At 40.6% G+C, this 144,179-nt stretch overlaps 3 protein-coding genes across 5 annotated transcripts; 1 reads left to right on the top strand and 2 right to left on the bottom strand.

The window, feature by feature from the left end:
* The first annotated feature begins 1,144 nt into the window (after window positions 1-1,144).
* On the top strand, window positions 1,145-14,361 carry gnmt (glycine N-methyltransferase). Its single transcript, XM_061743411.1, has 6 exons — window positions 1,145-1,477; window positions 5,382-5,509; window positions 5,646-5,759; window positions 6,334-6,476; window positions 10,629-10,750; window positions 12,615-14,361. The coding sequence occupies exons 1-6, from the start codon at window positions 1,269-1,271 to the stop codon at window positions 12,784-12,786; spliced, it is 888 nt and encodes a 295-aa protein (XP_061599395.1). The 5' UTR covers window positions 1,145-1,268; the 3' UTR covers window positions 12,787-14,361.
* Window positions 14,362-50,886: 36,525 nt separating this feature from the next.
* On the bottom strand, window positions 50,887-88,530 carry LOC133462369 (SERTA domain-containing protein 4-like). 2 transcript variants are annotated; one of them, XM_061743587.1, is made up of 4 exons: window positions 88,504-88,530; window positions 59,446-59,618; window positions 56,184-56,302; window positions 50,887-54,702 (listed from the first exon to the last, which is right to left on the bottom strand). In XM_061743587.1, exons 2-4 carry the CDS (start codon window positions 59,597-59,599, stop codon window positions 53,830-53,832), a joined length of 1,146 nt encoding a protein of 381 aa, XP_061599571.1. In that variant the 5' UTR covers window positions 59,600-59,618; window positions 88,504-88,530; the 3' UTR covers window positions 50,887-53,829. The 2 variants fall into 2 exon arrangements, with proteins under 2 accessions (XP_061599571.1, XP_061599570.1); XM_061743586.1 differs by lacking the exon at window positions 88,504-88,530 and adding an exon at window positions 78,877-79,356.
* LOC133462368 (synaptotagmin-14-like) lies at window positions 86,510-138,498 on the bottom strand. 2 transcript variants are annotated; one of them, XM_061743584.1, is made up of 9 exons: window positions 138,372-138,498; window positions 126,055-126,102; window positions 114,386-114,538; window positions 110,040-110,261; window positions 99,644-99,912; window positions 96,812-97,261; window positions 94,220-94,409; window positions 92,707-92,763; window positions 86,510-88,578 (listed from the first exon to the last, which is right to left on the bottom strand). In XM_061743584.1, exons 3-9 carry the CDS (start codon window positions 114,483-114,485, stop codon window positions 88,265-88,267), a joined length of 1,602 nt encoding a protein of 533 aa, XP_061599568.1. In that variant the 5' UTR covers window positions 114,486-114,538; window positions 126,055-126,102; window positions 138,372-138,498; the 3' UTR covers window positions 86,510-88,264. The 2 variants fall into 2 exon arrangements, with proteins under 2 accessions (XP_061599568.1, XP_061599569.1); XM_061743585.1 differs by lacking the exon at window positions 92,707-92,763.
* Between the last annotated feature and the right edge of the window lie 5,681 nt (window positions 138,499-144,179).

The following is a 144,179-nucleotide window of genomic DNA, read 5'->3' as shown; positions in this document are numbered from 1 at the left end:
ACCCAGCCTGGCTGGGACCGGCTGTAGCTGACACAGCCTCACCTTGGCCTGTAAATGTCTTATGAACGTGATGAGCCAATGGCAGCAGGAGGAGTTCACTTTTTTTCTTTTTTTTTTTTTACAGAAGAGACAAAAAAAAGTGGTTCCAGGGCTGACAACCTGAGTCTATCAAATGGAGAACTATTCATCCCATAATTATTTTCAAGAATAGAATAGAATACAATACTTTTATTGTCATTATACATGGGTAAGGTGAGATTTAAAGCACCAGGTTTGCTGCAAAAATGATCCTAATACGATATACGCATCCTGCTACATATCTTTTGACCTTTATCTTTTGACTTGTAACCGAAACACACAAGGAATTTCTTTTTTTCTTCCTCCTTTTGTACAAATCGAAAGAAACTGCAGTTTAATGAATATTCATGAAAAGGAAGGCAAAAGTCCAAATTACCTGGCAAAAACAGGTCAAAGTTAAAAGGATGGTTTAGGTGTTGTTTACATGGGTACAGTGAGATTAAAAGCAGCATCATCTCTCCAGTGCAAGACAGTGCGAACAGATAAGAAATATAAATAATATAAAAATATAAAAAGGCTAAGGTGCATTTTGAATAGTGAAATCAAGACCTGAGATCCTATCTACAGATAATACGCCCTCACTTTCTCATATATTGTGATATTCATAAATATAAAACTGAGAAAAATACAGTGATTTACAGTTTGTATTTTGTATATTACAAAAAGACGGTATATGATGAAATAGGCATGATGAAATATTTGAGGGGGTATCCTTTTCCTGATTACATCCTGTCAGGTAACATTGACTTCATATTTGTGCAAAACCTTCCCTATTCAGAAGCAGATCTTAACCTAAACGTATTCCTGTCAATAAAACAAAGCATACGTGAGCTGATATATTTCATTTGGATACAATGTTGGCTGCGATATCATAAAACGTGACGATGAACCTGCAAGACAAAATTTAGGATGGCAAAACTTCAAAAGCCAGACACTCGCTTCCGTCTGACGTCACCAGTAAAGTGGGCGTTCCCTTCTGATTTCAGCCAATCAGAGAGTAGGCGTCCCTCCGAGCCGGCGCGCCATTGGCTGAAAGTTTCTCCTCCTGCGTCTCTAGTATAAATAATAACATCCCCGATCCGGGAAGGTGTGAGGCGAGGCCACCTGTCAGGAAAGATAATAATTCATCCTCATCACACACTATTTTAAAGCCCCGCGGTTCTTCGGCACGTTATTTATTATCCAGCAGCATGTCGGTCGACAGCGTGTTCAGGACCCGCTCGCTCGGCGTGCCCTCCGAGGGGCTGCCCGACCAGTACGCCGACGGCAAGGCGGCCAAAGTGTGGGAGCTGTACATCGGAGACATCCAGAGCAGGACGAAGGAGTACAAGAGCTGGGTGGTGTCCCTGCTGAAGCAGCACGGGGTGCGGACGGTGCTGGACACAGCCTGCGGAACCGGGTAAAAAAAGCATGAATTATGGGTCTGCGTTAAATCGACGCACGTAGCTACGCCGTAGGCTCTGCGTCGGTGTAACGCGGAACCATAAATCAACCTTGTGCAACGTCAGGATGAGCACCGCAGCAATGTGTGTCCCAAGTTACATCAGCATCTAAAATGATGCAATTAAACGTGCTTTTTACTCAATGAAAGATTAATTAAATAGATGTCATGCTTATACGTGAGTGGATTTATTCAGCCAGATCATCTGGCCCAGATGTGTAATTCCTGTACTAGCAGGTTGTGCAGGCCTATTGGAGGAGATTTAGAATTTATTAAAGGATAGCCCTTTGAGATGTAACATCTCATTTTCAAGGGGGTCCCATAAAACATACAACATTACAATATATCACATTACAGTTCAGACATACAAGACATAAAACAAACACAGACTTCTTGCTCACCCCCTCCCACACACAACCCCTACCCACATAAGTCTAGTTACAAAGTAGACTAATTAAATAACCGAAATAATGAGATAAATATAACATAACAGAGAGAAAAGAAAAAATAAATAAAATAAATACAAATAGATAAATAGAAAAAAGGGCACAAAAAATACATAAATAAATTAAAAACTTAGGCAATTTGTTTTAAAATGAGAATATAATGCCAATTTAAAACAATGAAAAGAGGTAATGGAACGCAAAAAGAGAGGAAGATTATTCCAATCTGATGGAGCTCTAAAATAAAATGATCTTTTCCCAACCTCTTTTAAAATTCTAGGAACAAAGAAAAAAGGAAAATTCAAATGCCTGAGTGAGTATGGACAGTTATATAGAATCATGAGTTCTTTTAAATATGGAGGACAGTGAAAATAAACACATTTAAAAGAGATGTGAAACTTGCTGATCAAAAATCACTCCTTGCAATTTATAGTAAGTTTTTTGTTTTGTTTTCATCTTTGTTTTTTTTTGTCTTTGCTTCTTGTCTAGATACCTCTGTTACTTATCCAATATATCCATTCTTTTTCAATGTTTGAACCCAAATTATTAGTTTTGTTTTGAATAAAACCTCCTGAGTCGAGGTTCATAAAAGGGTAGGCATAATAAGCCTTGGCTTCAGCGTATACCTTTTCGGTGCCATTTAATATATTGGACCTTTTTTTTTATGTTGTATCCAAATGGACCGAAATAAAAAAACTCAAAATCAAAAAAAAAAATCAAAATAGCTCTCATCATCATCTTCCAGGTGTCTGAATGGATTTTACAGGTGTACAAGTGTATATCTCATGCAGACTCTCTTCTTTGTTCCTGATGGAGCTGATGGCAAAGAAAACCTTTCTTTTGGCCCTGCTCAAGTGACTTATAATGAAACCTGTTATGCCTTTGTGGTGTTTCAAAGTTAATCAGAAAGATTATCCTTTGGAACTCAAGAGTTAGTCAAACTTGAGTGGAATTTCAGCTTGCTGACCCTTTAAACTCTGGACAAAATCCGGATTAGGCTGGAGAATAATGAATGAAAGTGCAGAGTTGCAGCTGAGCCTCTTCGGCCTCGGTTCGGATTTGAAGCTGAAACCGTGTTGCACATGATTTCATGTAGCAGACGCAGAGCTGAGCCACCGCTCTTGTTGTCTTGTTCAACTTTAATCAACTATCCATATTTATCTGTCAGTCCATTAACCCAAAGGTGGACCTTTCAGTTAGCTCAATATTGGTCATCTTTCAATAATCAACATCAGCCTTAGACAAACTGTTCCACAGTTGACCTCTCTATCATGTGCACACAAAATAAAACCACACAGCGTTCAGAATAAAGTGATTCTATAGTAAGAAGCAGTATTCAGAGTGATCTCCCTCAAAACAAATACAGATTTACTCCTTTTTAAGTCTTTTAACCGGATTTTCGCAGTGAAAAAGTAGTCTTTCTATTAAGATTTTACGGGTGACGTAGTAAAGAAATGATTACACAAATAAAGCTTTTCTTGAACAAATATATTTCAAATATACATTTAAACCCGTCAGTAAAAAGGAAGCTGTTGTACATTTGTGACACGTCAGACATTTTATTTAGACCTTAGTAAATTGTATCAACTTTAAAAAAAAAAAAAAAGACATAAATAAAGGTGGATAGTTTTCTGTTTTGTTTGTTTGTACCTTAAAGACGCTGGGGAATAGATATGGAAATGTCGATAGAAAAAAAAGAGCAGAAGTGCCTAAGACTTTTGCACAGCAAGGTAGGGGTGTAAATATTCCCGTTTTTACAGCAAGGTCAGAACTCTGTGCTCCCTGTCTGCCTGATGCAGGTGTGCGGTCGTCGGTGGGAGTTTTGACTGGTTCCCTGCAGCCTGCTTATCTGAGCTGATAGTCTATCAGTGCAAGGGGACAGCGTCAAGGCCACAGGCTGAATGTCAGACTCAAACATTGCCTGATGTTCCCCTCAATGAACCCCAAGGGGCTTTAAGATCAATTACAGTGTAGATAAATGTCCTAGTTAGTTTAATGGGTCATGGGTGCCTGAAAGCACATCTCAGATGTAAACATAAAGCTCCTTGTCTCACAGCGAACGTCCACGTGGACTTCGGAGCATTCCAGCGCACCGTGTCTGACCCCATTCTGTAGTAGCGGTGTGTCTCAGCTGCACAACCATCTTGGGAGACGCAGGCACGCTCATCGTGGAATGAGGTTACTAATGTCGCTGCTATTTTTGGGACTCCAGCAGTTCTGTCATCACAGTTATGGCAGCTTATCCAGGAAGCCTCAGGGTGTGATGTGCAGATCAATCCCCAGGGATGATTTAAACAGTTCCTTTTCCCAAGATTTACTTCACAATACACACGTATACTAACTAGGCCTGTGTTGAAAAAATCGATTTCCCAATTCTAAATAGATTCTCATATTAATTCCTAAAAATCGATTCATATGTCCAAAGATCGATTTTTTTTTTTTTTTAATTTTTTTTTTGGGGGGGGGGGTTTCTTTTTTTTTCTTTTATTTATTTATGTTTTCTTTTTTTTCATCATTACATTACAACTTTTGGTTATTTTTTGTTTATCTCCAAAAAAGGAATGTTTTGTTGGACACGAGAATAACTGGTGCCATGTTTTTGCCTTTAAATATGTTTAAAGGTATGAAAACATTAAAGTGTTAGGTTATAATTGCATAAATTGTCTATATTTCATTACTTTATATACTGTCTTGGGGTTACATTTGCAAAAAATGCTAAAAACCAAATGCTCAAAAATTAAAAACCAAAATAGACCGAAAATGGAACAAATAAAAACGGAATGTGGGAAAAAATAAAACCGATTTCATCCGTCCGTTTGCTGCCCTGGATCTGTTTGGTAATTCTGACCCATGATGTTTCTGAAAGCAGTTCTATCATCATTCTGGGAGTTGATTGGTCCTTACAGCATCATTAGCTGCAATACTTGCTGTTGAATCTCAATATAATACTAGTAGTAATATTTTGCATTTGCTACAGTCATATAATTCATGCAACAGCTCAAAAAACAGTTTTAATAACACTAACCCAAATCAATATCGGAATCGAATCGAATCAAATCTTGATAGTCGATTCTGAGTCTTAAGAATCGGAATCGAATCGATTCTTGATATTTGAATCGATCCCCAGCCCTAATACTAACATTTCAGACTCCGGTCATGTGTGTTTGCGTGGTTGTTAATGATCGCAGGCACTGGCATACCTACCTTTTTCAGGTCCAGGGTTGTTTTCAGTCTTTTATAGTTTAAGCTTTTGCAAAATATGTATCACAAACTCCCCGACTGCCTTTATCCGCGTTCAGAAGTCCAAGCAAAACTTCAGCTCAGACTGCAGTCCGGCCTCAGGCCTGGTTTTTCCAGGTTTACTGAGTTTACTGAGCTGTTTTGTGTTTTCACGGAGCAAAATGATTTTTGTTTTGCAGAGTTGACTCCATCATGTTGGTGGAGGAGGGCTTCAACATGGTCAGTGCCGATGCCAGTGACAAAATGCTCAAGTATGCACTGAAGGCCCGATGGGACAGAAGAAGAGAGCCAGCTTTCGACCAGTGGGGTATGACATTCTCCCCAGGCATATTGAATAGTTAGATTTACATTTTTGAATGGTTTTTCAGTGGTGTACACTGATTCTTTTAGTTGTGGATGGTGAGCACACCCTCTGTAACCATATTTCTCTTTCTCTTCATCAGTGATTGAAGAAGCAAACTGGCTCTCGTTATCAGAAGACATTCAGAAACCAGGAGCCGGCTTCGATGCCGTCATCTGCCTCGGCAACTCCTTCGCTCACTTACCAGACTTTAAGGGTACGATTTAAAGTCTTTCCGCGTAGATTACGCCCTGAAATCAACATTAATGGTGAAGGTGCGTGGTTAATCTCTGAGCAGCCACGCAGCAGCGCGCTGATACACCACGGGAAGCCCTTACAAGAAAGCAGGCATTAAAGTTCAAATACGGCCTGCGGTGCATTGCAGACCCTGCAAAACCTTAATCTCGAGACATAATTCAGTTAAATCGAGTAATTTCTATCACAAACAAGGCTAATGTTCGTATCTGAAACAAAATTTGTGATTCATTACATTTCAAAGGTGGGTGTTTTTAAATGAGAATAACGTCAAATCTAACGTCATGTCATCAACTCAGGAATTGTAAAAGTGTGTGTGTTAAATGGTTGATTAGACAGATGTGATTGATCTCCAACTGTATTTTGTTGATCAAATATATATTCTGAATATCCCAAATTGGAATGGAGTGTTTCCTACAATGAAGATGATAATAATGACGATAACAGTGTTGCATCTTCAAGCCTGATACGGAGCCGTGTCATGGTTGATCAGAACTCCTCGTGCTGACTTTACACAAACCTGCTGCTCCTCGTAGGGGACCAGAGTGACCAAAAGTTGGCCCTGCGCAACATCGCCAGCATGGTCCGACCGGGCGGCATCATGATCATCGACCACCGCAACTACGACTACATCCTGGAGACGGGACGGGCACCGCAAGGCAAAAACATTTACTACAAGGTAGTGAAAGAAGCCAGGTTTGCTGCAAAAATTGATCTACACGCATACACGCATCCTGCTACATATCTTTTGACCTTTTATCTTTTGACTTGTAACCAAAACACACAAGGATTTTCTTTTTTTCTTCCTCCTTTTGTACAAATCGAAAGAAACTGCAGTTTAATGAATAATCATGAAAAGGAAGGGAAAAGTCCAAATTACCTCGCACAAACAGGCCAAAGTTAAAAGGATGGTTTGGGTGTTGTTTTAATAATAATAATACATTTTATTTATAGGCGCCTTTCAGGACATTCTAGTTCGCCGTACAAAAGGACAATAAAAACAATCAATAAACATATGGCAATCAATCAAAAAACATAACAAAGTACAAAGTAAGTTTTGTTGTGTGTTTGTTTTTGCAGATAACGGGGTCAGGAGACTGAAAGTCAGATAGTGTTTCCTAAAAAAAAAAAAAGAAATATTGCTTCAAATGAAATTGAAAGAAACAGTTCAACATTTAGAAAAACTGTTTGGTGCCACTTTAAATCAGATAAATAAGATAAGCCATTTATTGTTGAATGTGTTGCACCTTTCTTTTTTAACTTGCTTTTCTTATAGCAGTAACATCAAGATGAAAAAATGATCCAAAACTTTGGTGTCAGTTAACAATAGACAGTTCAAATATCACGTATGTTCATACTTCACACAATACGTGGTTATGTATTATATAAGCAGATATTTAGTTGCAAATGTCAGTGTCATGAGTAACGCTGCAGATACTGAACGTTTACGTTAGAAAGTGAAGGATGCAGAACTGAGAGAAAGGAGGTAACCCCCCCCCTTTCCCGTCAACCCTGTCAGCTCACACACATACTGTATAAACGTTCCGCTTTTATTCTTCTTCCAACAACCATAAAGTCATCAAGTAAAATTAACATGATTTAAAAGTTGATGACATCAATTGCTCAAGATAATTAGTTTCCTGTTCAGACTTGAGTGAGTAGAAATTTCCCTTCAGCATTTCCCCGTGTGACTGGATGAACTCGTATTTCCTAGCTTGAATGATTTTATATTTAGATTTTTTTTTTTTTTTTCATTTATCCGAATGTTTTAATGAACCGCCGGTCACATGATGTTTTAACCTACATCATGTTCAACCGTTTCAAGATTCTTTACATTGTATTTTCGCCACCAGGATTATGCCCCCATGACGGTGAATATTGAGAAGAATATACTCCATTCGTCATTGAAACAGTGGTTAAATATTATAAATCAGGTTAGGGGTCAGGGCCAACACTAACTCCTAAGATTTAGATACATACACATTCACTCACTATTCTCTCCAACACCAACTCTCTCTCCTTTAATGCAGCAGCCTTGTTGCACTTTTGTCTGAATATGTGCTCGTATTCATTATATGATTGCACTAATATGTTGTATAGTATAGAGTTGTATGAATCCACTTTGAACACCTTTCCTGAAACCGAAAAGTTTCTTAACTTATAGTTTGTAGACTCCGAGTTAGTTTTTTAACTTGGAGTTTGTTGAACCTCCTTTGTGAAACAGGTTGTTGTTGTAACTGTTACAGCGACAACACAGTTGTTTTGCAAAATATGTTATTGTTTCTCTTTAGATTTTACCTGATCCTGATCTAGAAATTACATTTGTGTGTGTGTGTGTGTGTGTGTGTGTGTGTGTGTGTGTGTGTGTGTGTGTGTGTGTGTGTGTGTGTGTGTGTGTGTGTGTGTGTGTGTGTGTGTGTGTGTGTGTGTGTGTGTGTGTGTGTGTGTGTGTGTGTGTGTGTGTGTGTGTGTGTGTGTGTGTGTGTGTGTGTGTGTGTGTGTGTGTGTGTGTGTGTGTGTGTGTGTGTGTGTGTGTGACACTCTTCGGCCTACACCAGTGGACTTTAGCATTTTCCCCCCACTTCACCCTGAAGTGTTTTTCTCGTCCAATAGCCCTAATGTTTGACAGAGGCGGTGTTATGCAAGGACAGGTTCCGTATTGACTCCCGTTAGTTTATTCAGACACTGAGGAGGAGGAACAGCATCAGCCAGCTGAACACAACCTGCTCCGTCACCGCTTCGTGGAAGTGCAGACCGTGTTGTTTATGAATGTTGTAATTCCCGTCCCCAGGAGGAGCAGCCGAGCAGCTTTGGTTGGTTGGTTGTAGTGTTTATTTCGAATATGAATCATATTTAAAAAAAAAAAAAAAGAAATAAGACAATCGTCTTAACATGAGACATAACAGAGTACATATTTGAAAGGGAGTGAGAAGAAGTAAAACTTATAAACTCTCACCTCCTCTCCTTAAATATGACTAGCTAATATATGCAATGTGTGCAAACATAACATTATGCAAACATAATATTGCCTATACACAATAATCACACACACACACACACACACACACACACACACACACACACACACACACACACACACACACACACACACAGACACTAGTACCTACATACATGTATACATAGGGACACATACTGCATATAGGACAAAAGGAAAAAAACAAACAAACAAAAAAAACATTGTAACAACACAAGCTACTGACCAGTGTAAGAAAATAAGGATACAAATAAATAAATAAAAAATAAACACTGTATTATTGCACCCAAACATTTTGCTCATCCCTGTACCTCTGAAAAATAATATCTTTGTATTTTATTTTAAACTGTTTAATATTTGGACATTGCTTTAATTCCATTGAAAACTTGTTCCATATCCTCACCCCGCTGACTGAAACACAAAAAGCTTTCCTGTTTGTGCGTATTAATGTGACATTAAAATTACTTCTTTCATCTTTTTTTCATCTTTACAACTTTCATCTGCGTGCGCAGCCTGGCAGGTTGTCGTCGGTAGTCGTGCAGCAGAACCACCAGGATTCTGACTTTGTTGCCTCAAACCATTCAAGGATGAAGAATATATATGACAATGACTTTTATCTGACAGGACTTATATGTGCAGTTTTGCTTTTGTTTTTCATTCTTCCGCTTTCGGTTCAGATAAGTCAGGATCAGATAAATACAAGATTAAATTTAGGTTATGGTGTTAATTCAGTGCCAAATGGATTGTGAATCAAAAACCCACAATCTGAGAACCAAAACCCAGAATTTGTAACCGAGAAATCCAAATCTCCAACTGAGAGTTTTTCTTGCTTGTGCTTTTCTTTTCTCTCCATCAGTTTAAAAACCATCTCAGTTTCCGAACCGCCTCTCGCAGATTCGCGTTTTCAGTTTTCGTTGCAATTCTCACATGCATGTCAAATTAGCCGCCTGTCAATCTGCAGTGGGAAGGCGGGACTTAGCCCAGATCTAATAGCTCATTGCCTCGTGAATGGCTCGCCCTTTACGACGACAGACGTCCTAAAGTTATTAATGTAAGTCGTTAATGTCGTCATCAACTTTATCAACGACATTAACAACTTTATGGCCTGATGAAGTGGGGACAGATTTTAACTACGTAGCTCCGCTTGCTGCTTCCCCGGGACAGCGGCGTGCGTGTTTTTGGATAGATAGATGCAGGGCTGCATTTGACAATAATATGGAGCCTGCTGAAAACACATAAATACCATCTGTGCTGAATTCTAACTGCTTTAGATTAGTTTCCAACAGTTCTTTAATCCGGCCAAAGTAGGAGCTCTGTAGCTGGAAGTATTCAGTAAACAGTCATGTGTCGCCGCAGCTGCAGATCAGCTTTGTTGATTCATCCAGTCACTTCTTATTAAAATCTGTTTTACATAACTGAGCAGTTTTCCCAAAAGAATGCTTGAAAATGTCCTGAAACGAGCTTCTACTTATCCCGGCCAGACTTACACATTTCACTTTGTGGAACTTCTTACTCCTGAATAACTCTTGGATCAAAAAGGCAAAGAATTAGGATGCCTGGCCAGATTAGGTCCTACATGCTTATTCCACCCTCCGTTAGCAGTAATTACTAAAGCTTGAGTTGATAAATCCTCAGCCAGTCAAGTCTGTACGGGTTTTAATATTCGTACACTTGTAATCGCAACGTTCTTGTCCTTTTTTTTTTCTTCTTTTCAAACCAGAAGTGTCCGACACTCTTATCACCGGTTAAAAATGCTGAAAGTTTTTTATAACTGCGAAAGTGACGGCACATCCGGAGATCTGACAGAGACCAATAAATGTGTTTTATTTGTTGCAGAGCGACCTGACTCAGGACATCTCCACCTCGGTGCTGTGGGTCAACAATAAACCACACATGATCACTCTGGACTACACCATCCACGTACCGATGGCCACCCAGCAGAACCTCCCTGAAGTCAGGTACGACGCTTCACGCATTCAGATGCTCAGATTCACCCACTAAACAAGAACCGATTAACCTCCTGAGACCCGGGCTTTTGTTTGATGTGCATTTTTTATGTCTCCTTACTATTTGGGATCAGTAGGACCTAATCTTTGTTGAAATTAAATTTTTGCTTTCTATGTGATGTTGAACTATGTCAAATCCAATGGCCTCACATGAGGACAATGGGTTTATTTTTGCATATACATTTTTTCCTTGCTATTTGGGATCAGGAGGACCCAAATAGCCTAAAAATGAAATTTTTGCTTTCTACAATAAGTAGTTATCTCAAAAACCACCACAACTCTATTTCCCTTTCTTGGTCCTGCCCTGCGTCCGTGCACATCCTGGTCAGGTTCTAATAATAAAAATATGATACATTTTATTTGCAATATACTCAGCATTTTGAATGAAATAAAGTGCTACAGAGTAAAAACATGGGTATTAGGTTATATCTCTATATCATTTATATTTATATATCATTTTCAATTATTTATTTCCTATTACAAGGTAATAAAAACTTGCTCCACTGGCAGATTATTCTACTTATTTCTAGTGAAAATGTGCTTTAAACAAATGGAAATCTAAAAACAAGTATTTTAAGTGTAATGAGACTTATTTTGACTAGAAATTGGACATTTGGGCAAGAAATAAAGACAAATGTTCTTGGAAGAATTTACGTGTTTGCAGTGAAGATAGACCTGATGTCCTCAAATGAGTACTTCATGTTTACAGACGTTGTAGCTTGCTAATATTACTCAAATATATCAAAAAAGCATGCCATGTGAAGCTGCAGACGTTATTCTGCATAAATATACTAGTTTCAATCATAAAATTAGGTTAGGATTTTTACCTTGTCCATATTTCTGTCGGGAGCTGCCATAGAAGACTTTCATTGAGATCCCAGCCATCTTGTTTTTTCCCAAATGAGTGTAATTTCATTATGAGACCACTAGATGGTGCAGGTGGGGGTCCCGGATGAGGACAATGGGTCAATGTTCGTACAAATGAAGTATCATGGCGCAGAACAGCAGAAATGTAATGTCCTCATATGAGAACGCAGGGTCTCATTTTTATGAAGCGGAAGCGCAGCAGGCAGCTGTCGTCCTCCTCAGTTGTAGAGTTTGACTGGACGCCATTAGACCTGCATGAAACATCCTCTCATGTTAGACGGTCCAGTCATCGGGATTGTTCCCCTCTTTAATGTAAAGAATCAGTCAGGTTCCTCTGGATTTGACTTTCCAGAGTCAGTATGAACACGTGCAGAAGAAACTGCCTTTGGAAGATAATAGATGGAGACACAACTGACGAAACCAACAACCAGACAAGTCTAAACATCTGGCGTGTGAAACGGTGCAGTGGAGAAGAAACACATATGAATGACTGTTTTGCAGTTTTTGCACAGCTATTAACAACTCTGCAGGCGTCTTGGTTCTGCTGATTAGTGGCTCTTGGATGCTGCTGCATGAGTCATGAAAAAAAGCGACTATTTTATCACGATTGGTTCGGTACATTTCGTACCGGTGGGGATGGCTGCGAATGGGAAGGATGCTGCGCTCATTTCATGACACGGAATTTCTTTAAGTGAATGTTTTTGGCCGGCCAGGCTGTTGACCAAAAGGCCACATAAACTACATTTTTACATTATTGTAAATATTCTATTTATTTTGCAAGCAATTAAGAATAATTATTGTCATTTCCAGTCGGGAGTTGCTCAGAAAAATGTCAAAAAACGGAAAGAAAAGGCACATTTCACTCAGACTTCTTCATCCCTGGTAGTTTTTCATCCTTCCGGGACGGAGGACTCGTGACATGTTTGTGTTTCTCTTTGGTTTTCTGCAGTAAATTCCGCCTGTCCTACTACCCTCACCGCTTGGAGAGCTTCAGCGCGCTGCTCAAGGAGGCCTTTGACGGCAAAATGCAGCACAACGTCTTCGGAGATTTCCAGACCTACGTGCCGGGTCAGAGCCAGGTGCCGTGCTACTTCATCCACGTCTGCAAGAGGACGGCGTAGAAGAAGATCCAACCAATCAGTGATCACACACGGGCTCCTTGGAATTAACATAGTACCCTAACAATCCCACAGATTTGGGCATGATTTTATTTGAATATCTTTTTAGTAAACACATTAGAAAAGAAAAAAGTGGCTTTAGAAGAAACAGTCATTTATATTTTATCTCATTTGAAAACAGACGTAAAGATCTGCAGATTGAATCGTTTTAGTCTATGTTCTTATGATTTGAGATACTTTTTTTTTTCTTTAAACAGGTTTGAAAAACATGTAGCCTACACATTTTATAAATATATTGGACCATTGTTTTCCCTGATGCGCTAAGCGCTGCTTTTCTCTCTTCATCATGTGTTTCCTTCTCTCAGATTTTGAACGAGTTTCAAAATTGGTGCTGTACATTAGTGCCATTTTTCATGATGGGATACTTCCTGTTTACCGCCAGTGACGTACAGAGATCATCTTAGATGATAGTATTTTGTACATTTACCACATAGGTCTTAAAAACACAGATGAAGCATCTGTGGCTTTGAGTATAGAAATCTTTCTTATTTATCTAATTTTCACGCTGGAAAAGATGATGGAGTTAATTTAGTTTGTGACTTTGTTTCCGTTCAGAGGCCCCGCTTGACAGTATATATGATGTTCAATATTCTTAAAAATTATAGCCTCTTTAATTTGTTTCAAGGTTGCGCTGGTTAAGTAAGTCCAGAAAGCAGAAAGTGAAGCCTGTAAATCACTGATCACTTAAAATGAATTTATTTAACAAAACGAGAAGCAGGTTGAGAATCCACTACCCTGAAGTGTCCTTCATCACTGTACGGCATTCAAACAGGAGCCACGGCTAAAGAAAGCAATGCTTCCAGTAAAACTGGTCAAAACATTTAACATTTGAACACACTATGGCTGTATTTTTATTTGTTAAGAATGACCAACAACTGGCCACTGGGCAGCAGCAGCCGACTCAAATTTAAAGCCCTTTCAGTTTTACTCACTACTTTTTTTTTTTTTTCCTTTTTTTTTTAAAGCCAGTGATTCAAATACTGTAATAAATTCAAAAATTCAAATTCAGTAATAAAATTACTGAAAATACAACACTCATCACAAACGTATCAACCAAAGATGCTTCAACTCAGTTGAGTCGTCACTTTCGAAGTAAGAAAAACATGAATGTTTTTCATAAATGCTGCACAGGAGACACAGGAGAAGAGACGCAGGGCACCGTCTCGGATGACTGACGAAAAAATATATTCCTTTGTTGTGCTGTCTAAAATTGTATTATTTAATTTTTTTTCCTTTGATGCCAAATTTGAAATGTTTTCACTTGAATGCGACAGGAGCTTCAGCGCAGACGACCCGAAACAAAGGTTCCGATTGTCCGTCTGAGCAGGCCACGGGTGCATTAATGTGCCTCTGAATGTGTGTCATGCAGAACTAAAACATACATTACATAATTGGGTTCATAAAGTGGTGAGAATGGTTGAATATTTGAGTGAACTTTATGTAAACATTAGAAAAAAAATGTCTTAATGTGTTGGCAGTTCTTACAAAAATAAAGTCTGAAACATTTTCTAAAGTTCAGTGTGTGTGATTTTGTTTTTTTAATTATTTTTGCATGTAATGAAAGTATTCGGATTATGTGACCTAATGTTATTAATTCATTTATGATGTACCTGGTTAGTTTTGGAAGGAGGTGACAACACCATTGCAACCGGCGACAACAAAAGATCCACATATTTTTTCTTTTTTTTTTTTTACTTTATTTAACATTTCAATTTACAAAATCCCTTTGAAACATTAGTTTGCATCTGAAGATCCACATACTTCACGGCACTGGAGTTAGAAGTGTTAATACGTGCGTTACGTATGGCGAGTATGAGAGCATATTTTGGGAAAAAAAAACAGCTGCAGCAGCAAAGGAGAGACAATTGGCGTGGGAGAAAGTTGCTGCAGTCAATGTGTAAGTTTGAATGCAGTATTCATTTTAACATTTAAAGGTATAGTCCTTGATTTTGGAGAGCTAGCAAGATTTGAAAGTAGCACCTCCTCTTAAGTCCCACCCCCTCCTCCCCCTCCCGTCAGCGCTCCGTCCAAAGCCACGCCCCCACAAACTTTGGGGAACGTGCATTTGCAGGAGTCCAGTTTTCCAGGACATTTTGGAAAGCACATTTTCAACAAAACTATCCATGTCTCATTCACCTGTAAGCGAGGCCGGTTTTGGGGGGGGGGGGGGTGGGGGGGGCAGGGCAGGGCAGGGCACCGCAGCCAACGGCGCACTGGTGCTCCGCTACTGGGGACCCCCATACGGACCCCCATACTGGGGGTCCATGGCAGACCCGCAGTAGCGGCGGGTGGTCGACGTGACCACCCGACCGCGAGCCGGCGGTGAAGCCTGGAGCGCGGGGGCCCTCCGATGTCAGGCCGCGGTTGCCAGTCGGTCTGGAGGAGCGGGGGAGGTTACACTGGGACACTCTGAGCCGAGGAGGACCCGTGGGAAGTGGACACGGGGGCTGGAAGCAGAGTGCGTGCCATCGATCTATTATATTACTGGATAGAATACAGAAAATGGCCGCCCATTCATTTCAATGTAAGTTGCTCACCTAGCGCATAAGCCGAAATGAGTTCCTGACTTCCGGGTTTACTTCCGCGTTATGGGGCCCATAGAGCATGCGCAGTTGAGTCACCTCCCATCATGCCCTGGGGCAACATCAATGGCACCGACACGGCCGTGATGTCACGCCCAGAAAGAGACTTTTCTTTGACTTTTCTGGCCGTTATAAAACATTTTTGACGGATATAAAGTCCATGACTTAAAAATATAGAATACAAAGATTAGTAATTGCCGGTGATTACAGCTGGAGGTGTCCTGTGAACAGTTTTAGAGGCTTCTCTTTTACTATTGCGGTCTATGGGAAAAAAGCTTTCTGGGCCCCATGGGATTTTTTGTTGCAGTACCGCGGCTGGACACTGGAAAAAATCGGCATACCTGCTGAGCGCGAGACTGGGGGGCTGGTGCGCGCATGGGACAGAGGGGGGCGTGGGCGGGACTTAAAATGAAGGCATCTGATTGGTTCTTTCCCCCCTGCCAATCCTCTGGTCCTCTGACCAATCCGTGCCACTCGGTGCGCAAAAAACAGATTGGTCAGAGTTTTTACAGGATTAAAGCTGTCAGAGAGGTCGATTTTTTTCTTTCCTTTTTCTGAACACATTATTCACTGGCTACTCTCAGGATGGAAGGACCATTTCACCCAGTATAATAATAATAATAAATGTTTTTGAATACAATCACAGACTATACCTTTAAGCACACTGTCTTATAATGTTACGGATGAAAACAGTGGTGGAATGGTATTGAATGAAATTGTATTGTCATTTAGATCAGGGGCAGCCGCACACCTCGGCTTCAGGGGAAAATGTAAATGTTTTTTTTTAATTTTTTTTATACATTTATGAAATTACCCTGTGTCTATTTGTATTGATTTATTCTATTACGTAATACATATAAAATAACTACAATTGCATATCAGAACAACATGATGATTTCACTAGGTATTATCTTTCCCAACACTTGTATCCCCCTCATATCTTGAAATGTGATGTCCCAGCGACCCTGACGACAGTGGTCGCTATCAATCTTGTTTTTAGCTCTGCAGTGTTACTAACTTACAAAAAATGAAAAGGAAGCAGACAACCGCACAATTAAAAAAAAAAAAAGAAAGAAGGCAAGTGATGGTCCAATGTTGCCCCAGCAGCAGAAGATATTAACGAGGCTGTAGCCACTGATGGATTAATTATGCAAGTTCATCTTAAGGTAAGATATCAAATCACCCTACCCTCTTATAAATCTGTTTAAGGGAAATATTTGACTTTTTTTTACTCTCTCTTTCTCTCTTCCCTCCCTCTCCTTTTTTGCATTTGAACTTTAACTGTTAACTGAAGTTAAACTCGGATGTCCCTGTGATATTGTTGCACTGACATAGTGAATAAAGTGAACAGAATGAGTTAAATTGCATTTGTCAGATACGCTTTTTCTCTGCCGCTTGCTGTCTGTGGTGCAGAAAACGGATGTGTATTGCGTAAAGGCCCATTGGCTGAATTGACGTCACTGAGGGAGGAGACAGAAACTCAGGCTTTATTGAAGCAAACCTGCTAGCGAGCAGGTTAGGTTCACAGGGTCAGTTGCCGTAGTAACTGACTCAGAGTTTGAGTTAAATCACTTTCTGGAACTGAAAACTCCGGGTTTCCCTCATCTCAGGCTTAACAAACTCAGAGTTTTCACAAAACCCGCTTCCTGGAATACCCCTCAGGCTGCAAGATGATGTTGACCTGTTACAAAGCACATCTTCAGTCACTATTAACTGAGTCGTGATGCTAAACGGCATCAACTGAATTTCGAATCAGTCCATGAAGCCGAGTACAGATGTGAGATACAACCTGTTCACTGATTTTCAGTAAAAAGTTAATAATAAAAGTTATAATAAAAAAAAACATTCTTGAAATTAAAAGAATGGAATAAAAAAGTGCAAAAGTGTTTCCAAAAATAATTCCTGGCAAAAATCAGATGTTTGGTGAGTCATGTTGCTGGTTATTAAGTCTTTGCTGCCCACACTTCCACCCACCTGTCAGGTTTCTACACCTGATTCATCTTGTTCATCATGGATGTGGGTGCAACCTGGAAAACAGAGACAAGAAGACAACAAATGATTTTTTTTAATGAAAAGGACTGGGGTCCGTTTCACAAAGCAGGTTTAGTGAAAACTCTGAGTCTGTTAACCCTGATATGAGGGAAACTGAGTTTTCCGTTTCACAAAGGGAGGTAACTCAAACCAGAGAAAGAGAGGTAACTCTAGCCTGTTTCACAAAGAGAAGTAACTTAAGCTCTGGGTCAGTTACCATAGTAACAGAATCTCTGAATCTAACCTGGTCGGGACCAGGTTTTTCTCAATGAACCTCGAGTTTCTGTGTCTCTTTCAGAGCCACACGCACACTTGATTTCCTCATTCAGTCAGCAGGTGAGTTTTGGCGAAGTTCTGCCGTCTGTCATTAAAAACAGTCAGTAGCCTATATATATATTAAAAGTCCATTGTCACGAACATGGCATGTCCTTTTGATGAAGACCCAATTGATGAAGGTGCAGCATTAATGCACAGAGAATTAAATATTCGTCGGGAGATGGTTATCAGACCGCGTATCAATGTTCTCTCATTTCCAGACTATTTTCTTCTTGAGCGGTAGCGTTTCACATCACAGTCCATCAACTACATCCACAACCTAATCCGTCCTCACATTTGTAACAATCAGTCGCAGTCATGCTCTCACATCCCAGCAGATATTGTGTTGCACTGCGTTTCTTTGCCAATGGAAGTTTTTTGTACAATGTCGGAGATGCAGAGCTCTTGAGCAAGGCAGCGGTATGCAGGGCGGTCAGAAAAGTGTGCCTCGCCCTGAAACGGCTGTTACTTATCTTTGTGGTTTTCCCTGGACATAAACCTGTCCAAGCCATTCCAGTTCCACAGGATTGCAGGTGAATGATGTAGAGATCTGTTAAATTCATTTTATATTCTGTTAATGACATTGTGCTGCAACCTCAGACTGGAATTAGTCATTTTAATTTCTTTTAGGATTTCCCAGTGTGATTGGCTGCATAGATGGCACACACATCCCAATCACAGCTCCCTCACATAATGAAGCCGATTATGTGAATAGGAAGTCTATTCACAGCATAAATGTGCAGGTACATGTAGATTGACTACCGTTTCAAAATGTTAAGACTGCATCATAGTTCAACTAACACCTGTCACTCTCTGCACAGTCAAGATCATATGTGATGCTGGATACATCATATCACATGTGGAGGCCAAGTGGCCTGGGTCTGTTCATGACTCACGGATATATCGTGAGTAACCTGAGCAACAGACTGCAGGATGGTAAGCAGCCTAAAGATTTGCACAATATAATTCACTTGTCTCCTTCCTTTCATTTAATTTATCCACTATACATTACAGGAGAGTTTGATGGCTTTCTGCTGGGGACAGGGGTTACCCATGCCAACCTAGGCTGCTGACCCCTGACCCTGACCCCCAACTAGGGGTGTGCAAACAAGGGTACCTCACGATTTGATTTAGATTATTGGTGCCACGATTCTTCGATTGTGATTTTTAAATGCTTTTTTCCATACAAGATTGATTTTGTCTTCATCTGTGGCTACATTTGTAAATAAATAGCCAATCAATTAACTCAGTTCCTCTAACAACACTCATTAAGTAAATAACAAGGTTTTTTGAACATTTGACATGTATTTTTCAAAGACACAAAATAATTTATTTTATGACTATGTAAACATTTGCTCTTTGACTTACTTAACTTTGACCAGGGAAAGCTGCACTTGCATGAGAGCGCCCTCTATTGGGGGAAATCACTGAAAACGGTCAAGCCCTGGATTTAATGAGTTCATTAATTCAACTAAACAAGATTTGTACTTCCATCAACTTTATTTACTGTAAACATATCTGCCATATTTCAAGTGAACAATAAGAAATGTGCATTCTTGAAAATGAAATGATTCAGCAGCTTATTCAGTCTGGAATCTGGATAGGATAACTTAAAAAAAAAAAATTTAATTAATCGATTCCAAATCGTCACGTGACGCATCGACACATCGATGAATTGCACCCACCTCTACCCCCAACAGAACTTCAACCGGGCTCACTGCAGGACGAGAGCCCGGGTGGAGTGTACTATAGGCCTGCAAAGCCCGTTTCCAGTGCCTACGTCACCTCAGGGTGACCCCTGAGAGGGCCTGTGACATTGTGGCATGTGTTGTTCTTCATAATATTGCCACTATTAGAGGAGAACACCCGGCCCTACAGATTGAAGACCCCAAAATCACTTCCGAGATCAAGTCACCATCATCATCACCACCACAGGAGTCAAATAATGCACATTTTACTTGGTCTTCTTTATTTCCTACAAATACAAAAGATAGTTTGTTTTAATCTTTCCAATAGTTAACATTCCAACAGTTAACATGTGACCATGCACCCACCTCCAACTTGTGCTCCAGTATTTGAATTTCCAGATCTGCCTTCTTAATCTGGCGGTCCAAGTATATCATTTCTTTATCTGTTTTTTTAATCAGGAGACTCTCGTAAACTTCTTTTACTGGTAACTGGGAATACATAAGGAGGAAATTAAATGATACAGTAGCACATGAATTCCACAGAATGAACCTCTGGTGTTTATTGAACATCTATCTCACTGTGTCAATCTGTGCAGTGGACGTTGAGGGACGCTCCTGCTGCTGCCCAGCCATGCTCTGTTAAAAAGGATGAAAATGTGTTCAGTGTAGACTAAATGTCACTCTATATTCCACCAGAATGTTAAGAAATGTGAATGGAAGAGAACTATCATTAAAATATAACGATGTTACCTCTATAGGCCTTTCTGGATTCACCTCTGTAAAGGCAGCAGACATCGTTTCCTCATTCTCTTCATCCTAGATGAGTGACATGTTTCAGTATACTTTAAACTACCATTCAGCAAAATCTTTGGAGTATTACCTACTTACAGTTACAAGGTCTGTTGTGGCTTGAGGGAGCTCCACCAGGCAGATAGCACCATCACAATCTGTTGGGACAAAAGAAAAAAAAAAAAGACATGAAAGGGAAATAAATATTTGTGTGAAGAGGCTCAAAATAAGATACAGTATATAGGCCTAGGCATGTTACATTTTATGAAGGCACTTGTGTCTCTGGGGGTGGCCTCAGAGGATGAGCTCCCTCCAGGGATTCCCTCAGCCACTGGCCTTAGGGCCAGCTCCTCTGCCTCCGGTAGAGGTGGCGGTGCAGGGCCGGGGCCTCCACCCGCTTTACGGGCCTCTGCCTTCTTTCTGTTGGCTGAGTAGAAGTCTGTGTTAGTTTAAATAGGCTTCATTATTTAACAGAACATGATATAGATAAGACATTTATGTGTGTGAAAACAGCATTATGTTGGGGATAAAACAACTGCACAGTCAGACAGCCACTTAATATTTACTTTACAATCAGAGGTGGGTAGTAACGAGTTACATTTACTTGAGTAAGTTTTGGGAAATGTTGTACTTTTAGGAGTAGTTTTGAATCACTATACTTTTTACTTTTACTTGAGTAGATTTGTGAAGAAGAAACTGTTACTCTTACTCTACTACATTAGGCTACATTGAGCTGTTACTTTTCTTTTATCCCTTTTATCGACGTACGCGTCAATCTCATGACATCACTGGGGGATTCTTTGGGAAAAATGTTTGTTTTTGCATGTTTTGTCACATTTACAGACTCAAACACACACACACACACACAGAGTTTCTATGAGTTCATGGGCTTGTTCTAGTTCTGCCTGCGGAGCCTGGTTAAAAAAGAAAAGTACAAAGGCTTGACATTTTATGCTACTTGTGCTTAATTTATTTTTTTATTCTGTTATTTTATTATTTATTAAAGTACTTGAATTTACTTTAAGATTATTTTAATTTAAGCTATTTTTTATTAATTTTATTGATTTAATTTGCCTGAAGATTATCATTTTGTACTTTTGTCTGTGAGTGGTTGTGTTAAAAAAATAAATCAGACGTTACTCAACAGTTACTCAGTACTTGAGTTTTTTCACCAAGTACTTTTACTCAAGTAATTATTTGGATGAATACTTTTTACTTCTACTTGAGTCATATTATTCTGAAGTAACAGTACTTTTACTTGAGTACAATTTTTGGCTACTCTACCCACCTCTGTTTACAATGTAAAACATGATCAACATGAGGTACCCCCCTATGAGATTATGTCGAAGTCTTACCTGTTTGAACAATGTTTTTATACTTCATCCTAACCTGCTGCCACGTGCGCTTTTCCCCCACGTGAGTGCACCTAAATGAAATAAATTAATAGGCTACAATTCAAGCAGTTTTCCCCTGTAATATTATTGTGACTGCAAAGGACTACATTTAAACTTACGCATTGACCTGAGCAGCAATGTTCTCCCACGCCACCTCTCTCTCCTTTGCAGCTGCTGCAGTGTTACTCTTTCTTCGGAAAACTTGTTCAAATTCGCCGTATGCGCGCATTAAAATCTCTATTTCAATTGGGGTGAAATAAACAGCCCTCCTCTTTCCCGTTGCCATGGTGACTCGTAGTATCAGGGCTCCATTGATGCTGGATTTTTATAGTTGTGGTGTACACACTTAACTCCAGGTGAAACTACTTAGAGTTATAATTAACTCTAAACCGCTGTTCTGGAACCGAAAACTCAACTAAGAGTTCAGGATTAGACTCAGAGTTTAACCTGCTTTGTGAAACGGACCCCGGGAAAAATCAAAATGAAAACAGGATTCTTGCTACTATCCTGTTTAGACGAAACTGCTGACACAAAATGAACTGCACTGTTGGGGAAACACCTTATGGGGTTATTATTAGTAAAAAAAGATCTTCAATTGTGAATATTTACACTTAAATATAGGTTCTTACCGAGGTGTAAGGGTACCAAAGCAAGACAAAAAACGCATTTCTGGCAGTATCACGGTATTTCATTAAAAAAGGGGGAAAAGCGAGAGAAAACATGCATTAAAATTGTGTGCAAAACCCAGTCTTGCCACCAGAGGGCAGCATTTCACTACATCTGCCTGTTCAAGCGGCCTAAAGCTCAGACCCAGTTCTGATCCATTTCATCTGTCACAGTGAATCTCTAGCTCAAAAATACACTGAAAACAGTGTCTGTAGGTCTGTCTGCTAACAAAAGTTTTTTTTTTTTTTTTAAGAAATCTAATTATAAGGGAATACAATCATAAGTTATATCATGAAGAACAGCTTGCATGTTCTAACTTCTAGCTCCCTTTAGAGATACTGCTACAATAGAGAAAGTAATTACAAAATATTAATGAATAAACAAATATCAAAAGTAATTGGAGCATGCAGCAGCTTCAGTCACCGAGGGACATTTCCTCTTTCAGATTATCTGACCTCTGAACACAAATTCGTTCAACATACTCAATCATCTCTTCCCTGGAGTGTCTGCATCTCATCTTGTGTCTCTGAGCCTCTGTGGTGGATGGCCGTGCAAAGGAGCTGATACACAAACCAGATGTGAGAACTGTTTGCCAGATGTGGCTGCTCTGCTTTACTTTGCTCTGGTTAGGGGAATCAAAATGGTCAACCATGAACGGATTTACTAGGGAGGATCGCTTTCACGGCGCAGCACTCGGGCCAAATCAAATAAAAGCAGAGGGGGCTGCAAGAGCCACGTTGGCTGGAAAAGAAGGAGATGAGTTATTATGATGAGTAATGAATCCACTCAAGCCCTTTTAACAGAGAAAAAGAAAATAAATAAAGTTGCTTAAGTGTTTAAAGCCACCCATTCCCATGTTCATGTTTTCATTCATCTTTATTATTTGCTAAGATCCATTAGAGATATGTGCTCGCTGTTTCCACTTCACTCATTAAGCTGTCACACCTCATGCTCACTTCATTTGGATGAGAAAATATCTTGTTTCTGTCCTGAAAAGTGAAGCTGCAGCATTTATGTTTGTATTTAGTATTTCTTTGTGGGCTGAGTTAATCATCTGGAAGCTGATTTCCATGCCGAGGAGCACAGGGAGACACAACAAACTGTTGTTACACTTAAGGTCCATGAAATTAAACCATGAGCGACATACGAACAGAGTAAGACATTGAGCAGTAATTTCACGTTATGATTATTAATCTTCTCGCTGGTTGGTGCTTCACAGTTTGAAATGATGCTCGGCGAACTAACAGCAGATCCAGAACCGTTAACGCCATAAACAGCTCTGAATCAGCCGTGGTTTTAACTTTACATAAAATGAACAACCAGATATTGTACAGTATATTAAACTGTGGGTTAGCAGCGGGACGGAACATTTTAGTAGACCCCGAAAATACTTTTGGTGTTGCTAATTTGAGCTTTGCTGACATGAGTTTCAGTCGGTCTAGTTAAGAGGCCACATTGTGCTTTTCTGTGTTTTCTGACTTCTCATAGCAGCGTTACTGTGATAACTCCTTGCTCCTTCTCCAGGCAGCGTTTGTCTACGGAAACAGAAATGTCAACCACACAGCGAGCATAATAACCACCCTGGCAGATCGTTAGCCTTTGTTTCCAATATGCATATTGGCTTGTGACGGAAAGGTTGGTCAATCGCGGCGTGGTATGATGCTGGATTTTGCAGAAACGCTGAAGCTGAAAGTTGCTGCTGCTCTATGGCGAGGAGTTGGAGTCTGAACGCAGGTGGTGAGTAAACTGCACCGTGGGTACAGGCAGCAGAGTTGCTGAGTATGCTTTTTCTGACAAAATGACGGACTTCTGAAGTCACAGTGAGGGCAAATCTACGACGGAGTATTAGGGCCAAACAAAAAAACAAAAAAAGGAAATTACGAGAATAAAGTCATAATGTAATGAGAATAAAGTCGTAAAATTACGAGAATAAAGTCATAATATTACGAGAATAAAGTCGTAAAATTACGAGAATAAAGTCATAATATTACGAGAATAAAGTCATAATGTAATGAGAATAAAGTCGTAAAATTACGAGAATAAAGTCATAATATTACGAGAATAAAGTCGTAATATATTATAAATATATAAATATAACTTACAAGATGCTCAATATTCCTCATTTTAACACAGGGAGAAGAAGCTCTTCCTGTTAGAGTTATCATAAATTATATTCTCATAATATTACGACTTTATTCTCGCAACATTACGACTTTATTCTCGTAATTTTACGACTTTATTCTCATTATATTATGACTTTATTCTCGTAATTTCCAATTTTTTTTGTCTTAGTTTGGCCCTAATACTCCGTCGTACAAATCTACCCCAGAGGTAGCAACATTTTAAATTAAATGACTAAAAATGAGCATGAATAGATTACTTTAAACTGTTTTCTTTCTGACAAGTAATCAATCATTCCTTTATTTAAACAAATACTTTAAGCAGAGCCTTATTTGGACTTCAGGTGGTCCTAAACCCTCTTAAGAGGCCGGCAAGTACTCGATAAATGTAGGAACAAGTGAGGAAGCAGGAGGAATAAAACTGACGTTCACAGCCCCGCCAACAAGATCATCCCAGAAAAACCTTTACAGAAGAGCGGGGATGACCAGAAAAAGGCATGTAAAGACATGACATTGCTGAAGTGAGAGTGAATCCAGGGAAGCAGAGGTGCTGAAAGATAAAAGGCTCACAAGATGGGAAGGGAAAAGTCAGACAGTATCTAACAGGCTTCGGCTGCCTCCAGTCCACTGCCAGGTAATGATTTTCCAGATGGAAGAGGTAAAGGGAGAGGGAAAAAAAAAGGAAAGAGGGAGGGGGAAATTAAATTCCTGGGCTTTTTTTTAACTCCTCTTTTCTTTCCTTCCTCTGAACCTTGAAGGCTGGTCAAAGGATGAGTTAGACGTCTGGGGGGAGGGCGTAAAAGTGCTCTCACGACCTCAATCACAGTCTCATCAGTCCCAGGAACAGGAAAAATGGAGTTTGAGGACTTTTGTAAACACTTCCAACAGTTTTCCACCTGGACCTCTGTGTTCTCGTATGCATTCCTCCGTCCTCCCTCCTCTCACGCCACGTGAGTGTTTGCGTGGACAGCGAGACGAAGGACGTCCAGCTGCCTCTGTGCCTGCACTCTCGCCGGGAGAGAGGTGGACGCACAGACACACGACACACTCTGTGTTTATTTTGTACTATATTGTTACACGGGAACTATTTGTGTTCTCGCCGTGGTGATTATATATGTCCGCCCTAGAGCGTGCAGCGGCGTTCTCTTGAAAGCTCCTTCCAGGAAGGGCCAAGTTTAGGGTCTGTAAGCATTTATAGAGTTGTTGTAATAAAAGAGTAGGCCACACCAAAAAAACTCTACAGCAGCTCTGGGATTTTCCAGACCTCCACTCACTCCGTGCCAAGTCACTGTTTGGACGGAGAAGGCTGAAGATATTGGATGCCTTGTCTAGTGTTACATCGGGGGAATAGCCTAATCCAGACTGGACTCATTCTTTCCCACATGAATGGTGTGTGTGTGTGTGTGTGTGTGTGTGTGTGTGCGTGTGTGTGACAGACTGCATCCTCCTGCTGCGCAGAAACAGCCCGAGGAACAATAAAGCCTGGCGGGTGAAGGAACACTGGCAGGAATCCCACCTCTTGGAAAACGCTCAGTTGGTTTTTGGGTCCTAAACAAATAAAACACAGACACACACACACACACATGTAGATGTGGAAGTCCATATGATTTATTAATGTCAAGAGGGGTGCATTAGGAAAAAATGAATTCAAGATTTAATCAGTCTGTAATACAAGAAGTCAGGGATTCTGCTCCGATGCTTTTCTTCCTGTGGAACAAGAACATGGATCAGTATAACATGCATAAACGTATGAGGCTCGCATGATGAATGACCCCACGGTCCATTCATGAGTACTTCCTTTCGCTCCCAGTTCAGGTAAGTATAATAACCCTTAATGAAAGTAACTGGCAAGCAGATTCTATATTAGTAAATCACTTGTTAATGATTCCCCACTTTCTTCATGAGTCATGCCTAATTAGCCCTGATCCTGAGAAGGTAAAAATGGAAACTACCAGGGTTCATGCACACATTCAGAAAGTTATTTTAGAGAATGTGCCACGCCCTTTCACATCTTTTATGAAAATAAACAGAAGTGTGTTTTAACATGATGTTTTCATTCCCTCTCTTGCTCGTTTCTCTATACCTTTACGTGCAGAATTCGTGCACAGTGGCAGAAAAACCTCCAGTGTTTCACCAAAGACGACATTCCATTATTGTGCCCGTAAATATATTATTTAGTTTCATGACTTGTCCAGACATGGAAAATCATCAGATTTTCCTTGGTTTTCATGAGCAGTTTTCCACTAGCAGAGGTCCAGTTTACCAGCCAGAAGCGGGAACTGTAACCTTTCTTTCTAGCTACAGTGATGACCCGGTAGGATCCAGCGACTTAGCACACTACCCCTCCCTAGCACTTGGTGGGGGTAGAGCACCGTGATTGCTGTTTGCCAACCATAAATAAATAGAAGAAGACGATGTGACAAAGATGGGAAAAAAGAGAGGAAAAACAAACTTGAACAATGTTCCTAGAACACAACACAAAGAGGTTCAACTGGTTCATGCCATGAGTGGTTTGTATTTGCTTTGGTTACATTGGAAACCACCTGAAGCATTGACTAAACCAGGGGTGTCAAACTCATTTTGCTTGGCGGGCCGGATTTGACCAATTTTTTTCTGCCGCACGCTCAAAATAACAAAAACGGTGTGAAAATTGTTTTTTCTAATTCTTTTTTTTTTACTATTGTTATCTAATCCAATATCAGTTTAGTTAATTTTAAAGGAAATATGCACTTTGTTTACACTCTAATTATTTAAAATATATTTCTTCAGGATCTTTTCTTGAAATTTCTCTTGGTTTTCAAATTATGTAAGATACTTTTAATATCATTTTACAAAGATAAAGATATATTTCGCTTTTTTATAGGAAATTTAATTAAAAGCAAAATCTTTCTTATTACATCCGAGAGTGTTTCTTTGTGATTTAGAGATTTTTCCAGTACAATTAAGTGTATTTATTTTAAAAAATCGGCGCGGATATTTACGCAAGTGAGCCGAAAAAGTCAGCACTTCTCTTTTAACTGTTTTACTTTGTCACTATCCTCGTATTCAAAACTGAAATTCTCCGAATAAATATCTTCTATCATCTTTTTTAGCAGTGATATTTTTCCTGCGAAAATATATAATAGTAGTCAGTTAATAAAAATAAACGACCGTCTGCAAATAAATAAAATCGGCAAATGCATAATAAAAATACAGGAAACAAAGAAATAACTCAAAAGTTCCTTCGGGTCATGGCCTCCATAGATGATGGTAAACCCACATCTGGTTTTATGTACACTCAGTTATCGTGAGGATGCACCTTCATTTAAAATTTTTGGAAAAAAATGACCCATCACAGTTTATTTTTTTTAATGCTAGCGCGTTAGCCAGAGCAACTAAGATCCCGGTAGGAGCAAAGCAGGTCAAGGAAGTGACACTGAACTACAAGAGCAGGATTGAGTCCCTTTAACTGTAAAACCACCTTAAACAGCAACTTGAAAAAGATCATTTTTGTCAGCTATTGCGTCTCTAGCTACAGTGATGACACGGTAGGATCCACTGACTAAGTAAACTACCCCTCCCTAGCACTTGGTGGGGCTAGTGCACCGTAATTGCTGTTTGCCAGCCACAAATAAATAGAAGAAGAGGAAAAAAAGAGAGGAAAATCCAACTTGAACAGTGCGATCACCATTGAAAGAGCCAGCTGGAGATCTGCGTTGCACGTGAAATGTCCTTACATCCCAATAAGAAGGGATGACTCAGATTCAAAAGGAGCAACAAGACGACTGAAGACTCTACTCTCTTGCCTGTAGCTTGTCCAGTCAACACCAAGTTTCCTCCATTCCCTTCCTTGTGGTTTTTTGGGGCTGCCCTAGTTCCTAATCCAAGGCAGGGACAGGTTTCCAATCAGCTCCCTAAAATGCTTACGGGGCCATAATTACGGTGGCCGAGACCCGCCATTGCTGAAAATTAAAGAAACGCTGCAAATAAAAAGAAACGCAGCTGCAAATAAATTAAATGCTTTGCAAATAAAATAAACACTGCAAATAAAAACAAATGCCTCTGCAAATAAAAAAAACACTGCAAATTTTAAAAAAAAACGACGCAAATAAAAAAGCCACAACGGAAGTGAATTACCGGGGATTATTTTTGCTGATGCACTGGTGTTTTTTACATGAGAGGAGAAGAAGAAGACCAAGAGGACGTAAGTGAAAAGGAAGAAATAAGAAGAGCGAGGAATAAGGAGAACAACGAACAAGAAAATAAGTGAAAAGGTTAGTGTTCAACGTCGCAATGTGTAATTTTTAATGTGCAACACCGGTGCATCGGCAAAAATAGTCCCCGGTAATTCACTTCCGTTGTGGCTTTTTTATTTGCGTTGTTTTTTTATTTTATTTGCTTCGCAGTTTATTTTATTTGCAGCGGGGTTTCTTTATATTTGCAGCGTTTATTTTATTTGCAGCGGCGTTTCTTTTTGTTTGCAGCGTTTATTTTATTTGCAGCGGCGTTTGTTTCTGTTTGCAGCGTTACTTTTATTTTCAGCAATGGTGGGTCTTGGCCGCCGTACATAACTGGTGGTAGTAACATGGACCATGTTTAAAGGCCTCATCAAACTACCCTGGACCCCTGAGAAAGGAAACCACCCTCATGATTGTGGGGACCCTAGGCTACTCAGTCATTACTGGTTAACCCAACATATCGGCTCTGTTTCTTATGAATTAAACATCACAGTGGAAAATTATTTCATAATCACGCCACTAATTAGTTTATCATTTAAATGGATGCTGGAGTAACTGAAGTGACTCATTACCTCCTTAAAGTGACCCCTTTTGATCTGAGACCACATTATTTTCAAAATATATTGTAAAAATAATTTCAAGACCAAATCGATAATAAGGACACAATATGTCATTAATATGTATTTATGCCTAAACAAGCTGACAGACAAAACAGCAAACTATTTTCATGTTTGATGGTTTAAAAATCATACAAATTGGTTTTAAATACGCTTCTGCAACAACATACGCTAGAATATATTAAGTAAATGGGGGCCTGGCTGTAAAACAAGAGCAGAACTTTGATGAAAAAGACACAAACAACATTTTTCTTCCTGGCCAAATATGGAAGAAAAAAAAAGCTTTCAAGAACTTGTTTAGTGGAGTATGTTTTGTTTGTTTGTTTGCAATGAATGTATTTCTACTCATGCGTTGGGTCATGTAGGATGGTTAGGATGGGGAATCCCCGCCAACCCCCTCTGAAATGGTCAATAAATAAGCATTTCAGAAGGGCACACAAACTTGTAAGCAGAATTACGCAAAATGATTTCATTTCCCACAGTGATTTTCCTCCGTACGTCAGGAAAACCAAGAAGAAAAATAATAGAAACATAAGTGCAGTGTTGGTTCCTGTGTTGTAGGCGAGCTTGTGGCTCTACTGGTGGCGTGTGTTTGGGAAGAGTGTTGTGAGCTGTATCCATGGTGTTTGTTGGCGCCTTCATTCATTTTTACCACAGATATGTCACAGAATCCACAGCTGGAGCGCTTCCTCAGCTTGGACCTCTGCGAACATTTCCCGGTTCAATCGTGAGTCTAAATAATTAACAGCTGTTTTGTGTGTGTGTGAAACCTCCTTGCTGGCGCTTGTCTGGCCAGATGTCCAGTTTTAGCTGGATAAACCGTGTTGTGGCCTTACTGTACAAACGGCCGGCGGCACCTTCAATGACACTCTCTCACACACACAGAGCTCCATTATGCACATTTGCTCACTCCATAGAAACACATTCACACGCACAAACACAAACAAAGGCAGTCATTACAGTTGTTGCTCAGGTCTATTTACGTAGATAATGCAGGCCCCTGATTTGTGAGGGTTCCCTGTCTGTCTGTGTGTCTGTCTCGTTCTGCCAGCCCTGCTTCCCATTCATGCCCTACAGTTCGCTTGGTTCCTCTACCAGCGGTCGGGCGTCTTCATTTCAGCAAGCGTTGCCAATTCGCCACAGGTTGGACAGAAAAAACAGTCGGGCCCTCCAAGTCAAACAAGGACCTCGTCATGCCATCTCAAAGCCCCTGTGGGTTTCTCAACGCTCCCAGAGAATGCCTCTTCAGTTCTCGAGGAAATGGCAAACGCTGTGCACACACAGCCCGACAAAAAAGAAACGGACACACAGATGCCATTTTCACACATTAACAAAGCAGACGAGCGCAGGCGAGCGCTCGGAGATGGATCAGACACACTGCTGCTGCTGTTTGGGTCCCGAAGGGAAGCATTTCAGCAGAGATGGGGAGGGGGGGGCAGGGTGGACATCATCTCATAACACTTTCAATGAGAGACTTTTTTTTCTCTTTCCTGATGGCAGGTTTCCACAGGTTTTAAAAGTTAAGGAAGGGTTTCAGTGAAGCCTCATTCCAAACCAATGAGTCAAGAGGTGAACTCCCCGTGAAGCAGAGGAAAGTAAAACTCCACATGCATTCTACTACGCTTTTCTAATACGTTAATATGAATCAATAATATTGTTCGGTTGTCGTTTTTGCTTGTATACGGGACAGTATTACTCATTGTGTGTGGTTGCCAAGCCTAGGTGGGACGTTTTTCTGTTATTAAGAATTAAAAGCACAACCAAGTTTAAAATGGTTTAGTTTGCTTATACTCTTTTGACAAAATCTTAGATAACTTTTCTTTTTTTTTTATTTTTGAAATTGCATTAAAGGAGCATGAGGCAGGATTGAGGCAGGATTTATGAAAAAAAATTGTATACGTTTTAAGATTTTTAGTAATAATGTCAGATGAAGCGTTCCAAACCAAAAAGAATGAGCCCTCTAGCGTATCTCTCCGTTGCCTTGAACAGGCTGTGTGCTGCAAAATGTGCTGCAGTGCTGGGGCTGACTTTCCCGCGCTGGGCTGCGGATGTGACGTCACATGACGCTGCATGTGCGTTCTCCCCGTTCTCCCGTGCCGGCTTCGCTGTTGGTTGCAGTACCCCCAACGGCCGTTGTGGCGAAGGGTGGCGCTAGAGAGTCTCATTTCTTAAAAGGAGCCTCATGCTACGGTGGCGCAGCAGGTAGTGCGGCCGTTTCACAGCAAGAAGGTCCTGGGTTCGATTCCCGCCGGGGACGCTGTGGGCGCTGAAGTGCGTGTTAGTTCCCCCATGACTTCAGTGCCCACACCATGGGTGGGGTTGGCGAAAGGATCTTTCTGTGTGGAGTTTGCATGTTCTCCCCGTGTTCCCCTGGGTAGCTAATGGGAGCTACCCTCACAAAAACATGCAACAGTCCTGGGCTGTACATGCCCCCTCTGGCCAACCGGGGCGCCAGATGGGGTGGGGAGGATCCGGCCGGAATAACGTGATCCTTCCACGCGCTACGTTCGGCCGGAGACTCCTCATCCTGTCTGGTGAAAAGAAGCGGTCCATCTCTCCTCAGGATAAGAAGGAGACCTGAGCTCAGTGTAGGGCCCTCCTTGGGTTGGCAGAGGGGAACAATGCCAAGGACTGTCTAGGTATGAGCACTGGGTGATGAAATGGGTAAAAAAATTGGGGATAAAAAAAATATTTAAAAAAAAAAAAAAAAAAGGAGCCTCATGCTGCTTTAATCTCTTTTTAGTTTGTTGGCATATTTTGGGAACACACTTGGAAATCCATCCGGTGCTGTTTTTAATCAGTTTCCTTTTTTCCTTTTGCTTGTTAAGTTCTTTTTCAGCGGTAGATTAAAGAGTAGGAGGTGTGATTCAAGCCATGGTAGTGAGTGGGAGTGATACCGCTGCAAACATTAAAGGAACATACTGTGTTTCATTCGAATCTTTTCATTTGATTGGCTGGAAAAAGATGAATAAGATTAACAAGGTGTTGGTTTCAGTGAACAGTCCTCTGAGTGCTCAGCCAACGATGTACATTTACTGTTTATGTTGACCTGAACCAGAACCCTGCTTTACTTTCCTTGAACACAACACAAAGAGGTTCAACATGTTCATGCCATTGGTGCTTTGTATTTCTTTTGGTAACATTGGAAACCACCTGAAGTATTGACTAAGCCATAAAAATACAGGAAACAAAGAAATAACTCATAAGTTCCTTAGGGTCATGGCCTCCATAGCTGATGGTAAGTCCACATCTGGGTTTACAGTATGTACAGTACACTCAGTTGTCATGAGGATACACCTTCATTTTCAATTTTTGGAAAAAAATGACCCATCACAGTTTGTTTTTTTTTAACGCTAGCGCGTTAGCCAGAGCAACAAAGATCCCGGTAGGAGCAAAGCAGGTCAAGTAAGTGACACTAAACTACAAGAGCAGGATTGTGTCCCTTTAACTGTAAAACCCCCTAAAACAGCAACTTGAAAAGATCCCTTTAGTCCATGACATTATGAGTGTTTTATATTGTTAATGGGAACCCTGGCTATTAAGACATGTAGGTCTTAAAAGATAAATGTTGGTATCAATTATAACAATGTGATATAAAAAACCTTTTTGATGTCTTCGTTTTTATAAAATTTGAAAATATAATTTAACTCGTAGGTCGCCATTGTTGTTTACACCGCAATGCATTATGGGTAGTAACGTCAGACGGTGGCACCTGCTAGCCCCCGTCCACTGTTTTGACACCCAGAAACAGATGAAAACACAGCTAAACAGGTGACGGCGCACCAGAAACACAGATCAAAACACAGCTAAACATTAAGGCTCCAGCTGATCCAAAATGCAGCAGCACGAGTACTGACAGGAATTAGCAGGAGAGACCACGTCTCTCCAGTGTTAGCGTCGCTCCATTGGTTACCCGTAAAATTCAGAATCCAATTTAAAATTTTATTACTTGCGTATAAAGCCCAAAACGGCTTAGCTCCGCATTATTTGCAAGACCTGATAGTGCCTTATGTTCCTGTCAGAGCTCTCCGTTCTCAGAGTGCAGGTTTACTCGTAGTTCCTAGAGTATCTAAATGTAGATTTGGAGGGCGGGCGTTCTGCTATCAGGCACCATTACTTTGGAACCAACTTCCAATCTGGGTTAAGGAGGCTGACTCCACCTCCACCTTTAAAACTAAACTTAAAACCTTTCTGTTTAGTAAAGCCTATAGTTAGTGTTTAGTAAACCTCTAGCTGGTGTTGGTAAATCTCTAGGTAGTGTAAACTTTAGTGTGTCAGAGTCGCTCCTGTAGTTTCTTGTGCTGGCCCCCCCTTCTCCTCCCTTTTCTCTCTTTTGTCCATGTTGCAGCATCCTTTGCCGGACACCGGAACCTGCAGGTGGTCGTGGGTGGCTTGTAGCTTGCATTACGGAGCACAAGTCTTTCCCTGACCCTGCACCCCAACCTGGGACTTGCTGATTGGGCCGGAGCTTCGGGAGCTGTGTGCTGGCCTGCGGTCCCCACCCCTGGTCATCCCGTTGCTGCCTCCCCCTTCTCCTCCCTTTTCTCTCTTTTGTCCTGCAGGTGGCCGTGGGTGGCTTGTAGCTTGCATTACGGAGCACAAGTCTTTTCCTGACCCTGCACCCCAACCTGGGACTTGCTGATTGGGCCGGAGCTTCGGGAGCTGTGTGCTGGCCTGCGGTCCCCACCCCCGGTCATCCCGTTGCTGCTTCCACCTGCCTGCTGTGCTGTTGCCGTCCCTGACCCACCAGTCTGGCCCTCGGCAGGAGGGTCCCCCCTGATGAGCCTGGTCCTGCTCAAGGTTTCTTCCCTCCTAAAGGGGAGTTTTTCCTTGCCACTGTTTGGCTTAAGGTTTTTCTCCCACTAGGGGAGTTTTTTACCTGCCATTGTTTATGTAATATCTGCTCGGGGGTCATGTTCTGGGTATGGGTCTCTGTAAAGCGTCTAGAGACAACTCTGTTGTATTAGACGCTATATAAATAAAATTGAATTGAATTGAATTGAATTGAATAAGGTGACGGCGCACCTACAAAAAAGTAAAAAAAAAAAAAAAAGTACCGCACCATAAAGCATGAACTATAAAAACACCATAAAACATTGTAGATTTTTAAAGCAATTAGATTATTTTATTTGTTTCTAACAACATATTTTAGTATAAGAGAACAATTGTGGCTAATTAGGGACTACAAGTCTTAATAACCAGGGTTCCTTTTAAAGGAGCATGAGGCTCCTTTTAAGAAATGAGACTCTCTAGCGCCACCCTTCACCACGACGGCTGTCGGGGGTACTGCAGCCAACAGCGAATCCAGCACGGGAGAACGGGGAGAACGGGGAGAACAGGGAGAACGCGCATGCAGCGTCATTTGACGTCACATCCGCAGGACAGCGCGGGAAATTCCGGTCACAATTGCAGCACATTTTGCAGCACACAGCCTGTTCAAGGCAATGGACAGATACGCTAGAGGGCTCATTCTTTTTGGTTTAGAACGCTTCATCTGACATCATTACTAGAAAACTTAAAACGTATACGAATTTTTTTCATAAATCCTGCCTCAATCCTGCCTCATGCCCCTTTAAGTAGCAATGTAGACCAACATTTGTGCAGTTCATCAAAACAAAGCAAGGTCGTTTATATCGTACATTACGCACACAAAGGCAATTCAGTATGTTTTACATGATGATCATGTTAAGATATAATTAAGAGTGTGCATAAAACACAATGAAATACAAAAATAATACAAAATAGGCAAATTAAAATGATTCACGAAATGCAGCAGTCTATTTGGATAAAAGATATGTTGTGGATTTCATGAATTGAAACGTGAGGAAAAAAAACAAACGGTTGTAACCTGGATTTAAAAATGTCAACAGTTAGTGGAGGTTTAATCTCCAGTGGAAGTTTGCTCCACTTGTTTCCAAAATAACTGCTAAATGTCGCTACTCCATAGTCTGGACTCTGGTCTGGATTAGCTGAGCTGAGTTTACGGATCTGAGAGCCCCACTATGTTCATATTCTTTAAACATATCACAGATGTATTCTGGGCCTAAACTGTTCTGACATTTGTTAAAAAAAAAACTAGTAACAGGGTTTTACAATCCATTCTGTGACTGACTGGAAGCCAATATAAAGATTTAAAACTGGAGTAATGTATTCTGTTTTCTTAGCCCTGGTTCAAACTCTAGCAGCGTGTTCAGGATGACCTGCAGCTGTTATATGCTCTTTTCTGGAAGTCCAGTCAGAAGATCATTATAGTCATCAAATCTCATGGAGATGAAGGCGTGGATGAGTTTGTCTTGTTCTTTTTGGGAGACAAAACTTATAATTCTGTTGATGTTATTGAGTTGCTAAAGAGCTGTCTTGTGTACTATTCACACTGGACTGAAACGACCCCTGGACCTGCAGTGATTCTGAAATGACATCCCGGCATCAGTATTTAGTTCAGACCATCCATGCTGGATAAGTGTGTTTTAGCATAATTTACAGACATTGAACTAAGAAGTCATATCAAGGTTTACATTTTATTAAAAAAATAACTTTTTATTTAAAATTCAATTTGAATATTGAGTCAAAAGCGTCAGATCAGAAATTCAAGTGTTATATTTCAGTGACTACATGTCACATTACACACTAGTGACAAAATCGGAAAATGGCATATCAGTCTATGTTGCCACGGTAACAGTAAACCTTTTGTTGAAGCCCTATAGGTCTCGAGCTGTCAGAGAGGCTTTGAGCTTGATGAACAATAAAAAGTTTCTTACTGCGTGATCCAGCCACGCATGTCTTCATCTCGTTGTCATTCTGCTGATCTGGATCTCTTTTTTTAAAAGTGTCTCTGTGAAGCTTGATGTTGATTCATTTCTATACGTTCGTCATCTATAAATATCAGGTCATAACACTGTATGGGGTAGATGAAGTTGTACTATAATATCAAGCTATGCATCGCAATTGCTAAATTTAACCGTGAAAAAGGCAGAAAAGCCGACAGGAGGGATTTATTTTAAAAGATCCCAGCCCGCACATCACCGAATTACTGACATATGCATTCTGGGGGATTACAATTATCTCATAACCTTGGTGTTTGGTGAACTAGGTTGGATAATTTGTTGTGAAATTTTTTGTTACAAAGCACAGACATGATGCATTCGGACGGGATTAAAATCACAAACGTCCTCCATGATTATTACAAATCCCTGCAGGTCCCAAGATAATTTTAATTCCATGCGAATGGGGTACAAGTGACAGCTTTGATGTGGTTATTGAAAACCAGATCTGAATCTATTAACACACCAAGGTTACAAACTCGGTCTGTAGTTCTTGCAGCCCGAGACTCAAGGTGTTTACTAATGCTGACCTTCCTGTCTTTGTTGCCAAACAGAATAATCTCGGTTTTGTCTTTATTTGGTTGGAGAAAATTCTTTCTTATCCAGTTGTTCATTTGCACCAGATGCTGAGACAGTAATTCTATTGGGCTTCAGTTGTCTGGTGACAGAAACACATAAAGCTGTGTATCGTTTGCATAACTGGGATAATTCATGTTAAAAGCTATGATATCTGATCCAAAGGGAGCATATACAAACGGAACCGAAGGGGTCCAAGAATTGAGCCATGGGGGATTCCACAAGTCACAGAGACACTCATTCAGATTCATAGCTGCCAATCGTAACAAATGGAACAGGGACCTTCTGAATTACGACCTGAACCAATTGAGGATTACATGGATCAAATTGTCTGGGCATTCACTCGTGTTTACACTTATGCTCTTGAGGTTCAACAAACCTTTTGTTGAGTTTGGAGTCAAGAATTTGGGTTAGGGTTAGGACAGGATGCAACACCTAGCAAAACAAAAATTATTTTCCTCTCAGTCAGTCATTCTTTTGCAGAATTATGGTGTGCTTGGGATCATTGTCCTGTTGGCCCAGGAAGGATTCCTGGAAGGATTCATGGTCAACTCAATGAATGCCCAGTTCCTGTGGCTGCAAGAACACGACTAAATAATCCTCCTTAAACCACTGTGCTTAGCAGTTGTTGATAGATATGCTGTGTTGGGTTTTAGCCGGATGTGATACCATGCCAAATATCCAGACTTCACCCTCATGTGTCCAAGGGATCTTGTTTTAGAAGTCTGGCTGTCTGCTCAGATGCGTCTTTGCAGACCAAGGGCCCGCTGCCATATCCCTGTCATGTAGAAGAGGTGGAAGTTCTGGACATTCATGAAACCTCTCATTATCAACGTTATCTCTCCTGCCAGGCACAACCTTATTTTTTTTTGCATGAAAAACTCCTTTTTATTGAGAGTGGAAAAGCATATAGTCTAGAGTTTATTTACAAATAATAAAAAAACACAAATACAGATAATAATCAATCAATCGAGGTTTGTAAAATGGGACTCCCCAGAAGCTACTGTAGCTTATGAATAGGGGCCCAGTCACACAGCAGAACAACTATAAATTACACATATAATACATATACATACAGTATAATAACCTTATAACCTAAATAAGAAAAAACACACAATAAAACCCTGAGACCTCCTCAGATTTCCTAGATACAAATATATTCTTATAAAAATAATACATCAGGTATTGGTACATAAAACATTTAATAAGAGACATAATTTAATAACAATTTTTGTTTTAGTCTTTTTTTTTTTAATTGAGAGAGATCCAGACTCTTTTATAGCACTATCAATCTCATTCCAAATTTTTGGACCTTTGCAGGTTACACTGAAACTTGTACATTTCTTACTTTCTTCTTTCTTCTTATGGATTGTTAGGGATGTATAATACGGCTGATAAATCATTTGTTGTTGTTTATTACATTTTGTTTGTTTTATTCTGTGATTAAAAACTGTTTGTTAAGAGGAATACGCATTATAAGCGTTCTTCCTCTCACCAACACCTCCATCTCTGTCTCACCAACTCATTATCAGCGGTGGTGCTTTCATTTATCTGTCAGTGTTGAACTACATAAAGTCTGTGTATTTCACACTGATAATACAGCTGTGATAAGGTTTCAGGCTTATGACAAAATCAATTATTTTATTTCATTCTTATTTTAACGCATTGTTTTATATGTATCACTCTCACTAAATCCTCAGCATGGTTAATGGAGCAGTCATCGCTCTCACCGCTGTGTGTGCGGATTAAGAGGAGGGGCAGAGGGAAGACCCTGCTTTAGAAGGACAATGTGTGTGAGACAGGCTGGTTTAGACTAACTCCTCATTTGAGGGGGGAACAATCGCAGAAATGCAAAGGGCACATTTATGTTAATGTGATTTACAGATGAAGGCTGCATCCCCAAATTCGCAAATTGGTTCGTATTGGTCACATCTCTGAACCAATCAAGCACATAACACCAGGAGTCTCTTCCCTCGCAAGCACATAACAATATCAAAACAGAATCATCCGTGGAGTGGGTGTGTCAATAATAAGGTCTGTGAGAAACCAGATCCAGCTGTGATGTGTTTCAAACCCCTGGAAAGTGGGTCAACCTCCAGAACACCCACGAGGATAACGCTTTTATAGGAAACTAATGATTCCACGTTCAATTCAGAAACTGCTTTTGTTTTTTTCCTGAATATTCCCATTTAAAGGTAAACATGCAATAAATGTGTAACAATGCTGAACTTTTGGAAATGAGAACAAATCCTCAAATTTTGAGCACTTGGTTTATAGTTTCATCAGTTGTGTATTTGAAACATAATTAGATGACAAAAAGATAAATACCTGATACTACTAGTACTAGTTTTTGAAACATTTAAAGCAGCATGAGGCTCCTTTTAAGAAATGAGACTCTCTAGCGCCACCCTTCACCACGATGGCCGTTGGGGGTACTGCAGCCAACAGCGAAGCCGGCACGGGAGAACGGGGAGAACGCACATGCAGCGTCATGTGACGTCACATCCGCAGCCCAGCGCGGGAAATTCGGAGTCCGAATTGCAGCACATTTTGCAGCAACAGCCTGTTCAAGGCAACGGAGAGATACACTAGAGGGCTCATTCGTTTTGGTTTGGAACGCTTCATCTGACATTATTACTAGAAAACTTAAAACGTATACTAATTTTTTTCATAAATCCTGCCTCAATTCTGCCTCATGCTCCTTTAAAGCAAGAGAAAAGCATAATATGGGTCTTTTAAAAGATTTATGAGGACATTAATGTTACACTCCTGATGCTCTGATGTCCAAAAAAAGGCCTTCTGCATATAATAGAGACAGGTAAATTGTCCTTAATAGGAAATTTCAGTTCATTTGGCATTTATAAATGGCACGATCTTCATATGGCAGGTTGTAAAGAGCAATAACTATCTAATTAATCTATTTTATATTCCTGCTTTATTGTTTTCACGGTGTTGGGATCTCTGCCAGCTGGTTTCAGGTGAGAAGTGGACATTCCATGACAGTCCATCACTGTGAATAAACAGTTTTGCTATATGTTTATTAAACTCAGTATTTGTACCACAGGTCAATCTGTGAATGAAAAGCTATTAAAATGTGCCTGTTCAGGCTGAATCAGTGCCTGGTTCAGGCTGGCTCGTGCACTTCCACGGTGTGTCTTGAGTACATTTGTCCTTTAGGTCGGGGAAAACAAGCAGAGAGACCAAGAGAGTGGCATTAATCAGGCACAGATGACCCGGTTGGCCTCGTGTGATAAATGAAGCCAAGGAGGAATAAAAAGGAAAAAAAAAAGAAGTTGACATTTGAAATCCCGAAGTAAAAAGTCAGTACAAGGCAGATGAAAAGGTCAGATCAAAGCTAACAACCGCACAGTTCTCATATCCCTGTCCCGCCATCCTGTCCTTTTGATTCCATATATAATCTACATATGTCAGTTCAAAGCAGCCGAGGTGGAGCGCAGTAAAGGACATGACCTGAGGAAATTGAACGGCGGGCCTGGGCAGAGAGATGTGTGGCTTATCAGCAGATCCCAGGGGTTGTACAGTTGGTTAGGTGGAAAAACGGGGATTACAGCAGAACAGATATAGAACAAGGTTAAAGGACATGTTACTCTCTCATTTAACCTGCTCCTTCCTCTCAGGTCCGTCAGGCCTTCTTGCTCTTTCAAGGTTTCCACAGGAAACCTGATTGTCGCCAGTGATGTCAGTCTTCAGACAGGGTGTCGCCTTTAATTCAGACACTTTTCTGTAATACTGCTATTCAAACCTCGGAAGCTGCTGCTTGATTGAGTAAGCAACAGTAACTGAAGGTGGGGACGGGCTGTACTAATATAATAATTACTTAAAAGGTACTTTGAGGTTCCATTTAACCACCTCGAAATGCAGTTTTTTTTTCCTTGAATGCAAAATATTATCCTGGTGTATGTTGGACTCCGGCAGGGCTGCCCTTTGTCACCGGTCCTGTTCATAATTTTTATGGACAGGATTTCTAGGCGCAGCCAGGGGCCGGAGGGGATCCGGTTTGGGAACCTCAGGATTTCATCTCTGCTTTTTGCAGATGATGTTGTCCTGTTGGCTTCATCGGACCGGGACCTTCAGCATGTGCTGGGGCGGTTTGAGGCCGAGTGCGACGCGGCAGGGATGAGAATCAGCACCTCCAAAACCGAGGCCATGGTTCTCCACCGGGAAAGGGTGGCGTGCCTTCTCCGGGTGGGTGGAGAAGTCCTGCCTCAGGTGGAGGAGTTCAAGTATCTCGGGATCTTGTTCACGAGTGAGGGAACGATGGAGCGGGAGATTGACAGACGGATCGGTGCAGCGTCAGCAGTTATGCGGTCGGTGTACCGGACCGTCGTGGTGAAGAGGGAGCTGAGTCGAAAGGTGAAGCTCTTGATTTACCAGTCAATCTACGCACCTACCCTCACCTATGGTCATGAACTTTGGGTAGTGACCAAAAGGACAAGATCGCAGATACAAGCGGCCGAGATGAGTTTCCTCCGCAGGGTGGCTGGACGCTCCCTTAGAGATGAGTTTCCTCCGCAGGGTGGCTGGACGCTCCCTTAGAGATAGGGTGAGGAGTTCGGTCACCCGGGAGGAGCTCGGAGTAGAGCCGCTGCTCCTTCACGTTGAGAGGAGTCAGCTGAGGTGGCTTGGGCATCTGTACCGGATCCTCCTGGACGCCTCCCTAGGGAGGTGTTCCAGACATGTCCCTCTCCCCTAGGGAGGTGTTCCAGACATGTCCCTCCTCCCTAGGGAGGTGTTCCAGGCATGTCCCTCCTCCCTAGGGAGGTGTTCCAGGCATGTCCCAACGGGAGGAGACCCCGGGGCAGACCCAGGACACGCTGGAGAGACTATGTCTCTCGGCTGGCCTGGGAACGCCGCGGACTCCCCCGGAGGAGCTGGAGGAAGTGTCTGGGGTGAAGGAAGTCTGGGCATCTCTGTTGAGACTGCTGCCTCCGCGACCCGGGAACGGATAAGCCGAAGAAGATGGATAGATGGATGGATGGCAAAATATTATTTAATATAATAACTTTGTTAGCGGTTCATAAATATTTCACCAATAATTCTGTTCAATTAAATCAAATCAATGTTTGCTGATTTAAGCAGCATCTGATATTGTGAGAAGAAATCTAAATAAAATGAAAGATCCGCCTTTAAGTCCTTAGATTTTTATTAAAAACACAGAAACAACATTAAAAGAACTGTCCTAAAACAAGTGGCATCATCTGGCAAAAATATAAAGTAAAAAAAACAAGTTTAAAGTGTTGGCAGTATGTTTCCAGTTGTGCTTTCCTACCGAGCTTTTCTTCCTCTGTGCAACATTAAAATCCATATGATACAAACTATGTACAAATTCAGGTGCTCCAGGCAATAAAATGCCTCTCATTTATCTCCTGCCTCCCCAACTTTGTCTGGGTGCTGTGAAACATCCACCTGGGTGGGGAAGAAGATGCACTTCACAGTCCAAGACTGATCCCACACACTGCAAGTGTTTATCAAACACCAGCAGCTTCTCTCTGCATTCAAAAAACAGACGCTTCGCTGCAGGGAAAGACCCAGAAACACCGACAAACAACCGGAGAACTGTGGTGGTTACGTAAGCTGAATCCAATTGATCCTGTGGGGATCGACTTGTTGGGCTTGAGGTGCAGTGACACGGAGGAAAATCAATGTATCACTTTCAACAGGAAATTACTGCTGTAGTGTAGATCTATAGATCTATCTATCTATCTATCTATCTATCTATCTATCTATCTATCTATCTATCTATCTATCTATCTATCTATCTATCTATCTATCTATCTATCTATCTATCTATCTATCTATCTATCTATCTATCTATCTATCTATCTATCTAATGAGGAATCTTGATGGAGAATGAAACAAACAAATATGAGGAATTCAGTGTGCGTATCAGCGGGGGCGCGGGCAAGTAAAGAAAAACCTGACAATATGTGTTTGAAGCACAGAGAGACGGAGGTGAGCTGGTGGAGGAGGGGTGGGACCTCCGAGGCTTTGGAGCCAATTTGAGGACCTTGTGATGCAAAACCAGTCCTCGGCAACAGACAGTTCCCATGGCAACTGCGAGCTGCCAAAGTTCCTTGTTGACAAATGACGGCTCCCCTCTCCTCAGCACTCGCCTGCCAATATGTGTGTCTGTATCTTAAGCGTGTGTGTGTGTGGGTGTGTGTGTGTGTGTGTGTGTGTGTGTGTGTGTGTGTGGGGTTGAAGACGGGGTGAAAGGACGGAGAGACAGAGTGGTGCCAAGTGAGCAGACATACATATGGCATATAAACACAGACACAGCATACCGTGACAGATTTGTCGCAGGGTGGTTACTATGTTGGACTTTTAAGTCTTCTAATAGAAAATGGCTCTAAATGTGTCTTTTAGGAAGAAATAATAATAGAAGGTTAACAATAATAGCGAACTGTAGCACAGAGTAGAAGAGTGATCACCTCCCACAGGACTCGTAGAAAACGTGTAGCTCAGCTCGGTTCATTTGAGAAAACACAAACGATATGATGAGAAACAACTTCCACACATCAAGTCAGGTGTAATGCATTTACATAGTGTGAGTGTGTGACAATTAGTTAGCCTGTGAGGTGACAAATCTGCATTCGTGTAAACTGATATATATATATAGCCTATACATATATATTTGGGTGTCTTGACTGACTACAAAATCAACAACTCTGTTCAGGTGTATGTTGCTGCTGCATCTCAGTAAACGCTCTGAGAACAGCCCTGCCCGCTAACCATCTACTTCACAACCTCTTTCGCTGAGGATTTTGTTTTTCTGACAAGTTGTCAGTGACAACCAAACATTAACCTAGATTTTGTTCTAATAATTGTCCACCTCTTCTTCTCTTAATGTCTCACATCTTGACTGTTTTGTAACTGCAACAGTTCTTCCCATTAGTGTCAACATATTACAGTTTTTCTCAGTCGCTTTGGTACATTTCTCAGATCATCCTCGACATTTGCAAAACAGTAAGTGCATTTCTCAAAACAGTTCGTACAAATAGCAAAACACCATGGATTACCTGCAAAAGCCAGTCTCTTGCTCAAAATCCTTAGTTCATCTCTCAAAATTAAATATCTGTGTCAATGAATGTGTCAGTGCATCAGAATCACAAGTGCTTGTGTCATTGTGTACGGATAAGACAGTCAAATTGCTTAGTCATGTTTGCAAAGATGTTCATACATGTTTTACCTGTACATACTGGTAGCGCAGCTCCTTCACTCTTTCTCCATTTCTTTCAAAAGGAACAGTGTACAGCTGCTTCATATTCATTTGATGTCTTTTCAGCACCCTGTCAATAGTTGAGATGCTGACTGTTTGGATGTTTGCAAAGATGTTGTTGTCCTCTATAATGGCACTCTTTATCTCCCTTAGTCTTATGGCATTGTTTTGTACAACCATGGTGCAAATAGCCTCCTCCTGTTCATGTGTGAAAAGGGGCCCTCTGCCACCCCTGTGAAGTTGTCTTGCAGTCCTATGTGGAAAAAATATAGGGCCAAATCCACAAAAGGATTGCGCGGCTTTTGCGGCCGCTAAACCGGTGCAAATGAGACAAAAAGAGAGCGTCTAATTCACAAAGCACCCGCAAAAGGCGAATTGCTCCACAAACTGCGCTGCCAAGCAAATAGTGGCAGTCTGCGCCGGTGCCATTTGCATGCATGCAAATTAGGTAATATTGATATTACGGCGCGAAATTGCCCCCTTTCTATGCAAATAAGCCTCGTGCGCGTTGTTCTGCGTCGATTTAACGCGGAACCATAAATCAGCCTTGAACAGCACTGAGGGAGGAGGGAGGAGGGGGAGCGGGTCTCTACGCACGTTAATCCACAAAAATCAGATTGCGCCCGCAAATAGCGCTGTGAATTGCGCTGCATTTGCGCCCGCAATTTGCCCTGCTTTAAGGTCCTATTCACAAAAGAGTTTGCTCTAATGATATACCGGCGCAAACACGCCCATAAATCTCTGCACCTGAGTGCAATTTGCCCTTTTCTGGTGAGCGGAGCTGTTTCCAGTGTTCTCCGTAATTCAGCACACAGATTGGTCCATAATGAAAACTGCAGAGAGCACAACAGCCTCAACTTTCACGTATTTGTACTTCTCTAGTATTTCGCATGTAGCTAGATAGATAGATAGAACTTTATTCATCCCCAAAGGGAAATTCAATCGTCCAGCAGCTCATCAAAACATAAACATAAAAATCAACCACACTTCCATTCAGACAATAAAAGCACATTCATAATATTTAAATAAACATATAAGGTTTAAAAAAAAGAGTGCACTGGCCACCATCGTGTGGTAGAACATAGCCATCATCTCCACACACACATCAAAAGACCTCAGTGTCTGTATGACATAAGCTAATGAAATGTCAAATGTTAAGAGGCTGTGCGCATTTACGCACAAGGCACAGCACCAGTAACTTCATTAACACCGGATCGGGATCAGATCAGGATCTAATGGTAATTCATGTTCTTTGTTTTGCTACACACACCTACAGGTCAGCTGTTAAACACACACATTCTAGATTTATATGTTTATATGGTGGAATTGTTTGTAATAAAGCAGCCCCTTATGTATGGATGAATCCTGAACTCCGTCCTGTTACTTTTATTTTTAAATCCGATAAGTCCACAACCCCACTTGATCTGACTGTCTACAGTCATGTCTGAATGTAGATTTCACCCTTAATATCATTCAGTATCACACAGGCTTGAATGACATTGAAGAGAAAGAGAGAAACAGAGACAGACGGGGAGTGAGGAGTTTGCGCGCAGTTTACAGTAATACACGCTTCTGAAAGACGGTATTTGCTCCACTATTTTTGCGTGTGGCAAATAGCGCTGGCCTTTCTGAATTAGGCGCTTTTTGCAATGAGGCTTATTTGCATAAAAAGGGGGCAATTTTGCGCCGAATGTATGGATATTACCTAATTTGCATGCATGCAAATGGCACCGGCGCAGACTGCCACTATTTGCTTGGCAGCGCAGTTTGTGGAGCAATTCGCCCTTTGCAGGTGCTTTAGTCGACGCTCTCTTTTTGTCTCATTTGCACCGGTTTAGCGGCCGCAAAAGCCGCGCAATCCTTTTGTTAGGATTTAGCCTATCACATATCACAACATATATCAGACTTATAATAAAAAATAGCGCTGATCGTGTCCCTCTGTGTTTGAAGCGTCAGTCAGGACTCTGCTGGTGCTGCTGCAGCCGCGATGACACGCCGGGAACCTCCTCACACCCACCGCTTTAGGACAGAACAAATGAGGGGCTTCGTATAGCGTTTAGGGGCTCCACGGAGCCCCTCATTTCTTCCCTAAAGGGACACAGATTTTTTTATATATATAATGAGTTTTACGCGCGCGTGAAACCTTTACGTGCGGGTGTAAGCATAAATTAGGGTCCCGCGTTAAAACGACGCAGAGCCTACGGCGTAGGGTACACGGCGACGCGCGCCTACGCCGTAGGCTCTGCGTTGGTGACGCAGAACCATAAACCCGCCCTGAGCAGCTCTGAGTGGAGACGGGAGGGGAGGAGGGGGAGCGGGGGGTGAAGCGGGTCTGCCGGGCCCTTCGCACAGGGTGTGATTTGCAGTTAATGGCTGATCCTACCGTTAGTTTTTAAACTGTAAAAAGTGGGGGGGACAAAAACATGATTTTGAAAAGATGGGGGGACATGCCCCCCCTGTTGCGCCGGGGCACTCACGGCGTTCCGCGCAGCAACGGCGTTCTGCTACTCACTCGCTTTATTTTATATTATTTATTTTTCTACTTTTACTCTGACCACCAAATAATGTCGTTTTCCTGTCCTCCACCTCATCCACAACATCTCGATCTCAGATCTCAGTGAAATTCAGTGGCACTGTGGCTCGACTTTATTTTTTATTTCTGCAGTTTTCATTATGGACCAATCTGTTTGCTGAAATATGGAGAACACTGGAAACAGCTCCGCTCACTCAGACAAGTGCAAATTGCACTCAGCCGCAAAACTTTATGGGCGTGTTTGCTCCGGTATATCATTAGAGCAAAATCTTTTGTGAATAGGACCTTAAAGCGGGGCAAATTGCGGGCGCAAATGCAGCGCAATTCACAGCGCTATTTGCGGGCGCAATCTGTTCTTTGTGGATTTACCCCATAGTAATGCAAAACACAAAATTGAGTAAGATAAAATGTCACTGTATATAGTATACTTACTGTATATTGTAAAATGAAAGTAGAATACTGTCATATTGTATGAAGCATTACAGAAAGTATACAGTCTTACAGTACAGTGCCTATTGTTAGATTACATACCTGTTCTGTCGACGAAAAGTCTGAACGATTGAGGACACAGTTGTTCTCCCAACATTTGACTGCACCCTTCGACCAGCCTCGGCCATTGTAAGCCCATGATTGAGAACATGGTCTACAAGTGTAGCTCTTATCTCATCAGGAACGCGCATATGTCCTCGGCCTCTTCTGCCTCTTCCTCTGTTTTGCCTCCCAACTCCTCCGCCACGCAGCCTCACTCCTCTTCCTCTTCTTCTTCTCTCTGGCTGTTGACCCCGTCCAATTCCTTGTCCTTCCATTGTCAGACATTGTAACATTGTGTTGTGCTCTGGCTATATGTATACTTGCCAGCTGATAGTTCACGAGATGCACCTTTGAGCTATTTCAGAAAACTGGTTGATCATTGGTTGATCTAATGCTTGACATATTTCCCTTCATTACAGAAAGTCAAGATTCACCTGGGAACAATTTACCAATTCAGGCCAGATTTACAAACAAAGTCTAATTGAAATGTATAGAAATATGCTGACATATTATGACAACTTGTTCAACCATTTTGCATGTAAAGACTTATGCGATGAACTAATGCCTAAATGTTGTGGGGGATAAGACTATTCAACAGAGACCATTATAATACATTTTGATCAACATGACATAAACAACTGATAATGTAGGAAACAGCAGAAAATTGTACATTATCATTTGCATGGATGACAAATGCATTTGCAACTTGTTCAAAGAAATGAGAAACTGCTTTTTTGATGTGCACAAGTGACACAATGATGTGAAGATTGAACAAGTAGTTTTGAGAATTTCAGTTCTGATCTGAGAAATGTACCAAAGCGACTGAGAAAAACTGTAATAAATACACTTTATTGCCCCCATCAGCAGGGGGGGTGGAAGTCTAGTGGCTACAGAGGTGGGCTTGGGTCTGGAGGACCAAGTTCAAGCCCCGGAAAGGCAACCAAGATGAACCACCTTGGGCTCCTGAGCAAGGCCTTAACCCTAATTGCTCCATGGCGTGTGTGTGTTTCTCAGAGTCGCTTTGGATAAAAGCATCTGCTAAATGACATTAGTAGTAGTAGTAGCTTCTAAAACTGAAGACCTGGTTGTGCAAAAACAGAAGTATCTGTCGGTTGTATGTTTTTTTTCTTTCTTCAATGACTTGGTTGTGTGGTCTGTGAGCTCTCAGACTGGCACTGTGCTCTCTGTAATACAGCAGAGCATGCTCAAGGGGGTTGTTGACAGCAACTTGCAGCCAAATGTATGTTTACAGAAGCACAAAGCTGTACTCAAGGAGCCACATTCTGCTTGCTGAACTGTCACCATTGCAGTAACAGTTCAGCTCCAAAAGTGAATCCATCTCCATTCACATGCATGTTAAATTGTCCGGTTTTACGGCAGAAATATTAACTCCCAGGAGTTCATTCAGGAAACAATCTCTGCAGTATGTGCGTACATCCACCTCTACAGGGGTTATTTGGATCAGTCCATCTCATTCTTCGGTCTTTATAAACCTCAAGTCTGTTTTTTCATTAAAGAAGTGCTTTAAGTTTTCACTGCTCGAGTTGTCTGACTGAATGAATGAATGAAAGGTAACATTAGTTAGCATCATAGACTAGCATGATGAGCTATGGTGAAATAGCTACCTTGTGGGTAACTAAGTTAAGATAGACTTGTTCCAACCAAGCACCAACCATCTTACCATAAATACTGGCTCCAAACATGATAAAAAGTCAGCTTTAGAGCTGAAATAAACATATTTTTAATAGTTCTTAACTTGTTGACTGCTTGCTTTGTTGTCTTTTTATGTTTCTAATTAAAAATTGTTTAATATATTTATTTGATTTCCAATTGTTTTGTTGTTGTTTTTTTTTCATTTTTCATTTACTTATTTTATTTTTTATTTAAATTTTTCCCCATTCTTGTTATCTTAATATTTTATTGCTCTCTATTCTTTTCAAAAGCTGCCTATGGACAAGTGTTGCGAATTAGCACTTGTGCTAAAACACTTAAACAATGCATCTGGTTTGTCCAATGTAATTGCTATGTCCATATCAACAGCCTGGTTCAAAAAAACATTTTGGTCTCAATAATCTGATTTCACTCTGAGAGGGTTTTTTGTACCGCACCAGGGGAATTTATATAAAGCAAAAAAGTATATTTCCAATATGTTGACACTCGCGTCAGCCAATGGCTAGCCATTATTCCTTCCTCATCCGTAATCGCCATGCTACTGCACTTAGCGAAGGAGCCAGCTGATGTATTAACCTAGCATCGGCTAAACGCAACGTTCAGTTTTGATTTTGCCATCAAGTCAACATGTTAAATGGTACATCCCTCTGCAGATATTTCGACTGGGTTCGGCTGAAGGAGCTGGGAGTAACCCTAACTTTGATTGACATGGCGGGGGGCGTGTTCCCTTTGGCTTCTTGAGCAATATGGCTGCACCCCGTACGAAGAAACCCGTTCTTCATAAACCAATGCATCGAATGTTTCGTCTTTTGTTTTATACAGTCTATGGTTCCAACTAACTGCTCGATTTTGGATTAACTGGGGTTAGGCGGAGTCAGCTCCTGCCAAGATGGCTCGACAGCATAACTCGAAAAACTTCTAAGGAACTCCTCAGGGATGCCACAGAAGGATTTATGTAGCTCTCTGTGTGCCTGAACCTGCTGAAATGATGGGTGAGGCGAGTGACTCACTTGTGTCCATAACACCAGCTGCTATGAACAAAAGTGTAAAGACATGGTTGAAAAGGGAGCTGTTTTACTTTATACCTTGTGGCATTTTCACCTACAGTAAGTGTGGCTAAGATATTAAATTTCTTCTTCTTTTATTATTCTTTGTTTCTCTTTCTTCCTTTTCATGCTCTTCCCTCTGCTTTCCCAGGTTTGGAACCATAACATCTGAATTACTGTTAAAAGAAATATATACTTAAATAAGTCCCTTTTTATCAGTATTTCAGTGTATTATTACACTGGTTAATTAGCTATTGTACGTACAGGAAGTCATGTAAACACTGTTTTGCTGGGAATCATGATTGAGTACGCTGCTCTTGCAATAATAGAAAGTGTCATGACTGGAGAGACAATAAGACTGAGTGATCTGGAGTGGAAGCAGAGGAAGATGGGGTGGGGATAGGCAGGCTGAGCAGCAGGATCCACACACCCCTGCGGCAGGAGTGTCGAGAAGAGATGATCTTCCATCCTCACCTCGCAACAGAGCTGTCAAGATGTTCAGACCTGTGATTTAACCTCCCCACTTCACAGTTACAGCCTACCGACGCGCACCCACACACACACACACACACAGACACACACACACACACACACACACACACACGCCCGTCACTGCGCACCACAATGGCTGAGCTGCTTTCCAAGCAATCCGTGGCAGTGTCACACAAAGCCTGCACAGAATTAGAAATAATCCTGTAATGGGGGCACACATGTTTAGCACCATTACTGGATCAAAGGAACATTTAACTTTAAGCCCAATAATGCCGGTGTGACAGTGGAAGCCATTTTTAACAGTTACAATGAGTAATCATCAGTGTGACGACGTGTATTCTGAAATTGCCCCAGGCTTATCTCATGGTTGTAATAGGAGCAGGTGGACGGATCGGTTTTATGATACATGGGATGAATATAGCGGGGGACAATAGATACACCGGGGAGCACAGGCGGGGGTGAGGAGGTGACTGTGCTCAGCGTAATGTCAAAAAGATTAACATGAATTGAATTGCGCAGCGACATCTGAGAGATATTCGGTAGCACACTCCAACGAGCAGCACACACCGGGGGAAGCAACTCAATGAACAGGAACTCACACACGCCAGCGTGAGGCGTTTAAAGGCAGCAAGCATCCACATGGCTGGGATGTAAAGGAATGAGGGAGGAAGCAGCGTTTTTTTTTTTTTTTGTTGGTTTTCCAACATTTCTTTTACTGATACACTTGTCACAAGAACATCACACTAAATTTTTGGAGCAACTTTGCTTTTTTGTTCTTTTCAATAACAGAAAATACAGTTACAGTTCTTTTAGTCTCAGAAACATATATTGCTTTGACATATTCTTTCGTTCTTTTACCACTAATAATAACGGTGTTTAATCGTTCAGGCTTCAGAGGAAGTAAATGAAACAGATCAAACTTGTGTGGTTGTAGTACCTACTCGTATTACTTTTCAGAATGAGAAAAGTGAGAGGGATGTAAAAAAGCCAAATAACTTTAGTCTTAAGCTATGTCACAAGAAAAAAAACACACACAAACATATTAAACAAATGTAACCTGAAGATTTTCTTTTGAACAACTTTGATTTCAGTTTTTCGTTTAAATCATCAGATGCACCAACAAGAAGTATGAAAGCATTGATCCTGCTATCCAGAACTTATTAAAAGAAGAAAAAAAAAAGCTTATTTGGCACTATGTTTGTCCTTGATATTGTATTTTAACTTGACATATTGTGTATATTATGGACTTGATACCTCAGTAGGATTAGACCCAATGTTCCCCGATCAATGATATTTCATTAAAATGTGTGAAAACATCACAGGTATAATTATACTGATTGAGGGAGGACACCAAGGCCGTCCCTGGATAACTAAGAGGTATAATTTCTCACAGTGTATCCTCAGTCTGCCTCTGGGCTTCCTCCTGGTTAGACATGTCTGAAACTGTGTACAGGAAACAACAGATACTGTAACCACCTGAGATGGCTCCTCTCAGTGTGGAGGAGCAGTGACTTCAATCCCCTCCAGATGCCCACCCCCCTCTCACCCTATCACCACCCTGCAGAGGAAACTTCTCAGCCTTGTACGGCTTCCACCTACAATCTTGTCCTTTCGGTCACTACCCACAGTTCGTAACCATAGCTGGGGGAACAGAGAGTCTTGTCTTTAGGCTCAGCTCTCTTAGCGATGACAGACCTGTAGAGTCTGCGTTGATGCACAACTGGAGATGCTGATTATCATCTTCACAGCTTCACACTCAGCTGGAAACTGCCCCTGTGATCGAGGAAGATTGTAGCTCATTGATGCCACAGGTCCACATCATCTGCAAAAAGCTGGACTCCCGAGACCACCAAACTACACCTACTCTGCTCCGCCAAGAAACTGTCCATAAAAGTTATGAACGGATTCATTGAGAGGAGTCCTGATGGAGTCCAACACCCAACCAGATTAAATCTAACCTCCTGCTGGGAATGTGGACCAAACTCTTTCTTGTGTGTACAGTGACTGAATAGCCAATGGACATATGGTGTGTTAATATACCACACGTATGGCCAATGGCATAGCAATGGACCTATTACCATACTCTTGGAACCTCCCTCAAGGGACATGGTGAATTGCCTTCCTCAAGCCCCAAAAGTACCTGTGGACCAAGCCTGCGGATCAAGCCCGCTCCAGGACTCTAGTGAGGATAAAGAGACTGTCAAGCGTTCCAAGACAAGGCTGGAACTTGTATTGTTCCTCCAATTCCGAGGCTCCTGTCTCCAGCACCTCTGCACAGATAACCAGGCAGGGCGAGGAGGGTGACTCCCCTGTAACTGGAACATACTGTACCATCTGGTTCCCTTCTTAAGAAACAAAAGCACCACTGCAGGGTTACTGGAACTGCCAACTGACTCCCAATCGCATTTATGTATTCTTACGCCTTCTTTTGACTTCTTAGTGGAACCTTCCTCCTTGAAAGTCAGCTATTGGGAGTAGTGGACGAAATATTCCCTAAAAAAACTGAACATCCTTTTCAGACGTTCCTACTAGTGAGTTAACCCACTAATATAAGCCAATTAATTGCTAACACATGACATACTCAATGCATATTTGTTATTTTTTCAATCAGAAGCTACATTTTCAGATTTGTATTTTGTGTAGTTTCTTGGATCATTTTGGTAGAACTTTTATCATCAACCACACCATGTTTTATCTGGCTAAATTCAACTTATTTTAGAAACATTTTAATGTTCAATTTAAATTCAGAAGGACTGTAGGAGGACATTAAATATCGACAATTGTTAACTTCTGTCATTCAAAGTTGGATGCATACTTGTTTTTTTTTTCAGAACAAAATGTTGTAGAAACATGCATTTGGTAGTAAACACAAACAGTTTTTAGGTGAGGGAATTTGCTTTGCTTTAGAATTTAAAATGTTAAACCTTAAAAACAATCTTTAACACACTCTGCATCAAATAAGATGCGTGTGTCTTGTTTTACTGTAGTTGTAAGCAGTCACCGGTAATGCAAAGTAGCCACTTAGTAACCTAACAATTACATAAATACACAGTATACATGTAACCATAAAAACACTAAGGCACTTTAAAATTGAGATTTAAAAATTTGATTGTGTTGTAAAGTAATCTGACTCTTCCGCGTCATGGCGCCGCTGCAGCACAGTTGCATGCCATTGCCTGAGACAGCGTCGAAACCTGTTTATTAACAAACAGAACTGCTTAAAATCAAGTTTTAAAATGCTACATCATATCTTGCAAATACACACACACAGAAGCACGCAATTCTAAACACACAACCCCCTAATGCGTGGGTTTGTTTAGGGTCCTGAAACGAGACCGTCGCACCAATACAAAGCCCCGTTTTTGAGACCTTCCGTTTTGTGCTGCGGGGCTTGAACAAGGTCTTGGAGACAGTGCAATAGTAAGCTTCACTTCACATTTGGGATTTAAGATCCCACAACATGTGACGTTGTTTGTTATAATTGTCTGAAAAATGTGTCCGCTGTCAGCAGAAGCCATATATAGATCGTTAACATAAAGATGACTTGGCATTATTATAGTTAGTAGATACACCTTAATTTGCTATAAGCAGAAATACATCTTCAACTGATGACAGCTGTCGTCATCATTACATTTTATTATGTTCATCACTTCTTAGTTACTGTCTATGAGCCCGGCGGTGCCAGAAGTTGAATCTGTGGAGATCCCTTTCAGAGTCCCACGGACAAGGTCTCACAGGCTTTTCCTCTTCTTCGTCCTCCTCTTCCTCCGGCTCTCCTCCTTCCTCTTCTGCACTACCGGCCACGCAGCTGTTCGCTGTCCTCCCGTGTTTATGACCCAGCAAGGTAGTTCTACTTTTCTGCGCTAATTTGTCCGAAACGTCATCAGCAGAAGGCCCTGCTTGTCTTTGTTCCTCATCTTCTTCCTCCTCCTCCTCTTCCTCCTCCTCCTCCCTCTCGTCTCCCTCCTCGTTTTCCTCCTCGTCCTCGACATCTTCATCATCATCGTCGTGATCCTCGACGGCCACCGTGAGACCTAACTTGCTGTGGCCGGTTAGCTGGAAGAAGGAGGAGGCCTGTGGCGCGGCGGGGCAGCCTGCGAGCGCCGTGTCGTACACGGAGAAGGGGAGGTGGAGGTAGTGTCCTGCGGCCGCGGCGGCGGCGTAGATGCAGCAGCACGTCTGGGGACAGTCGGGGCGTAGATCCCCCGGGCCTCCACGCACCATGCGGAAGCGCTTGCGGAGCGGTGGGCCGGCTTGGGGGGCTAAGCAGATTCGGGTGGGAAGGGCTCTCTGGAGGACCTGGTGGGCGGGGCCAGAGCTGCTGGGGAGGATGCAGGGCCCGGTGGAGAACGCTGGGTTGGGCGGGAAGCACCAGTCGCTGCTCTGCAGCAGGATCTCAGCTCGCAGACGGCGGAGGAGGTTGTTTACGAGGACAGAGCGCCGGAGAAACGCTTCAGGGTCGTCGATGAATCGCATCTTCTCCAGTGAGAGGCGCAGCACATGAGCACGCTCCTCCAGAACTGGTGCGACCTGAGGGAAAACACAGGATTACATCCACCTGAATGTCACCTGAATCAGAACACAACAGGCCAATACTTGCATGACATTTATCTGTTTTGGGGACTCAAAGAAAGTCTTTGCATCATCTGTGAAATGCTAAACAATATCTTGCTATAGTTGGATCCTAATGAATTCATCTTACCCTGCAGGTTCTTTATGCATAATCAACAGGAAATGTGCAATTACACAAAACGGCATGCTTACTGTAAGTCTATCATTCACTATACATCAATTATTTTCACATTGAAATTTCCACAAATAGCATGCAACAATAGAAACTTGGGCCCTGTCCCAATACTCCCACTACCCCTCGTTTTCATCCCTACCCCTAAATTTTGCACGTTCCCGTGAGGGAAGTGGTGTCCTTTCCACCTAGGGGTAGTGACAAAAAGTAGTGTAGTGGCTATGAATCTCTCCCTACGGACGTAGGGATTTCCGATACTGACTAGCTGAACTAGTGACAGAAAAATGTCCCAGAATGCTTTTCGTCGTCATTTGCGGACTGAATAAAAAAAAAAAGGCGGACATTTCTTATTTTTAAGTGAATAAAATCAATATTTTGAGTTAGTTTCTGCATAAAAATGCATTTTGATTACATTTCTAGCAAGAAATATATATTTTACTTTCATAATATTCACTCAGTGAATGTACATAATCACTTTTTTGCCTGTTTTTGCAACATCGCCAGAATAAAGGCTGATTTATGGTTCCGCGTTACACCAACGCAGAGCCTACGGTGTAGGTTACGCGGTGACGCGTGCCGTACGCCGTACCCTACGCCGTAGCCTACGCCGTAGGCTCTGCATCGATTTAACGCGGAACCATAAATCAGCTCCCACAGCCGGCAGGCAGGCAGAAATCCCCAAATTTTCGGAGCAAATTTCTTAACAGGCGTAGCTACAACTGTTAGATTTCATCTATTAAACCAACATTTATCTTCCTAAATGATTTATTTCAGCCAGCGGTAATTCTCAACAGAGCTGCAGGTTTCTCCCCCGGGATGACGGCGCAGGTTGAGCTGGCGATCTATCCTGTACATGAGCTGCTGCTGCTGCGCCCCGGTCTCATCATCGCCAAAAACATCAGATCAAATTTCTTAACAGGCGTTATTTGGATAAACTGAGCACAGATTGGGGATCTTAACGGTTACTTTTACACCTGAAAAAATATTAAAACTTAAATAAAGTGGCATATTAACAGCGCTACAGCTGAAATTAAAACAGCTTTTGGCTCTCAGCTTCCTGATTTTAGTGGTGGTGCTGAAAGTAGGAGTAGGGGGAGTATTGGGACAGGGCCCTGGGAAGATTTCAAGTGCCCTAAAATCTGTCCCTTCTTTTTTAGGGGTAGTGAAGAAAAGAAGGGCTCGTGAAAGAAAGTAGGGGGAGTATTGGGATTGGCCCTTGGACACCTTCTGTGCTCTAAAGGTAGGAATGTGCGTTATGTTTACTTACCGTTTGACAGTATGTCCTGAAGCTGAAGGGAGCCTCATCATCCTCATCAACAAACTTTCTCTTGAAGTAAGCAATCCTTGACACGGAAACGTGATCAGGGACTCGTCTGCAAGGCGGTTCTGCAGAGCGTAAGAAAACAGTACCATAAATAAGCTGCTTTGTTGGACAAGACAGAGGTGATTGAATATCATCACATATGCAAATGGAATTCTCAAGATATGGAAATTTGTACTAAGTAATGTAGAAAGGATATTGTTAGAGAAACGAGCTAAACATAGGCTTACATGAGATTAAACAAATGCATAAATAATTAATTAAAAAGAGCATCATTGGCTGTTGATTTAATTCCTCAACCAGTTAGAAATGTTTTTCATCTCACCCTGTTGTCAAACGAAATTCCATCCATACAGAAGTCTGCATTTATTTATTTAGTATTCAGAGGAGCCGATCTCATAGATTTTTAATATGTATACACCAAATTCAGAATTGAGTATTCTGGTCATGATTTTTGAATCTATTTTGGGTGAACAATTAACGGAAATAAGAATTTATGCAAACATGAATCTTAATAGCAGGCCCAAATGTTTAGTGAAGGTAGAGGCAGAGTCTCAACGATACATCCTCCCTAGAGGAGGCTGAGCCTGGGAACTCTGGGTTGGGTTTGCCCATTACTGGAGCTGAGGTTGCACAGGTAGCTCTTCAGTCTTCCTGGGTGCTGAAGAATAAATGTGTGATGTGGACACTTAACCAGCTACTTGGCCTCAGGATCCTGGAGGGAGTGGGGGAGTTAGTGCAGCATGTACACATGTGCTTTGTACAGAAGGCATTTGGCTGTGTCCCTCGGGATACATTGTGTGGGGGGGGTGTCATTGATCCATGAAATGTTTGAAGTAGAGTTCCGGTTCCTCCACACCGAGAAGACCCAGCTGAGGTGGTTTAGGCATCTGGTGAGGATCCCCTCTGGTAGGAATGGGCGATATGGACTAAAAAATGTATCACGATAATTTCTGGCATTTATCCCGATAACGATAAAAATGGCGATAAAGAAAATACCAATTCAACTCCACCTTTGTAACTATAAATCTATCACCACATTCAGTCTTTGGAGCCCCCAAAACACTGCTCTAAAAGAATACTAAATGCTACTAAACTACACCAATTAAATTGAATGAATAAAAACTAATTAAATTAGTACACCTTTACTGCAAAACTGTAGTGACTCAAGCTCCTCGCTCTCAGATCCGCCTTCAGCCATGTTTGTTACATAAAAACGTCATCAACGGGAATTTATCCTTCTTTCTTTCTTTCTTTCTTTCTTTCTTTCTTTCTTTCTTTCTTTCTTTCTTTCTTTCTTTCTTTCTTTCTTTCTTTCTTTCTTTTTCCTTCCCGCACACGTACGTTGTGTGTCGATTTAACGCAGAACCATAAATCCGGCTTTACACAAGAAACGTCATCAACGGGAATTTATCGTTTTTACCGGGAGATGACAAATTCTTACTGTGGGGAATTTTTTTGACGGTATATCGTGAACGGTAAAATATCGCCCATTCCTACCCCCTGGATACCTCCCTCAGGAGGAGCTTTGGACATGTTCAACAAGGAGGTCGCCACAGGTATTATGCTAAGCCTGGTTTTTGGGTGTACCCTGTTCATCGGATGCACAAGACGGTGATGATGACGGTTCTGTGCTCCGATGTGTGTTCAAAATGACCAGTTTTAGCTTTTGACCCACCGCCGCGTACAAGTTCATTGGCTAGTAGAGGGCTGCATTGGGATTGGGTCCCGCGGGACCCAACGCAAATCCGGCGGGAGCGGGCGGTTTGAACTTTGCTGCAGCTAAAAAAAAACACTGACAAGATCAAAATCAATGACGTGGAATAGATCCTCAAACAAGGTCTTTACAAAACAAAGCAGATCAGATATTCGAAGGAACTGCGTTTAGAGTCTGTGGTGCATCTTGGAAGAGAGACGCACGGGATTGGGACCTCAGTCGGTCAGCAGCATTTCTCCCTCCACAGCAATATTATGGCCAAGTGATTCATTTGTTAAATTAATTGGTTTCATTCGTTAACTTTGTCTATTTTATGTTATTTATTAGTGTTATTTGAGCCACTCACAGCCTACTCTAGTTATAACCCCAAACACATAATTGATGTGTGCGCAAAAGGAGAAAAAGCTTGTGCGATGATGACAATGATGTATTTGCATCTAACTTTCGGTCAGGTGACCTATGAACCTGCAATTATCCATCAAGCTCCACAATTATCATGTTAACATTAAATCAGATAGATTTGTCCAGGACATTTCTCTTGCGGGTCGGGAGAAGACACAACATCAATGCATCTCTATTATTGTGCAGGCATGAATTCTCAGAGTTTTGCGGGAGCGGGCGGGAGTGGAACACACACATTGCGGGTGCGGGCGGTAATGGTTGGAAATTCAGCGGGAGCGGGATGAAGAAAACAACACATGGAACACCCCTGTGTGAAGCCAGCCTTCGGCTGCTGCTCCGATCGTCCAAGTTTGGCCAGCAGGAAGTTAATGGATGGATGGATACATATTTTACATGCAGGCATCACTTCCTTGTCTACGTGCATTTGATATGAGTTTGTCACGAATTCCAAATCTCTTTCTCATCACTAATTGTTAGATCCAGATGTTGGACGGTCGCCTTTGCCCACCAGCAGATTCCATCGCTGATATATTCTCATCTGTTGCTGTAGTTCCATGTTAAGGCTTTTCCTGCACTCCTCCAATCACATCTTTGTTCTGTCAATATTCAGAGAAGCTCATGAAGCTACGGGCTCTATTTTCAAGATCTGTTCCTTCTCTTGATTTCCAGGGCACGCACAGATTTGGGGGAAACAGAATTCAAATGTGCAGCCTCCATGACATGGAAGAAATTGATTTTGTTCAATGAGGTATAAGTTTGTAGCGGTAATATGGTGCTGTCATTCTGGTAAGGACTTTGTTGTAAAAGAAATCATTGGTTCTATTGACATTTTCCTGGGTTAAGTAAAGGTATAGAGTAATTAATAATCAAAACTAAATGGAGACAAATGCTGTTAGCCTGCTAGACTGCTCTACACAGTCCTGCACTGGCCTTCTGTTAGCAACACTGGATGCTCAAATAAACTTCTATTTTGGCTCTTAGTAAAAGAAAAAGTTTCTGATGGTTCAAATTCCTTTCGGATGTATCATTATATAGTTTTTGATGGGCTCAAACAGTGCCTGAACAAGAATGGTGTGGGAAACGCTTTACCTTCTGTGAAGCGCTCTTCAGAGCTGCAGGGCGTGGCAGGGTTTGGCAGGCAGGTCTTAGTGCAGCGCTCCGAATCCCATATGGGTGGGAATACGGAGGGTGGAGGGTCTCCCTCTGGGTCCAGGAAAGGATTCATGGACAAAACAAGGGTCATCTCTCTCTCTGGTTCAGGTCTGGAAGAAACAAACACAGTGGAAAAAACATCCCACATGGTCAGAGATCTGGTTAGATGCAAGTTATTCTAATATCAAATATATTACCGTACTTTCTGGACTATAAGCTGCACCTGCATATAAGCTGCATACGGTCTATTTTTTTTAAAAAATAATAAAAAAAAGATATACAGGCCGCATCCGCTCTGTTTAAAAAAAAAGATCTTTCAGCCGCAGATATTTGTTGTTAGATTAGATATTTACTACATGTACAGAAGGATTCTGAACTGTAAATGATGTACATGTTTGGACCTAAATAGATCTTTCCTAACAGTGTCTTTTAACACGGCAGCAACTTTGCTGATTAAAACGGGACAGAACCAAGAGAAAATAACCGCTATTTATTTATCTATTTACCTGTTTGAAATGTGCTTCTACTTCTATCTGCTAAAGAAGAAGTAGCGTATTCTTCTTTGCATTTATTTTGTCTTAGTTTTGATTCTAATTCCGGTTAGAGCGCCCCGAGTGGTGGAAGAAAAATCCACAGAATAGCCGCACCTTTGTATAAGCTGCATGGTTGAAAACCTATGAAAAAAGTAGCGGCTTATAGTCCAGAAAATACGGTATATGTGATACTATTATATATGAAATTATTAAAATGTCACATTTTTAAAAGTATACAAACCAATTAACAGGATATTTCAGCTTGTTCGGTTTTTTGGTGGTTAATTCAGTATCAGCTTGGAAACTATTTATGCACATTAATACCTATTCCTTCATCTACATAAACCTCACAAGCATTTTGCATATGCTCCCTTAGTGATGCAGGACATTTTTTAAAGCTTTTCATCTAGCTTTGGCAAATACACAGCTTTTGCAGAAAGGATGTTGTGCTGAACGATGCCAAATTTGAACGGCAATACCAGTGAGCAGTATAAATTGTCAGAACGCTGCCAACTCTGTTGTGAGTGTGGCTCTGCAAAGCGAGGCACACGGATGCAGGAATGACACCCACTCTCACCATGAATTCCCTATTGATTAGCTGGTAGGGGAGTTAGTGAGATGTTTGACACCAATTTGTTCGGTGAAATGAATCTCACATGTCAAATCGCACTGGGAAGCTTGAGTCAACAGCATGATAATCTGGGAAACAAAGGAGATGATGTGTATGGTGCCAGCAGGCCTTAAACTCAGGGCAAAACCACTTGACAAAAGATTTACAACAGATAATGTCCCTATTTGATTTTAATCAATGTTGAATCTTGTCAATTTTCTAATAAAAAACAAAGCAAAACAACAAAAAACAAAGAAAAACAATATTGAAACACCTAGCACCTTATGTTTTAAATGCAGGTGATTCAAATAGGAATAAACATTAGTCTGACACGTTGCTTGGCGGAGAGCAGCACTAATCTACTAACTGAGCCTTTTCAATCTGAAAACAAAGCTCTACTGTGCAGACGCTGAGGGGCCTGAGAGACTAAGTCTGTCTGAGATTCTGTGAATCCACAGAGAAAAAAAAAACTGTGTCCTTTTGATCATGGTGAATGGCTGTCATCTGGTCTACTGCTGATTTCTCCCCTTCATGCAGAATGCAAAGCCAGCTGTGAGGGAATCAGCAGACGGGCCTCCTTGTCACCACCTTTCCTCCTCAAAGCTTCTCCTTCCCTTCCTCCTCCTGCCAGCACAAACAGATATTATCAGCCACCAGCTATCTCGGCAGATCAAACGGAGGTGGCATCTCGGCCTCAGCCCTGTTGGATACCTGATTAAAATGTCCGTATCAATAAGCTTCCGGTTTTGCTTGGCTGAACAGATTCGTTTCTCTGTGCTGCTTTTATAGTGTTTGCCTTCGACGGACTAATCAACCGCTGGAACATCACTGCAGGAAGAACCGTACCAAGCTCCTGGGAGTAATGGATTACACAGAACAGAACAGTATTACTATTATTATTATTATTATCCATCCATCCATTATCTACACCTTCTTATTCCTATTCAGGGTCACAGGGCTCTGCTGGAGCTATCCCAGCTCTCTCTGGGTAAAAGGTACAGAGGTGTCAAAAGTATTCACATTCATTACTCAGGTAGAAGTATAGATACTAGAGTTTAAAAATACTCCTGTAGAAGTTGAAGTATCAACTCAAGTTTTTTACTCAAGTAAAAGTAAAAGTAAAAGTACTGGTTTCAAAACTACTTAAAGTATAAAAGTAAAAGTAATGTGAAGGGGGAAAAAAGCCATTAAGGACAAAAGCCATTGAAAATGAATGTATCTTAGTATAATGCAAATACATTAAAGAACCATATATGTGTACTATTGAGCATTAACATGTGTTTCAGAGAGCAGGAGATATGATGACTAGTTGCCTATAAGTATTGTAATGGTGCAAAAAGTCAAACTTCAGAGGCATGTTATCATTTATCCTAACATTTATTGGAATGTACATCCAAGTTTAGTTGCAGGAATCTGAGGGAACGGATGTAAGAACAAAACTGGACAAGAACATCTGAAACAACCACAACCAAATTCACTCTATCTGGATGGAGCAATTTAACTGGATAGTTTTTTTTAAAGGCCGAAATGAAATAGAGTAACGAGGCTGTTTTTAAAATGTAAGGAGTAAAAAGTACAGATAATTGCGTGAAAATGTAAGGAGTAAAAGTAAAAAGTCGTTTGAAAAATAATTACTCCAGTGAAGTATAAATAACCAAAATTTCTACTTAAGTAAGGTAGCGAAGTATTTGTACTTCGTTACTTGACACCTCTGAAAAGGTAGGGTTACACTCTGGACAGGTCACCAGTCCATCACATTTCATTAGGTATATCTGGTGTATCTGATGAAGTGGTTGGTGAGTGTATCTGGACTGTGGGAGGAAACCCAAGCAAGCAAAGGGAGAACATGCAAACTCCACACAGAAAGACCCCTGCAACCTTCTTACAACGGTACAGGCAAGACGCTGTGCTGTCCCAGTATTATTGTCAAGTGTACCAGACAAAGTACCAATTCTGTTGTATAAAACCAACAACAACGCCATCAAATTACAATGTTTATTACCTCTAATAAGTCAAAATGAGTGTTTCCTGTGAAAAGCTGCCTCATGATGATGTAAGAACTCAAGATATTCCTTTGGTACAAATGAAGAAAAAACCCAGCAAAAGCCTGATAAATATATCAGGAGAACAGCTTGTAGCACCCTATAATGTACTCATTTCCTGAAAATGTAATAATGCCTGAAAATGTAATAAAATTTGCACTTAACTTAATCGAAAATGTAATAAAATCCAATAATGTAATAAAATATCCTGACGGATATTGTAATAACATTTTTACCGATAATGTAATACCATATCACATTACTGGGAATTTATTACATTTTCAGGTGGGTCATTTTTATTTTTTCCAAAGCTGATAATGTAATACTTGACAAATAATGTAATATATATGTTCATTTTCAGTTCTACATTTTGTGTTTTAAGTATCTAAGAATGTTATATACGCTGCAGTTGAAACACCAGAATGACTATTGGGTTAAATTGCAGACTTTAGTACCATGTAATAAATTCCCAATAATGTAATAAGGTATTACATTATCTGTAAAAATGTTATTACAATATCCATCAGGATATTTTATTACATTATTGGTGAAGTTATTACATTATTGGGTTTTATTACATTTTCGATTGAGTTAATTGCACATTTTATTAAATTTTCAAGCGTTATTACATTTTCAGGAAATGATTACATTATAGGATGCTACACAGCTGAAACAGTAAAAGCAGAAAGCCACAGTCTTTATTAAAAAAAGAAAAAAACACAGATCAGGTGCAATCAGGTCAGCAGGAAGGAGCCACTTCATGCTTTGAAGCATATTATCATCAACGATCTGTTTCTGTTCAGGTTTGCAGAGTCTATTCAGGCTGTAATTGTGCAAAAGCAGCCCTGGATAGGTCGCCATCCCATCACGGGGACAAAGAGAGACAAATGAGAAAATAACCATGCACACTCCCACTTCAGGAAGATGTAAAAGTATCCACTCGACCCAGCGTGCTTCTGCACTGGAGGAAGAGGCTGGAGCACCTGCAGGCACCGGGGGAGAATGCAAACTCCAAACAGAGAAGCTGCAGCCAGGACTGGAGCGGGAAGCCTTCGTGCCTCAGGTGAGAAGCCACAACAACACTGTGCTGCCCAGTCAGGCACATAACAAGACAAATCTAGTTCAGACAGGTGAGATTCCTTAGAGAAAAGCTAAGGACTACTGTGACAAACAAAAGCAGGACTCTACTACCTGGCACAATAGACTTTTTTTTGAATGGCACACAAGTATTTTGAGCACCGTGTCCAAGAGACGGAGTGTAAGAGTGCAACAGTCTCGCTGGTATTCACAGTTAACAACAACAACGTTCCTGAGTGTTGCTGCACAGGGGGCAGCCTGTTGCAGCCATTCAGCTCTTACTGTCTTTGTCCTTGCTTCTGATTTCTGTAACATTTTTCTGTGTTGCTTTGGATAGTCTGCCACTAATAAATTGCTGAGTTTCCATGACAACAGAAAGTTGTGTACTTTGGGATCAGCATTAAGCTCCAAAATTAGACCCCGGACCCAGAAAGGTTGAAGAGAAAACATTAAGGGTGAAATGCAGGAACAAAAAAGAGATATGTGGAGGAGGGTTACACCAATATTTCCTTCACTCATCATAAGGAATGTGTGATTAAGTACTTTTACTCACAAATGGTTGCAGAAACACATTCTGGACCCTAATGCCTCTCTACCCAGGTTTCAGAAGTTACAGGCAGAAAGAGACTGCAGACCCCAGATATTAAATGTCAGTTTACATTCACGTCGTCATCTTGTAGCTGCTAACACAGCATGTAGCAGCAGAGACGTGAGACGGCTGCAGCTTCATCTACGAGTTCAGGTCGGTCAAACAGAGGACTCTTGATAGCTAATTAGTCTGGCTCCATGGTTCTTTTTTATGTCACAATACACACCATTTTTGAAACTGGCATTTTCCAAAGCAAACAGTGTAAAAATTCAAGTTTGGAAATTCACAAATGACATCAAATTAACAAAAATATATTCATTAAAGGAGCATGAGGCTCCTTTTAAGAAATTAGACTATCTAGCGCCACCCTTCACCACGACGGCCGCTGGGGGTACTGCAGCCAACAGTGAAGCCGGCATGGGAGAACGGGGAGAACGTGCATGCAGCGTCATGTGACGTCACATCCGCAGCCCAGCGCGGGAAATTCGGGCCCAGAATTGCAGCACATTTTGCAGCACACAGCCTGTTCAAGGCAACGGAGAGATACACTAGAGGGCTCATTCTTTTGGGTTTGGAACGCTTCATCTGACATTATTACTAGAAAAATTAAAACGTATACGAATTTTTTTCATAAATCCTGCCTCAAGCTCCTTTAAGTAATAAAATTAAACTCCAATGATTTTTTTTACCTATTTTTCTTCTAAATGATTTTTCCTTTTGCAACCTGATGTTCCATTTCTTCGCAATATGTTAGAAATTTTTAAGAAAAATAGCTCACAAAACCAGATTAGCTCTAAGTGCCACCAACTCTCCATCCAGAACTGCTGCAAGTGAGGACAAAACAAAATAGCTCCATATAAAGAATGCCGGTCGAAGTTAACAAACTGAATACATCGACATGAAGTAAAATATGTGAGAGAGCGAACACAGTGGACAAAGGAAGCTGAAGCTTTTCAGCCGATATGTTTCTGTCTCGATGCTTTGGACGAGTTCTACCTGCGGCTCAGTGTTCACTTATAAACTATAAACCTTTCATGGATGCAAAAACTCTTACATTTTCACCTATCTATAGAAATATGTTTGTGTCCTTTAGTGTATGTGCTCCATGCACAGGTAGCAATCTGCGTTTTGTGGATAAAATGCAATGAAAATGCTGCCAATTCAATAACGGCGACACTGGAGTGCATTAAGATCATCGGATCAGACAAGCCTCCCGCGTAGATTAGTCCAAATGAGAACTGCTCCGGTTTTATGCGTCGATCAGGAACAAAGTTGTAGCATGACATGTTTGACATAATATGCAATGATGTCAAAATAATAGCTGTCGATTGAAACGCACTCATCCCAGTAAGACTGGACTGCTGAAGGCTCCTCGACCGACGGACCACCAACTAGGGCCAATTATCCCGGTGTCATTGAGCGCCGCTGCCACGGTTAATTAGCGGCCTCGGCCCTCCTCGTCTCCCCACTCCACGCTGCTTTTTCACCTCCAGCTGTTTTCCTCTCCATCGCCTCCTGTCACCACTGCTGTTGCTACGTTTGCAGGGCACAAAGAAACAAACTTGCTATGACTCCCTTTGCTCTCCGTAGGGAACTCCATCGTGACACTCCCTCTCTTCCCCCGTTCTCTCTCTCCGTGACATTCTTTCAACAGCGGTCACAGCTGACAGCTCTCAGAACCAGGGGGGGAACCAAAGCAAAAATAAAGAAGCAGTACGACTACGGCCAGAGTGTCTTTCCTGCATCTTCAGCAACAGTTCTTGCTCTCCAGAGACAAGGAAAGGGAGAAGCAACATTGTTCACATCGGGTTTTCGGGACTGTGAGCAAGAGAGAGAAAGAAACAGAGTTGGAAATTAAAGAAGGGACGAGGAGAAGGAAATCTCAGGCGAGGGCTGGGGCATGATCGTCATTCTTCTTTTCCTTTTCTGCATTTCTGTCAGCATCTCACAGGACCGTGGGGTGCTGAGAGCTAATGTGATGGTGTGTGTGATTCTTTTTAACATTTATTTAAAAGGGGGGAGAAAAAAACCTCAGTACAAGTGTGCGACAGCGTGTGTGTGTTTCACCTCTGTTCGCTCGCAGCTCCTCCGGCTTCATCCCTCTTATCTTCACTCTCTTGCAGATTCCCTCACTCTGCCTGACTCCCTATCTCACTTTCCTTTTTCAAAACACCCTTTGATGATGAGACGTTAATTGCCATGCCAGGACACGACGAGACAAACTGTGAGAGGGAGACGGGGAGCAGTGAAGAATAAGAGGGGAAAATGGGGAAAGGTGGAGCGGATGGATAGATGGAATGAGTCAGATAATGAAAGATAAGTGCCTTAGGAGCCTTGTCGGGAGGGGAGAGCGATCGCCTGCAGCACTGATTTCTGCTGTCATGATTGAATAACTCCCTCCAGTGCTGGGATAGACAGGCAAACACGTACTCAGATATGCAGAATTTGTTGTGTGCTGAAATATTTAACAGGGAAAGTCAACCAGAGCCTCAATGGCAAAAGGAGGCTTAAAAAATATACTAAAGATAGCCATGAAACTGCCTCTAACAGTGTTATAACAGAGTCTAGACTGAATATTTAAATAGTCGGGGACAAAATTTGTGCAACGGTTTTACACTTTGGATTATGTTTCGTCCATCACATCCAACTCTGGCTTCACATCTTTTGTGGCGTGAGCAGGGTGGACTCTCATTTGAGCAGATGCAGCTTGAGCATCAGCAGGTCGACCTCCCCAGCCATTAGTAGGCCTGTGTTGAAAAGATCAATTCTCCGATTTTAAATCGATTCTCATATTAATTCCTAAAAACCGATTCATATGTCTAAAGATCGATTTAAAAAAAAATAAAAAATATATATATTTTTTTTTCTTTTTTTTCTCATAATTACATTACAACTTTTGGTACTTTTTTGTTTATGCCCAAAAAAGTAATATTTTGTTGGACACGAGAATAACTGGTGCCATGTTTTTGCCTTTAAATATGTTTAAAGGTATGAAAACATTAAAGTTTTCAGTTATAATTGCATAAATTGTCTATATTTCTTTGCTTTATATACTGTCTTGGGGTTACATTTGCATAAATGTTAAAAACCAAATTCTCATAAATGGGGAAAAAATAAAAGCGATTTATTTCGTCCTCCGTTTGCTGCCCTGGATCTGTTTGGTAATTCTGACCCACACGATGTTTCTGAAAGCAGTTCTATCAGCATTCTGGGAGCTGATTGGTCCTTACAGCATCATTAGCTGCCAATACTTGCTGTTTAATCTCAATATAATACTACTAGTATTAATATGTTGCATAACTAGACAGTCATATCATTCATGCAACAGCTTTGCAACAGTTTTATTAACAGTAACCAAAATCAATATCGGATCGAATCGAATCGAATCAAAGCGTGATAATCGATTCTGAATCTTAAGAATCGGAATCGAATCGATCTGATATTTGAATCGATCCACAGCCCTAGCCTTTAGCCAGGAATCTCTACTCACATTCAGCTTGAATGTGTTTTAAAAAGGGATATTTTTGCCCTGCTGTCAGACGTTGGGGTCCAGATGTTTGCACCCGCTTGGGAAGCTTTTATTGCACTTCACCTATCTGCCTTCGGCTGTGCTGTGTGCATGGAGAAACATGTGGAAAACACACACACACACACACACACACACACACACACACACACACACACACACACACACACACACACACACACACACACACACACACACACACACACACACACACACACACACACCACACACACACACACACACACACACACACACACACACACACAATGCATGTGTGTGTGAGAGAGAGAAGATACAAGTGAAGGGGAGGAGAAACTCCGGTGAACAGTAATGAAAATACGCATTCACATCGCGGGTGAAGCGCATATTAATTAGGTAAAATGCATTAAAACATTTTCCTGATTGACTCTAAATGAATTCCTTAGCATAACACTTATCTCAACAAGAAAACTAATTTGCATTTCCCTCATCTGAACAGTCTGGGATTCCCTGAAAGGACTGACATGAACCCTTTTAAATGATTTGGTTGCACCTTGCTGGGCTTCACTGTTCAAGCAAGTCCCGAGGAAAAAGTGACATGTATGTCAGAGAGAGTCGGCGCAGCGAAACATGCCACTCTAGACACAGACGGCGTCGTCAATCCTCTGATTGTGAAGTGGCAGTGAGCTGTTTGAAAGCACACACTGGGATGTGAATGAGTGAAGGTGAGAAATGGCAGCAGGCACAGGGGCGTCTTTGAGACACAACGTCTATGTGAACAGACTGACTGAGGTGGCTTTATTTAAGAGAACTGTGGCAAGTTCCCCAGTAAATTCACACGCTATCTGCAAAGAACCTTGAAAACTGTTTTCAATTCCCAAGCTTCTGTTTCAAAACATCCTTTTAGTTTTAAAACATAAGCATGAACAAAAATGTAAATATACGCAACCTTGAGAGTCAAAACTCCAACCTCACTCAAGCCCACAAAAGCTGTCTCAAAGGAAAACTCTGGTTCTCAAAATACTGACATTAGAAATGAGTGGACTCTTGGCCGGTGATCAGAATAAGATGTTGAACAGTTTTTTGTTTATTATAAAGTTATTGTAAAGTTTTTATTTTAAAAACTTGCAAACTGGTACATTTTACTAAATATGTTTTACTAAAAATACTTTTTTCCCTTTGAAAATGTTGTATTTCATCTTTTGCAAAGGTCTGTCTGTATATGTGGCCCTGCGATCCTGCCTCTCGCCTGTAATGAGCTGGGATTGGCTCCAGCAGACCCCTGTGACCCTGCACAGGATAAAGCGGGTATAGAAAATGGATGGATGGATGGATGGATGGATGGATGGATGGATGGATGGATCTCTTGCAATGAGACTGGTTAGTGTGATGTCTCCTCGGTTTTTCCTGCATCTTGAAATGTGAGGTGGTTTCCATTAATTACCGCTGCACGCCATCTCTGTTCTCAATACTAACAAAATTACAGATTTCTTCATAAAGCGTGTTTGCAAAGAGAACTGTGGCGACAGGGGAAACAGTGCAGAGAGCTGATATAATTAATCTAATATGGGAGAATGTTAAATTATATTGCTTAAAAAAAAGGTGCATGTATCAGGAGTGAAAGTGCAAAACATTAACAAGATGTCTGTGAAGGAGAGACTTGGAGAACAACTGAGAACCAGAATGAGAGAAGAGTCGAGCTGAGAGGAAACTAAAGTTCGGGCTTCAAGATTTTGAAAATGTCATTCTTTCCAGATATACACAAAAAATATACAAAAACACAGGATGAAGGTTTTGAGCCCGAGTGGCTGCAGACATTCAGCTGCTTCATACACAAGGAGAAGGGCATGATTTGAAACATATGCCAAAAGCATCCACCCACCCAGCCCCCAACAGACGTTCACCAATTACAGGCCCCATGCTGTAAAACGGCACGAGACAACTGTTTGTCGTAAAACAGCAAAGGAAAAGAAAAAACACATCAGAGAGGGTAGCCTTTAGCACTTTACCTGTTTAAAATGAAAATTAAAAGGCTGAAATGCTAAAGGATAAACTCCCACCCCACCAACTACCGCTTCCTCCTCATTTCTGGCCAAGAAAAACACCCGGACACATCTACAGGTACAAAGCATGATAAGCTTTTTTCACACAGACATGCTGCTAGTTGAGTTGCATTAAAATGCAAAGAAATAACACGCCCAGGGGGGCCGTTAAGGAGAACTATGTTAGTGAGTATTTAACTTATGCAGTATCATCATAATAGCATCTCATTAACGTGATACTCAACACCTTGATACATGTATATACACACACACAGACAAAGACACACACACACACACGCACAGACACATATACATATTTATAAACAGTCCATTGGGATCTTTTTGTTTCATAATACTCACTAATAAGATCAAGTGAAGCTGAAACCAGTGGATGGCTTGTACTTCTAAAAGGAAATGCTCGTTTTATTAACTGAACTAATCGGCTAATGATTGGAGCTTCAAGATGCAAAAGAAAAAAAACTAAGGAAATGTGTGTAATCGCATTTAATAACTGCTAATTGTGGTCCTACTGTGACTGCTTGGTTGGAATCCCCCGCTTTAACGCTCGTAAAAGCTTTGAAGTTGGTAGCTGGTTTTTGGACTCGCTTGTTGCCGTTAACCATGCTCTTCCTTTTTTTCTGCACGTTTTCTCGCTTCAAACCAAGGGGACTGCCCCACCGCCAAACTCTCACATTTAATTCGAAGTTCCTGCACAGTATCCACAGCAGGATTTTAGGGTAAATGTTGTGCTGTCCGTCATAATAACAAAGTGGGCAACCAGGGCCGCCTGCAAACGCCGTATGAATATGCATGGGAGCTGAAAAACATCTTTGTGGCTTTTTACGAAGCTCCACCTACTTTCCCCAACAGTAACACAATAAAAACTATTCAAAGAAAAACAGATTTTTGAGCCAAACATGGGGAGGATTTCATTTGCTCACTGATCTGCGGGACTGTGCAGCATGTTTCTAATAAACTGTGCTCTCTCAAAGTTCTTTCTTTTTTTCCTGTGGCCTCAAAAATGCTAATCGATCCAACATGTGTTTCACAAAGTGTATCCTGTATCGCTCTGTGTGTATGTGTGTGAGTGTATTTAGTGTTTATTCCCTGTTTTGCTGGCCAGGTTTTTTTTTTCTTTTTATTACTAAGTATTTCTTAGGCTTCGGGGAAAAGATTGCAATGAAAATATGTCTGTGGTTTTCACATCAAAACAGACACTGGACGGCCTGGGAGCTTCTTCATAGCGCGCACTAGCATGTAATGTGTCATGGCTTCACAACAGCGCAGACTCTAGCGGGTAAATTGGGAAACAGGGAATTGTGGAGAAGACAAGAGTGGGTCAGCAAGATTTACTTCTGCCATATTCCATTATCGCAGACGACATACATACCCGTGCAGCGAGAACACACGTTCAATAAATCCTGACAAAGTGCATTTACATTTACAGTCGTAAAAATCAAAAAAACGTTGTTGCTAAGCAGCGTATGACTGAATACTGCCCAGTATTTGTGGAAATATTATTATTCTATTACGGGATGAACACTGTCAACATATTTCCTGTGGTGTTTCTGCATGTCTAATAGCGTTAGAGAAGAATCTGCTGCATTCTTCTTGGTCATTTCTGTTTTTCTTTAAGGTCTGACATGCCCCCCCCCCTTTTTTCTCCAATGTTGGATGTTTTCAATTATTCTTTTTCCAGACAACTTTAATTATCCACATAAAGTAACACGGCCAGCCAGTTAAAGTGCTTTACTAGCCTTACTTTTAGTCTCAGAGAACATGCTCAGCTCACCATAATGATACTCTCTAAACGGTTGGACTGGCTTTGTTGACTTAAATGTTTTTGCATTCGGTCCCCCGCAGGTTATTTTTAAAATACAAGCTGTACAAATCCACCCCGGAAACACACTTCCCAGCGACTACATCATCACAACGCATGTGTAAATGTTACACTGGAGTAGGGCTGGGCGATATATCGAGATTTTAATATATATCGATATATTTTCAAACACGATATGGTACGAGACAATATCGTTTATATCGATTTAAAAAAAAAAATTTTTTTTTTTTTTTGATTTTGATATAGCTTATTTGGTGACAAATTGACTTGAATGTTTTATTTGAGATTTGCACAAATGTTTTGTTATTTGCACAACTGTCAACCTCAGTGGAAAAGTCTGCCTGTTACTGTCTACATTGTATTAATTGCACAGTGTATTTTAATTTAATTGTTATGCAGGAAAGGGATATTTGTTTTATTTTATTCAAGAAGCATTTTTATTCTCTATATGCAGGCAGTTTATTTTTATTTCATTTGTTTTATACATTTTGATATTGTGCAGACCTCTGTTAATAAAGGAACCTGTGTGACATTTGGCACGAGGCTTTGTATTAAAACTGACTGTTTTTTTAAGGGTTTGCCTAAGAAAAAAAATGAAGCTAACAGAGATGCTATGCTATAATGCTTTGGGGGAAACCCCAATTATGACACAGAAAAAATATCGAGATATATATCGAGTATCGCCATTCAGCTAGAAAATATTGAGATATGACTTTTGGTCCATATCGCCCAGCCCTACACTGGAGTTGCAGCGTTTTTGCTTGGTGGGCGCGACCAGTAAATAAAGACAGTAGTTCTTCTCATTAATGGGTGTGACTGTAACATTAATACAATAAGAGGACAGGAAGCATCTCTGTTTTAAGCCATCTTGAAACATGACATATTATTCATAATTAATTGCATAATACTAATAGCATTATTATTTCAAAATGTGATATAAATGTAAATTAACCTGCTCAGACCGAATAAAAATCACACAGTCTGTTATAGATTTACTGAGGTTTTCTTCAGTTACTGACTGGAAACACAGTAAATGAAAATGCATTGAGTAAAGACAGTATGAAGAAGTGCATGCTGAGTTCAGAACAATCTTGGGATTATGTATAAAAGAGGGCAAAAGAGTCAGCTCTTGTCAGTATCAGTTATCAGCTTCCTCCCACACAGATACAGGCAGGTGTCTGTTTGTGCACTGACAGTTTATGTGGTGGACCGAATCTAGGCGACATATCTCCGCAGTGAGAGGATAAGTGGGTGTAGTGCTGAAAGAGTGGCCTGTGGTTGAGCTGACGGGAGTTCCAACAACAAGCTTCTTCAGAGCTCTGTGATCTCATCACAGGCACTTTGAATCTCGTAGGATTGAGGAAAACAAGCCTGCACTATTCCCTTGCAGTCACCCACCTCTGCTCACTTACACAGATGGTGAATGTTAATGTGACTCAACAGGGACGAACCCACTGAAATGTGGCGCATGCGAGGGACCTGTTAGGGCCACCTGATTACCAGCATCAGTTAAGAGGTTTAACACACAAATATCCTTCCGGCCGAACACGTAGGATGATAAATGAGAAAACAGAAGCATCTATCACTCATTAAGCAGTGTAGTGAGTGCATTTCCTAGAATAAAAGCATGACTGAACGTGGCTAAAATGTGAATATTTACCATCTTATAGTACCATATTAATATAATTATTATGTCATCAGACCTGCTTTTTCTTTACGAGGTCCGTCCATTCTGAATCAGACAGCTGCCTTTAAAATAAATATAAAATACAGTGAAGCATGTATGTATTTTGCCTTGCAGATATTACACAGCAGGCATGTTTTATTGAATTTTCCATTGAGTTCATGAACTTTCACTTTCACAAGCCTTTAAGACATTTTTAATGACTCACTGCTATGGGCTGTTTCTTTAACATATTCACCCAACTTCATACAGTAATGTGAGCATAACAATCATTACCTCTTCTTTATAGTTTTATGGCACTTGAGCGATACTTAACAATGTAATTGTGTAAAAGTGTAGTGTAATTTACTGTTCTTTTGTTTACAACGTGAAGGTTCATCTCTTCGATTAAGCATGGAACTCTGTCAACCGACTGCAGCGATGCAAGCGCATCCATGTCCAGTCGTGAAGTATACACACCTCCACGAAAACTGAAATATACTGCACTGCCAGAAACGTAAAGCAGGTACGACGCCAGTGAGGATGTTTTTTCAAAGCTATAAAGTTTTCTTTTTGGGTTTAAAGTTTGACATGCTTTGTTGTTCTCATCTTCTGCAATAGCACCTGGTAGCGATAACTCCCCCACCGACCAACTGTTCTTCCTAATACACACTCTCTCAGCATCTGTGTATCTGACACATGGATGCACCAGCGTGCATTTTTACAGATTTTCTGAATTTATACAACATTTGGATTTTTTTGTGAATTTTTTCTTCCTGTTTATGAAAGCAGTAAAGTGCAACTCATCACGAGCAGACCATGTCCTGATACTGTTACTAAAACAGTTACTAGTATTTCCTAATATTCTTATATATATACAGTATACTTTCAATTAAATATTGTTTGTTTTGGGGTGAACATGGTTTAAATCGGTTATTTCTTTAACCTTTATTTATCCAGCTAAATCAATTGAGAACCAACTCTCATGTACAATGACAACATGGCCAAGAGGGAGGGCAAAGAAACAAAAAGGTTGACATTCACGAAAAAATTATACTTCACAAGTTTGTGCACTGATATGTACTATATATAAAAATCTACATATTTAAAACCGGGTGCAACGAGTAGCAAAAAAACATTTTCGCCAAATTTTTAAAAGATGAAACTAGTTAGAAGAAACTCAATTTTAATGTATTTTGCAAGTGATTCCAGTCCCTTGGAGAAGAAAACTGACCAATAACAGCACGTGCCTTGCTGGACGAGTATGTTAATAAGGCCACTGGAAGTACGTGTGTGACTGCTGTTGTGAATATTATGCAATGAGTGGAGGTAACAGTGGTCTTTTGCCTGTCAAAGTTTGTGTAAATGAACAAAAACCAGTGTTTATCCACCAGGATGAAGAGAAGCCCCATTAACCAGCGAACACAGACTCCAGTGGTGGGAGCTGCAGGACGCTCCAGCAGCAAATGGAATGGCAGTATGATTAATGACATCCAGTTGATGGAGGAGAGTTTTAGAGGCTGATCTGTAGATTGCAGCACTGTAGTATTGGAAAGACTGTCATTTTAACCAGAGGCTGTTAAGATAAGGCTTACATTAAATCAAAAACCTTTGTTTTAATTTCCTTACAAACTGCTTTGATAGGGGTCACTGTTACCGGAAGTAATAGTTATTACATTTTAGTACTGAATACTGCATCTCTGATGTTTACAGAGAAAAAAGTCATCAAGGTTTCAGAATGAGGCATTTTAAAAACACAATTTTTAAAATGCAATAGGTTCAGTCGGGCTTTGCAATAATGTGTACGTTTCTTTTTGTGTAGGTCATTTGTGCAATAATCTGGACATTTGTGCAATAGGTTCAGTCGGGCTTTGCAATAATGTGTAGGTTCTCTTGCGTAGGTCATTTGTGCAATAATGTGGACATCTGTGCAATAAGTTCAGTCATTTTTTTCTTCTACTCAGGGGTATTGTGTAGTGGGTTTTCTGGGAACTGGGAGTGGGAACTGATGTGGGTTAACTATAGTGAGGTTTGATTGTATCTGTGGGTAATGACTTCGGGGTTGTGTTTCTATGTTTGTTGGAGTGTGATTGTCGCCTGTGCCTCTCGTGTCCAAGACAAATTTCTCCTAAGGGAGACAATAAAGATTTATCTTATCTTTATCTTATCTTAATTTCAAGACATTTTTTATTAGATTATAGTAATGTAAATGCTTATTTTATATACTGAGACAGTTCAGCTGCAAACTGCAGGTCAATGCAAGCAGGCATAAAGCGGGCTATTGGTTAATAAAGAGTGGAAGAGAAAATCATCCGACCCTCATCATCGTGCAGTTACTGGGGACTCAAAGTAAACACACAGCCCACTTCTTCTCAACACGGAGCGGCTGCATCCCATCAATACTCCTGCTGGAGTGGGGGCGGAGAGAGTGCAAGTGCTGGCATCAGAGGGCGACGCACACAGCCAGAGAGAACAGATCAGGAATAGATAATAGCTTTTATGACATCAAGCTCTCCTTCAGAGTAGCAACAAGGCACCGCACGCCATGAATCAAAAACTGAGCCACTCAAACGGAAAGCAATTAGCCCCCCGCGTGAAAAGTGGACTGCAGTCACACAGCCTCCCTCAGACGTGCTCAATGAATCAAAGACGAAAGCTGAAGATGCTTTGCAGAGGCATGTTCAGAGAGGAAATCGATGGAAGAAAACACGACGTCGCTCTGGTGACCTCTTCACCACAGGAGAATGATCATTTATAATCTTCATCTCCAAGCTGCCAGGTCAAATGGAAATACATGATTTATGTTAAAGGAGTTCTGCTTTTTCTCTAAATGAATAACAAATAGGGGCTTTGACACTATTGGGACCAGCTTTTGCAGGATATTGTCCAGTGACAGATATGTTTCAAGCACTAAAATGACCCTGCTGGTCTTCTTCTCCTGTTGTTTTTTGGTTTGTTTGGTTTTGCTCTGTACATGCTGGATCTTGGGTTGCGTCTGTGCCAGCTTGCAGCCTGTCAGGAGGTATCAGTGTGCCGTCTTGGCCGCGGTGGCGTGACTAAGCTGGGCTCAGGGCCCTCTGGGGTTTTGCGCGGCGCTCTTCCCGCTGAGTGGTGACACATGTGTTGTGACAGGGCAGCTGCATTATGGACTAGCCGGGGAACGGCTTGTTGTCGCTGTGGGGTTAACAAGCCCGAGCTCTGTGGGCATGTCACCGCCGATGATTCCTAGGGTGGATACGCCACATTAAAGGTAGACAAGGGCAGCGGTATGTGCTTTTTTAGTGTAAAAGAAGCAAAAAAACACACATCGCATGATGGCACCGTCTCAGTCTTTTCTTTTAGCTCCAGAAGAAGAGAGGGATTTTCAAGTTTTCCTTTTTCCAAGGAAAGGAATTTGAAATTCTCCACAATCGCACATATGTGAGCACTTATCGTACGAGATAAACTACTTTTTCATTCAGGAATGCGAGGCAGTTTGAGCCAGTGTTTGTACATGTTGTATTAATTCCATCTTGTGTAAATAAATGAATGTTTCTGTGAAGGCCCTAAACTCTTTTTCAGAGCAACCACAGCATTTTTAGGCGTAGGATTTCACATCATACATGCTGCAGCACTTTCTTCAATGTAGGCAGAAAAAAGGGAGGAAAAAAGAAAAGTCTCTTCACACCTTCCTCTATTTTTAAATTTGTGCAGAAACAAACGTGTGTTCACCTTTCCTCTTAAGTTGTTCACAAGAGCTGCGTGTCATTCTGGAGCACAAAAGGCGCATTCATGATGGGGAAGCAGTGCCTGAAAGGGGGGAAAAAAAAAAAAAAAGAAGAACTCCGGGGCTACACCCTGCGGTTTCGACACACATACTGTAAACACACACCGACCGAGGCAGCTCAACTTGTGTTGGCTGAGACCTTTAACACAAAACAGAGCAGAGATGAGGCCAGCTGACAATCATCCTGATGAAATACCTTTAGCACGTCTTCAATTTGCACCGCACTCAATATTAGCCACAACACCTGCACCTTTGTTTCTATTTTCCTGTAAATTCCAGCCCATTACAGGTTTGAGCGTGAGGCACACACTTCAAATGCAGTTTAATTTTATGCTTGGCACCGCATCTGCAGAGAGGCAAGCCTTTAGAAACGCACTGAATTTCCTCTTGCGTACACTTCATGTCTGCTGAGAGCCGTGTTTTGAAACGCTGCTCCAGATGTGAGTCTCTGCCAAGAGAGATGAATGGCTGGGGGGCGGGCTACGCCGCTACGGGCTACCTACAGGTTCACATCCTTAATGAGCACGAGAGTCTGCCGAGAGCCAGATATGATTGATAACACTGGAGGAGGAAAAACATAGCAAGGGTTTTTGACAAAGATGAAGGGGTGGAGAGCTGTGGCTGGGCATCAACAACAAGGAATCTGGCACTGGACTCGCCTGAGCGACATGCCAGAAAGCTGTCCACCGTCCAAGCAAAGCCATAACGTTTCCTCTTGTAACAGCCCCTACTTCTCTGGCCTGTGACTTCAGTCTGAGCTGGATGTTCCTCCCCGTGGCGCGCCTCGCCATATTCCACATAACACATTCTTCTTCAATCCAAGGAAAACAGAAAAGGTGAAATTCTTGGCGAGTATCTCCGGATGTTGCTGGCAGTGAGCGTTGGCGAGACATCCAAAACATATAACCAGTCCGCCGCACTCAAAGCCTTTATTTAATGAGAATAACAGACACTTAAACAGAGAAACTAAAGGAAGTTGGTCTTTATTATTTGTTATTGTTGCAGTTACGCTATCAAACCTACTGCACATGATTTTAAGAGTGCACAGAGTCCAGCTTGGTGGAAGTGGAGGCTTGTGACACTAAGACCAAGAAAGTGGAGAAATGACATCAAGGAGACAACAGCAACTCAAAAAATTCAGTGAAAACTGTCTTAACCCCCTTCTGCTCAGAAAGCAGCTGTAATACAGGCAACTTCAGGATTCGCAGCCAGGAGCAGTCACACGAAATAATGAAGTGAGGCTGGACGGATGCCAGGAGGGCGGTTGGTTATGTCAGCCTGCATCACGGTGGGAGCTGGGTCTCTGTCATGTCACCTCGCTGAGCCATTAACCGGCCTGACTCTCATTAATCCTGCGGTAGCAGATCTCACCAGTCTGCTGGAGCTGCATCTCATCCTGGGTTACAGCCACCACTTAGTACATTCATTTGCACACACAAATAAACAGAATGTATTACACGGAATGTGCAAATTAGAGTAATATTGCACCTACTTTGGATTTTCAAGTTGTTGTTTCAATTTGAAATTGTTTGAAATGACTATACTCTTAAAGTCTGTTTTAGTTTATCCTTAAAAAAACAACACTGAGAAGTGTAGGTGAGAAAAAAACTGTTTACATTTTATAGAAGAAGGTTTTTATTATTAATATTATTTAATATCATTACAGACAGGGGCCCAGAGCGGTTGTGAGTGGGGACTGACCTGACTGGAGCGGTCCGGACCTCGTCCTCGGATCCACGCTGGCTCTGTGGAGACGGCTGAAGTCCAAGGTGCGTGGAGGGAAAAAATGCAGAAAAAAACAACCCCCCACAAAAAAAAAAAAACTAGTGAATGGAAACTGCCTCCGGTGGCTCGGTCTTATTCTAATTTTAGAGCGCGAGCAGACACGCAGACCTCACGCGCCGCTCCAACACGAGCTGCGTAATTATTTCTTAATTAGACGCTTGTCAACATCTCTCTGGTCGACGGCGCTGCGGAGCATCTCCAGCACAAAGGTGGGAGAAGACAGCTGCCTGTCTCCTGCAGCGGACAGGTGGACAGGTGCTGGACAGCTGGACAGCTGGACAGGTGGACAGGTGGAGGTGAACCTCGGTGCTCCGGGTCGTAGTTCCGGCACCAAGCGGGTCTCTGCGCGTCTCTCTCTCTGCGCGTCTGCACAGTCTCGGGCAACTGACGGTTAATTTCAATGTGCAGCGGAGAAAACAACAGCAGCGTCTCGACTCCCTCCCTTCCAGTTAAGTACAGCCGAGCAGTTCAGGGGACGCTCGGTTTTCTCAGCACTCTGTCCACTCTGCTATTTACGGAAGAGTTTTAGGGCCAGGAAGGAGAAAAATAAAAATAATAATAGATTTTTTTTTTCATTAGCCTATGCACTTCAAGAAAAAAGTCGAAATGTCGAGAAAAAAGTTGAAATGTCGAGATTAATGTTGAAGTACAATTTCGAGAAAAAAGTCGAAATGTCGAGAAAAAAGTCGAAATGTCGAGAAAAAAGTTGAAATGTCGAGATTAATGTTGAAGTACAATTTCGAGAAAAAAGTCGAAATGTTGAGAAAAAAGTCGAAATGTTTAGAAAAGTCGAAATGTCTAGAAAAAAGTCAAAATTTCGTGAATAAAGTCGAAATGTTGAGAAAAAAGTTGAGATTAATGTTGAAGTACAATTTCGAGGAAAAAGTCGAAATGACGAGAAAAAAGTCGAAATGTTGAGAAAAAAGTCGAAATTTCGTGAATAAAGTCGAAACGTTGAGAAAAAAGTCGAGATTAATGTTGAAGTATAATTTCGAGAAAAAAGTCGAAATGTTGAGAAAAAAAGTCAAAATTTCATGAATAAAGTCGAAATGTTGAGAAAAAAGTCGAAATGTTGAGAAAAAAGTTGAAATTTCGTGAATAAAGTCGAAATGTTGAGAAAAAAGTCGAAATGTCAAGAATATTGTTGAAGTATAATTTCGAGAAAATAGTCGAAATGTCGAAAAAAAAGTCGAAATGTTGAGAAAAAAGGCAAAATTTCGACTTTATTCACGAAATTTCGGCTTTTTTCTCGAAATTGTATTTAAAAAATCTCGACATTTCGACTTTTTTCTCGACATTTCTTCTTTTTTCTCGAAGTGCACAATAAAAAAAAATCTTCCACTCTCAAATGTTTTTTTCTCTAGCCTGGCCCTAATACTCTTCCGTAGATATTGCCTGCAATAGTAGAGTTATTTCCTGGAGGCATTGCCCCTCCGCTTTTAAAAGTATAGTAACCAGCTAATAACAATGATTAGCCTGTTATTAGTTGTGTTTTTTTTTACACTGAAAATTAAACAACAAAAGTAAAAAAAAAGGCTGTGTCATAATTACACTTTCCCATAAAGTTGGAATAATTGTGTTTTCACAAACAATCTTCTTTTTATTTACAACTATATCATGTAAAGAGGTTAAAAAACGTTTTATTCTAACTTTATTAGCAACAGTGTGCAGTGGCCTTGCTAAAATAAAGAAATGTCATGTCAGAAGAATAAAATAACTTGTTTTTTTCCTCTTATTTCAACTTTTAAGGCGGTGCCAGCTGGCTTCACTACCATGCACTGATGTGTTTTATAGCCCCATTCACACAGGCAGTGTGCTCTGTGGTGGGTTTTAGCACACATCATTGTGGTGTGAAACTGTTACACAACTCTGGATATAGTAAGAGCTGGGCTAAATGGTTGCTGTGTGTAATCCACAAATGAGTGATAGAGGCGTCAGGATGCCTCCAAACACATGGAGTTAAGGTTTAGTGTCCATGCATAGTCATACAGCTCAGGTGAGAAAAAGAAGGAAGCTCAATTGCATCTTTATAGCAAAATCTCTGTGTGCATGTGGCTTATAGTAACTGTGACATTGACATTGATAGACTCACATGGTGTTATAGCTATAGATAAACTCAGCCTAGCTTATCCGAACTTTAGTTCTACAAAGTAGTTAACACGTCTTTCTAAATTTCCTCCTCATCTATGCAGTGTATTCCTTTCTACAGTCACACAGGAGTGTAGCTAAAGTACGCCTTTATGATGGCTCATCCAGACTATAAACCTTAAAATAAAAGGATGTCCCAACAATTTTTCTATGCAAAGTGCTACCCCTGGTAGCAGCTTTTGAACGTAATATTTTTGACAGTATCACTTTATTTATTAACCCAATAGTCATGACTGCATTATCAGAAACATTTTAATATTTACAGAGCCTGAAATGGCGATTTAAAACACTAAAATATGTAACGACATCATCATAAGAGCAAAATAATCTGAAAACTTTTCAAAACTATTTTGAAAGCTCTACATTGATTCATCATTTATCAGCAATTTTATGCTACTGTAATTGTTTGTCTCTTTCTTAAATTATTGCTTAATTTACCCATTATATTGATGTAAAAAATTACATTTTAATCTGTAAAATGTCTTGTTGAGCCAAGAAATGTCTTGTGTTTGACATTTCTGCATCTAAAATGCTGACGCAAAATTAAATAATTAAAAAATATTACACTTCTAAGTCTTTTTATTAATTGCATATGTGTTTCTTGAGTCTACGTCAGTATGTCAGTAATCAACTATCCTGTTTTTATTTACTAAACCTCCTACTCCCTCATAACACAGACAAGTTTATGAAGTCTTGCGGTCTCCAGTGTTCTTAACTAGTAAGTGTATAATTTCCAACAGCACCTGAATGCACTCTGACACTTTTTCGAGAGGTTGTGTTGGAGATCTGCTCTGCAGGGATGTGACCGACAAAGAGGGGAGGGAGCAAGCCCCTCTCATCTGTTATGCATTTCCCCCTTGATTCAGCAGCAGCGGCAGCAGCCAGTGAATCTCATTTTCCAGCACTTCTCCTTCTAAAGCCCTTTGTTCTGCGTTCAACTGAGGAATGTGCAGGAGGGGGGGAAAGAAACCAACATTAATTGTAAAAACCTTAAATCTCTGATCTTGCTATCACTCTCTTTACCCTTTTTTTTCTCCTCCTATTTTGAAACTACTGGCTGCTGAGATCACACTAAAGCAGGAATGCCAGAGCAATCAGATGACAAAATCCCCTTTAAATGGAAAAATGCCTAGTGACACATTAAAACCCACTGAGGACGAAATATTGCTCTAAAAGATTGCATTTAGACCTAAGTAAAGCGGCTGTAATGTATCAGACAGACTTACACCTGATGGTATGTTTTGACCCCCCGCTCATCCTTTTTCGATACCCACTTTATTGAGTTTACAGTCACGGGGGGGGAGTAACATGTCCCAGCTGTCTTCAGGTGAGAGGCAGGTACAACCCCGACGGACCGTCAGTATGCATTTCCATTTCTGTTATTTTCATACTTCATGCAGTAGAAGGATTTTTAGACATACAACATATAGTTGGGGGCAGTGGTCTCTGCCAGAGGGCTGGAATGTTTTCAGTGAAATGAACACAGGTGTAAAATTTAACCATGTGAGCTGCAAGCAACCCCCTTTCTGACAGCAACAACAAAAACACTGTGCTAAATTAATTCTAGCGGTTTGTAAATTAACTGGGAAACATTAAAAGTTTGTAAAGTTACTAAAAGTTCGAACGGTGTAAAATGAGAAGTAAACTGCAGTGGTTGCGCCACCTGTTGGTTGTTTTGTGGAAATGCAAAATGAGTCAAACAAATTAAAAAACAAAATTCTATTTCCTCACTCAAAAGGAAATGATGGCGCGCACACACACACACACACACACACACACACACACACACACACACACACACACACACACACACACACACACACACACACACACAAACGGCCCCAACACAGGTCTTTTTTTTTCCTCATTTTCTTATTTTTAAACAACAATACCATCACATAGAAATTCTCCCATAATCAGTTTGAAAGATCTTTTACAAATGAAACTCAGCCTGAAGTACAGAAGTAAAAGTACATTTACAAGTACATTAAGACACCGTGACACAAGGTTGTTGAGTGAAGATTAGTAAGGCACCGATGCCGTCTGTGGCAAAGGTCGTTTCCAAAACGAAAGAAAAATCACAGATTCAGACCAGCTTTAAAAGCCAACGGAGCTCAGAAAACTTCAACTTAAAAAACTTTAAGATACTGAATGCATAAGCAATGATACTGCAACGCATTAACAAATTATTTCAAAAACCAAATTAGTGGAAGACACCGTGTGAAAGATTAGGAAAACATTCAATAAGCCTGCTCAAAAGTGTAACATTTGAGTTTGTTTGGGGCACAATTCAGTGTTTAACTATTTTTATTACGTTTTCAGCATCAAACACCTATAAAGAAGAAAAAAAACTTAAAAAGGAAGTTTCATCCAACACTCAGGGACTTGTACTCATTTTACACCCAATCGAAAGCTTCTTTGAATCGTGATTGTAAATGGAAATAGTGGGTGGAGCCTGTTATAGACCACCAATCGGAGCAGACTGGGTTTAAAACTAGACTTTTTGAGGGGCAAAAAGCACCTTGCTTGCTGTTCAATATGAATTTTTACAAGTTTCCTTTTTTTATATTCACATTTTTTATGAACACAAATTCCAAAATGACTTTTGAGCAACCCTGATCTGCAGCAGTGGTTTCATTAAACACCGAATACAGTTTGTGAATTTTCATGTATTTCATGTATTTGAGTTCTGGTGGGTGGAGCCTATTACAGATAACCAATCAGATCGTCCTCCTCGAGCAGCTGAACGAGGTTTGAGTCCAGGCCTGTGGCCCTTTGGTTGATACATCAAGGTTTTCTGTGCTGTTTTTTGGTTCCCAACTGAACTACGTAGATTTCAAAAAGTTGCAGGGGGATGTCAGGAAAAAAGCTGCTGTGCTTTTATTATTTATCTGTTGATATCTGTTAAATGTTACAATAAAAATTCCAGAGGGATACAATAAAAAAGTTCCCTATTCAACCCTGTCTTTACGTCTCAGTCTACAGCAGCCAGTTTTAGTGGGTGGAGTCAATCAATCCAATCAGAGGATCTATTAGTCAATTTGTACTGATGCATTTCAAACATTTCAAAAGTGGGGCTTTTTATTATGCAACGTTTTTGGCCTATCTTTTGCTTATGTCTTTGGTAGTGCCATCAACCACCCCCCCCCAAAAAACCCACCAAAAAACCAGGACATTCCAAAAACATATTGTTTGATTTATTAAAGCCAAAATGGCATAAATTCTTTCACACGGTGTGTTTCACTGTTGTGCTGTAAAGGCTGTGCTTCTGTTTCACACCGTTAGAAAGCGTCAAAGCTGAAAAAGCTGGACACGCCGGTTGGGCGGGAGCATGAGCTCTGCTGGTCTCCATCACGTCCGTCCCGGAGCGTAAATATGACCCGAGCCATGAGACACACACTGAATCGATAGAAAGAAGCTGTCCAGACTAGTATTGCTCACAGAGAGGATAAATATTTGACAAACTAATATCTGTATCGATGCAATTTCTTTCATTCATTGTTGATACAAAAATAGATAGGAAACATTTACTAATACAAAGTATATGCCAGATAATCAAGAAGTGTGTTATTTTGTTCTAATTAAAACCAGCAGCTGTCACACTCACGCACACTCACACACGCTTAGTAAACACTGCACAAAGGTAGCTTTCACCACAACCACAGGCACGGTTAAAGAGTATCTGTATTTTGACTCATCTGTAAATGAAAAGAAGTGTGAAAGTGGCTAAAGTTAAAAGTGCAGCCCATTCGCCTGTAAACATTCTGCAAGTTCGATGAGGCGCACTGCGGCTGCTGCTTTATGAAATCATTTCGCCGCTCAAAGTCGGAATTTCCTCCAGTGAGGCTGGAGCGGTGCTGTGCTGTGTGTACTTTCCATAATTATGGAAGCAGGTCTGTGTGCTCTCGGCGTGTCTGTTTTTGAACTAAAGTAAATGCATGAACTGACTGAAACTGTAAGGCAAAGGCTCGCGAGTGCAGCCGGAGCTCTCAGATAGCACCAGAGCAGGTAAGAGGGCCAGGCTGGGATATAAACTGGGATTTAATGCGTTATTTCATTTGAGGACAAAAGAGAGGTCGGCAGTTTGTTTTTAAAATCCTTTTTGACATTGTGTGTGTCTTTAAAATGGGACTCCAGCACTTCACTTCTCTATATTTAACGCGTCCGTCGACGTGTCTCGAATTTGTAATTTATTTCAAAAATGTCTGACAATTCTGCACGCAGCTTATGTCTTGTGCAAAGCCAGTTTCATCTCCAGATCAGCACTGACACTTCCACTGTCAGAGGTGTCAGGTGACTGACAAACGTGTCTAAAAATATGTAGTTGCTTTGTTTGCCGAGACGGAGCCTCAAACTGTGGTTTCACCGCGGCAGTGTCGACTGGGAGGAGAACTCGCTAAAGTGATGGAATTAGTGCTCGGCTTCTCAAATCAGTCCTTTGTTTTCAGGCGTGCTTCGACCTCACTCCTCACTCCAGCTCTGCACGGCACGGAATGAAACGGATATTTGCACAAAACCTGGAACAGGCATGCTGTGATGTGGGGATATAAACTCTGTTATAATAAGACTGAAAACCTGTACAAAAACCACATCTACTTTAGAAAAACTAAAACCGACACATTTCCTGCGTGGACAAAGAGGCGTTTTCTGTGTTTATAGCCTAAAAACATCGACCAGACGATCGGGTTGCGTGAACAGGGATGACAGTTTAGTGTAGTCGGCTCACTGGATCAAACGGCAGACATCTGAACTCTGATAATGGCACACATTTGCCATGGCTTTGTTTTGATAATATATCGCAAAGTCACAACGTTTATTTCCCACCAGATTTGCATTAAAGTCTTTGCCAAGATGTCGTATTCATGGTGGGAGAATCTGCAGAAAGTCTCAGCGAGGTTTACTTCTGCATTGAACAGTTCTTCACCCAATTGACCCTTTGTCAAGCCCCGCCCCCGTTGCTAGGTTGGACAAAACTGTCTTCTCCCGTCCACTTCCATTGTAAAAACGGGCTTTTACACCCCTTTATTTCTAATTAATGTAAAGAAAATCAACAGACACAGATTTAAATTAAAGCTGCAAACAGTGATGAACGGGCCCTCGCACCCTTGTGCACGTTCAGGTGTGCTGCAGTAGAAGCGCTTGTATGACTTGCATGTATATTATTCAGGCCTGGACATTTAGCGGATGACACCACCCACGACTCTCTATATCAAACCATTCAAAAGTTATGGCAGAAAGTAGGAACTATCAGATATTGACCAATCAGAAGAAGGGGGGGCGCGCTTTTTGGCATCTATCGTCGCCACAGTGACGCTTTTTACTGGGAAAAGTAATGCGCATCGTCGCAGGATCGAGACGCACATTTTGATGTATAACACACCTGGGTGCACGTTACGGTTCGGGCGAAGAAGCGGCCGAAGAAATGGCATAAATTGCGCCAAAATTACATGATTAATTCAAAATGGCCGACTTCCTGTTCAGTTTCGGCCATGGCGCCAAGAGACTTTTCTTTAAGTTGTGACATGATACAGGTGTGTACCGATTTTCGTGCATGTACGTCAAACCGTATTGTGGGGCTTGAGGCACAAAGTTTTCTAGGGGGCGCTGTTGAGCCATTAGGCCACGCCCATTAATGCAAACCATTAAATATCACATTTTTCGCCAGGCCTTTCGGAAAAAAAAACCGAGATACTTTGATTAGTTTAGCTGATGGAAGTGTTGGACTGCGAGTGCGGCCGTCCACATAGCTTTATCCAAAGCAGACAATTTCAGTAATTTACCGTTGGTTTTGGGATGAAATGTATTCCTGTGACTCTGTCTGGGTAGCGGGTGTCACTTTTACCAGTGCCCCGAGCACACCGCTTAACCATTTTAAGATAAATAAATAAAAGGCTTTCGCGGTTGTAGCTAAAGGTTGTAGCCTGCTGCGGGGCCGACTTTGTTTTGGCGGGACGGATCAGATTTCTGCCAGTTTGACGATAAAAAATACGCTGCGCCCTCATTACACTGTGTGCAGTGTGTTCTGAAGTGTTCCTTTTAACTAAAACAAAGTTTTTAAAATATAATCCAGTGATTTAAATTTCGATACAAGGCAATTAAAAACTACGCTTTTTCCACTGATGTGAACGAGAGAGACGGCTGTTTTGTCCAACCAGATATTCTGACCTAGATGTAGCAACAGAGCAGATTTTTCTGATTGCTCCGTCAGGGACCATTAAGAAGTCTGATAAAGGGTCAATTATCAAAGATTCAGTAGTTGTTTGGTTTAATATGACATTTGAAATGGAGGAGTTTCACTTCCACGACACCCAAAAGCATTGTCAAACATGTTGCTATAGGAATAAACATGACTTTTGGAAATGTTTGGTTTGTTTTCATATGTGATGGCCGAGGGCCACCAAGGAACATTTTACTGGAGCTCCTTGGAAAGGTCCCGGGTACGAGCTCCTGGAACTAAAGGCTTTTTATATTTGTAATATACAATATAGCAGTAAGCCAACATGGCCTCATAAACTCGCTGATTCAGTTCATACTGTATCTTTTTGGGGAGGAAAAACAAGTGGTTACACAAACTAAAAGTAGCTTGTAATGTTAGAAGAGAAAAATGTTTGTCTCTTGAAGGCTTAAAAAAGGAAATAAGTTGACATCTCACAAATGTATATTCTTTATAGTAAAAGCAACGATTGAAAATGTATTGTAATAAGGTTACTATGGACACTGACATTTCACTGTCAATTAGAACATATGTTTTGGATCAACTCCCGATTAGATGACATGTCCAACATTCTCTGCCCAGCTTAATTTAAAACATTTATAGAGAACTCGTGATGTCTGCTGTTTGATCCCAACGTTTGCAACATGTCGGCTTTACCCGCCACCCAGACCCAGATGCTGTGACGGAGAAGAGCAGGTGTCAACCACATAAAGCGAAACGTCATCACAGAGCAGACATGACACTTGTTAGCCGTCCAACTAATCAGTGGCTGTTGGGGATTTTCCAACAGCGTCATCCCCTGATGAGCTGATGAGTGACACACAATGGTCCAGGCAGTCCTCCTGTCTTCATCATGACCCCGGTTCCCCGGGCGACCGTTGCGTTTCTCTTTCCTCGCTCTCTACATCTTATATGAACCTCCTCGGTGCTCCTCCGTCGCTGTTAGGACTCCAGCAGGCTGTGCCAGTGGCAGACCTGCTGTCCCTTCGACTCTTTCATCTGAGTCCAGTGGGCGAGCTCCTCCTCTCCAGAGCTGTTGAGGCCCAGAGAAATCCAGCCAATCATCTCCTTGCGCTTCATGCTGCGCTTGTTGTAGACGGAGAGGATGAGCGTGACGTCGGAGAGCTGGAAGAGCGCTACCTGGAAGATAAACGTCTCTTTGTAGGTCGGGTTGGGCTGACCTCGGCAGATGGACGTCTTGCACTTGGACATCTCGTGGCCCATGGAGTTCAGCAGGGTCAGCTTAACATAGGTATCTGGACCAAGTTACAAGAGAAATCATGTTTTAAACATATGTTAAGACATTAAGGTGTGTTCTTGTTTATGAATTTAGGTACTAAACTTGAGCAGTGGAGGCTTTAGGGCAAAATCCTCATAGTGCATCTTTCCAGAGTGCTTTTAAAATTTAAGCATCGTGAGCTGCTGCAGCTGTGTTTCCTCTGCGGTAAAGTGTGACCCATTTTCCCCACAAAGCGTTTGCTCCTGAAAAATGTCACTGCAGCTAAAGTGTGAGACTATGACCACAGAAGATGCGGTTTTTCTCCAGATCAAACAAAAAGTGTAGCTGCGAGTGTTCATGATAACGGAGAGCAGGAACTCAAAGGACTTCAGTGTTGTTGCTATGCAACTGCTGTACGTCTAAGCCGAAGTAGGGGATGATGTTGTAGATATAATAGGATTTGTTTCAAGTTAGTGGTATATTTTATTTCCTAGTGCAGTCGGAAGGCGAGAAACCTATTTTTCTGAGACAGGGGCTAAAATGAATGGCTTCATCAGGAGATTCTTCAGGGAGTTTCTATTATTTTCCCTGACTTTGACATAGTGTCCTGACTTGTGCAAAGTCTTTCAGAGCCCAGGGCAGTGTCCAAAATGTAAGTCACAGCTTTTGTAGGCTACGCAGGTCTGCTGCAAGCTCTGGTTTCATGAGATCAAACAGAGAATCGCACATTCGTAGCGGCTCTTAAGTATTTAAGGATTCAGATTTTGTGAGCTACTGACATCCCTTCATAGCTGCAAACTGATTTGCCCTTTATTTTAAAGGAAATCATTACATTTTCCCACAAAACATAATTTCATTTTTTTTTCTCCATTAAGCCTTGAAGAGGAAAGAGCGAAAGTAAAAATGCTGCCATTATCAAGCAATTTCATCATTCACCATTTCCTTATTCACTCCTAATTTCCACGCAGAAATCGCGGCGTAAACTGGAGCCGTAAATCCAGCTGAAAGGAAAAGAGGCAAGACTGGCAGTCACAATGGCTCTCTGAAAGCGTTCCGTCCCTCGTCTGCAACCACACTCCATAATAATGTTGCGTATTATGTTCCTGTCTAAGAGGGAGTCTAAAGAATGAATTGCAGAGGCTTTCATGCTGTCGAGTGCCAGCTGCTTTCCAACGCCTAGCCCGCCGCCTCGAATCACATATTCAGTTGCTCTCTTTGACATAGAGGCAGAGGGGAAAAAAATAGCCTTGATTTCTTTTTTGACTCCTGCTGAATGGGCTCTGCAGAGCTGTGGATGCCTTAAGTGGTCAGTTGCGGTGATGCAAGGCTCTTTGGCTTTGTTGCCGAATGAGGAGGCAGAGGCTGATGATTGACTTTACTTGTCAGCTTGCTACTGTTTCCAAATGATAGAAAAAGGAGCTTTGAAAGTGCTCCGCATCTTGCTTTTTCCACTTTTGCGAGACACACAAAGTCAATCAAGGCCTTTGTGAGGATTTTGCACAAAGGCTTTTTTCAGCGTAACCAGATGTGACTATTTCCTAAGTACAGTTTGAAGACTATCTGGAAAACCCATTCAGAAATGCACAAACAACAACAAAATCTGACAGCTAGTTATTAGTTAGATGTTTTGCGAATACAAGAAGCATGGCAGTAAAAATGGGAGGACAGTGAGAGTGCCTTACACAATCTTTCTGTTTCATGTGCTGGAAGCAGAGCTGGAAATGTGAAATTATTCTCAAAGCATGCTGAAGTGTAAGCCGGCAGTGAGTGACAGACGAGCACCTTCAAGCTGGCCAACGGCCACAACGGCAACCGTAGCGATTTAGCGTGAAAAAATGTTCAACATGAAAGACTTCAAAGCACCACAGACAAACAAAACAGGTTAGGGAGGAAAGGTAACAGGGTCTCATGCATGACAAGCCATAAACGCTCAAAAATGCAGCAAAGCGGTTTACAACAAGCAAACATCTTCATGGATGAGTCTTGTTCAGAATCAAATTATGTATTGCAATCATGCTGTCGTCACTTTCACGCTTTTATCTGCTCCAAATTGATTAGAAAATATATAAATACATAAAATATTGTTAAAATGTACCTAGGAAGACAACTATAGAATTGTAAAGGCTGAAAATGGCAAGAAGCCACCTGCCAGATATCATGATGGTCAGCAATCCTGACAAATTTGCTGATTTAGACACAATAATCTCTTTTTAATCATTTCTATTTTCATTTCTTCATGTATGTATGTATTTATTTATTTGTTTAATCCTAGTCCTTATTGTTATATGATTAAATGACAGGAATATAGTAAGAATAATAATGATAATAATACATTCCTATTTCCGAAGCACTTTCATACATAAAGATTTTGCACAAAGTGCTTTACATATTTAAAAAAATACAAGGAAAAAAAAAAAACTAAACTTTTGGCAATAGAAATTTGAATTTAGGAGGAGTTAAGAGATACAGTATAAGCGTTTCCAATGACTATGTTGGAAGAGCTAAAATCACTGGTTTCTACGGTCTCGGCTATTCTCTGCAGATGCATTCAAACACTGAATTCTTGTTATTTTTTGGTTTAATATTTAAGATAGCGATTTCAGGACTACCTCCCAGAGCTTCTGGTATGTTTATCGATGCTACAAGATTCTTTTTAAGACGTTCAGAAAATGTATAATTTGGATTAAATTTAGAATTTTTCTCTGAAATTTTAAGTCTGAGGTTGGCATCAATCCATCTTTGGTTTTACACTAGCATGGCTTTACTCAGGACGTTTACATGCACTAACAGAAAGTCGAATTGTTGTCTTTATTCGACCGATATCAAATTTTAAAAACGATGTATATAACTTAGCCAGACCGAACTGAAGCTCTTGAGATCGAGTTTTTAGAGCCAAAAAATGCGGTCCTAATCGAGTTATTCCGGCATGTATAAACGAACCCACGCCTAGCCGAGCTACTGACCGCCCCGGGACTCCCCCTTCCGGGAAGTGACGACACCCCGGGGGCGGGAATAATAACAGTCACGGCAACACAGTAACAGAAGAAGAGTTTTTGCGTGCATCTTACCTGCAACATGATCAGGCTTACAATGTACAAAATTTACAGAGCTGCTGCATTGTTAGCACCCATTCTTTCGCATGTTGTTGTCCTCCTTTACGCTTGGAATAATGCCAACGATAAAGTGTGTGTGGCGCCACCTAGTGTCGCGGAACCGAACGCACCTCACTCAATAATCGATTGTCTTCTCGCACAAGTTTACTTGGATTTCTCCGAACCTCCAGTTTAATCCTGAGCTAGATTGTTGCCAATAGCTTGATTTAGATGTGCACGTAACCGCACTGTCGCATGTAAGCTTGGAATAAAATATTTTTTACCTCTTCTTATGAAATGATTGTAAATGAAAAGAGGAATAAAACTAGAACAGTGTCTGAAAACAAACCTTTCAAACCGTTCGGGCAACAGTGTGGATGGATCAACATTTGTTGGGAAGCTTTTACTGCACTTGCAATAAAAGTGAGCCGTTATCATCATCTCCAGTAACATCATTACAATTGCAGAGAGAAACTGTTCTGTCAGCGTTTATCATCCCAAACAATAGTAATAGTGAGCGGCCACATACATTTAACAAGGTTTGTACATTGCAGAAAGAAAAAATAAAACAAAATAATGATCAAAAAGCAGACTAATGAAAATAGGCATTTAGGTTTTACTGATAGTAATCAATCATATTTATTTATCCTGTTAAATAGGTTAATATTAGGCTTTATAGCAAATATCCCCTGAAACTAGCCAGTGACTTACGATATGAACAGAATGAGATTTTTTTTATTTTATTTAATATTTTTTATGTAACTATCCTCAACTATCAATTTCTGGAGAAAATTCACATTAAACCTATAAAAGTCAGAAGAAGTGGTGCTGGGACTTTTGTGTGTGTGTGCGTGTTTTCTGTTGTTTTTTAATACTACATTTAACATGGAAGAGGCTTCAAAATAAATATATTTTTTTTTTAGGGTAAAAGTTCCTTAAATGTATATTTATTACTATTGTGTATTTATTTCCCTAGGATTAATAAGGTATTTTTGAATTGAACTGCATCCATGAAGATGTATCAAAGTTCACCACCAACAGCATCTCACGTTGGAGCAGGAGCAGAGACTCACCTCTGATAATATAAACCTGTCCACCTATCAAGTGCTTTAGACAACAGAACAGTCCGTCTGACAACAAGGGTTGGACAGCAGTAAGAAAAACAAGGGACTAAGATGTCAAAAAGGTAGTAGAGAGAGAGAGAATTTCCGGTGCAGACGAACCAGAGATGTGAGGAAAGTGAAACAGGGTCAGAAGAACAACATAACACAGTTCAACGAGTGGTGGGCTTTGTTTCAACTTGCTGCTTGGATCCCTGGAAGCTAGCAAGGAAAAAAAAAACAGGGATCAACCCTGAAGAAGACTGAGAAGCAGCTAGTGCAGCTGAGATAGAACACACTCTCTCAAATGTGGAGAAGTTACAAGCTGTGCATGGTTGGAATATTCACAAATATACAGACCATTTTTTATTAACCCTTGTACTGTCTTTGGATCAAAATGACCTAATTCTCCTGTTCCTTCTTTCCTCCTGCTCTCTCCTTCCTTCTCCCTTCCTCTTTTCTCCCTTCCTTCCTTCCTTCTTTCCTTCCTTCTTTCCTCCCTTCCCTCCCTCCCTCCCTCCCTCCCTCCCTCCCTCCCTTCCTTCCTTCCTTCCTTCCTTCCTTCCTTCCTTCCTTCCTCCCTCCCTCCCTCCCTCCCTCCCTCCCTCCCTCCCTCCCTCCCTCCCTCCCTCCCTTCCTTCCTTCCTTCCTTCCTTCCTTCCTTCCTTCCTTCCTTCCTTCCTTCCTTCCTTCCTTCCTTCCTTCCTTCCTTCCTTCCTTCCTCCCTCCCTCCCTCCCTTCCTTCCTTCTTTCCTCCCTTCTTTCTTCCCTTCCTTCCTTCTTTCCTTCCTTCCTTCCTCCCTCCCTTCCTTCGTTCTTTCCTTCATTCCTTATTTTCTCCCTTCCTTCCTTCCTTCCTTCCTTCCTTCCTTCCTTCCTTCCTTCCTTCCTTCCTTCCTTATTTTCTCCCTTCCTTCTTTCCTTCATTCCTTATTTTCTCCCTTCCTTCCTTCCTTCCTTCCTTCCTTCCTTCCTTCCTTCCTTCCTTCCTTCCTTCCTTCCTTCCTTCCTTCCTTCCTTCCTTCCTTCCTTCCTTCCTTCCTTATTTTCTCCCTTCCTTCTTTCCTTCATTCCTTATTTTCTCCCTTCCTTCCTTCCTTCCTTCCTTCCTTCCTTCCTTCCTTCCTTCCTTCCTTCCTTCCTTCCTTCCTTCCTTCCTTCCTTCCTTCCTTCCTTCCTTCCTTCCTTCCTTCCTTCCTTCCTTCCTTCCTTCCTTCCTTTCTCCCTTCTTTTCTCCCTTCCTTCCCTTTTTTCTTTCTTCCTTCCTTTCTTCTTCCCTCCCTTCCTCCTTCCTTGACCCGAAGACAGCACAAGGGTTAAACCTACAAACAAATTAGTTAGAACTCATGTATTTATAATAATAAATTATTGGATCATATTTGCATTGATACCTATGCAGAATCAACTTGTCCTTTTCTGGCTCTTGGGGAAAAACAACCATAAAGCCGTTACTAAATGACACAAAAATATCTTTTAGGATACTTACTGGGTGGCTTGTTGGCAGCCAGGTTTTTGAAATGGATGCCTTTGATTACTTCCACAGAAAGACGACCGGTTGTGGCGTTGTACACGAGGCCCACAAGGATCTCTGGTGCTGAGGTCTGACTGACAGACTGGAATGAAGAGGCGCTTTCACTGCATGTCATATCTGAGAGGCTGACCTGGGATTCACCACCCTGGAAATGATCGAGCAGATGTTCAGAAAACTCGAGTAAGGTTTCCCTTATTCCTCGTTTGTGATCAAATATTTATCATCATTGGCTCCTATGACTGACTGAGTTTATAAATCCTTTCATAGCCTTTGACAAACCGATAATGTAGATGATGTGCTTCTCATTTCCTCCTGCTGAGTGTTGAATTTAACCTAGATTTTTGTTAAATAACTTCCAGCTTAGTAGGCCAGAAGCATGTAAGCAAAAAGCCAGAAAGAACTACTTTTAGCCTCGGTTTAACCTGAGTTCAAATTTTCAAACTGTGTTTAGGTGGAAACATTCAGACCCATCATGTCCCATTTCTAACAAATGTCTGTGGAGCAGGATCTCAGCTTTAATTTAGGATTATTCACTGTAAATGCTTTAAAGAGCTTTCACATGTAGAGCATTCTTTAAGAGTGGCTCAAAAGTGACTGAACAATTGACTCAAAAACCTTTTCATGGACAGGTGTGAGCTTTTCCTTTTCATCTTTTCATGCAAAGCATCTAAAAGGTCTGGAGGTCCCAAAGTGATTTCCATTTGGAAGCTGCTGCTGTGAGCACGCTCTCAATATCAGTGAAACTAGTCATCCTTTACAGTTCAAAAAATCTCCATCTGAGACATCAAAAAAATCCCCATCATCCAGCCGAGTGAAGAACATCATCCTTGAGGTCGTCGTATCAGTATCGGAGTCTAACATAAAGAGAGGACTTCATGAGAGAAAAATAAGGACAACACCTTTTGCAACACAAGGTGAAAAAGTTTATCAAAGATTCTCTAAATAGAGTCAACTACTTTTAAACTAAAGCACAATAAGATGATACATAAAATATGAATAATATTGAAGGTTCTTGTTGGTGCCATTTTCTGTTCAATAATTTATGATCATATTTAGTTATTATTTTTTGGATATATTTAGTATTTCTTTATTATAGAATATCTATGATTTCATTATAATTGCATTGTTATTTCCTTTTAGTTTTATCTGCATTCAGTTTACTGCTTGGAATATGTTAAAATGAATAGCCAATAGGAACTGAGGCTGAGCCATGAAAAACGGCTGTGTGTTTGTCTAATTGAGAGATCTTTATTAAAGACGGGGCGAACACACTGTTTTCTACCGTCGTTAAAACTTTAACACGTGTAGACTCGTTTATTCCGTCTGACTGAGTGGTTATTTGCATGGATCTCAAGGAAGAAATGGTAAAGAATCAAAATACGACATTTAGCCACTACAGTTCTCATGATCATCTGCAAAACTCATAGAGACAGAAGACGGAAGCACTCGGACGATTTCTGACGCGTATAGAGATAAACTTCTCATATTCATACAAGCTGATGCAGAAAAGCTGTCTGGTTCCCTATTTGTATGTGTGTATATATATAAACAGTAAAATCACAAAGACTCACAAACAAACAGCTATTACAAGCTATTACAAAGGAAATGGCCATTCTTGGGTTTTATTAACTGGTAACAGACTTCAGGTGAGTGATTCTCTGCTTAAAAATGAGATTAATTCTAACCCATTGAGAATGGGAACTCTGAATAATCAAGACGTTACATTTCTAAACCTTGCATTGAATTTATCCTGAGATGTCCACAAATTAAAGCTGAGTCCACTCTTTAAGTCATGTGACAAAATACACCCCTTTTTTAAGTCTCAAAGTTACTGCTTCCTGACAAATTAAGACGTTAAAGTGCTAATGGCTCCCGGTTGCTTCAAATGTGCCTGTTTGGGCCCCATTTCCACTTTGTATTATGTTATATTCAATCAAATTAGCCAATATTTTAAGTAAACAGAAAACAAATAACTTGTTTATCCTGGTTAACATGTACATCTAAGATATACAGGACTGTCTCCGAAAATTTGAATATTGTGATAAAGTTCTTTATTTTCTGTAATGCAATTAAAAAAACAAAAATGTTATACATTCTGGATTCATTACAAATCAACTGAAATATTGCAAGCCTTTTATTATTTTAATATGGCTGATAATGGCTTACAGTTTAAGATTAAGATTCCCAGAATATTCTAATTTTTTGAAATAGGATATTTGAGTTTTCTTAAACTGTAAGCCATGATCAGCAATATTAAAATAATAAAAGGCTTGCAATATTTCAGTTGATTTGTAATGAATCCAGAATGTATGACATTTCTGTTTTTGTAATTGCATTACAGAAAATCACAATATTCTAATTTTCTGAGACAGTCCTGTTTAAGTCTAAAATGCAAGTTGGCTCATCTCAAACGAACACCATATTGTCTAAAGTGCTGCAAAACAACCTCATTCTGCAAATGTTATCCTATCAGATGAAAGATCAAGCAACAAAGACGAGCAATTAGAGAGGTGCTTGAAAGCCAGCGCCCGCTTTGATCCTCCTTACCGGGAGAGCACAGCACGGGTCTAATATGACCGGCACAGACATTTTGCCCTGAAGGTTGAGCTTGGTGAGGTAAAACACTTTCTCTCCGAACACCTTCTCCTTCTTCATGCGTCGCATGCTGTACAGGCGGAATCGGATGGCGTAGTTGCTGATCATCTCCGACTCTACGTGGCTGAAGCGAAAGGTCTCTGTGAAGATGGGGCACGGGCCTCGCTGGATCCCCGTTTTCCCCCTCTGCTTCTTGATGGGCAGCAGCACCAGGTGGACCTGCCAAGAGAAGTTCCCGGTGCGTTTGACGGAGGGGAGGTCGGTCACGGCCATGATGGTGGCCGCCAGCTGCTGCTGCTCCGAGTCGTAGTCAAACACAACGTCCAGCGTGCCGAATTTTGAGACGGGATCTGGATCGTAGCCTTTAGGGAGCAGTGCAGATGATCCACGGGCCGACATTTCCTGTTCAAAGAACAATGAAAACATCTATACACATATTATATATATACGGTACTGTCAGAGGTGTCAAAAGTATTCACATTCATTACTCAGGTAGAAGTATAGATACTAGAGTTTAAAAATACTCCTGTAGAAGTTGAAGTATCAACTCAAGTTTTTTACTCAAGTAAAAGTATAAAAGTACTGGTTTCAAAACTACTTAAAGTATAAAAGTAAAAGTAATGTAAGGGGGAAAAAAGCCATGAAGGACAAAAGCCATTGAAAATGAATGCATCTTAGTATAATGCAAATATATTAAAGAACCATATATGTGTACTATTGAGCATTAACATGTGTTTCAGAGAGCAGGAGATATGATGACTAATTCCTATAAGTATTGTAATGGTGCAAAAAGTCAAACTTCAGAGGCATGTTATCATTTATCCTAACCTTTATTGGAATGTACATCCAAGTTTAGTTGCAGGAATCTGAGGGAACGGATGTAAGAACAAAACTGGACAAGAACATCTGAAACAACCACAACCAAATTCACTCTATCCGGATGGAGCAATTTAACTGGATAGTTTTTTTTTAAAGGCCGAAATGAAATAGAGTAACGAGGCTGTTTTTAAAATGTAAGGAGTAAAAAGTACAGATAATTGCGTGAAAATGTAAGGAGTAAAAGTAAAAAGTCGTCTGAAAAATAATTACTCCAGTGAAGTATAGATAACCAAAATTTCTACTTAAAGAGCATATTGCAGGTTAGAATTTTTTCAAAAATTATACCTGACCTTATGTGAAAATGACTATGTGAGAAGTTAATGTAGGATTTAATATGTTTTACAAGACATAAGGGCACGTATTCAGAGGAAAAAGTGGCTGATTTTAGCCAAGCTCCTACAAACGCTTTTTTTTTTCGAACACTGCGTCATATGACGCAGCACGCAGCGTTCAGTGCGTCGCCGCGTAACCTACGCCGTAGGGTCTGCGTTGGTGTAACGCGGACCCATAAATCAGCCTTTTAAAAAGCGAGTTTCAGCTGTCAATCAAAAGAACGTGGGGGGCCTAACGGGTTCGTAATTATAAGGCTGTGGCCTGTCATATTGGTGTGAATACACATTCACAACCTCTTCAGTGTCACAACTAACATTAAGATCCACTATTTTTCCTATTGTTGAATTCACCGCGCTCCCTCCCGCCACGTCACTTCCGGTTCAGCTTTTTCAGATGCGGAAGTAAAATACTCTCACAAAAACAACTCCGGAGGTCACTGTAGTATATATTTATGCGTATTTCAATGACAATTCAGTTCCTACATTATTTTCCTACACATTGATTCACAGGGGTCTCCAACCTGCAATATGCTCTTTAAGTAAGGTAACAAAGTATTTGTACTTCGTTACTTGACACCTCTGTATACTGTATATATACTGTTACAAGTATCTCAGTGTTTTAATTGATGATCGGCTCTCTTTAAAACCCCACATAGTAAACCGGAAAAAAACATTAAGGTTGAAACTGGGATTCTTCTCTCGTCACAGAACTTGTTTTTCTTTTGCTGCCAGGAAAAAGTTGGTTTCCGCGACTTTTCTCCCTATGCTTGATTATGGCGACCTTTTATATATGAATACCTCAGCGAATCGTTTGCAGTCTCTGGATTCAGTGTACCATGGTGCCTTAAGGTCCATCACTGGTTGCAGAGCCCTCACTCACCACTGCACCTCATATGATAGAGTTGGATGGCCGTCTTTGACGACGCGCCGTCTCATCCACTGGTACAGTTTTATCTATAAAGCAATCCTTGGTCTACTCCCATATTATTTATTCAACTACATTTCCAGAACCCACGGCAATTACTGCTTGCGTTCCAATGATTTATATCTGCTAAACGTGCCAAAGGTGCATTCCGAACTAGGTAAACACTGTTTTAAGTACGCTGCACCTGCTGCCTGGAACTCCCTACAGAAGACACTAAATCTGAAGGATCTCATCACTGTTGGAAATTTTAAAAGCCGTATGAAGGATCTTGCAGCAGCTACTTTTCACACTTGTTGTTGTTTTAATGTAAATTCTTAATCTTGTGTTTTAACCTAGCACAATTTTTTATTTATCTTGTTGAGTGTTGAGTATTTTATTTATTTTATTGAATGAGTTGGTGGTGTCTGTTTTTAATTGTTGCACTTGTTTCTCTAGCTGCCGTCTTGGCCAGGCTTCCCTTGAAAAAGAGGTCATTGTATCTCAACGGGACCAACCTAGTTAAATAAAGTTTAAAAAAAAAAAAAAAAAAAAAAATATATATATATATATATATATATATATATATATATATATATATATATATATATATATATATATATATATACAACTCGAGTACTGCATATATACAGTAGTACTAGTGGTATGTACCTCTGGACTGAGGACAGCTGTACTGTCGCTGGGTACGTCTTCATAGCCCTTGTTGAGGTAACTCTCTGTTTCATGGACATCACTGCCCTCACTGGGGTACTTGCTAAAGGAGAGGTGAGGGCTGCCGCTGGTGTGGGACAGATCGTACTTGGCGTCGCCCAGATCTGACAGGGTGCAGGACATCCTCGGGGAGCCATTCTCGTCCTGATATGGGGGGGGCTGGAGCTCATCCAGTGGAGGCGTCCGTCTCATCCTCTGGATACAGTTGGCTGGTTGGGAAGAAATGACCATCATCAACTTAGACACATTACTACAGTATCAGCCATAAACCTCGTAAGGTTTGGTTACAACTAAGCTATGACAGCTATTAGTGAGTTTAATGCACCAGCCTAAACATAAAGGATCTTGTGGGGAAACTACGCAACTGCAACCACTCCTTTGTGAAACATAGGACAGCAATGCTTGTTTTACGTCATGGGACAACACAATTTGCACGAGATAAGACCAAAGACTTTAGATGCTAATAAAGACGTTAGATGCTGAAAATGCAGAAAAGACTTCCTCCTGATATCACAGAAGGGCGTGCCAACTAAAGGAAGGCCTTTCATGACTTTCTGCTGGAACATTATTAAGATAATGTCATGGTTGGTCCTCCAGCCTTCAGTGGTTTTCCACTCCACTCTCTCCTGCTCTCTCCATCTGCCAGCCACACCCACCTCGTTAGCCACGCCCACCTCGTTAGCCACGCCCACCTCGTCACTCACTCCTTTCACCTGCTCTCCCAGCTGCAGCCCCTCAACAATCAGGACAGCATAAAAGCTCCACTCTCCTGCACTCTCACTGCCAGATCGTCCCTCTGTTTGTAGATGCAAGACCTTCCAGCATTCCCTGTCTTGACCTCCCGTTGCCGACCCTGCCTGTTCCTGGAATCTGCCTTGTCTCCTGCTCTCCGTTGCCTGACCTTGTCTTCCGAACCTGACACCAGTTGCTGCCTGATCCATGTCTTGCATTCCTGCCTGCTCTTCGTCCCTGTGGAGGGTAATAAAGCAAACCAGACAAACTACCACCGTGTGCTCCGTGTGCTGCATTTGGGTCCAAAACCTCACCCCGTAACAGATAATTGTGATTTGTCAAACTGGCTCAAAGCTCCAGCCCAACAATGATTACAGGCCCGGCCCTCGAAGGCTTTAGTTCACCACGTCACCAGTTCAAATGTCAAGAAAATCAGTTCAAGTGATCTTTCTGAGATCTCAACCATGTTAAAACCATTAGGCCACAAGCTACTCGTACTGCAACTCCGCCAGAACCCCGAAGGCAGTCACTTTCGATTCATATATTTTATAATCTGTATATTTGAAATCTTTTCTTGCATAAAGAAAAAAAAACAGTTGATTTTAGAGCTATAAAACTCTCTGAAAATTGCCTTGAGTGTAAATGTTTATCCGTACCTGTGCTTCAATCTCAGTGTTAACAAAGGTTCTCGTTTCTGGTAAAATACATATTTAATTCTGTTTATCTCAGACTTCCTTCTTATTCTGTCAGATGGATCTTAAGTTGCCTGTCCTCGTGATAATATGCTCTGTGAGAGAAACCCTGAATGTACAATCTAAATAAAACATCAAATATTCACCATTAAAGAAGTGTCCTGAATACTTAATTCATCTGCCACCGATTTCAAGCCGCTCACCTCTCTGAATGATTCAGTTGCTGCAAGGCAAAGAATAACCTTATGCCGGATGCTTCTGTTGCTTCAAAGCACCTTGAATGATGTCGTCAGCTGCATTCTCAAACCTTCCTCCCTTGTAAAATGTGAATTCACAAAAAACTGAGCAGCAGATGCAAATACTCCCAGAGGGACACTGGCGAGGAATACTTTAAACCCTGCCTCTTGCAAAAATAACAAAGAAAACATAGAATAAAGAAGAAAATAAGTGTGGGGGAAAAAAAAAAATCTTCTCATGCTTCTAACTTTTGGAAAAAGCCAACCCTGTGATGACGTAATTCCCCTACAACACAATTGTTCCAGCTTTCTCCCAAGTTCTGGAAACTTTCACTTTTAATAATGTAAGAGATACACCAACTCAAAGTGGCACGTATCAGCGGCAGGAAAGAGGCAAAGGAGTCTTAACTAAGTGTCATGGAGGGCTTGATAAAAGGAGCAAATCCATTTTGAGCTGCTTTTTCCCCGCTGAGCCGGGGGCGGTTGATTTTGATGGAAGCTGCTGTGTTAAAGCACTATTCCTTTCTCCAGCCCTCTAATTGGGATGGTTACCATTTCTCCTCTCGCGCACCCACCCGTGCTTCACAGAGTTTCATCCCCTCTATAACAGCTTGTTTTGCCTTGTTGTATCTCTTAAAGTGGGAAAACTGTTTTTTTGTGAGTCTTGACTGTGAACTCTGAGTAATGAGGAATATCTGCAGCTGCACTTTATGGTCCTTTCAAAGGCTGTAAAAAGGTTGGAAGAGCACCTGACCTCCTGGCACCTTCTAGCAGAGACTTCACTGAGCAGGAATTCAGAATCATTATTAACTATTACTATTACAAGCAGACAAGACCAGTCCCTCGTTGGAAAAAGGTCAGTCTTGGTTCATGTGATGCGGATGTCTGAGGATTCTGTGCTCAGCATGTATGTATCAGATATTACCATTCTTGTAGAGGACATTTTTTAACCCCTTTTTACTCTAATGGTTCTCCAAAATTCACTTTCTATTCAGCAATAAAGTTATAAAAGCAGATTATGGATAGTTTTGGCCCTTTAGTGTGGGAATCTTCAGTGTGGCATTCAGAACATATATTTAGTCTTTACTGCAGTGAGATCCACCTTAAAATAATTTACCTCCTGTGCTGTTCAAGTCCAACTTATTTGCTCATATTCCCTTTTGTGTATTTTCCCGCTCTAAGTGGAGCATGTTTTTTTACATTTTTACATTTTTACCAAAGGTCAACCATGGTTTAGATCAGTGGTTCTCAAATGGGGGTACGTGTACCCCTGGGGGTACGTGAAGGCACTCCAGGGGGTATGTGAGATTTCAAAATATACATATATTTAAAAAGTAGCATCCATGCAAAAATCCTTTAAAAATAAATATTTCATAAATAATTGAGGAAAATATAAGTCTAAATTCATAAAATTAATTTTATCTTCAGGAGTAGGCTATTCAACTCATTATCCTAAAACTTCAGAGTATCCCCCACACCAGGATGGTTCCACCTAACCGGCCAAATGCCACCTGGCTTCACCTGTCAATCACTTGGACCAACAAAGGAGTCGTGGTTGAAGCATAGCAGCAATATTTTTATGTTTAATAAATCAGTTACTGATGGCACAGTGCTCTGTTTTAGGTCTTTTTTTTACAACCAAAAGTGCTTTGCGCTGGTTAGGGGGTACTTGGCTGAAAAAATATTTCACATATTTTCACATCACTGAAAAAAGGTTGAGGACCACTGGTTTAGATGGTCGGAGTTTGTAACAATTTTCAACAACAATCCAGTTTCTCTTACTAAGGCAAGCAAAACTGTAAATAATTATGACGAAAAATTAATTCTTAATTCTCTGGATACAGTTTATTCAGCTTTGAATATATTGTACTCCAATCTGCTGTTAGTTAACCAATATATATACCATCTCATATGAATATAGAGTATAATAACCTAAACATTTTCCCTGTGATACATATTAATAGAGAACAGGAAGACGTAAACAATCAATAAGCATACAATATTCAAGTATTTAAGAACTGTTGTATAGAATAAAGTACAACTATATAAAGTAACTTGTTGAATCCCACACAAGCAACACTTTTCATGCTCTCTTGAGACCCATTTTTCACTCAGTAAAATAAAAAACAACATAAAAACGGATGAATTGTTGATGTTGTGATGAAGTGGAAACTGGCTGCACATGTGGAAACGGAGTCAGGATGGAACAGCACTGCAAAGCAGCAGCCACATTTATCAGAACAGCCAGGAGGAAGGTGAGACATGAGCTGGATCCCGTGTTAATGACCACTGGTCCATTCAGTCTGGGACCAGAATGCTCAGAGCTGAATGCCCCTGAACCCACGTAGATACTTTTTCAAAGCTGTTCATCCTGTAGCCTCCATGAGTCTTCCGCTGCCAGGTTCAGCTTCATATAATCTGTGTTACTCCTGCATTAAAACACATGAACAAACTCTGATGTTATGTGCCTATTGATGTTGCAAGCTCAATATGTTAACGTGAATTTTATATGTTTAAGCTGCCTGCACATTTTTAGTTCACACAAGTCAGAGTTGGCAGAAAGCACCCTTGGTTGGCACAGCGGGGTACGCAATGCTGTGTGAAGCGTGTGAGGCTGCAAAACGTTGTCATGCAATTTCACCGAAAATTGTTCAGCTGTATTTTTACTCCTTGAAAGTTGCATGAATAAACCAAGCATGAGTACTTATTTTTTTTTCGTTTGGGATTTCTTTCTTTCTTCATCCATCATTTTTTGTAGATTTATGGGTATGTGTATGCCATTTAATTTGCAACTAATCTATTTCAGCAAATTACACATTTAATGAGGCACAAATTGTCTTGCTTGTGTAGTTTATCTGAGATGTTTTAATGAAAGCTCTTCAAATCTTCTGTTGTGCACAGCAAAGGAAATGTATGCCATGCTCCCAAACAATTTATCTAATGGAAACGCATACAAAGTGAAAAATATTGGTCCAAGCACATAACCTTGTGGAACGCCATGATGCCCTCCACTGTGTACAGGAAACTTCTAATTTACATGAACGAACTAGAACTAGTATCCAATAAATATAACTTAACGCTTCTATAACAAAGCATGTGCAGTCCCAAGGTGTGTGACTGATTCCATCACGCGCACAATCAAGATCCATACATTAAAAGTGCCATTTCAAATGCATTCACTTAAAATCAGCATGGCCAGCCGTCCTAATCCTAATGGGGTGTGGGGGTGGGGGTATTAAGGTAGACATAGTACCATCTTTTTTAACCCTTGGGCTGTCTTCGGGTCAAGGGAGGGTGAAGGGAGAAAAGAAGGAAAGAAGGAAAGAAGGAAGGAAGGAAGGAGGAAGGAAGTAGGAAAGGGAGTAAGGAAGGGAGGAAGGAAGGAATGGAGGAAAGAAGGAAGTAAGGAAGAAAGGAGAAAGGAAGGAAGGAAGGAAGTAGGAAAGGGAGTAAGGAAGGGAGAAAAGATGGAACGGAGGAAGGGAGAAAAGATGGAAGGAAAGAAAGAAGGGAGTAAGGAAGGAAGGAGAAAAGAAGGAAGAAAGGAGGAAAGAAGGAAGGAAGTAGGAAAGGGAGTAAGGAAGGGATAAAGGAAGGAAGGGAGGAAAGAAGGAAGTAAGGAAGAAAGGAGAAAATAAGGAAGGAAGGAAGGAAGGAAGGAAGGAAGGAAGGAAGGAAGGAAGGAAGGAAGGAAGGAAGGAAGGAAGGAAGGAAGGAAGGAAGGAAGGAAGGAAGGAAGGAAGGAAGGGAGAAAAGATGGAAGGAAAGAAAGAAGGAAGTAAGGAAGAAAGGAGAAAATAAGGAAGGAAGTAGGAAAGGGAGTAAGGAAGGGAGAAAATATGGAAGGAAGGGAGAAAGAAAGGAAAGAAGGGAGAAAAGGAAAGAAGGGAGGGAGGAAGGAATGGAGAAAAGGAAAGAAAGAAGGGAGGGAAGAAGGAAGGAATGGAGAAAATAAGGAAAGAAGGAAGGAAAAGCAAAGAAGGTGATAAAGGAATGAATGACGGAAGGGAGGTAAGAAGAAAAAGGACTAAAGGAGGGTAAAAAAGGAGGAAAAGAGGAAAGGAAGAAGGAAGGAGAGAGCATGGCAGGAGGAAAGAAGGATAGAAGAATTGGGTCACTTTGACCCAAAGACAGCACAAGGGTTAAGTAGGTTGGATCTCCGTGCTAAACGTGTAGGACGCAATGTGTAGAGTTTTGCATAACTCCACCCTTCCATTCGCCGTCTTCCTCCTCATTTCTTTGAAAGTTAAATCTGAATGAAACATGTCACTGGAATCAAAAAAACACCTGTCACATTTCACACTGAATAACATTCAGATGTTCTACAATAACTGAGAGTAAATCATTTATTAAGCTCCATCATCACTCTGAGTGACGCACGTTTAGACAATGTGGACAAAATGTTGGCATTTGAAGTCATTAAATAAATTCAATTATTAATGAAATGACTTCAATATTTAATCAACTAAAACCCGTGATGGATTTTTAACTTTGAGCAAGTATCAACCGGAATGGTGAATTAACAATTCACACTATGATGTGCACTCCCAGGTTGTTTCTCTAATTTTGTTGTGTTTTGTCATTTTGTTTGTCATTTGTTGATGTTTTCCAAATCTCTATGGGTCATTGTAATAAAGACATAAAATGATATCGACCCTTTCATCTTATTTGCAGCAAAAGCTAATGCGAGTCTAGATTCTGATGAGGATTGACACCGTCTTGGAAATCTTTTTACAGAAGAAAATCCAATGATAAGCTTTACCACTGTGCACAATCAAGAGAAACCACGTAAAAGGGAATTGCTCTGTGCACCTCTGTGACACTACCCTCATCTAGCGGTCACGGCAGGGCACTGAGAGCAGTGAAGAGCTCCACAAGAGCCCTGATAATTTAATTCCTTCTGCCCGCTTTGTGTTTTGTTATGTGGAGTGGAGCTACGAGAGCATGCAGCCGCTTTGATTCTGCCGCTCTGGCACAATCCTCCTCATGTATAATACATATGTCCTGGGGACAAAGCCGTCCAGACGCACAGACACAAGCAGCAGCGGGTGCCAAGAGAGAATATTACAGGTGCCTCCGAGCTTTTACAACTGCTTGCTTGAATTAATGAAATTAATGTCCTTCAGCTGTCAAGGACAATCGTGGAAACAATCCACCGACGTCTGCATTTCTCATGATAGTTTTCCTTTTTTTCTTCCGGAGTGGCCTGATGTCACTGCTGGCACGAGGCGGCTGCTTTGTTGATGCTGATCCACAATGGCTTGCTGGGAGACAAAACCGCAGCCATCAAAGCCGTACCACAGGGAGAAAAATAATGAGCCCCCAGTGCTTTCCGCCAGTGTGCAGCGATGGAAAGATGGAAGATTTTCACTTCGTTTCCACTGCTGGTCACAGATCCAATTACTGCGTTCTGAATAACAAGTAATCATCATCTGATGATTCAAGACTTTACAGGAGCGGCAGAAATAACAGCATTTCCTGAGATGTGTTTCCTTGGTAGCTCTTTTATTGTAGACGCCGTGTGCCAGTTTTTTTTTTTTTTCTATTTAATCCTTGACACCTTTAGGTGTGAATCACACAATCACCCACACACTCAACGGCAAAAACACAAGACCTCCCACTGCCCCAATTTGCAGCTGAAGTTAAATGTGCACTGTTGAAAACACTCCAACATTTCTGTTCCTGTTTTGTTTGTTGCAAAGCTACATGGATGATTGCCTGACTGGCAGAAACCTGATATGAATTCAAAAAAATGCTACAGATTTCCACGCAGAGGGGCACCTAGGAAAAAAAAAACAACATATTTATGCTACCAAAGCTCATTATTATTATTTTTTTAATCCTTTTTCTTGTATATCTTGGCTCTATTGTTGTGAAATGGAGAAAACAAGAACAACTTAACCAAATATTTGTTGTTCTTCTGAAAAATTCAAGAAAAATATGAGTTGGTGCATTATTTGCGTGAGGACATTATAATCCATCTGTGGCTGAACTGCTTCCAGCAGATGTGTTTTATTTGCAATCATTGATTCAGCAGAATACTACTTTGTGAATTTTCCGCTTTTGATCAGTTGATTCTTTATCTTTTGTTAGTTTATTTATTTTTTTATTCTAAAGCTACCCCACTTAAGGTTTGCTAGCAAACTTAACTGCTGACATCTCATTTCATTTTGATATTCATTTAGAAATCCAAGAGAAAACTCCAGTTGCAGGTTGTCAAAAGCTCAAACTTATTGGAGGGTAAAACATTAATAATATATCATTTGAAACTCTTCGTTGGACATCAAAGGCATTTTGACAAACTACATACATATTCATTTTTTTAACACACACATTGTATTAAAATGAATCGTGTGAAATTAGAACTCTTGTTTTCTCTTCATTGTGTTTGATCTCATATTCAAAGGTTTAAATCGCAGACACACTTTTAGAGGGATAATGAACGGTATAATGATTTATTTCAGTAAAACTGCTGCAAGTGAAATCTGTAAAATCACAGAAAATTTGTCTTAATGACTTTATTACTTTGTATATCTCAAATTACTCAATTTCCACATTTGTTATGTAATTGGTTACTTTAACTTAGGTTTCTTACTTTAACATGACTTTAAAAATCTGGACAACAACAGGAACGGTGACAGGATTTGACTCTTTAAGTGTCTGCTTAACAAAAAGTGGCTTTAATGTTGAGGAATATGCTTGTTTACCTGGAATTACCTGGAAATCTCAGAGCTGCACTTCTCCTTTATGGAAGCATTTACTTTAACACACTAAACAACTGAGGACGAAAGAGGCCGTATAACATTTACGAGGACAGCGTTTGCAGAATAACAAGCTTGTGTTGCACATTGCATCCGGGCTAATGAGGTCAGAAACACACCGTGTACTCTGTATTTCTCAGCTGCGCACTGAAACGTCACTTGAAATGGATTGCGCCAGAAATTGTAGCCTTAGAAGAGTCTTGCATGACCCAAAAAACGGTTCACACACAATGCATCATCAAATGCATAACAGGGAGCTACGCGTATCAGGATGTCCCTCCATAAAACACTGTGAAGAGATGCCAGCGGTGGACTTTTACACCTGCTGCCTGTATTTTACGGGACTGTAGCGGCAGATTGGAGGGCAGGTTGTGTGAGGAGGATAACTGGAGGTTTTACAGGATTTTGCAGCATTAGCTTTAAATGATCATGTAAAACTAGCTTAGTAAGTTCGTTCTGGCTTTGCTGGAATCCTGTTTCGAAGAGACGATGCTCAGATGTCTTCAACCAAACACAGAACTTCCCAGAAAACTTGTTAAATCTTAGCTAACATCCATGAGCTTCATTTTTTTGTATACTGTTTTGAGTTTACAGTATTTGTCAGTTCCTGCCCTACTTTAACTTTTTGTTTGTGTATATCAGTTGGTTTTGCTTTACACCTTTTTTTGAGTTTGTTTTTCTATCCTCATCTCACTGTTTCTGTTTTTCTTCACATTGCATCCTCGGCTTTTCCTGTATCGAACCCGGTAACCTTCAGACATCTTTTGCAATGATGCTGAGGCTTTTTTTTTTGTTTTTTTTTACTGTCATTCCTTATATTTGTTTTCCACACCTCAGTGTGGCCTTAGTGTTTTTTTAAATGTCCTTTCGATATCAAACTTCAATAAAATATGTGTCTTGTGTGTGAGATCTCTTCCTGTCAATCATCCCAGCCTCGTTAGTAAAAATAAAAGGTAATACATTTCCAGACATTCCCATGGGAGCAGAGCAGAGAAACAGGTGTTGGTTAGATGACGGAGTGGAAATACAGTTATAATACAGGTTGACTGACAGCTTTAAGTCTTAATTTAATGAGAAATATGTGACTAACATCTATTATAAACTAAAGTCAAATACTGTTGTGAATCCACAGTCTTTAAATGTACAGTTAATTAGATCAAATATCGTAAAGACAACAAACAGTTAACCTGAACTTGGAACTCATTCATTAACAGGTTACATCTCATTCGTCTCATATGTACAAGTAACAATGCCAAGTTGGTCCGTGTGCAAATTAAGTGTTAAAAGTTAAGTTAAGTGTAAGTTAAGTGTTAAAAAGCTCTAAATCAGTATAGTTTCTGGTAAGGTTAGCAGCTAGGCATGAAACTGGTATAAATCTTCTAATCTATAAGAAAGTGAACAATCTAGTTTCATTTGAAAGACTTGAACATGTTTTCTCCCCCTGCAGTTAAAGGATGTATTTCTTCTGTGATGTTAAATTAATCAAGAGCTCACTCTTCCAGTCTGCTTCTGTGAAAGATGACGCAAAGAGGTCAGCGCCAGCGATCCTCAATTAATGAAAAATTAAATGAAAACTTAATGACAGGAGCACTGTGCTGGAAAATGTATTAATGTGACGGGTAGAAAAAAAGAGGAAGTGTGGCCGTGCGGATTGTGCAGACAGCTGACTGTTTCGTAACCCTCCCACGGAGAGTGTGCTGAACAGCAGCCTCGCTTTGATCACTTCTCCAGATTAACAGCGTGGATCTGTGTGTGGCGTGTTTGTGTTTGTAGGTGTAGAAATGCACAAGAGTCAGATTTTTCTAGTGCTTACTGTGGTGATGAAAGGGAGATGTCAGAATGTATATTTTGAACAACTTATCATTGAATTACCACAAAAAAACCACCAACCCAAAAGTGAGAATCCCCGGCCTACCATCATCGGCCGAGCCCTCGCTGCTGTAGCCGTCGTAGTCGGCCGTCAGAGGGCTGTACTTCTGCCGGCTCTCCCAGCTGAAACCTCCCATGTGTTTGGGGGCCGCCTTGGCTCCTCCCCGGAGGCCTTGGGAGCGGCTGACCGCTTCCTGATACTGACCCATCAGTTCGTCCTCGCTGTCTGAGGATGAGCCCTGCAGGTCGGGGTCTGAGTAAGCCTTGTCTGTGGAAGGAGAGAATCAAGAGGTGAGTAAAATCTGGGGAAGCGGCAGCATCTGCCGGCACCAGAGCTGCATCTCACAGGAAACCTGACAGGGGAAAAAACGTTTACCCCCAGTCCGAATTATTCAGAAAGAGATCTAATTGATCTAATTCAGGGGTCGGCAACCCAAAATGTTGAAAGAGCCATATTGGATCAAAAACACAAAAAACAAATATGTCTGGAGCCGCAAAAAAGGAAAAGTCTTGTATCAGCCTTAGAATGAAGGCAACACATTCTGCATGCATCTATATTAGTTATAACTGGGGGAAGATTTTTTTTTTTCATTATGCACTTTGAGAAAAAACTCAAAATGTTGAGAAAAAGTCGAAATTTCAAGAAAAAAGTCGAAATTTTCGAGATTAATGTTGAAAGTACAATCTCGAGAAAAAAGTCGAAATGTCGAGAAAAAAGTTGAAATGTTGAGAAAAATGGAAAGGAAAAAGGAAGAAAGAGAAAAAAGGGAAAAGGAATAAAAAGAGAAAAAAAGGAAAAAAGAAGAAAAAAAGGAAAAAAAAGGTCAAACATTTTTGAAAAAGCTCCAAGGAGCCACTAGGGCAGCGCTAAAGAGCCGCATGCGGTTCTAGAGCCGCGGGTTGCCGACCCCTGATCTAATAGATCTAATAGATCTAACTTGGTGGTTAAAATTTAAGTCTGATCGATACTGATTTGCTCTGTGGACATCACATAAATTTATCCTAGACATTGAGTGACTTTTTTGCGGTATTATGTCAGACATCTATGTACGGGAGACCTGGGACAGGATATATGGAGACTGTATTTGCAGGCAGACAATGTGGAACCTTTGAACCTTTGAACTTCAAAACCCAACATCTAAGTTAACCAAGAAACACCGGCTGGCTCAGCGTTCCAACATCAGGAAGAAGGACTTTATGATTTACGAAATAAGAAAAAGAAGATGAGAAATAAGATCGTAAGAAAGCTGGACAGCTTGAGCCTACGTGACCCCTAGCCAAGGCTAAGACGACCTCCTGAAAGTCTGCTAGAAGATGTGGAGGAAGTGCCACTCACAATACTTGCTGGAACATCATGAAGACCAGTCAGCTGTACAGTGCAGCAGCGGTGATGCTCGAGATGCTTGGCTACAAGATTAACACCACAAGTAAGAAGCAGAGAAGCCTGGAAACCAAGATCAAGGCCACATGGACAGAAGTAAACCAGATGTCCAAACAGTTCAAAGATGCAATGAAGAAACAACTGCCAGGGAAGTACCACAAACTCTCAGTACCTGAGGAATCTGCCAAAGAAAGAGTCATATGCTACCGGACTAAGAAGATACACCGCAGAAGTTGTATCTGTATCTGTATCTGTAGCTGAAACCAATTCCAACCCAACTGAAAAAGTCACCATCAAGTGTGGTATGTACCAATGAGATGCTTTTCCCCAAGGGCGTAGGTTTGCATAGGGACGGTAGGGACATAACACTACCAACTTTTCAGGAGGCTCAAATTGTCCCCACCAACTTTTAAGCAACCTCATTTGCATTATATAATGAGTTCAGATATATAGGTAATTTAGATTGTCTTCCCAAATGTTGTAAGGATAGAATTGACCCTACCATCAAGTGAATTATTTGCATTATGTTCAGACTTATATTTACCCCTTTTCACTTGCTGAATTTGCTGGTCCATTTTTTTTTCCTCAAACGCACGTTTAATTGGCTGATGGTCTTAGACAAATGTTTATTTTTTGCATTTGGATAGTTAAGAGATTATTAATAAGTACAATTAATACATTTATTGTGTATGTTAATATAATTAAGGTTATGTTCAAATATTGCAATTTAAATTGCTAATAAAATCCTGGAATATTCTGAAAGTTTTCAAAATGTTTCTTTAGTAGTTTTTGAAAACAAAGGTTTGAATCGAACCGTGTATCAGGTGAACTAATACACATGAAAGTTAGTATAAGTCAATACAGATTTATTTTGCATTGATCATTTAGCCTATCAATTAATTACTGTAGGTTCATATTTGTGACCCCCGTTCACCCAATCTGTTTGGTCTTTTTAATGTCCTGTCCCCAGCAAAAAGTGTACATGCAGGTTATGCTGTTATGTCGTCCCTACCAATGTTGCTCTGCCACCAACCCCACTGCTGTTCTGCATGAGTCTAAACCCTCTCAGCAAGATCATCAGAGAGTAGCTACAGATATCAGCTCAGAAGCGGAGCAATCATCAGCCACCTCCTCTACACGGATGACATTAAGCTGCATGGCAAGAACGAGCAAGAGCTCACTGATCCCCAACACCAGGACGCACAGCAGAGATACCGGTATGTCATCTGGGCTGGATCTATGCGCTCGAATGGTATTAAAGAGATCATAACTGAGGGGGTTGAACCACTAGAGGGCAACATATCAGCTACAAATACTTGGGGATCCCACGGGCAAAAGGATGGAGGCCAGGTTCTACCTCACCAGATGTCTAAGAGACGATCCAGCACATAATAGCATGTATGATGCAAGATGCTGGCTTGTAAGCATACACTCCAACCAGGAATAGTGCAGGAATATCTGCACTGTGTACGAGTGGAAAGAATTCAAGGGAGATGCAGTGTCTCCAAGAGAGGTGGAGAAAGTGGTGGCTGATAAACTCCAGAAGCTCTCCAAGCTACGAGAGTGAGAACAAGGAAGTGCATGAGGAAGTGTGCAGCCTTAGGAACAGAAAAAAACTGTGCAGGTCTGGGAACCTCAAGCTCCCAGACCTCTGAGGACAACCGCTGGCAGAGGAATGGGAACATTTTGTATATTCAGCTTTGGCTCATAAATTGACTAAACTGAGACCTAAACAAATGAAGATAAGCTAGATCATAATACCAGCCCCATCTATATGCTTTCTAACCAATTGAATCTCCTTTCTTTGTCTGGTTGATTGACGCAGACCAATAATTTACTTGTCCAAAAAAGATGTGTAGGTTGATTGATAAATTGTTCATATGTGTGAAGTATGTCTGTCTCTCCCTGTACTTGTGGGGTTGCGTCAGGAAGGGCACCGGACCAATTCGATTTGCAGACTATGATCCGCTGTGGCGACGCTTCTGCAAGAGGGATTTAAACTGAAATGGTTGGTGAGCTTTATAAAAACTTTAGAAACTGAAATTCTAATGTATATTATATTTCAGTTATGTCCCACGATGTGGTGAGTGTCATACGGAAGAAAACTAAATATATATCTGCTACATTCAGGCCCTCTGCTAGGACTTTTTAATATTTTGAAAATAACCTGTTAATAAAACAGCTTTTTCAGAATATTTGCTTTTCCAACAGAGACAGCTGTAGCTTTGTATTAGTTCCAGCAGGGGGCAGCAGAGCTTTGAAATGACTCCAATAGCTGCACCTTATCCCCAAACATTTCCTTTACCTCTCCAAACTGCTTTTTGTTTGTATTTTGCCAAGTGATTGATTACATAACACATCACAAAAATACTCTGGAAGTCGACTGCTATTGTTTAAAATACACAAGGGAACACAAGGGGAAGTTTTATTTTACAATGCCGTATAATGTTTAGTATTTAATGATATCAAAGTAAAATAGGAAAAAATGTTGTCACTGATGTCCATTAAAACAGTAATTGTATAAATAGTTGACAGAAACAAAAAAGATTTCAGTTAGTTTGCACTTTTCCTCTTTTTTTGTGCTGCTGGTGAGTAAAAAAAAAAAAAAAAAGAAAAGAAGAGCCAAGTCCCTTTGTGGGCTCCCTGGGGCCACCAACCCTCAGAACCTCTGGTTCCCTGTGGACAGATGAGAGACAGATAAACAGCACTACATCTGTCAGCGGCTGTTATCCCCTGGCCAGTGCCACTAGGAAATCCATGCAGAGGTCAGACCTATGCTGCCCGAACAAGTGGGTGTTCAGATCGACACAACGAGCAACAAAGCCTTTGGAAACTGTTAATTTTCTAAGAAGCAGTGTTACAAATATAACATTTTTTGTGGCTATGTTACAAAAAAATAGTTTTTTCTTTGTTTTTTAAATTAAAAATGAACAATCAGCCCTTGCATACTTGGTACAAGTGATGATGGGCTTAATGACATGATGAGGCCAAAGCATAAATAAATGGCTCACCTTGGAGCTCGGTGTTTTTCCTGAAGTCATCAAGGCACTGAAGGCTCTCTGGGTTCTCTAGGGCCAACTTGTTGTTGAGGTACCAGAAAAGAAGGGTCATGAGGATGATGAAGAGCCCAATGGCTGTCAGAAACCCCAGCACCTCTGGAGAAACTGGGACACAGAAATGCAGATGTTTTTTCAAAAGCATTTAATACGAACACAGTTCAGCCTCTTTAACTAAAACAGGTCGTTCTTGCCTAAACCAGTCTGTTATACCTTTACCTGCTTTTTCTAAATTAAAATCAAGAGTTTAGCAGGAAAAACACTTTGATACTTCACTGTGAATCGTTAAGACAAAAAGAACATCAGTACAACACCAGATCTGTCAGACCCAACAGGCTGCATCTGCTTTTTAGAGTTAAGTTCAATGAGGAAGTGAGGAAAACTGCATTCCCGTGGCTCCAACGGTGAGTAAATCTCCACTGACTGCCGTGTTAACAAGGCTTTGGCATTTGCTATATTTCAGTTTTTATGTACCACATCAGGTAAAATATATAAAGTCATAAATGTATGCATAATTAGGGAATAATCTAATTACGCATACATTAATAATCTTTTGATTGATAGCCAGCAAAGCTAATGAATAGCTGACATTACTTTAGCTATTTAGTGCTTAGCATGCACCGTCTTGAGTTCTGAGCTGTAAATCAAGACCCGAAAAAGCTTAGTCAGTTTTATTTCTGAGATATTGTTACGGGGTGAGGTTTTGGACCCAAAGGCAGCACACGGTGGTAGTTTGTCTGGTTTGCTTTATTACCCTCAACAGGGACGAAGAGCAGGCAAGAATGCAAGACAAGGATCAGGCAGCAATCAGTGTCAAGTTCGGAAGACAAGGTCAGGCAACGGAGAGCAGGAGACAAGGCAGGATCCAGGAACAGGCAGGGTCGGCAACGGGAGGTCAAGACAGGGAACGCTGGAAGGTCTTGCATCTACAGGACTGTCTCAGAAAATTAGAATATTGTGATAAAGTTCTTTATTTTCTGTAATGCAATTAAAAAAACAAAAATGTCATACATTCTGGATTCATTACAAATCAACTGAAATATTGCAAGCCTTTTATTATTTTAATATTGCTGATTATGGTTTACAGTTTAAGATTAAGATTCCAAGAATATTCTAATTTTTTGAGATAGGATATTTGAGTTTTCTTAAGCTGTAAACCATGATCAGCAATATTAAAATAATAAAAGGCTTGCAATATTTCAGTTGATTTGTAATGAATCCAGAATGTATGACATTTCTGCATTACAGAAAATAAAGGACTTTATCACAATATTCTAATTTTCTGAGACAGTCCTGTACAAACAGAGCAACGATCTGGCAGTGAGAGTGCAGGAGAGAGGAGCTTTTATGCTGTCCTGATTGCTGAGGGGCTGCAGCTGGGAGAGCAGGTGAAAGGAGTGAGTGACGAGGTGGGCGTGGCTAACGAAGTGGGCGTGGCTGCAGATGGAGTGAGCAGGAGAGAGGGGAGTGGAAAACCACTGAAGGCCGGAGGACCAACCATGACAATTATGGCTTATTGTGCTGTGACTGTACTAAGAGATTGTTTGACCATTGGCCTGGAAGGGTTTGAGGAGCCTGTAGTAGCTATCTTTGCTCTATGAAGGCCAGGCCTAACCAGAGAACAGCTGGACTGCCTCTGTCTCATCAGCTTCTACCTAGTGCAACAGCTGGCTTTCACCTCCAATCATTTCAGGAAACTAACTTTACTAAAGTTAACTAACTGGACCACTAGCCACCATTTGAAACACGTGCTACCAAAGCTGAAAGTGGCGTAGCTCCACTGACACCTTGCCCGTCCACCTGCCTTTATTCATGAGGGGCAAGACATGACTTTGGTTCAGCTCTGGCAGTACTTGTTTTGGCAACAATATTTTGAATGCTGGGCCAATGTTGGATCATAATGAATGTAAATTAATTTTAATAACCATCATAGTTAAGCCAGGCAAGCTAAAATAAACTTGCGGTAACCAAATTAAGGTGGGGTTGTTCCACTGGTTTCCAGGCCTGCTCGTTTCTCCCATTCGCAAAGTAAAAGGGGAATAAATGCTGAAAGAGCCCTCTTCAGAAAATCTTGCAATTGTCCAGCTCTTCTTATACTATACTGTCTATGGTCTGAAACATCTAAAGCTTTAACCTGAATCAACTTAGCTTCATTGAATCCCTTTAAAAATGTATAATCAAATTATTACTTGTGTTTTGAGTGCCTCGATTTTTGTACAAAATGAGCAAAGATATGCTTATTTGTAAGTTTCGATTGAACTTGCAGGCAATCTTAACAAACACTTGATTAAAGATTATAACATGACAGTTTGAAGTGAAATCACATTTCCAATAGCACACTGTATATTAATGATTTCCAACACACACACACACACATATATATATATATATATATATATATATATATATATATCTATAAAAAATATTAATAAACATTGTTTTTCACTGATCCAATAATTTATTTACAGTAGTTTGTGTCACAAGGTAGCATGTTAGTCCTTATAAAAGTGAAAGGTCCAGCAGAGACAAACAGTGTGAGGCTGCCTCTATGTAGTGACACAACCTGTTGGTTGCCATAGTAACAGGGTCAGGTGGAGCATCACTTCAGATTCCAGACACACAGGCGTGTCGGATCTCATTAAATGCTACATGAACTGTCGCACATCAGTACATTCTGTTCGGTCCGTAACATAACCATCATTGCAGATGCAGACAAGATTTGTGCAACCAGAATTAACTCTGTTGATGAATAAAGTCTGGCTGCGTTCTTCCCCTGTGAATGCACGTGCACGACCTTCTACCACACGGATGACCTTGTATTGTCTGAATGGAAGTGCTGTCAGGAGGAGCCTCGGGGTAGGATGATAGTTATCCGCTCGTCTCTTTTCTCACATACAGATAATTTCATTTCACAACCATCAGAAAGGTTTGCCTTCTGCAAAAGACTGCTTTTAGTCTGCACACAGCCTCAGAAATTAATCTGACATTCAGCTCTCTTTTTATTTTCACGTTTGGGAAAAAAACTGTTAAGGTGAGTAGCTAATCGTTTCAATAAGAACTAATGTATTTAACAGTGTTATATTTGTCAACTGTCTCTTATAGGCAAGGCATCAGTCTTCATGTGAGGACAAGACTACCAATGCTACTCAGACGCTGCCCTTTAAAACAGCAGCTCAAACCTGAGGATTTAAAAAAAAAAAAGAGAAGGAAGAAATTCAACACCATTTTCTCATTTTCCACAGAGTGGCAGAAGAGGTTTAAATCCAGAGTGTAACACAGTGAATACAAAATCCCTTTTCAAACACTGCCCACATCCAGTTGGTTACTGAAAAAGCAGCACCAATGTCACAAGCAGCACCAATGTCAATACAGACTGAGGATACGGATTCATGAATTGTGCTGTGCACCCTGTAACCCTGCAGACAGGACTTAATAATCACGACATCTTTCTTAATCAATACCTCCAGAGAGACAACTTGACACATCATCATGTTCATCATCAATATCTCCGAAACGTCTCACTATGTGATTACAGTCCAGCTCTGCACTTGATGCATTCATCATGGACACATCTGACCTCGCCACAAACGCTCATGACAAGGACAGAGAGGATGGCAGAGGATGCAAAACGAAGCAAGGTTGAGATCCATCTTTCGCAATGTTTGTGACGTAAATGGCCCATTTTTCTACTTACTGTAGGAGTTAACATATAGTAAAAGGAGATTTATTATTTCCCTTGGTCAATTTCTTGACAAAACCTCCTGAGGTCTTAATGAAATGTCTTTGAACAAGTTTTTAGTCAAATAGCTGCAGAAATACAGTATAGAATCTCCCTTTTCTATCATATATTTACAGCACTGTTCACAGCAGCAGGTTACATCTTGTGCCAGGTGCACCTAATCTTTTTCTTTTTAACAAGATATGGATCCTCAAATGGAAATGGGTACGTAACAGACAAATAGGTGGATACCTGAGTATTTGGAAACACTGCAAACACTCAAACAGATCTTAACAAATAAAAGCTCTTTTTTTCATAACATGTTCCTTTTAATTTTAAAATATCTTTTTGTGAGACTGGGCTGCCAAAATACAATTAAACCGCTACTGACTGAACATCAAACCCAAGAACACAATTTATTAGGCTTGAAAATGATATCATCATCTAAAGAAGCACTGAATTATCATTTCTCCAACAACCAAAATCCAAAGTGCGACTCTTTTACTGAAGCAGAACACCTTTTGCCAAAGTCTTTTCTTAGTTGTGGCCTTCCTGCAATTATTAAAAGACATGAGTAAGATGAAGTTATTAAAAAAATTGTTTCGGATGACTTGACAGATTCTTTGTGCAAAGGAAATTCATTGTTCTCTTCACACCACTGCTTATTTTCTGTGAAGAAAGACGCTGTGCGACACTAAAGTCACTGGAAGTTAAAGTCTATTTGGGTCGAGCGAAGCCGGCAGCAGCCTCTGCGCAGACAGAAGATAATGTGCTCATTTGGCCTGGAAGCAGATGACATCTTATTTCCCAGTCATCCCTGATAATGATGTACTTACCGTTATCTATAATTTCAATATAATGCCTGCCCGCAACAATTAACTGCAGCAAACCATTAGTGGCACCATGGAGACGCTCCCTGCCCACACGTGCATTCACCCTGGTCTGTTATTATGTTATTATTATGTTTACTTTAAATCAAACATGAATGAGGGAGTCCTTGGGAGACTTTCAAGCATCAGGTTCAGCATGGATAAAATTCAGGCTTATTCAAATATAACTAAAAAGGAAGAAGAGAGAACAAAGAATATAACATGCTTTCTTTGACTTTTCTTTTCTTTTTTTTTCAAATGTTTAAATTCATAGGCCGTTGTGTCTGGTTGTAACGACCTGCGTGGTGGATGGGAGCCTACAGCGTTTTGGTCACATGGAGACGTGTGAACAGGAGGTGTCGTGTCCTGAGGGAATGCCTGTCTGTTCACGCAGCAGCTCGTCTCTGTTGACTGAAATATTCGCAGTAAAGATGGCTGGAGCAGGAGGGATCCTCATCTGCAGAATTCAGCAAATGCCACAAAACAGTATGAAGTAGAATATTAAATCCCAGAAAACCACGGTCAATTTCACCCTTCACTTTGGACATACTGACTTAAATCCCAGCATCTGCTTGAATCTCAGCATAAAGTCATTCAGGCTTTACTCTTCTTTCCCATCCCTTCATGTCCTCAACAAAAAAAAGGAGATTCTTTCTGATGAAAGCCACCGGAAATGCTGCATAACCCGTGCTGAAGCACAGTGTGGGTGCTGCGTGGTGATCGCCGTCTAACACCGTCGTTCATGTTCCCTTTTGACTTATTTCACTAAAATCAACTGGATGCCATTAAAATACTGACATTAACCTTTGGATAATGTGTGTGGGATCGCCTGATGACTCACCGGAGTTAAAAACAGTAATGGACTTTGTTACACAAGAAGTGGCCGGAACATTAATGCGGGGAAGCAACCTGGTCACAGTTAGAAAAACTCTGCCAGAGGCTGTTAGATATCTGACATCTACTCATCATTTACTTAAGCAACACCTGGCAGATCGTCATGGTGATGACTAGTAAGAAATATATGTTTCATAATCGCATCTTAAGAAGTGAATTCACAGAAAAATACAGAGAGATAAATCAAACGAAAAGTGACTCTTGTATTAACTTCACCAATGGGGAGTCATATTAGAGTGTCTTTGTTGATACAGCAGACATCTGTTGTTGGGGGGCATCGTTAGCTCTGAGGTTATTTACTTTGTTTTACTTGGCCGGGTAAAGATTTACTGACCTCCAGCTCCTTATTCACTTCATGTAAAAATAAAGCACCACGTTGCTGTTGGCTGTGAACCAAACTGTCATCCTTGCGGCTGGAGGATGAACTAAACACAGCAGGCTATTTAAGCCGACCGTTTTGATATTCAACATTTACCCAACGGAAAAACCATCCTTAAAAATTATGCACAAGGCTGAATCCAATTTTCATAAAACTGTCATGCTTTTATTAAAATGATATATGTGTTAATGAAACAGAAAACAAAATATGAACATTTATAGCAGGAGGTTTTTTATCCCATAATTATCCTGGTTCAATTTAGCATCAAACACAGTGGCAGGAAAAAGTATGTGAATGCGTGGTTTTCTGCTTTAATTTGACATAAAATATAACCTGATCTGCACCTAAGTCACGATAAGGGAGAAATGCAACTTCTTAACTTGGGTAGCACACTAACAATGTGAAATATTATTCTGGTGTTCATTGAGCACACGTGTTAAGCATTCACAGTCCTAGAGGTAGCAATGTCTTAAAGCACGCACTGAATCAGACCATTCAAGATGAATTCATCTTCACAGAACTGCTTCAGATCAGACATTTTTGTAGGATGGCAGGTGTGAACGGTTTCTCGAGACCAGATCCCTGAGCGGCTGTAACACCCAGCGATGGTGGACAGTCACCACGACTTTTAGTCCATGGGCCAGATCAGATATCAGTACCACTCAAAGTCACAAAACTTGCTTATAATTTTTGAAAATATCCATGTCTGTATCTGTAGATGATATTTTGGTATGATAACCCTTCCTGAGTGGCAGCTGTATCATCCTGTATTTGCATGATAAAGACCAGTTTGTGACATCAGCCTAGTGGCTGTTACATTTTCATAGGAGCCTAATGATGCTCTTCTAGTTTAAGGCTCACAATGACCTGTAACAATGATATACTGTAGTATGGGGTATATTGTACATTTCCTGAATCCTTATGGTCCTGTGAGTATTCCAGTTTTTGTATTTTGTGTCTTTGTTGTTCCTAGATGACACAGGGCTAAAAGATAGTATATCTTTTAGGTGAAAATTGTGTAAAAATGTGTGTTGTTTATAGTTTGAAGAGCTGCAGTGACCTCGATGTTGGTCAGGAAGATTCACATCTTAGCTTGAATGAATGCTTAGAAGGTCCCCTTTGAAATGATACCAAAGACAATATTGTGAAATATTGACAGATATCCTGTACATGAGTCTAAACCAGGATATGCACCAGCATCTGAAATGTAATTTTCTGAAGGGGGTGGCTAACTTCATGAGCTGAAACAACCTCAAATCATGATGCTCCCTCCACCGTGCCTCCCCACTGGGAGGATCATTTGATGTTGGTAGGCAATTGTAGACTCAAAAGTTCATTAGAAGGTTTTAAAGATGACGCGTTACATAGAAAATTCTGCAATTTGGAACTTAACGTTGCTAAACAGTGACTTCCTCTTGACACTACGAGTTCATTTTTAGATCTGTCTGCATGGTAACGGTTGCTATTATCAAAGTCAGAAAGCACAAAACCACCTCAAAAAGCACAAGGACGCCCACACACTCCACAGGCAGCCCGTGAGCACTCTCAGCGCGCCCATGCACACTCCCACACTGTCAGACTCTGCTTTAGAGCACAACGCCTACGATGTGTCCGCAATCTGTTCACACATGCACGATCACACACACAAACACACAATCTAAGATCAATAAATTACATTTGAAAAAATAATAATTAGAACAAGTGCAATAAAAGAAATGTTAAAAAGCACACTTACACTTCTGTTCTGCAACCAGAACACTCAGTAGGCTGCTGTTCCCCATCAGCACCCTCACAGTGCACTTGTTACTTGCGTTTGTTTAAAAATGTCAGGTTTATGAACACGGATGTGCAATAAGACATGTCACTGATTCCTAAATGTGCAGACTTAAAAAAAACACAACTTTGGTTTCCCAAAAAAAAACATTTTAAGAGGGGTCACCATTAGTATCAACAGATAACGTCTACTCTCTCCAAAGCAGAGCTGGACAACATGTTTTCCTCATTGTGCCTTATTCTGACCCAGTTAGCGTGGACAAAGGGCCACTCATCCGACAACTCTATCATCCTTTTTCTTTCATAATCAGATGAAGCTTTGCTCAGTTTCAAAAGCTGGCACGGACGGTTTTAATTAACTGCTACCGTACTTCTCATATGTGGATTACATTTTCTGCATGCATGTTAATTTGGAAAATGTTTTCAAGGTTTTTTCTTCTCGTCATCACAACTTTTATTCCAAGTGGGCTTCAGCCATCAAAACCACTGCATTAATGACCTGTCACTGGAGAGGAACTGAACTTCCCACATCCAACCCACCTGTGCTCTAGAGACATAACATAAAGTAGAATAATTTGTAATTTTACTATTACCTATGCAAAGTGTATATTTGACCATATAATCAAGCATTTTAAATAATTGGCATAATTATTATGATATTATCAAACCCACTGCAATGTTAGCATTATTATTTTGTGTGTATATATATATAGACACATATCATAGTCATAGTGCAAGCCAGCCACAATAATAAGAGCAGTATTGTTGTCATCCTTTTTGTGCACCTGGGGACAAATGTGAAGAAGAGTTGAGCTCTTGTTGCTTTTAAAGACAAAAAAAAGAAAAACAGGGGAGAGCTGGACACATCCCATCCAGTCTGGTCTGCTGAACCATATTTGCTTTAAGAAATACTGCAGCATGAGTGATGGATAGTTTGAAAGCTTGCTGTGACAGCTTAGCTCCAAGCTTGAAGAAGCAGCAGTACGATTTCAGGAGCCATTCTTTTATATTTAACAATTTCAGTTCAGGTTATTTTATCAGGAGGGTCACCTTGGTCGCGTTGGTCGTATGGGTTTCTGTTGGAAGCCAAAGTATGACAGTGAAACCACTGATTTTCTATAAGTTTCTTAACATTAATTAAAATGATAAAAGAAATCCATCTGGTGTGCAAATGGCTTGAACGTGTTTTTATTCAGTGAGTATGGGGCGACTCTGGATACAAGCATGTATTTACATTTTTTTATGGCCCATCACCGACTTTTACAGACAGAAATAAGAACATGGAGCAAAACAAAACCAATGCAAATTCAGGAAAATATTGTTTTTCAATATTTATTCATAAAATGTCATAAAACAAACCAGAAATAATGCAGGCGGGTCCGTGTGTCTGCATGCGTGTTATGACCACTGTGTTGTGAGTTTGGTGCAGCCTTTGAACCCATTGTGACAGTAGAGGGAGGTTCCCATTTGAAACACATGACCTGCTGCCATCCTAACGGTTGTTACTGAACATGGCGTTTTATTCAGTGCCAAGCTGTTTTATTTCTGGTCTCGTTCAACGCCACCATCCATGTTCCAGCAGCCGGTGTTGGTGAGTTATTGCAAATGTCTATTGAATCTGCCCATACCTGTCACCCTTTAAACCCGTAGATAAGTCCAAATAGTCTGGTCAATATTTTCAGAACAATTAAATTGATGTCATATAGTAAATAAAAAAATTGTACTTGATTCGGTTTGTCCCTGAAACAGCTCAGTTTATTGTAGTCATGCAGATTTATGTGGGATAGTTCAGTAGTTCTGGGAACGTGGAAATAGTGCAATTCATGCAAAAAAAAAAAAGGACAAAATTTTGTTTTAATAATATATATGATATACTGTATATATTAACTGAAACTTAGATTTCAGTTTTGTTGCGGTGTTATGTGTACTAATAGACCATGCTGACTGGCTCTGGCCGGCCCAGAGGAGTCCGACAACGGAGCTCAGTTAAGCAGCAGGAAGTCTGTACTACCCGTTTGCAGGACTTCCAACTCCTATATCTGACCCTTGACATACCTCATGTGGGTGTAACCTTAAACATTCAAGAAGCGTCCTCCAGTACACACCACTACATGACAAATTATGGGAAGTGATACATCGTCACATTCAATTGGAGATGGTGTAGTGGACCCATGATCTCTTAGCACTTCACAGCAGCTAAGACACATTAGTTTACATGCAGCAAATTGAGCCGGCAGGAAGTCAGGCACAGAAGCCCGCGGATTTTCAAAATAAAACACCATTCATGGACTTCAACTCTTTAACACTTTAACTTGTGGAGGTTGTGGAATATCGATTTTGACAGCTGTTGAATAGATATAAACCACTTACAAGGACATGTAAAATTTTTTGAGGTCAAAAAGCCTTTTTTTTTTAACTTCGCTCATGCTTATTATTATGGGCATGCCAAGTAGTGGCATGACCATATTGCCCAGAATGGCCCAAAGGGCAATGTTGCTAGCATTTTGCTAACAAGCTAAAGTCGCAAAAGTCCCACTGCGCACCAGCGGGTGTACAGCATGACCCCGCTCTGATGTGGGAAAAAAAAAATCCCCAAAAAATAAAACACGCCCGAAAAAATGAGGAAAAACATGAAAATGAAGGCGATATATTAGTATACAGCAAAGGTTTCCCTTTTCTTATTCTTATTATTCCGCACGTTTTTTCGTCCGTTAATGCGGCCCGAATCGCACTGGCACCCATGCATGGCATACATCGTTGGATGCGTCTCCATCGTGCCTCGATGGGCATTACTTTGCTCAGTCAAAAGTTTTACCGTGGCAACGCTAGATGCCAAAAAATTAAAAAAAGCAAAAGATTCGGACGCTTATTGCTCGGCCGAACTTTATCGTAGAGACATCGTTAAAAATTTACAAACACTCGGCCCAATAGGCACTAAAGGACCGTACAACCTCATGATGCCACTTATTACAGTTTTTGCGATATTTAACTTTCAATTTAAAAAAAAAAGTCAATTTTATTTTGGAAGCTTGTTGCTAGGCAGCGGTTTATCGTACAGACATCATTACAACATTGACAAACCCGGGACATATTGTACTACAACATATTTTAGTCTCATCATGTTAGCTATTACGCTTTTTGAGATATTTAACTATTCTGATTTTCAAGCGAACGGAAATTTGGACTCTTGTTCCTCAGCAACACGATATCGCAGAGACATCGATCCAACGTTAAAAGGCTCGGGACGATGTGGACTACAACATACTGAGGTTTCATTAGGCTGTTGTTTACAACTTTTGAGATATTGAAGCCAAATTGTCCCATTCTATCCTATGGGGCTTGTTACCATGGCAACAAAACCTATGCATTTTTATGGGGGAGAATGAATAAAGAGTGAATAAATCATCCGTAAATGTGCCCCGAACCGCAACACGCATCCAGGCCTTGGTTTGGTTTATTGGCCATTATTAATAACCCCAAACATGGCAAGAACCACCTCCGACAACCAAAACAATATTAAACAACCACTACAGCCCCAAACCAAAGCAGCGAGAAGGGACGAACGGGCAGTATGGCATGCCCATATCAAAATTATGGTTTTCTTTAACTGCCTTGAGATGACATTAAAGTGAACTGAATCGAACTTATGATGTCACAAATCCAGTCGAGCAGGCAATGCTAAGAAGTGCTCCGCATCTGAAACTGAAGTCAGGAGGATGTTGTAAAATAATGATTAAACCTAATTACTATTAATAATTCATGAGATTCCCATTCTGTCTATTTTTCTTTAATGTGTCCCTAGAAACACAATGAACACAAGAACGCAGTACAACAACACTGAAAGCACCGCAACACTAAAGACAGGAAACAGAGAATGAGAGTGGAATTGATTAGGAGAGATTAATGATGAATAGTGACGAGGAAGGTGGGGGGTGGGGGGGTGCAATGCAGGAATCAAAGGTCGGCCTCCAAGAGCTCTGATCTGCCCTACCTTTTCTGACGCAGATCAGCTCATGTACTCCACAGTTACGCTCTCCACCTGGAAAGACAGCGCAATTTCAATGAGCCACATGGTGATGGAGGGAACAAACGAAAAAACATCCCTATAAAACATTTAAATAAGTTACGACACAGCCAGACAAACTCTTCGTAAAGGGTAGGAATAACACAAACGGCAGACACGGACATGGACTTGATGGTAACAGTCAGACCTGGGTGTCGAGTGTACAACCTTCTGCTATTAACACTTTCTGCTCTGTATGTTCAGTGTGTGTGAAATTGAAATTAAATAGCAGCGGAAATATGTCGATCTGTTGTTTATTGCCACCAGAACAGGCCATTGATGGACAAATGGCAATTACTAAGTGTTTTCAGATTATTTTATACCTCACCCTACCATAGGTTGCTTTATTTAGAAAGTAATGATGCTTAAGTTTTGGTAATAAAAAATAGTCTAATTTGACAGAAAATGTGTGGTTCATGTAACAACTTCTACAGGAAATGTATCTGTTTCTATAGCTCAGGGGTCGGCAACCCAAAATGTTGAAAGAGCCATATTGGACCAAAAACACAAAAAACTAATATATGTCTGGAGCCGCAAAAAATGAAAAGTCTTGCCTGCTTGCCTTAAAATGAAGGCAAATGGCGAAAGGCGAAATGTCGAGAAAAAAGTCGAAATGTCGAGGAAATAGTCAAAATGTTGAGAGAAAAAAGTCGAAATGTCGAGAAAAAAGTCGAAATGTCGAGGAAATAGTCAAAATGTTGAGAGAAAAAAGTCGAAATGTCGAGAAAAAAGTCGAAATGTCGAGAAATGTCGAGATTAAAAAAGGAAAAAGGAAGAAAAAAAGAGAAAAAAAGGAAAAAAGAAGAAAAAAAAGAAAAAAGAAAAAAAAGAAGAAAAAAGATCAAACATTTTTGAAAAAGCTCCAGGGAGCCACAAGGGCGGCGCTAAAGAGCCGCATGCGGCTCTAGAGCCGCGGGTTGGCGACCTATGCTATAGCTAAACAATCCATTAATAATATCAAATCCCCCGATATCCCCCGATATCCCCCCATGGACACGATTACTTCCATTTTTGTTGCATTCTTGGCTGCAATGAGCTACACTGACTGACCAAAAAAGAAAAATCACCACCTGGATTAAGTCAGCAAATGGGTAAGAATCTCTGTTTAAGTTATTTAACCCTGACTCATACAGCGCCTCATCGCTTAAACAATTATGTCAGAGGACCAGAGCATGTGAGCGGAGTGGAGCGGCGAGAATTTCCGCTCCTCGCTCACAAAGGTTGTTACCGCTCCGCTCCGCCCTCAAAGTCGCAAAATGCCGCTCCAGCCATAACCGCTCCGCGCTCCAGTAACACTGCAACCCGCTCCGCTCCGCGCAGCGCTCCACGCTCCGCTCCAAAAATGTTTGCATGCATATAAAATGCACATGTTTACCTGAAGCCTTAGATCTAACCAGAGGTGGATGAGAGAGAGAGAGAGAGAGAGAGAGAGACTCAGCAAAGTTACGTTCCTTGCAGCCAGTCACGGAGCCGAGAGGAACAATTACGCAGAGCCGACATAGTTTTAAAGTCCAAAAAATAGATATTTACTGACAAGAAAAAATAAGAAAATAATTTCACCTAATGGAATTATCTGGTTTAATAGACTTTTGTTTATTAACCTTTCCCGAAACAATGTTTCATTCACTGTGTGTTCGGGTGTGTGTGTGTGAGACATGTGGGTGCAGCGGAGGAGAGAGAGGGAGATGCAGGTGTGCGTGTGTGGAAGACCGGTACACGTGTTCAGTTACTTTTCAGTGTGTCCTCCGTTAGTTTCAGTCGTCGGCCCTCACGCGTTTTGTTTGCTCTTATTACATGTTTGTAATAAATGTGCGAGGTTGCACGGACAGCATTTTTCCTCCGTCCTTTTTTCCCTTCACTTTCCCCGGACTTAACGCCGGTTACGAGCCAGAGACCGAATTAAAATACCAGCTCTCCCAACTACGGTTCAGAGATATGACTGGAAAAGAAGAAAGGTAACAGGTAGTTTGTGGAGAGGTGGGATATGTTTGGACACGCATCGGGGCCGTGATATGGGGTAACGGAGCGAAACTGGAGCGGGATGACGCCCCGCTCCAGCCAATCATCCTAGAAAAAAAAATCCCGCTCTGCGCTCCTTTCAAAATTCGCCGCTCCGCTCCGCCGCTCGCTCACGCTCCGCTCCGCTCACATGCTCTGCAGAGGACACATCCAGTGGTTGCGGAAAATATATCACTCCCTTACAAAAAAGACAAATTACGGGTGTGCATCAAGCAAACAAACAACTAGGGAGATTGTTGACACCATTAAATGTAGGTTATCTGTTCACTAAAACCTGGATATATTATGTCAAACCATCATCTTCAAGTAAGAAATGATCACCAGAGAAATGATTTTTCACAGAGATCCCATCAATATGTCGTTCAATCTAATCAAGCACACAGCAATGCTTAATTATGAAAGTAATTTCCTCACAAACAGTGCCGAGAGAAGCCTGGGGACTAAAGAGCTGTGTAGTCTTAAGAAAATCACTCATTAGCAATGCTAATTAAAAAAGCCTTACATTTGCAAGAAAGTGTAGAGATTACACAGTGGAGAGAAAACAAAAGCCCATGTTTATGACTCTTGATGTTGGATGGGAAGAAAAGGGACAAAGTGATTGCCCAGAGTGTTTGCCATTCAAATCTGAGGGAGTACCACCCTGATCTGGGGTCACTCCAGCTGGCCAGGTCCATGTTCAATAACATTTTCTGCCCCCAAAATTAGCTGAGATTAGTTGATTTCCAGAAATTTAGTGAATGAACAGGTTTTTCCATCTGTATATTTTCTTTTCTTATTTCCCTGATACAGGCATTTGCCAAGATGAAACAGGATTATTCTGGCTCAGATTGTGCAATAGGGGGGTTAGTGAAACCATACAGGACTGTCTCAGAAAATTAGAATATTGTGACAAAGTTCTTTATTTTCTATAATGCAATAAAAAAAAACAAAAATGTCATACATTCTGGATTCATTACAAATCAACTGAAATATTGCAAGCCTTTTATTATTGTATTATTGCTGATTATGGTTTACAGTTTAAGATTAAGATTCCCAGAATATTCAAATCTTTTGAGATAGGATATTTGAGTTTTCTTAAGCTGTAAGACATGATCAGCAAATATGAAAATAATAAAAGGCTTGCCATATTTCAGTTGATTTCTAATGAATACAGAATGTATGACATTTTTGCATTACAGAAAATAAAGGACTTTATCACAATATTCTAATTTTCTGAGACAGTCCTGTATCTTCACACATGATTTGGCCACCACAGACTTTAACTCACTGACAATCCTTGGGATGTTGGGATGTGTTGGCAAAGATTTAACGCAGCGTTCCACATGTCCCTTTGTCAGTACAAGGTTTTAGCCAAAAATGATTGCTATTCTGTATGGGAAATGATTCATCATGTCAGTAACTGAAGTCCCTGAGAGTGGGGGATACAATTCTACAACGTTAGTTGAAGCAGTTTTTATTTATCGACTAATTATTGAAATAGTAAAAACAATAATTATTTCTTGTAGAGGTTATCCATTATGTCAGGTTCTGTTCAAGACTAGAACAATTGAATGAATGAATGAATGAATGAAAAACTTTATTTCGATATTGAAGACAATTATTTGGCATTTGGTGAGCCCACAACATTTTGAAATCATTTGTGAACTCTTCTAATTCTGTGGCTGAAACAAATAAGATCCCCAAATACCCTTCATCCGGCTCAGCGGATCGTTATAATGTGGATGCAAAGTGAACGTTAGCAGCATGCGATCTGACTTCAAAAGGCTTCCGCAGGAAAATATCAGATGTAAATGTGTAATGTCACTGCGTTACCAACACCTCATGTCACTGTTTCATTTAATTATTGCCTAAAAACATTCAGGAGTCAAGAAAATTCAGCGTCTCAGGATGTCATAGAATCAACCCCATATCCCAGAAAACTCTTCACAACAAGAATAAGTAAATACACATTTGGATTTACCGAGGGATCAAACTGTATTAAAACGGGAATAAAAATCTAGTGATACTTAACTGTTCTGCTTCAAGTTACAGCTAAAAACAGCATGTACACATTTAGTCTCAAACAGTGCTGACATGCTCACGTTTAGCAGCCACCCTTGAGGGTTTGAATATTAGCATTTTAGCTGTTATGCATCACATCAAAGTAAACTGAGGTTGATATATTAAAAGGATTCTAAGACCTCAAAACGAAGCTGTTAGACAAACATTAAGCTATCTTCATAGTTGGTACAATATCCAGTTGAATAAATAACCCAAAACCAGCTAGAAACTGTAAACATCAGATAGTGCGGTACATTAACAGCATTTCCACCTCTGTTAAGAATATCAGACACATTTCCTGAAGCACGGTGGTAGACCAAATAACGGGACATCATCCGCATACAACAACAATAACATTTGATACTTGAGTTTCAGTGTGCAAACAAATTCTTACTCTTAATAATACTAATCCATTAAGATACAATACAAATACATACTTCACAAATGTATCACTTTTACCAACCCTTTCAGTGTATGCAACAGCTTTACACACAGAATTTAAGGCATTTAAAAGCATTTTCCAGAGTTAAAAGTAAGCTGTTGTAGATGAAAGAGCTAACTTTTTCAAATGCGTGTCGTCACCAGAGGTGGGTAGAGGAGCCAAAAATTGTACTCAAGTAAAAGTACTGTTACTTCAGAATAATATGACTCAAGTAGAAGTAAAAAGTAGTCATCCAAATAATTACTTGAGTAAAAGTAAAAAAGTACATGGTGAAAAAACTACTCAAGTACTGAGTAACTGTAAACCATTCAAACAGACAAAAGTACAAAATAATCATCTTCAGGCAAATTAAATCAATAAAATAATACAATTAATTAGAATTAATAAAAAAATAAAAATAGCTTAATTTAAAATAATCCTAAAGTAAATTCAACTACTTTAATAAATAATAAATAAAATAATAACAGAATAAAAAAATAAATTAAGCACAAAATTTCAAGCCTTTGTACTTTTCTTTTTTAACCAGGGTCTGCAGGCAGAACTAGAACAAGCCCGTGAACTCATATAAACTCTGTGTGTGGGTTTGAGTCTGTAACAAAACATGCAAAAACAAACATTTTTCCCAAATAATCACTTAGTGATGTCATGAGATTGACCCGTACGCGGGTAAAAGAGATAAAAGAAAAGTAACAAACTCAATGTAGCCTAATGTAGCGGAGTAAGAGTAACAGTTTCTTCTTCACAAATCTACTCAAGTAAAAGTAAAAAGTATAGTGATTCAAAACTACTCCTAAAAGTACAAAATGTCCCAAAACTTACTCAAGTAAATGTAACGGAGTAAATGTAACTCGTTACTACCCACCTCTGGTCCTCACCGAGGTCCCCTGTCACTCTGAAATATATGAACAGCTTCAGCTCGGTGCGTCGGACCCGATGGATGACAGTTCAAGCTCTGTTGAGCAGAGAGCTTCCACCAGAGCATCAATGTATCATGAGGTAGAATGTGGTATGCACACCTAGGGCCTTTACAAAGAGCTCAGCGTGATCTCTCTGCACCAGTCAGGCCAGCAGTCAGTGACTGTAATTTAGAAGTATTAGTCACACTTATGAGGGCCTCCAGTCTCCAGCTCTGCTGCTGCCTCTGGGATCTGCTACAACTCATCGCTCTGGCTGCTTGCAACTGGGACACTTGTGAAACTTGTTCACTGCTGAACAGAGATACAGAGGCTTGACAGCACTAAAACACATGAGGTTTAATCATTTAGTAGCTCATAAGCTTCCTTTCATCATCACTCATACCACGGAAAACCTTTAACTCCGACAAGACCATAACCGAAAACCAAACAGAAGACAAACAGATTAACGGATTATACGATACGCAGGTTAAAAAGGTTACGATAGACAGATTAGAAGCTTAGATCTGATTTTCTATGTGAAAATTAAAATAGGTTTTGTAGGTTTTTTTCAAACAATATCTGACTTTTCTGCTGTTTTTCAATCACAAGCTTGGTCTTCAAAGCCGCGGCACTATTTTGTAGAATGAGAGACCCCACTGCCGTACCAAAGAGTCACCCATATGGCATGTTGTTCATATAGGTCATGTCAAAAAGCAGCTGATGGAGAGCTAACGTGTGAATTCAGCCGGCAATCCAGCACTTCACACTTGACACACCTACGCCATCTGAAACGTAAAATGTGTACCAGTAAATGAGAAGCTGAAATAACAAATGTAGAAAATGTCCCGCCATTCCTTGGGATTTTTCAGGTAAGCCTGGCCACTAGGCCTGTGTTGAAAAAATCGATTTCCCAATTCTAAATCGATTCTCATATTAATTCCTAAAAATCGATTCATATGTCTAAAGATCGATTTTTATTTTTTGGGTTTTTTTTTTTATTTTTATTTTTTTTATTTTATCAAATCATATCAAATCAAATCAAACTTTATTTTTAAAGCACCTTTCATACAAAAAAAATTTAACACAAAGTGCTTTTCATAAAACATAAACATAAAATGTATTAGTGCCCCCCCCCCCTCCCCCTCCCCGCACACACACAGATAGACACACGCAGACACATGGTGCAGACATGGCTAGGCACAGAGGATCCAGGTGAGGAAACGGTAACAGGGAGCCGTCCACGCCAGGAGGTCTCATAGCCCGCAGCTAGAAGGGGGGGGGGGGGGCCCACAGAGACCATCCCGGCCCGGACGGATAGAGGAGTCCACACCACAGCGGTGAAGCCGTGGTGCAGAGCTCCACCACCATCCAGGCCAGAACCATCCCCAGGACGACCCCCTGCAGGCCAGAGTCACTCCCAGCATGGAGGCTCCCCATGAGGAAACACTGGCGATAAAAGCTACAAGAAAACAGGATAAAATACACTAATAGAGTTTAAAAAGTATAACATAACGTAAAATCCTAAAAGTATGTCTAAAAAGCAAGACATTAAAAACTAAAGGACTAAGACAGTAAAATGTATAAAATAGACCATAAATAACGACTAAAATATTTAGATAAAACATTAAGATAAAACAATGAAAATAAATTATGATAATAATAAAAAAAAAAAAAAAAAAAAAAAAAGAAAAAAAAAAAAAAAAGGATAAACTAACTATAAAACAGAGTAGTAAGATCCAATAAAAATAAGGGTGAGCATAAAAAATGTAAAAGAGTTAAATGAGTCAGTTAAAAGCCTGATTAAAGAGATGGGTCTTGAGCCTCTTTTTAAAAACATCAACAGTCTCTGCGGCCCTGAGGTTCTCCGGGAGGCTGTTCCACAATCGGGGACCATAAAAACTGAATGCCGCCTACCCGTGTGTCCTAGTTCTAACTTTTGGTATGGTTAAAAGGCCGGCACCGGAGGACCTCAGGGTCCGTGAGGGTTGATAGGGTAAAAGTAGTGCAGACAAATAAGAAGGCCCAAGACCGTTAAGACACTTAAAAACTAGTAAAATAACCTTAAAATCAACCCTGAAGCGCACGGGGAGCCAATGCAGCGATTTTAAAACAGGTGTAATGTGCTCCCGCCCTCTGGTCCTCGTCAGCACGCGTGCGGCTGAGTTCTGTAGTAATTGTAGGTTGTACATGTTCTTTTTGGGAAGACCAGAGAGCAGGGCGTTACAATAATCTAAACGACATGAGATAAAAGCATGCATTAGCACCTCCGTGCTGGCCTGAGAGAGAAACGGGCGGACTCTGGCTATGTTCTTAAGATGGTAAAAACCGATCTTTGTTATGTTTTTAATATGTGGAATAAAAGTGAGCTCAGAGTCAAAAATCACGCCCAGATTTTTAACTGATTTTGAGGGTTTAAAATCCTGTAACTTTGGTAAAAGTTTCTCTCTCTGGCCTTCAGGACCGATGAGTAAAATCTCTGTTTTGCCCTGGTTGAGCTGTATGAAGTTTGCTGCCATCCATGACTTGATGTCTAAAATACAGTTAAAAAGGGCATCAATTGGCCCAGTGTCATCAGGAGACACGGCGATGTACAGTTGCGTATCGTCAGCATAGCTGTGGAAGCTGATGCCGTGTCTCCTGACGTCCCCAAGGGGCAGCATGTACAGATTAAAAAGAGTTGGACCTAAAATTGACCCTTGGGGAACCCCACACCTTATCTTATAGATTCCTGAGGAACATGTATCCATACTTACGAAGAAACTACGATCAGTGAGGTAGGACGTGAACCATTTAAGAACAGTACCAGAGAGGCCGACCAGGTGCTTCAGTCTGTTTAATAAAATGTGATGGTCTACTGTATCGAAGGCGGCGGTTAGATCCAGCAGAACCAAGACTGTGAGTTTTTGGTTATCTAAATTGCACCTGATGTCATTTAAAATCTTTAAAAGTGCTGTCTCTGTACTGTGGTTCATCCTAAAACCGGACTGATGAGCCTCTAAAATGTGTGTTGAGTTTAAAAATTCATTCACTTGATTAAAAACAAGTTTTTCTAAAATTTTACTTAAAAACGGTAAGTTGGATACAGGCCGGTAGTTATTTAAAACATTGGGGTCCAACCCACTCTTCTTCAGAAGGGGCTTCACCACCGCCGTTTTAAAGGCGGTGGGGAAGACACCCGTCTGAAGAGAACAGTTGACCAAATACAAAAGCTGTTCCTCAAAGAACCCATAGAGTGTTTTAAAAAACGGTGTGGGAATGGGGTCTAAAAGGCAGGTTGTGGGCTTTACCTTGGAGAAAACTCTACAAAGTGTCCCCGCATCAACCAAGGCAAAACTCTCCAGTGTTTCCTCAGGTAAAAGCACTGATCCAGGTGTGTTAAGAGTTAAAATCTGTTGAGATAAAAGACTGGATCTAATGTCATCAATTTTACCCCTGAAGTGGTCTGCAAAATCCTCACAGTAATGGTCTGTTGCTGTTTTATGGGATCTGTCAGGGTTTCCATTTGTTAAAAAATCTATTGTGGAGAATAAGAATTTGGAATTGTTTTTGTTATTTAAAATTAAGTTTTTGAAATGTGAAGTTCTTGCTTTTTTAATAGTATTATTGTAGTTTTTAAGGAGTTGGCATAAAATTTCATAGTGTATGGTTAATTTTGATTTCCTCCATCTCCTTTCAGCACTCCTGCAGTTTCTTTTTAGTTTCTTTATTTCCTCAGTTCTCCATGGGGGTGTAGGTTTTCTGCTAATTCTTTTGGTTAAAATCGGAGCCACTGAGTCCAGCGTTGTTTTGAGTATTTTGTTAAAATTGTCAACGATAAAATCACAGGGTGCTGGTAAAATCTCTGCAGGAGTGTTCTGTAAAATCTGGATAAAATTTGCAGCCACTTCAGGAGTTAGGTTACGTTTCCTCACCGTTCTCACCGGGGCCTCCCGCTGGTTAAAACTGGTGATGTTAAAAAACACGCAGAAATGGTCAGACACAGCCAGGTCCACAACAGAGCACGCACCCAGGGACAGGCCGTAGGTTATGACCAGGTCCAGGGTGCGCCCTCTGCTGTGGGTCGGCTGTGTGACATGTTGCTTAAAATCTAGACAGTTTAAAAGGTTTAAAAATTCTCTAGATACTGGGTCTGAGATGTTGTCTAAGTGCAGATTAAAATCACCAGTTATTAAGATCCTGTTGTAGGAGGTGTGAATAATTGATAAAAGTTCAGAGAATTGGCTGATAAAACAGGTGGAGTACTGGGGGGGTCTGTAGACTGTTATGCAAAGAATTGGGGGGTTGCTAAAAACAAAAGCATGATATTCAAATGATGAGTAGCTGTTAAAAGGAACTGCATTGGATGACATAGTGATTTTTGTTATTGATGCAGTTCCGCCCCCTCTCCTGTCCCCCCTGGTAGAAAATAGAAAGTTAAAATCTGGTGGGGAGGCCTCAGTGAGAACAACAGGTGCATCTGTGCCAAGCCATGTCTCTGTAAGGAGAATACAGTCCAATTTCCTGTCTAAAATCAAGTCATTTATAATAAAAGATTTGTTTAAAAGAGAGCGCACGTTCAGCACAGCCATCTTGATGTCTGTGCCGAACGCGCGCTCATCATGACGTTTTAATGGAACATTAAAAACATAGCTGGATCTAAAAACATTGCTGTGCTTTGTTTTTCTGTGTGAAATTATGGTTTTGATAATGTGGGTGTCCAGAGATTCTGGTGTCAGGGGTGGTGGTGGTGCTGTAGAGGTGTGTGTGGTGTTGGTGTATGTGGTGGGTGGGGGTGAGGGTGAGTGAGATGTGCTCCTATGTGTCTGTGTGTTAGCGGTGAGTCATGAGGTGGTGGTGCAGGACTGGACTGTCAGGTCAATGTTTACTGATAAAAGCCGTGACCCCACCTGGTTTGGGTTTATTTATGTATTTTTTTTTTCATCATTACATTTCAACTTTTGGTTATTGTTTTGTTTATCCCCAAAAAAGGAATGTTTTGTTGGACACGAGAATAACTGGTGCCATGTTTTTGCCTTTAAATATGTTTAAAGGTATGAAAACATTAAAGTGTTAGGTTATAATTGCATAAATTGTCTATATTTCATTACTTTATATTCTGTCTTGGGGTTACATTTGCAAAAAATGATAAAAACCAAATGGTCAAAAATTAAAAACCAAAATAGACCGAAAATGGAACAAATAAAAATGGAATGTGGGAAAAAATCAAACCGATTTCATCCGTCTATGTTTCCTCCCTGGATCTGTTTGATAATTCTGACCCACATGATGTTTCTGAAAGCAGTTCTATCAGCATTCTGGGAGCTGATTGGTCCTTACAGCATCATTAGCTGCCAATACTTGCTGTTTAATCTCAATATAATACTAGTAGTAATATTTTGCATAACTCCAGTCATATAATTCATGCAACAGCTCAAAAAACAGTTTTAATAACACTAACCCAAATCAATATCGGAATCGAATCGAATCAAATCTTGATAATCGATTCCGAATCTTAAGAATCGGAATCGAATCGATTCTTGACATTTGAATCGATCCCCAGCCCTACTGGCCAGATGGGTCTGGGGCCTTTCACAGCCATTTCTGCCAGTTCAATCACAATAGGGTGTATTTATGCGGGCTTTATGCAATGACTCATAGAGGGGTGTCCATTCAAAACAACCAAGATAGCAGCAGAATAACTAACAACACCCTCGCTTAACACGTTTTTGCTGCCATTAACCAGCGTTCATATGCCACCCGATGCCATTTTGGATGTCTTTTATCTGTCTGCTGTGGTCTGTAGAACAGAGATCCATCACACACAACAAGCTCCACAATATTCCACCCACTGTAGGAGCGCAAATCCTGCTGAATACAGCACAAATCTTACTTTAGTGAAATTGGAGCTGAAGTGAAACAAACACTGGCCTCCACTCGTCCAGTGTCACCTGGGATGTCCTCTAGCCCGTCACAACTGTCCACAGGATTAAGCAGGTATAGCTAATGGAAGGACAGATGGATTAATGGGATTTGTATAATTTAATGCACTTTGATCCTGATGGGAATTGATGTACTGTATTGTTAATGCTTCACTCTGCACTGATTCAGTCATCTCTGCTGAAAAGGTCAGATCCAACATTTGCAATTGTACAAACTATAAGACCAGCACTGCCTTTGTTGCTGGCTTAGGCCAGTCAGTTGCAGCTGAACAACTATTCAGAAGAACACACTGATCTGATATAGTTTTACTTTTAATAACATCCTATGAAAATGGACTTTGAATCAAATGGGTTTCCTTATGAAAAGAGTGCTTTTGATGCAATATTTATAATCCTGATGAAATGAGACAATCATTTCTGCTCAAAGAGGTGCAGGAAAATCTATCTGTTGGTTATTCGTTGCCATGGGAAAATGTACAAAGCCTGCGTAAATCCTGAACGTGCGGAAGACAGGTTTGGACACAGCGGCTTCAGGGAGAAATACCTCCAGATATGACTCGACTGTCTGGGAACGAGGAGCTGCGTTGTTGCTGTTGTCCAGCAGATCGATAACACAGCTGTGTGTGGGAGGAAGATCACCATGCTCTTTTCACTTCTACTTCACTCACCACACGCTATTCACTTTCACATGTTCTTGAATAGCGTCTACAGAACCGGTTATTCATGACACCACAGGCAGCCGCAGATCCCAACACAGATCTGAGAACTGAACAGATGACGGAGAATTTTCATTTTCTGAGACTCATCTCAATTTCATTTTCAGACCGTATCTTGAAAACCGTCAAATATGAATACTAATCAATTCATGGGAAAATATTTCTGAAGAACAAACATCAAAAGTGAATAATAAGAATTTCCAAAAATACACACGGTTCCCTTGAACTCCCCTTGAGCCACTTCTGATCCGTATAAAGAGTGTGGGTTTCCTGAGTCCCACTGTCTCGCTCTTGGAGCGTCACCAGGGAGCAGGTCTGGTTTTCTTTGTACTAAATCAAGGTGAAGTCTGGGGCTTTGCAGTCTTTCCCTCATCCCGACGTCTGAGACCAGTCTGGCAGCATTTTCAGGTTTTGTCCCAGTTTTGTGAAGAATCTCCTCCAGCTGTCCCCTGTAATCAGGCTGCCGGGGAAACAAGCTGGACTCAGGAAAGATGGATGGTCTGAGAAATAAAGTCAACCTGGCAGAAATATCGGCCTGTTTGAGGTCAGTGGGAAGAATATTATGTTCCAAAAGGAACACAAACTTACCGAGCTGCTTTTATAAGGTAAACCCACACATGCCGCTTATCAAAGATTTTTCGCAAGTTGTAGAATTTTCAAGTAAATGGGTTTCCTGCGGTGAGTACAGGCAGATCTCCAAAATATGAGTGACTGCATGCATGACAAAAAAAGTAAACAAATCCCCCTTTTATTCATATAGAGTGTGGAGTACCATGGTATAACCTAGACCAGGGGTCGGCAACCCAAAATGTTGAAAGAGCCGTATTGGACCAAAAACACAAAAAACAAATATGTCTGGAGCCGCAAAAAATGAAAAGTCTTGTATAAGCCTTGGAATGAAGACAACACATGCTGCATGTTTCTATATTAGTTATGACTGGGGGAAGATTTTTTTTCATTATGCACTTCGAGAAAAAAGTCGAAATGTTGAGAAAAAAGTCAAAATTTGGAGAAAATGTTGAAATGTCAAGATTAATATTGAAGTACCTTCTAGAGAAAAAAGTCGAAATGTTGAGAAAAAAGTCGAAACGTTGATAAAAAAGTTGAAATGTAAGATTAAAAAGGAAAGGAAAAAGGAAGAAAAAAAGAGAAAAAAAGAAGAAAAAGAAGAAAAAATAAAAAAGGAAAAAGAAGATAAAAAAGAAAAAAAAGAAAAAGAAAAAAAGGAAAAGAAAAAAAGAGAAAAAAAGGAAAAAAAGAAAAAAAAGGAAAAAAGAAAAAGAGAAGAAAAAAAGAGAAGAAGAAAAATAGGAAAAAAAAGAAAAAAGAAGAAAAGAAAAGGTGAAACATTTTTGAAAAATCTCCAGGGACCCACTAGGACGGCGCTAAAGAGCCGCATGCGGCTCTAGAGCCGCGGGTTGCCGACCCTTGACCTAGACAGTACATCACACACTAAAAAGAGAGTCCTTACTAATGTTTTTCATTCTTTTAGAGGTAATTACAAGAGGTTTATTAATATTCATTATTGTTCCATGCTGTCAGTTTTCTCTCTTGCCTATACCAACCCAAACGGTGCATTAAGAAACTGGGGAAAGTGTTAGCGAAAAGAAATCAATCAAAAAACTACCTGAAGATCTTCTAGACTATTGATAGATATATCATATCATTAGATTATAGATCATGAATGGTTCCATAGAACAGTACATGGTGTGGGTCAGCATGGCTTCATGGGAATTCCCTCCCACAAAAATGTTTGGTTGCAAATATTTGTTGGATATTTACTGTTTCAGATCAATGTGGTTCAAACATTCTTCACAGCAGATTCACTCTGAAAACACTTCAAACCACAGAAGATCTGATAAAATAACCTGTAGAATGATCAGTGTGATGGGGATGGGATGTAGGATTGATGGAAGGGAAAAGCTGGGACCAAAATTAGCCTGATTGTCCTGAACTGATCACCAGTATAATGTTTATAGTGTAAATACACAGAAAGTAACTGACTCAATGGCTTACTGGTGAGCTGTTTAAACACCACAAAAGCTAAAGTCTAAGAGAAAGGAAGGTTCTGAGTTACAGAAGTGGTTAGTTTGACATAGTGCCACTATCCTCCCCTAGGTTTTAACCTTTTGAAGTTGACAGTTAATCTTAACCTTTAAGAGGAAGAGTGATTTTCTACGTTCTATTAACGTTACTTTGGGACGACACAAACTATATCCAAGGTTTGATCTGAACGGGCACCTCTTGGAACACGATTTGGAGACTTCACTTCGGTGGAGACTAACTGCAGCATTAACTATTAATGAGTTTCTGTTACCACTAGAACGGCATGAAACCTAAGATTGCAAAGAAAAACCTGTAACAGAAACACGGAGAATCCGGGAAAAACTGTAGAATATCACAGACATTCATACAGTGAAGGTGGTTTTTCAGACGGGACAACAGTCCAGTTCAGCACAAAAGTGTAATTGAAACGCATTTCCCACATTTGCAAATCTCCAGCACTGGATGTAGCGGAGTCAGTTGACAATATAAATGTCATCTATTAGTATTATAAGAACATTTGAATGATGTGTTTACAGTATGTAGGCGAACAACCACATCAGGGCTACAAGATATTTGGAAAACATGTGATACGCAATATAGTAGTTGAAAATTGCGATGGTTATACGATTTACATTAACTTCCTGCTTTGAGGCTAAAACTTACGATGGAGTATTAGGGCCAAACTAAGACAAAAAAAAGGGAAATTACGAGAATAAAGTCATAATGTTGCGAGAATAAAGTCGTAATATTATGAGAATAAAGTCGTAATATTATGAGGATAAAGTCGTAATATTATGAGAATAAAGTCGTAACATTACGAGAATAAAGTCGTAATATTATGAGAATAAAGTCGTAATATTACGATAATAAAGTCGTAATTTATGAGAATAAAGTCGTAATATTATGAGAATATAACTTATGAGAACTCTAACAGGAAGGGCAGTCTTCTCCCTGTGTTAAAATGAGGAATATTGAGCATCTTGTGAAGTTATATTTATATATTTATATTATGTTTAATATTACGACTTTATTCTCGTAATATTATGACTTTATTCTCGTAATTTTACAACTTTATTCTCATATTTTTATGACTTTATTCTCGTAATTTCCATTTTTTTTTGTCTTAGTTTGGCCCTAACACTCCCTTGTAAAAACTAACCCCAGACTTATGCAATATATTTTGCAGAACTTTTCTACTTTGTTGTACTTACAGTTTATTAAAATTGAGTGCAAAAAAACCCAAACAACCCTGAGATTTCCTTGACTGTGAGTCTTTAGTATTGGGTAATGATACAGCAAACTTATGAAGACATATGAAGACTTGTAAGAAAATAATTAAGAACAGTGTTCGTGCTGGACGTCTGCATCTGTTATTGCCGCGGTTGATGAATCAGTGATATTAATCATACACTAAAGGACGCTCATCACATTTGTGTATCTTGAAGACTGAAGATTTCACTAAAAAAAAAACACCGGCCAGCTGGTAAAGCTGGGGAGAGAGGTAATAAAAATTGTGATGATTAACCTCAACAACACCAACCATATGTGGTAAGAGGTCAAATACCTGGTGAGAGCAAATGCAAACAAGGATGATCATTATTTCTGGATATGTGACCAAAACATAAAGATATGGGAGAGTAAATGAACTTTATATCTTATCAGCAACAATATTACCTCATTTATCAGACACATCTCTTGTCAGCACCCGTGTTATATAAAAAAATTCAGTCTCTTTATTGAAGCTGGCAGGCAGGAGGTTAGTGCTAAATCAGGACGTGTAAGAAACATGTTTGTGCCGTCTTTGTGAGAGGCACGAGGGAGACACTCCAAAATAAGCTCCAGCTGAGCCAATTAACTCCTGGCGGATACAGTATGCGTCAAAGCTTAGCCAGCTTAGCCAACAGCTGAGCCGTAAGCACGTTAACCAGCAACAGTTTCCTTCACACTCTGCATCCCTATTTCTTGATGTCTGGCTTTAGTTTCCAAGCAAGAAAACATTTCTGTATTGAACAACTTTCCATAACCTTAGGCAACGGAAACACATTTTCAAAAGTAGTTCAGTGGATGATTTATTTTAAAACAGATTAGCCCAGTTCGGGGTCAGTTGATTGTACAAAGTCGGTAATAGCTTTAGCCTGCCATCAGTGTAGGAAATGATGGCTGGAGAGAAACAAACCAATGAAAAATATCAAACATTTCTGCACAAAATGTGTTCTTTAAAAAAAAAAGTGAATTGCAGCACAACTTTTCTCTGTATCTTTCTTCTGGGACACAGTGATTAATGTGAAAATAGGAATTGGACGAGCATTCTAAGGAAAATGATCAGAGCCAAGTCAATCCATCTGTTTTTTAGTGATTCAACTCCCCAGTTGTTCGACTGGCTATGTGTCAACCAGAGAACCAATCAACGACAAAACTACAACCCTCAGGGTAGCAAATCCCTCGCCTTGTCTCCAACATTTCACCAGCTTATGCACACATCTGAATAAATCTGTTCTGAACCACAGCCAGTGTCTGTCAAGACTCTACTTTAACATAAAGTGTTATCCTGCTTACTGTCACTTCATTAAGAGTAAAAGTTAAAAGCTCAATTTGAATGTGGACTCCCACCACATTCATATTCCAACGTTGCATGATTAAGACCTTCCAGACCTAAGACCTAATTTAGGTCTTAAAGGACCTTTAAGACCTAAATTTTTAAAAAATTTTCTAGCCACAATGTTAGCAAATTAATGTCACAAGGAACTGTTGTAACTACACAACAAGTGAAAGTCCCTACAAGCAGTACTGGAGTTGAGGGGAATGAGGGGGGATGGCATCCCCCCCTGAAATAAAAACGGTCAAAATCACCTGTAAAACTGCCATCCCCCCTTCCATCCCTTATGTCATTTCATCAATGAATGTGGTTTTACTGCTATTTCAACATTTAGAGTCATCACCAGAAAAATATTTTCCCTTGAAATAAGTAGAAAAATCTGCCAGTGGGACAAGATTTATCTTCTCATTACAAGCAAAAAAATCTTGTTCCAGTGGCAGATTTTTCTACTTATTTCAAGTGAAAATCTACTTGAAATCGGTGAAAATTGTTGTTTTTTCCAGTGATGAGTCTTGTTTTAAGTGAGATTTTTTTACTAAAATGAGACATTTTAACCAGAAATAAGACAAATATTCTTGTTAGGATTTTGAGTTTTTGCAGTGATCCATTTTACTTATCCTGTGAAGGACAGAGTCATATTGATAAGTTCAGAAAGGTGTTTTTTATTGTTGTGTTTTGATGTATTTGATGTAAGCCCAGTGGATATTTAAAGCTTACAGAAGGCTGCATTTAACTGCTGCTATTCCTGCAGTATTTCTGCAGGTGTTTTGGTCACTGCTATTATTTGTCATATATTATATTATTTGTAATCAGCACAAATTATCTGTCCCCATATGATAAAATCCACCATCCCCCCTGATTTTTTTTTACAACTCGAGTACTTCCTACAAGACCTGCTCCACGTACATACATGTGCAACCATACCTTACTCATGCATTGTACACTCCTTCAAACCTTACCAGAGATGAAGTAATCACACTAGTCAGATGAACAGACTGGTGTTTTTTTACCTGCTTTACAATGCATGCCCTTGACTCCTCCAGTCTATGGGGCAGGGATCCGCAATCAATGCAGGAAGTGCTTTTTTCCCCCATCTCTTTTGATGGAACTGTCTATTGATAAAAGTAAACAGCGCCGTGGTTGCCGTAGCATATAATGTGGACTTAAGCCATTAATCTTACTTTGCTCTGTAACACATAAATGGACATTTCAATCAGACAGCGAATCACTTGGTGGGCATGACATAAAAAATTACTAATTGTCAATTTAGGAAAACAACTGATGAATTAATCAACTACCAAAACCATCATTAGCTGCAGCAACAGGTTTCAGTAAATTCATGGGTTCCATGCTTTAGAAAATGGGGGTTCAAATACCAGC

Source organism: Cololabis saira, chromosome 16 (assembly GCF_033807715.1).
Source record: "Cololabis saira isolate AMF1-May2022 chromosome 16, fColSai1.1, whole genome shotgun sequence".
Classification (NCBI taxonomy): domain Eukaryota; kingdom Metazoa; phylum Chordata; class Actinopteri; order Beloniformes; family Belonidae; genus Cololabis; species Cololabis saira.
The sequence above is the reverse complement of the archived record's forward strand: the minus strand, read 5'-3'. Positions and strand labels throughout refer to the sequence as shown.

What these genes read in the sequence shown, in the direction of transcription:
- LOC133462368 (XM_061743584.1), bottom strand. Translation starts at nt 114,485, where the DNA reads ATGACCCTTCTTTTCTGGTACCTCAACAACAAGTTGGCCCTAGAGAAC. An exon ending in GAAAAACACCGAGCTCCAAG is followed by an intron (nt 110,262 to 114,385) that starts GTGAGCCATTTA and finishes CTCCTTCCACAG; the next exon opens with ACAAGGCTTACTCAGACCCC. An exon ending in ACCCGTGCTGTGCTCTCCCG is followed by an intron (nt 94,410 to 96,811) that starts GTAAGGAGGATC and finishes GATCATTTCCAG; the next exon opens with GGTGGTGAATCCCAGGTCAG.
- LOC133462369 (XM_061743587.1), bottom strand. Translation starts at nt 59,599, where the DNA reads ATGACCCTTGTTTTGTCCATGAATCCTTTCCTGGACCCAGAGGGAGAC. An exon ending in TGAAGAGCGCTTCACAGAAG is followed by an intron (nt 56,303 to 59,445) that starts GTAAAGCGTTTC and finishes TACGCTCTGCAG; the next exon opens with AACCGCCTTGCAGACGAGTC. An exon ending in TCAGGACATACTGTCAAACG is followed by an intron (nt 54,703 to 56,183) that starts GTAAGTAAACAT and finishes GTTTTCCCTCAG; the next exon opens with GTCGCACCAGTTCTGGAGGA.
- gnmt (XM_061743411.1), top strand. Translation starts at nt 1,269, where the DNA reads ATGTCGGTCGACAGCGTGTTCAGGACCCGCTCGCTCGGCGTGCCCTCC. An exon ending in GACACAGCCTGCGGAACCGG is followed by an intron (nt 1,478 to 5,381) that starts GTAAAAAAAGCA and finishes TTTGTTTTGCAG; the next exon opens with AGTTGACTCCATCATGTTGG. An exon ending in TCACTTACCAGACTTTAAGG is followed by an intron (nt 5,760 to 6,333) that starts GTACGATTTAAA and finishes TGCTCCTCGTAG; the next exon opens with GGGACCAGAGTGACCAAAAG.